At 45.1% G+C, this 137,258-nt stretch overlaps 20 protein-coding genes across 25 annotated transcripts in view; 5 read left to right on the top strand and 15 right to left on the bottom strand.

The window, feature by feature from the left end:
- Nucleotides 1–580, top strand: part of LOC126644476 (histone H1.10) — a 1,276-nt gene extending 696 nt beyond the window's left edge. Inside the window, exon 1 of the mRNA XM_050323859.1 lies at nt 1–580. This exon is cut by the window's left edge and continues 696 nt beyond it. Coding sequence (XP_050179816.1) covers nt 1–341 — 341 coding nt within the window. The 3' untranslated portion in view covers nt 342–580.
- Nucleotides 581–1,684: 1,104 nt separating this feature from the next.
- On the bottom strand, nt 1,685–2,215 carry LOC126644485 (histone H2B 1/2/3/4/6). Its single transcript, XM_050323869.1, has one exon. It carries the CDS (start codon nt 2,187–2,189, stop codon nt 1,809–1,811), a length of 381 nt encoding a protein of 126 aa, XP_050179826.1. The 5' UTR covers nt 2,190–2,215; the 3' UTR covers nt 1,685–1,808.
- A 271-nt stretch (nt 2,216–2,486) lies between these two features.
- Nucleotides 2,487–3,181, top strand: LOC126644481 (histone H2A.J). The gene has a single exon (XM_050323865.1). The coding sequence runs from the start codon at nt 2,518–2,520 to the stop codon at nt 2,905–2,907; it is 390 nt and encodes a 129-aa protein (XP_050179822.1). The 5' UTR covers nt 2,487–2,517; the 3' UTR covers nt 2,908–3,181.
- Nucleotides 3,182–9,607: 6,426 nt separating this feature from the next.
- Nucleotides 9,608–10,021, bottom strand: LOC126644491 (histone H3). Its single transcript, XM_050323876.1, has one exon. The coding sequence runs from the start codon at nt 10,016–10,018 to the stop codon at nt 9,608–9,610; it is 411 nt and encodes a 136-aa protein (XP_050179833.1). The 5' UTR covers nt 10,019–10,021.
- An 845-nt stretch (nt 10,022–10,866) lies between these two features.
- Nucleotides 10,867–11,332, top strand: LOC126644478 (histone H3). The gene has a single exon (XM_050323861.1). It carries the CDS (start codon nt 10,871–10,873, stop codon nt 11,279–11,281), a length of 411 nt encoding a protein of 136 aa, XP_050179818.1. The 5' UTR covers nt 10,867–10,870; the 3' UTR covers nt 11,282–11,332.
- Nucleotides 11,333–12,166: 834 nt separating this feature from the next.
- Nucleotides 12,167–12,557, bottom strand: LOC126644488 (histone H4). The gene has a single exon (XM_050323873.1). The coding sequence runs from the start codon at nt 12,544–12,546 to the stop codon at nt 12,235–12,237; it is 312 nt and encodes a 103-aa protein (XP_050179830.1). The 5' UTR covers nt 12,547–12,557; the 3' UTR covers nt 12,167–12,234.
- An 11,678-nt stretch (nt 12,558–24,235) lies between these two features.
- On the bottom strand, nt 24,236–24,984 carry LOC126644482 (histone H2A-IV). The gene has a single exon (XM_050323866.1). The coding sequence runs from the start codon at nt 24,901–24,903 to the stop codon at nt 24,514–24,516; it is 390 nt and encodes a 129-aa protein (XP_050179823.1). The 5' UTR covers nt 24,904–24,984; the 3' UTR covers nt 24,236–24,513.
- A 281-nt stretch (nt 24,985–25,265) lies between these two features.
- LOC126644484 (histone H2B 8) lies at nt 25,266–25,746 on the top strand. Its single transcript, XM_050323868.1, has one exon. It carries the CDS (start codon nt 25,290–25,292, stop codon nt 25,668–25,670), a length of 381 nt encoding a protein of 126 aa, XP_050179825.1. The 5' UTR covers nt 25,266–25,289; the 3' UTR covers nt 25,671–25,746.
- A 10,575-nt stretch (nt 25,747–36,321) lies between these two features.
- On the bottom strand, nt 36,322–36,711 carry LOC126644486 (histone H2B 7). Its single transcript, XM_050323870.1, has one exon. It carries the CDS (start codon nt 36,700–36,702, stop codon nt 36,322–36,324), a length of 381 nt encoding a protein of 126 aa, XP_050179827.1. The 5' UTR covers nt 36,703–36,711.
- A 270-nt stretch (nt 36,712–36,981) lies between these two features.
- Nucleotides 36,982–37,578, bottom strand: LOC126644490 (histone H4). Its single transcript, XM_050323875.1, has one exon. It carries the CDS (start codon nt 37,561–37,563, stop codon nt 37,252–37,254), a length of 312 nt encoding a protein of 103 aa, XP_050179832.1. The 5' UTR covers nt 37,564–37,578; the 3' UTR covers nt 36,982–37,251.
- Nucleotides 37,579–41,627: 4,049 nt separating this feature from the next.
- On the top strand, nt 41,628–42,397 carry LOC126644542 (histone H2B 1/2/3/4/6). The gene has a single exon (XM_050324046.1). It carries the CDS (start codon nt 41,667–41,669, stop codon nt 42,045–42,047), a length of 381 nt encoding a protein of 126 aa, XP_050180003.1. The 5' UTR covers nt 41,628–41,666; the 3' UTR covers nt 42,048–42,397.
- Nucleotides 42,398–43,365: 968 nt separating this feature from the next.
- Nucleotides 43,366–44,154, bottom strand: LOC126644933 (histone H1). The gene has a single exon (XM_050324806.1). It carries the CDS (start codon nt 44,111–44,113, stop codon nt 43,457–43,459), a length of 657 nt encoding a protein of 218 aa, XP_050180763.1. The 5' UTR covers nt 44,114–44,154; the 3' UTR covers nt 43,366–43,456.
- Nucleotides 44,155–46,093: 1,939 nt separating this feature from the next.
- On the bottom strand, nt 46,094–46,703 carry LOC126644934 (histone H2A). The gene has a single exon (XM_050324808.1). The coding sequence runs from the start codon at nt 46,676–46,678 to the stop codon at nt 46,289–46,291; it is 390 nt and encodes a 129-aa protein (XP_050180765.1). The 5' UTR covers nt 46,679–46,703; the 3' UTR covers nt 46,094–46,288.
- Nucleotides 46,704–49,646: 2,943 nt separating this feature from the next.
- On the bottom strand, nt 49,647–60,440 carry WBP11 (WW domain binding protein 11). Of its 2 annotated transcripts, none has more exons than XM_050324796.1 (12): nt 60,300–60,440; nt 59,071–59,188; nt 58,233–58,264; nt 57,508–57,601; nt 56,925–57,121; nt 55,961–56,094; nt 55,058–55,257; nt 54,060–54,254; nt 53,427–53,528; nt 52,279–52,596; nt 51,445–51,627; nt 49,647–50,765 (listed from the first exon to the last, which is right to left on the bottom strand). In XM_050324796.1, exons 2-12 carry the CDS (start codon nt 59,132–59,134, stop codon nt 50,332–50,334), a joined length of 1,953 nt encoding a protein of 650 aa, XP_050180753.1. In that variant the 5' UTR covers nt 59,135–59,188; nt 60,300–60,440; the 3' UTR covers nt 49,647–50,331. The 2 variants fall into 2 exon arrangements, with proteins under 2 accessions (XP_050180753.1, XP_050180754.1); XM_050324797.1 differs by having other exon boundaries at nt 60,291–60,412.
- A 2,880-nt stretch (nt 60,441–63,320) lies between these two features.
- On the bottom strand, nt 63,321–71,768 carry SMCO3 (single-pass membrane protein with coiled-coil domains 3). Of its 3 annotated transcripts, none has more exons than XM_050324295.1 (3): nt 71,719–71,768; nt 66,839–66,889; nt 63,321–65,081 (listed from the first exon to the last, which is right to left on the bottom strand). In XM_050324295.1, exon 3 carries the CDS (start codon nt 65,062–65,064, stop codon nt 64,387–64,389), a length of 678 nt encoding a protein of 225 aa, XP_050180252.1. In that variant the 5' UTR covers nt 65,065–65,081; nt 66,839–66,889; nt 71,719–71,768; the 3' UTR covers nt 63,321–64,386. The 3 variants fall into 3 exon arrangements, with proteins under 3 accessions (XP_050180252.1, XP_050180251.1, XP_050180253.1); XM_050324294.1 differs by lacking the exon at nt 71,719–71,768 and adding an exon at nt 67,383–67,710; XM_050324296.1 differs by lacking the exons at nt 66,839–66,889; nt 71,719–71,768 and adding an exon at nt 67,383–67,710.
- An 88-nt stretch (nt 71,769–71,856) lies between these two features.
- On the bottom strand, nt 71,857–75,334 carry ART4 (ADP-ribosyltransferase 4 (inactive) (Dombrock blood group)). The gene is made up of 3 exons (XM_050324419.1): nt 74,933–75,334; nt 72,845–73,571; nt 71,857–72,001 (listed from the first exon to the last, which is right to left on the bottom strand). Exons 1-3 carry the CDS (start codon nt 75,104–75,106, stop codon nt 71,907–71,909), a joined length of 996 nt encoding a protein of 331 aa, XP_050180376.1. The 5' UTR covers nt 75,107–75,334; the 3' UTR covers nt 71,857–71,906.
- Nucleotides 75,335–76,476: 1,142 nt separating this feature from the next.
- Nucleotides 76,477–84,539, bottom strand: LOC126645110 (osteocalcin-like). Of its 2 annotated transcripts, none has more exons than XM_050325098.1 (4): nt 84,182–84,539; nt 82,260–82,295; nt 80,346–80,415; nt 76,477–78,767 (listed from the first exon to the last, which is right to left on the bottom strand). In XM_050325098.1, the coding sequence occupies exons 1-4, from the start codon at nt 84,246–84,248 to the stop codon at nt 78,638–78,640; spliced, it is 303 nt and encodes a 100-aa protein (XP_050181055.1). In that variant the 5' UTR covers nt 84,249–84,539; the 3' UTR covers nt 76,477–78,637. The 2 variants fall into 2 exon arrangements, with proteins under 2 accessions (XP_050181055.1, XP_050181056.1); XM_050325099.1 differs by having other exon boundaries at nt 78,625–78,940.
- Nucleotides 84,540–86,905: 2,366 nt separating this feature from the next.
- On the bottom strand, nt 86,906–93,073 carry MGP (matrix Gla protein). Of its 2 annotated transcripts, none has more exons than XM_050324958.1 (5): nt 92,950–93,073; nt 90,175–90,323; nt 89,355–89,390; nt 88,151–88,226; nt 86,906–87,281 (listed from the first exon to the last, which is right to left on the bottom strand). In XM_050324958.1, exons 2-5 carry the CDS (start codon nt 90,233–90,235, stop codon nt 87,143–87,145), a joined length of 312 nt encoding a protein of 103 aa, XP_050180915.1. In that variant the 5' UTR covers nt 90,236–90,323; nt 92,950–93,073; the 3' UTR covers nt 86,906–87,142. The 2 variants fall into 2 exon arrangements, with proteins under 2 accessions (XP_050180915.1, XP_050180914.1); XM_050324957.1 differs by lacking the exon at nt 92,950–93,073 and adding an exon at nt 92,658–92,676.
- Nucleotides 93,074–109,906: 16,833 nt separating this feature from the next.
- ERP27 (endoplasmic reticulum protein 27) lies at nt 109,907–127,938 on the bottom strand. The gene is made up of 7 exons (XM_050324833.1): nt 127,923–127,938; nt 127,278–127,378; nt 124,445–124,582; nt 120,927–121,040; nt 117,749–117,874; nt 111,063–111,260; nt 109,907–110,410 (listed from the first exon to the last, which is right to left on the bottom strand). The coding sequence occupies exons 1-7, from the start codon at nt 127,936–127,938 to the stop codon at nt 110,369–110,371; spliced, it is 735 nt and encodes a 244-aa protein (XP_050180790.1). The 3' UTR covers nt 109,907–110,368.
- A 433-nt stretch (nt 127,939–128,371) lies between these two features.
- On the bottom strand, nt 128,372–136,858 carry ARHGDIB (Rho GDP dissociation inhibitor beta). The gene is made up of 6 exons (XM_050324508.1): nt 136,641–136,858; nt 133,278–133,466; nt 132,612–132,695; nt 131,665–131,741; nt 130,112–130,175; nt 128,372–129,165 (listed from the first exon to the last, which is right to left on the bottom strand). Exons 2-6 carry the CDS (start codon nt 133,453–133,455, stop codon nt 128,966–128,968), a joined length of 603 nt encoding a protein of 200 aa, XP_050180465.1. The 5' UTR covers nt 133,456–133,466; nt 136,641–136,858; the 3' UTR covers nt 128,372–128,965.
- Nucleotides 136,859–137,258: the final 400 nt, after the last annotated feature.

Raw genomic sequence — 137,258 nt, 5'->3', positions numbered from 1 at the left:
GCAAGAAACCTGGAGAAGTGAAGGAAAAGGCTCCTAAGAAGAAAACAGCCGCAGCCAAGCCCAAGAAGCCGGCGGCTAAGAAGCCCGCCAGCGCCGCCAAGAAGCCCAAAAAGGCGGCGGCGGTGAAGAAGAGCCCCAAAAAAGCCAAGAAGCCGGCGGCCAGCGCGGCCAAGAAAGCAGCCAAGAGCCCCAAAAAGGCGACGAAGGCTGCCAAGCCCAAAAAAGCGGCGGCGGCAGCAAAGAGCCCGGCAAAGGCAAAAGCGGTGAAGCCGAAAGCAGCAAAGCCGAAGACGGCCAAGCCGAAAACAGCTAAGGCGAAGAAGGCAGCGCCCAAGAAATGAAGTGCTGAAGTGGAAATACTTAAACCCAACGGCTCTTTTAAGAGCCACCTACTATTGTCCCCAAAAGGGCTGATACACTCCGTCACTGAGCTCCGTGCCTGCAGCAGAGCTGTCCACACGTCACTATCCGTGTGGGACATTTGTCTGGGGAGTGGATGGGACGCTAAACTTCCGGCCGTGGTTACGCTAAGACTTGGAAAAAATAAAAGTCTACATTCCCTGCGAAAACGCTTTCTAAAGGCTGCCTGCTTTTTTTTTTTTTTTTTTTTTTTTTTTTTTTGAGCACCGCAAGTGGGTGTGTGTGTTAAAGGGACTGCTTAAAGGCGGGTACCTTTCTGGGGCGTGGAGGTTTCTCTCATTGCTCTTATCAGCGCGATTCCTAATAGCATGGATGCAGCTGCCACACCTCTTGGTGACCGTAGCAGGGAACTGTCAGCACCACTCCTCCGCTTTCTTGGCAACGACCTTTCCGCTTGCCAGCGCTGCCGTGGGGCAGGTCCTGATTTCTGCGTGACTCGACCGACCTGCTTTTTCGAGAAGGAAATCGGCGGGGCGGGAGGCGGGGGGAGGCACCAGCGTTCCTGTTCCGCATCCTGCCGAGCTGGCGGCGGCGCAGCCGGAGCGGCGGGAGCTCGGCCGGGCAGCTGTCCCGGAGCGCGGGGTGTGGGGGGGTTCGGCCCCGGGGCTGCGCGGGGGCGGAGCGGGCCAGGAGCTCCTCCAGCACCGCCGGCCCGGGGAGCGCGGCCTGGGCCCGCCTGTGATTGGCTGATGGGAGAAGCCGCAGCCGCTCATTGGGCGGTTAGGAAATTTGGAAAAGCCCGCGCTACAGTGCGGGGAAGAGGGGGAAGAAAGGGAGGGGCTGGGGCGCACGGAGCTCGCCCGTGCTGGCTCCGCGCCTGCCGGTGCGCCCGGCTCACCGCGCTCCGGGACAGCTCGTCCTCCTATAGCGCCTACCCCCTCTCAGTTGTTGTCGCTTCTCACATTTTGTCCTTGCCTTATGATCCTGTCTTCTCATAGAGAAGGGCAAATGTTTAAGTTTAGACTATTCCGGGACATAAGTGTAAAAATTGATCAGAGTCGTCTATTTTCCTTATTTATTTTCATTTAATTTAGCCATGTGATTGGAAACTATGTAAAATACCTAATTTTGATGGAACATGAAGTATAATGTACAGTCACATTTTTACTGAATAAAGAGGTTAATAGTTTATTGGGAAAATATTTGAACGTTATTTATTAATAAAAACAATTGAATTTATTTCAAGTTGTAACTCAAGGCTTTCAGAGATGGATTAATTATCACTGCAAGCTACAATGACTGATTGAACATGTTTCAGATTGGTTTTAGCGCTTCCTAACAAAATTTTCGAACCAAAGACCAAGTCACTACAGTGTAAAGCCCTTTTAGAGAATATGTGGGTGGCTCTTAAAAGAGCCTTTGGGTTAAACAGTATTTGTAGCAGGTATTTACTTGGAGCTGGTGTACTTGGTGACAGCCTTGGTGCCCTCGGACACGGCGTGCTTGGCCAGCTCGCCGGGCAGCAGCAGCCGCACGGCCGTCTGGATCTCCCGCGACGTGATGGTGGAGCGCTTGTTGTAGTGCGCCAGGCGCGACGCCTCGCCGGCGATGCGCTCGAAGATGTCGTTGACGAAGGAGTTCATGATGCCCATGGCCTTGGACGAGATGCCCGTGTCGGGGTGCACCTGCTTCAGCACCTTGTACACGTAGATGGAGTAGCTCTCCTTGCGGCTCTTCTTACGCTTCTTGTCGCCCTTCTTCTGCGTCTTGGTCACCGCCTTCTTGGAGCCTTTCTTAGGCGCGGGTGCGGACTTGGCCGGCTCGGGCATTTTGACAGCGCTTTTCGTCTCTCTCAGAGAAGACTCAGCAGCAAAATGGCCGCAGCCCGCGCTATTTATAGAGCGGTTATGCAAATTGCGGCCCTTCAGCCGCGCAACGCTATTGGATCTTACAGTACAGGGTTGGTCCTTGCATCCGATTGGTCAACATACGATCCGCATTGTCATTGGTTCTTTAAGCAGTGAGCGGTTCCAGCCAATCACCAGCGGCCAATCCCGCCCAGAGAAGGGATAAAAGGGGAAGCGCCTGGGTACCGGCAGGACAGTCTCGGTTCAGCTGTAGTGGGTGAATTTGTGCTGTGCACAAGGCGCCCTAAATATGTCCGGCCGCGGGAAGCAGGGAGGCAAGGTCCGAGCCAAGGCCAAGTCGCGTTCGTCGCGGGCCGGGCTGCAGTTTCCTGTCGGTCGCGTGCACCGATTGCTCCGGAAAGGTAACTACGCGGAGCGGGTGGGGGCTGGAGCTCCTGTCTACATGGCGGCCGTGCTGGAGTACCTGACGGCCGAGATCCTGGAGCTGGCGGGCAACGCGGCCCGCGACAACAAGAAGACGCGCATCATCCCCCGCCACCTGCAGCTCGCCATCCGCAACGACGAGGAGCTCAACAAGCTGCTGGGCAAGGTGACGATCGCGCAGGGTGGCGTGCTGCCCAACATCCAGGCCGTGCTGCTGCCCAAGAAGACTGAGAGCCATAAAGCTAAAAGCAAATAAGTTCGACGAGCAAAGCTATTAAGGCTTAGCACATTTTAAACCAAAGGCTCTTTTCAGAGCCACCCACAGAATCAGAAAAGAGTTGTGTTGCTTTCTTTACAAAGGTCTCTCATGCTATCTTTAATTGCAACTTTAGTAACTAAAACGTATTCTTGTTACAGTAATATAAACCTTATTCCTATCGAATGGAGGTCATACGCTTGCTAATTCTCCCTTTAAAATCATTAATTTGTTTTTTTTCCTTGTAACAGTAAAGCACTTATGTCTTAATATTGATTCTGCTCAACTTTCGTGATTTCTTAGGCTACTTAGGTTTTAAAAATATGAGAGGGTGGTTAACAATGGGGAGGGTGTGGAAAAAGCTGTGCAGCATGAAAACAGATGCAAGATCATCCCAAACTCATAACTGAGAATGAAATTATTTCTTCATTTCCTTTCTGGGCCTCTGTTTTTCAAAAGATGTAAAGCTTCCTTATGATTTAACTTAATCTAGACATAACATGAGTATGTTCCCTAATGCCTTAGGGAAAATTACGCTTTTTGATCCAGATCTTTTAACTACTCAAACTTGCACTGTAAAGCATTCAGAAGGAGCACCTTGCAGTGCTGGTGTGTTCACATTTTAAGGGAATTTTCAAACTTTCTACCCTTAAAATTCCCCCACTGTGTTGCTATTCCTCTTGTTACATCAGTTTGCAGTGGCAATATTACTCTTAAATTTTCTGTGTTGCTGGCACAAGTATCACTCAAAAGCACCACCTTAAATCTCTTTATATTCACTGTCATAAATCATGAAAAAGACATCTAGCTGATTCCTCTTGTTAGGATATTCCTAGAAGCTGCATCTGATGGTCTACACTACACTACTGAGGCCATAGGTCCCACCTGTGCAGCACCTCTGCTCTCCATCCCCTGGGGAGGAGGAATGCTCTGGGCTTGGAGGAGGGCAACACTCTCACTCTGCCTCTCCTTGCCACCCCCAAGCTGTAGCAGACAGGCTTGTTAGGCAGGATTGTGCCACGGCTAAAGTGAGACACCACAGATAATTTGTGGAGAAAAACAGAGCTGCTGGAGCACCGGCCTAATCTGATATAGGGGTGGTATCTGTTCCTAAGGGTTGTGTTTTTAAGTGGACACATTTAGGATTGTAATGTTTTCATTATGTTGGTTTATTGGTCCTCATTTGCTGCACCTACATATGTCCTGGCCCTTACAATTCTCCTCTTGAGTAACTGCACTGGTAATCAAAAACCATTCTAACATGCACAGATCTTCTATCTTTAGTTTCCAGAAAAGATTCCAAATGTATATGTGTCAGAAGATAGCAGTAATAGAGCGGTTGGGGTGGGAAGGGGCCATTAAGGATTATCTAGTCCAACATCCCTACTGTGGATAGGAACATCTTCCACTAGCCCAGGTTTCTCGAAGCCCCATCCAGCCTGACTTTGAACATCCTCTAGGAATGGGGCATCCTACATTTTCTCTGGACAACCCAATCCATTGTCCCACAACCCTCGATGGAAAACAAATTCTTACTTATGTCCAATATAAATGTACCCTCTTTTAATTTAAAGCCATTACCCTTTCTCTTGTCCCTACAGGCCTGAAAAAAAGTCTCTTTCTGTATTGAAAGGCTGTCACAAGGTCTCCCCGAATCTGCTCTTCCCCCGGCTGAAAAACCCCAACTCTCTCAGCCTTTCTCGTGGGAAAAGGCTTCCAGCCCTCTGCTTGGTTTTATGACCTTTTTCTAGACCTGCTCTAATAGATTCACATCTTGCTTGCGCCGGAAGACCCCAAAGCTGGGTGCAGAACTCCAGACGGAGTCTCATGAGTGCAGAGTAGAAGGGGGGAATCACTTGCCTTGACCTGCTGGCCATGCTGATTTTGATGCAGCTCAGATTATGATTGGCTTTCTGGGCCACAAGCGTGTACCTCTACGTCAAAGAACTGGAATTTCAGAGAAAGGCCATGGTGTGGGGGGTGTCTGTATGCAGGAGCTAGATTTTTCTGTGAACAAACTCCTTTATGTGGAAATCAGCTGGTGTCACAGGGGAGGGCCCTGTCCTCTGAATGTGGATCTAAGTCCAGCACATCTCTCCAAATTCTTCATGTCATCTGACCAGAAATTCATTATTTGCTCCAGAATTTCATTCCAAGCACCTCTTAATTCACTCACTAGTCTGCTTACCCCAGTAATTGTAGTTTCATCCTCTGTGATACTTACATTCACACCTTAGCACTCCCTAATTTTGTTCTTAAGCACCAGTGGTTTCGTCAGTTGTAGACCCTGTGCTGTCATCACACTGATGAGGCCTCAGAGTAAAAGTCCCGTAAGTCAGATGGATTACACAATAAGAGTTCTGGAAAATCTACTGGTATTAAAGACTCACAGCTTTCAAGCAAATTGCACTGGATGAAGGAACGCAGCAAAGGAAGTTTAAGTAAATGAGTTTCTGTGATTCGCATATACAACAAACAGTAGGAAAGAGGAAATCCGTACCATATAGTGGCTTAGCTGTGTCACTGGGTTATAAGGCACCTTCACATTCTAAAGAACTTGTGATGAAAAAAAACCAACAAACAACTCCAACCAAGCTCCCTCAAATGTTATAGATCATAATTATGCTTAGGGATAACTCAGTAATATCAATCTTTATATCAAAAGACTTAGAATTGCATAGTTAAAAATATGAAGGGCTTTTCTACCCTTTTCCGTGTGTATTATAATGTGCTTATAATATTAGGAAAAATGTAGTCTGTTGAAAAGATCTTACATCACTTTAGTTTGCATATTGTTATAATTATTATGACAAGGGTAGCAGATACAGATAGGAATTTAAATTGCCTCATAAGCTCTCAAGAAAATTAGGAGCATCTTTGCAGTTGGTTATAACACACTGATGCAATGACTTTTATTAATTCTGTACTCTCTTGTGCAGTCATGGTGAGATGTTGCTTTACTGCAATGAACAAATGCAATTTACTCATTACAGTTTAATGAGGAACTAGGGCAACAGTCCTAATTAATGCACACTTGAAAAGCTGCAGATTTTTATTTTATTTCTTTAATGGAGCTGAGTTTTGCAAAGGCTTCCATCCTCATTTAACCCCCAGTGCTGTTCGTCCAAACTGATGGGGAAAATGTAGTACCTACAATCCAAGGATTGGATCCTAAAATTTAATCCAAATAAAACTTATTGTCTCCAATCAGCAGTAGTAACAACTTCATTAGGGATTATATTCAGCAGGAAAATTTCTTTCCACTTTAATTATTTTTGCCTAAGAAAATCCTCCGATCCATGAGAGAACTGACTAATATCACTAACAGAAATACCCGGGAAACATCTGCATGCACTTGTACCAACTTACAGACAAGGCAGCCTTCTAGAAAGCATGACATTAAATTACATCTAATGTGCTCCAGACACTGAGGAAAGGGGGTTGCAACTATTTTAATTACTGTAAGGTACTAGTCTCAGCCTCTGCATCACCAATTTCTGCCAGAAATGGAAGACAATTTTTTAAGTCTTTCGGATGTTATACTGCTAGAAGGAAAAGTTATACTATGATCCTCACTCTGCATTTAGAAAGACTTACGAAGAAATTATTATTTGACATACTAAAAGATTCTGTGTAATTTCCTTTAGGCTTTCTTTAGTATTCAGAATGTTGTTTATAACTGCCTCAGGAAACATAGCTAGACACAGATCTTCAGGTATAAAGAACAAAGCAGACTTTGAGGAGCCAAATAGTAATGTTAGGCACCAGCCTGGCAGGTCCACCAGTGAGAAATCTTCCAATTAGTCTTCGTTCACTCTGTTCAGTTAGAAAACAAACCTAATCTAAATTAAAGCTATGTTTGCCTGCTCATACTGTAGCATGAGTAGCAATTCTTTAAATTGTTTAAAATATCAATTTGGATGGAAAAGGAATTCACAGTAATGATTAAAATCATAACAAGACTTATTCTGTTTTGACACCTGTAACCAAACGCACAATCTCAATCACATTTCTCCCTGAGTTTGAGGAACGCTTTCTGCCAAGAAATATTCTGGAGATGTTGCCAAGGTTCTGTAAATTATACTCCTGAATAACTTTAAATAAACAACTGCAAAAATTTTTAAGGATATAAAAAATTTTAAACAGTAGACATATTTGAAGGGTGCAAAATACTAATAGCATAAGAACTGGCAAGCACCATAGCCATATCACTTCTATTCTGAGTGTAAGCAGTATTTACAATCTTAACAGATTTAATTTAGAAATGCAGTCTTATAACTCTGTCAGTATTTATTCATTCACTTCACAAATACAGTCCGATATACTGTAAGCAGCATGTAGAGATGTTTGTTCCCAGCAGTGTGAAACGAAAGGCAAAATTTCGGGATTCTTCATTTGAACAAAAAATCTTTCGTTACTGTTCATTTTTCGAATGTCAAACAGACATCTGTTGGTAATATCCGTAACATTGTCTCTCGCTTTTTGGATCGCCATGTACGCCAGCGAATACTTCTTTCAGAGCCTGGCAAGTGCCGGGAGAGCGCTTAGAGCCCTGCGGCCAGCGCTGCCCCCGAGACCGTACTGCGGGGCTGGAGAGCGCAGAAAGGATGGGCAGACGCTCCCTTCCGCACTCACTAACAGCCCCTCCGTGTTGCCTTCAAAGATTTTCAGATCTACACGTTCCCCACCTAAATCCCTCACTGACGATTTTCCCTGCCGCTTAGGACCTCGCTCCCTGCTTCCCTTCGCACCGACCTGCAGGTCGCTCTGTGCAGACACAAAAGCGCGAAACGCTCGGTGCCCAGCCCCCAGGACTGCACGGAGGAGGGGGCAGCTGTGGGAGTGTCCGGAGAGACAAAGAAAACGCGAAGCCGACATGGCCGAAGAAAACAAAGCCAGCGCTGCCCGGGAAAGGCGCCTCCGCCAGCTACACCCGAATGGAGGCGGAGAGCAGCGCCAGGGCGGGAGCGCCCAGCGTGGCCCTGCATTGGTCGGATTTTGCCGCAGACCCGCGGGGAGGGACGGGGAAGGGAGCGCCGCAGCCCCCGCTCCTGGTACCGGCGGAGACCCAGCGCGGCCGCGGAAGTGTCACCCGCGCAGGGGCGAGGCCGGGACGGGACAGGAAAGCAGCAAAGGGACGAGCGGGCTGACAGCGGGCAGGGGCAGCGCGGCCCCGCTGCGGGAAGGGCGGGGCGGGATCGGCCCAGCCCGGGAGAGGCGGAACCGCCGCGCGCGCCTGCGAGCCCAGGCCGGGAAAGAGCCTGGGCCGCCGAGGCGCGGGAAGGCCGGCAGGGGGCGGGGACTGCGGCCGAGACCCCGCCTCCCGCCGCAGTCCCCAACCAGGTCGGACCGACGGCAATATAGAGTGCGCTGGGTTCGCTATTCATTGCATAGTTCTTGGGAGTGATTGTTAGGCACCATGTCTGGCAGAGGCAAGGGCGGGAAGGGGCTCGGCAAGGGCGGCGCCAAGCGCCACCGCAAGGTGCTGCGCGACAACATCCAGGGCATCACCAAGCCCGCCATCCGCCGCCTGGCTCGGCGCGGCGGCGTCAAGCGCATCTCGGGGCTCATCTATGAGGAGACGCGCGGCGTGCTGAAGGTGTTCCTGGAGAACGTGATCCGCGACGCCGTCACCTACACCGAGCACGCCAAGAGGAAGACGGTCACTGCCATGGACGTGGTCTACGCCCTTAAACGCCAGGGACGCACCCTCTACGGCTTCGGTGGCTGAACTCGACTCCCGGGTTATCTTAGGCTCTTAGAACACAAAGGCTCTTTTCAGAGCCACCCACAAATTTCAAGAAAGAGCTTCAAATCACTGTTTGTGTACGTAGTTGTTATATGTTTTTGGTTAAGTTCAAAGGTACGGAAGGCACCGGGGCTTTTTTTGTCTCCAACGTACATCCCCCCCAGATCCTTGCCCCAGCCCCTCTGAGCCTAAAGGGGTAAGTTCTCAGACGGCTGGAATGTCTGTTCTCAGGGTGAACGAGTCTGGTCTTTTACAGGGACGTCCAGGGGCTAAAGGAAAAATTGTGGGTAATAAGAGGTTTCGCCCTTTAGCCCTCACCCTGTTTCCCGCATTCTCTTCCACACACACTATCCCCTAGCAACCCAGGTTCCCCTTCAACAGATATAAAAAAGCAGGAGATCGGAGGAAACCGCTGCTTTCCGGTAATTGCTCTCCCGAAGCTGAGGCGGGAAGGAAGCTCATGAAATGGCGGCGCTCTCTGCTAGTCGGGGGACGGGACAGAGCGAGACAATGGGGGCAGAGAAAAGCCAAAAGCACTCGATAGCGTCCTGGGGACTGCAGAGCAAAAAGGCTGCGAGCCCTGTGATGAATAACCTTCCCGTACCCTCCCCCTCTTCCTCCTGGTAAGGATGCCTGTTTCTGCTCCAGGCACCGCTCGCGGCTGCACACACCACCCCACCCCTCTCCCCTCCTCCCGCGCCGGCAACTTGAAGCAGTGTACCTCACAACCACTGACACACACCAGGCGGCGGGGGAGGGCGGGACTGGGCGCTACCGGAGCACCACATACCTCCCTACATTCCCCCCCCGTTATCCCAGAATCACCACGTACAAGTACTTGGTACAGGCTGCCCGTGCCTGCTCTGTAACAGAGACACAGCTCTCTCCACTGATCATGTGGTGGCTCTTAAAAGAGCCTTTCGGTCTGGTAGTGGTGGGAAGGTAGAAGATTCAGGCGCGCTCTCCGCGGATGCGGCGAGCGAGCTGGATGTCCTTGGGCATGATGGTGACGCGCTTGGCGTGGATGGCGCACAGGTTGGTGTCCTCGAAGAGCCCCACCAGGTAGGCCTCGCTGGCCTCCTGCAGCGCCATGACGGCCGAGCTCTGGAAGCGCAGGTCGGTCTTGAAGTCCTGCGCGATCTCGCGCACCAGGCGCTGGAAGGGCAGCTTGCGGATCAGCAGCTCCGTCGACTTCTGGTAGCGCCGGATCTCGCGCAGCGCCACCGTGCCGGGCCGGTAGCGGTGCGGCTTCTTCACGCCGCCCGTGGCCGGCGCGCTCTTGCGGGCCGCCTTGGTGGCCAGCTGCTTGCGGGGCGCCTTCCCGCCCGTCGACTTACGCGCCGTCTGCTTCGTGCGCGCCATTTTTACAGAGCTCCTGCCCGCAGAAGAGCGAACAGCGATGCACCAAACACTGGTACAAGCGAGCGGTATCACGTAGTATTTATAGCCGAGCCCTGCCCGCTGATTGGCTGATGGGAACGGCCGAGCTCATTGGGCCAGTTTGAAAACCCCGCGTTACTCCGAGCTCGGCTGAGCCCCGCTCCTTAATATTTACCTCATAGCAGGCTCTTTTGGCCCCTTTTTTCTTTGGAGGCCACATTTCTGCTCTTTAACGACTTGGCTTAAATAATTGTGCCTTTCATCGAGATAGTTCTTGTCACGCAATTCGCAAGAGGAGACTGATAGCAGAGCTGATTGAAAATAAAATATTTTTCTAGAGTTATCAAATTTCGAGGAGGGGATATTAACTGAAATTTTCGTGTCTATAAACCAGGTCATTCTATATTTTTAATGGAAATATTTCCAGAGGAAGTGAGTGCTTTTTGTGCAATCCAAAACAAATTCCCCTACGACTTCGAGTTTTTGTTCTTTTAGCAGTTAAGGCAATGCAAGTAATTGCATTGTTTACTTAAAAGGCATAGCCGGCAAGTGCTATTCAGATTCTGAAACAAATTGGGCGGGGAAAAGCATTAAAGGAAATCACAATACAAATTACACATTAAAAGATGCTGAGGTTCCTTTTTGGAAACCAAAGACAGTTAAGTCAATAGGGACAGGGTTGGGGTCTAGGGCGCCTTCAGCTACCGCTGTTACCCAGTTGCCTTCTCCTCTATTGTGACCAATCACAGAGGGAAGGCGGGGCCGCCACGCATTATAAAGGGGGCTCCCAAGAGCTGCAGTTTTTGCTCACAGTGGAAGGAGCATTAAAGTAGGATGGCGCGCACGAAGCAGACGGCGCGTAAGTCGACGGGCGGGAAGGCGCCCCGCAAGCAGCTGGCCACCAAGGCGGCCCGCAAGAGCGCGCCGGCCACGGGCGGCGTGAAGAAGCCGCACCGCTACCGGCCCGGCACGGTGGCGCTGCGCGAGATCCGGCGCTACCAGAAGTCGACGGAGCTGCTGATCCGCAAGCTGCCCTTCCAGCGCCTGGTGCGCGAGATCGCGCAGGACTTCAAGACCGACCTGCGCTTCCAGAGCTCGGCCGTCATGGCGCTGCAGGAGGCCAGCGAGGCCTACCTGGTGGGGCTCTTCGAGGACACCAACCTGTGCGCCATCCACGCCAAGCGCGTCACCATCATGCCCAAGGACATCCAGCTCGCCCGCCGCATCCGCGGAGAGCGCGCCTGAATCTTCTACCTTCCCACCACTACCAGACCGAAAGGCTCTTTTAAGAGCCACCACATGATCAGTGGAGAGAGCTGTGTCTCTGTTACAGAGCAGGCACGGGCAGCCTGTACCAAGCATTTGTACGTGGTGATTCTGGGATAACGGGGGGGGAATGTAGGGAGGTATGTGGTGCTCCGGTAGCGCCCAGTCCCGCCCTCCCCCGCCGCCTGGTGTGTGTCAGTGGTTGTGAGGTACACTGCTTCAAGTTGCCGGCGCGGGAGGAGGGGAGAGGGGTGGGGTGGTGTGTGCAGCCGCGAGCGGTGCCTGGAGCAGAAACAGGCATCCTTACCAGGAGGAAGATTAAGAGGGGAGGGTACGAGAAGGTTGTTCAGTACAGGGCTCGCAGCCTCTTTGCTCCGCAGTCCCTAGGACGCTATTGAGTGCTTTTTTGGCTTTTCTCTGCTCCCGCTGTCTCGCTCTGTCCCGCATCCCTGACCGGCAGAGAGGACAGCGCCGCCATTTCATAAGCTTCCTTCCCGCCTCAGACTATGGCGGTGGTGCCGGGAGAACGGTAAACCAGCGGTTCGTCACTCGCGATCTCGCTTTTTTACATCTGTGAAGGGGACCTGTGCTAGGGATAGTGTGTGGAAAGAATGCGGAAACAGGGTGAGGGCTAAAGGACGAAACCTCTCATTACCCACTTTTCTTTAGCCTTGGACGTCCCTGTAAAGACCAGACTCGTTCACCTGAGACAGACATTCCAACCTCTGAGAACGCCCTTTAGGCTCAGAGGGCTGGGGCGGATCTGGGGGACGTACGTTGAGACAAAGCCCGGTGCCTTACGAACCTTCAACTTAACACATAAACAACACATATACAACCAAGCGATTTAAAGCTCTTTTTCTTGAAATTTGTGGGTGGCTCTGAAAAGAGCCTTTGTGTTCTAAAAGCCTAAGGTAACCCGGGAGTCGAGTTCAGCCACCGAAGCCGTAGAGGGTGCGTCCCTGGCGTTTAAGGGCGTAGACCACGTCCATGGCAGTGACCGTCTTCCTCTTGGCGTGCTCCGTGTAGGTGACGGCGTCGCGGATCACGTTCTCCAGGAACACCTTCAGCACGCCGCGCGTCTCCTCGTAGATGAGCCCCGAGATGCGCTTGACGCCGCCGCGCCGAGCCAGGCGGCGGATGGCGGGCTTGGTGATGCCCTGGATGTTATCGCGCAGCACCTTGCGGTGGCGCTTGGCGCCGCCCTTGCCGAGCCCCTTCCCGCCCTTGCCTCTGCCAGACATGGTGCCTAACAATCACTCCCAAGAACTATGCAATGAATAGCGGACCCAGCGCACTCTATATTGCCGTCGGTCCGACCTGGTTGGGGACTGCGGCGGGGAAGGGCCGGGGCGGGGCGTTTACGCCACCGCTCCCAAAGAGGGCCGAGGGGCCTCGCGCTGCCGGCTCAGCCCCGCCCCCGCCGCGTCCCGCCCGCGCTCGGCGGCGCCGTCGCGCTGAGCCCCAGCACAGGCCCGGCCAGGCAGCCGAGAGGGGCGGGCGCGGTGGGCTCGGTACTGCTGGAAATACACCCTTTGTTTTTTTGGGTTTTTTTGTTGTGTTTTTTTTTTTTTTTTCTTCCCCCGTGAGGGCGGCACATTCACTTATTTTTGCAGGAAGGAAAGTCCCGTGCGTGCCCCGCGTCTCCGACTTAATGATCACGCGGCATTGTTTTGTCTATTGAGAGTGACGTCTGATGAAGGAGTGAATTTGCATCTCTTTCTGGTGGATTCATGAAAAACTACATTGCTCCATGTGTTTTTAAAGATACGGCATACGTTTGGTTATTCTCATGGTCTTACTTTGTTGAAACATAACAAAAAAACTTTTGCTGTTTCTTTACATAATGCTACTTTTTGAACATCATGTGTTCTGGAGAGGTTGATTTGTGCTGGGGTGCCTATTGGCTCTACGAGTCCATTCAGGTGCAGTGAGTCCTGAAATCTTCCAAACTTTACATGCGCACACACACAGTTTTACTTTTTCTGTCTCAATTCCTATTTAAATTTACTATGAATGTATGTTTGAGATATTTTTACCTTGTTCTTGAAGGATCATCAAATAAATGCTATTCTATACAGTTCCTACTAACCATGTCTTTCTCAGCAGGAGTTTTTCCCTGGTATGTTATCCCTGTGTGCAATACGTGGAATTTTTTTTTCATTGGTCAGGTATTTCTCATTTGCTTTGATCTTTCCCATCTTTTCCCTGTTTCTAATGGATGCCTGTTACTGTATAATGTTTCTTAAATGTGAAAAGGTTTAGGTTTAACTTGGTAATTTCACATACTTTTCCATTTTAGCAATCCCTTTTTTTGCTGATGTTCTTGTGTATCATTTTTTATCATTTGTCCTTGAAAGTTCTCTTTCTCAGGAGGTGTAAGAGGAATGGATTTTACAGGACAGAGACTTTGTAGGCCTTTTGGTATTTATGTTATTTAATTCAGGTTATGCTTGGCCACCATTTTGATAAGTATTTTCATGTGTAGATAGCCACCTCTGCAGTGTTTATATCAGTTTATATCTATTAATATCACAGATTTAGTTCTACAGCTACAGCAAGGACATATTTATCTTCTGATATCAACCTTAATGATGTTATTAGGACAAATGAAGCCCCCCTCCCTCCCATTTATCTTAACCCTTGCCAGCAACCAAGCACCACACAGTTGTTTGCTCACTCACTCATCTATGGGATCAGGAAGACAATCAAAAGGGTAAAAGCTAGAAAACTCATGGTTTGACATGAAGACAGTTTAATGGGTAAAGCAAAAGCCTGTGCACACAAGCAAAGCAAACCAAGGAATTTATTCACTCCTCCCCATTGTCACGCAGGTGTTCAGCCATCTCCAGGAAAGCAGGGCCCCATCACACATAACAGTGACTTGGGAAGATGAACACCATCAATCCAAACATCCCTCCTTTCCTCTTTCTTCCCCACACTTTATATACTGAGCATGATGTCATATGGTCTGGAGTATCCCTTTGGTCAGTTGGGGTCACCTGTCCTGGCTGTGTCTCCTCCCATCCTCCCATGCACCCCCACCTTCCTCCCCAGCCTGGCAGTACGAAAAGCAGAAAAGGCCTTGGCTCTGTGTAAGCCCTGCCCAGCAATAACAAAAACATCTCTATGTTATCAACCCTGTGTTCAGCACAAATCCAGAACACAGCTCCACAGACTATCCACTGTGAAGAAATTTAAGTCCATCCCCTCCAAAACCAGCACATTTAGAATCATCGTCTTTACTATCATGCTTACTCTTTGAGAGAAGAAAAAAAAAAGGGATTTATATGCAGTTCTTCCCCCCCTCCAGCCACCCCATTTGAGGGCTACAGCATGGACAGGCCACAATAAAGAACTCAGTAAAGCTTCTGCATAACTATAGAGCATATCCTATCCCTATTACTGCCTATTACTTCTCTCACTATTCGATGTCATACATTTGTACCTCACCAGAGGTGTGTTGTTTTCCCTCTGTTTATCTAGATTCAAATGACCTCTTTTGGTCTCTTCAGGACTTCCCTAAGAATTATTTTATTTCCTTCTCATCTAGCATATTTCTTTTTAATCAAGTTACTTTTTGCACTTATTTTCTATAGCTTTGCTTTCATTTCACTGAATTACTTCAAATAGGTGTTAATATTCTTGTAGATTATCCAGTTGAAAAAAATAATTTTCCTTATACAGTTTAGTGAGAATGGGAAGCTTGCAAGGCAAACTATTCACCTCCCACAGCCACTGTTGACGGGCAGTTTGCCAAAAAGTTGCAATCTTTTTTACTATCCATTTCTTGATGCTTTTTATTTCCCTATATCTCTTTGTGTGGCAGTTAATATTTTTTCTATTAAATTTAACCTTTGCTTACTTCTGCATCATATTTTCTTGATCGTGTCTGTATTACACTTCTTTAAATAATCAACTTTTTATCCTTCTCCAGGGTCCATTACATTTCAAGAGTGGCAATTCAGATAAAAAACCAAAATAGATATTAATGTAATTTGTTCTTAACGTAAGTAATAGTTTAAAAGGAAAAATCACCCACAGATTATTTAATGAATGAATTTTTATTATGACCAGTATTACCCAGAATACTTGTAGATATGACAACAATGTACAGGTACATAGACTAGATTGGTGCATTACAGTGTGCTTGTGTTATTTGAGGAAATATTCTATATTTCAGGATTGCTCAAGTCAAGTAATGCTTACCCAAATTTATCTTTTCCAAACCAGGCAGTTTAATTTTCTTGGTTTTATTTTAGCATAGTGTGCGTGTGTAGTATCTGTCTAAGCTTTTCACTGGCAGCTGTAGGTATAAAGTAACAGTGTGTATGTTATTGAAATATTAGGATGTTCCTGAAAATAGACAAAATTAAACCAAAAGGAGGAGCAAAAAACCCGTTTACAGGAACTCGAACCTTTCAGGCTTATGGAAAAGAAAGGAGGAGTTCTAAGCAATTCAAATTCACTCAATTCTAGAATAACACTTCATTTCCCAATATGACATCTTTTCTTTTATTGCCAGTCTCATATTTTATGGCCAGTGTTCATCCTTCACTCCTGGTGGTTCATCAACATGGATTGTTTTGTTACTCAGAAGCAAGAAGTGATTTACTACAAATTAATATTTTTTTTTTTAATTTTTATTTTTACAATGAGCTCTCCCAATTAATGAAAACAGTATAAGAAGAGCAAAAAGTTTTCCTGATCAGGCAGCATGAGTTGTAAGAGCCCGGAGCTGTCTCCCTTGACGTGGGAAGGCAGTCAGGACATGTTTGAGAGAAGGAACAGGTTGAGTGATGGCAGGAATGAGTGAGAGAATGACTACTCTTTTGCCCACTAGGAGTGTCAGCAGAATTTAGCACTCCTATTCCCTTCTGCATCAACTTTCAACCTCTCATCCTGACATTCCTTCTAATACTCCCATCCTTCCCAAAAGACAACCATCCCTTTAAATAGGCTGTGGAAATGGTGTGAGTTTCAAAATTTAAGCCTTTGTGATACTTTTTTTTAAACGAGCTAAAAGTATCATGATAGAAACATTGACAATTGGAGATACAGATTTGCTTCACCTCCTAAACCAAAAGCTTGTAATAAATGTGCTACTTAATTTTGGTGAGACATTCGTTAAACAAATGAATCACCTTTTTTTGTATCATCTTCCTAGGGTAATAGAAGTGTCCTCAGAGCATTATCACATGAAATGTACAGGTCCAACTAAAAATAGAGATGGATTTTTGCCTGGAGTGACAAACAACACCACTAAATACTATTAGAATTTGTCTAATACTATGGAGAAAAAAAATATTTTTGAAAATCGCATGACAAGTTTGTTAATTACAACACAAGCAAAATTAAGGCTCGGTGCACCCTACTCAGCGGGAGACTCCAAGCTGTCAGTCTCTGCACAGGCCACCTTCCAAGATACTGAAGACAGGCCCATCAGTACGACTGGTTGTTAGATCCACAATATAAAGGAGAATCACAGACTTCACACCCCAATGTGCCCCTAAATTACTGCCAGACTCTGAGGCTTGATCAGCTCAGTCCTAGTTTCCATTCTCATTTACCTGGACTAACCTGATGCACTTGGCACCTGGAATGACTGTTTTCCATGGGTCTGATTGCCCCAGGGCACAGCAGGATTTCTTCTTGGGTGTGCATCTGCCTCCAGCTCTACTTGCAACTGTGTGCTAAGGCCACAGCTAGTACAGTTACAGTTGCACTTCTCTAGGTGGAAGCTGGAAATCAGCATGGACCATGGTAGCTCCTATCCAGTCACAGGGGGCTCCATCTCAAACACGGCTTCAAAAACCACATCAAAATCATATGCATACTTTTAAACTACTGATGCTTTAAAGTGTTACCTTTTCATGCATTCATGTGTTTATGCAGAAACCCTCAATAACTCTTGCTGGTTATCCCCAAATTCATAGAAATGGGCAAGGGAAAATTGGGTCTGAAAAAAACAAAACCAAACCAAACAAAAAAAGCCAAAACTAAAACAACATCACACAGGAGAAAGTTAGAAAGTTATTAACAAGGTCATTTTTTTTCCACCTTTTTAATTTCTCCATGTATAGTAATCACTGATCTTGTTAGTACTATCCAGTGCTGCTGCTATTCTGTATGAACTTCTTGTGGCTACAAGGTCCTTCAGCAGTTAGCAGTCTGCACCCACACAAGATTAGCAACTAATTGTAACATCACCACCTATAAAGACTTACTTGGACTTCTGGATCATGATGGATGATGGCAAATTCAACCATCATTTTGGTGAGGAACAAAATAAATCTTCATTTTCCTGATACGCAGCAGTGTACTTGCCATGACCTTTACAGCACAGGCATCTCGAGCGTTCCATCTTTAGGTATTTTGGACATCATTAAATGACAATAAATTTCAGTCTTATCATTTATTCACTTTTATTTCACTATAGTTTTCAATTTCACTGCCTGTCCTTCCCCCATGCCTGATCCTTAACTCAGTCTTCAGAACTCTCTCCCATCGTCGTCCACTTTTACTGCACCCTCCAGTTTGATCCTAACAAAAATGTCTTCCCACATCTGAAAACAACAAATAAATTACTAAAACAAACATGGTCAAGCCTCAGAAGCACTACAATGAAAATAACTAGAATATCAAGAATCAGCAGAAGAGGAACAGAGAGTAAACAAGGATGTTGTATCTCTAGTACCATTGTAGCACTGTTTGCAATAGTTGCACCCTGAGTAATATGCACATTTCTGGCCCATAAATAAATACATAAATAATTGCAAGTCCTAAAGAAATTTCTGAGAAAAGTGATAAATATGATTTAAGGTCTGAAATGGCTTCTTTACGAACAATATTAGGATACTTTCAGAACAGAGACCACTAGTGATTGAAGATGTTCTTGCTTATTTTTACTATCTGTAAGGTCAGTGTTTAAATCTATCAAATCTAGTGAGGTCTAATCTAATTATAAAATTAGTTATAAACCGAAATGTTACCAAAACCAGCAATGCTGTCTAAATTTCACAGGCAGTTTCCTAAAGTAAATGAACTCTTTCTCTCTATAGGTATTTTCCAAATCAAAGAAAAGAGATAAAGATGATGTGTGGAAAGATGAGATTGGTGCCATCTCTCTCCTTTATAGAAATCAATTCTAGACTAGACAGCTGTTTGCACAAGCGAAGCAGTTGCTAATGTCGGAGGTAAATAGTTCATAAACTGGTCCATTTAATTACATGCATGTCCTGAGGATCAGTTTTGGTTTTCTGTAACACAAAAAAAAACAAGCAGAGAAATCCCCCCCAAAAAGCACCAACCCCAAACAAAAAAACAACTCTTCCTCTCCTGCCCCCTCAAAAAACCCAACCCAACCAAACAACAGCAAGACAACTTCCCCTTAAAAAAAAAAAAAAAAAAAAAAAAAATTCAGGGCTTCCAAGTTGCTAGCATCCTGGTTTGGGCTGGTATTTGCACGTTTCTCTTAGAAAACAGTTAAGAAGGCAACAGAGGAATTCCATGACAGAAAAAAGCTGGAAGGTCTTTAGGAAGAGGTTTTGGTTTCTGTTTGAAATCTCTCTCCACACGTGAAGAGCCATATCATTTGTATGTGGCGTGCAGAGACCTGAAACAATCAAACTCTCAAAGATGTGGTATATAGACATGCCATCTGGAGAGGAAAAGAGGTTTGTTCGCATCAGCCTAGTTAGTATGGCAGGGTTGTTTCTATACCATGCACTCATACATCAAGTTTTCTAGGACAAAAAGGACAAGGGGAGGGGAAGGATTTAATGACCATGGGCTCCCTATAGAAGTATTTTATCACGTAGGATGATCCGTCTCTCTCTCAGCTGTGAAGCCTGCAGAATCAAAATAACATTTTCTGTCAGAGCAAGCTGGAAGATCCCAACTGTTCCTTGTTTTGGTTTTGTGGTGGGGTTTTTTGGCTTTTGATTGGTTGGTTGTTGGTTTTTTCCCCCTTAGCCTGCACAACAGCTAATAATGATAATGGCCAGTCTTCGCGAGCGAAGATCCGGGGAAGGTCTTTCCACCTTCCAGCCTGCGCATTGGATTTTTTAGGTGAGACACAGTGTGCGCGGAACTGAGCCCACCCTTTAATCCTAAGGTTCATCTGCCGGGGCCAAGCGAGCTTGGACGGTGGCAGCGAGGTCCTTAGGACGTAGGTGGGTTGCCTTTAAGGGCTAACGAGCCCCACCTGCCCGGGAGTGGCCCTGACCGGGAATCGAACCCGGGTCTCCGCGGTGACAGCGCGGCGCCTTTACCCCCTAGACCACCAGGGGCTCCGCACAACAGCTACAGTATAAATAAATGGCAGTCAAAAAATACAAACTAGCAGTTAATAGAAGAGACACTAGAAGCATTCAGAACCCAGGCTGGTTTTAGCAACCGCCAGAGCGAGGTGCTTATCACCCCGCTGTGGTATCATCCATCAGATTCATCTTCCTCGTGTGAGGATTAACGAAATGAAAATGAGTCGGGAAGCGACGGGTGAAGGGGCGGGGGTGGGGAAGCGGTGGCAGAGAAGGTAACCAGAGGGAGATAGAGAGGAAGGGAGGAAGGGGGAGGTGGAAGAGGGAGGTGAGCTGCTTCCCGGACAGGATTGGTCAGAAATTGCTGCAGCCCAGGCGGGGGGTAACTGGGCTCCCCCACCCCCGCCCCGCTTCCCTGCTGGGCACCAGAGATGAACCGGAATGCCCCAGACAGATCAGCCCTCCCCTTGACTCAGCTGTGCCACGGTAATGATAAGGATTTCAGAAGATGCAAAGACACATGAGGAATTAGCGAGGGTTTACGGCAATCTGTTTTTCTGTTACTATTAGATACACGCAGAGTATTCATTGTGACCTGCAGACGAACGCAGTTTTCTGCTGCGTTTCCATAGCTGTAGTTCAGTTGGTTTCCAGACTTTCAAACAAACCTCCTGAGCGTCAGGAATACCTCCAAAATAATGTGAATGGAGACTAGTGAATTTCTTTCATGTTTACCAAAATCTAAGTCGATCCTGTACTACATATTTGAGAGAAATGCACAATACCTTTTTCTTTAAAAAGTGTATTTGGTGTCTAAGCAGGTCTGTTGTCAAGTGTTTATGAAAAATAAATTGGTAATAGTATTATTCAAATGGTTTCTATAACATTACAATAGATTTGTAGGATATTCCTGCTTTACTGTACTTTGATGTGCTATGCAAATTTACAGAAGGTACTAAAAAACCTAAAAGTTTGAGTCGAGGAATTTGAGAGTAATTCAATAAAAGACCTATAAAAGTTGAACCTTTGCACAGACTATGTGATGTAAATGTTCAAATAAGTTTTACAAGGAGGAGCCTACAGAATCACGGGGATAGCACTGGTACCAGACAATTAATTCCATTCACGTGTTGGCCTACGTAAATACTCTAGTTTGCCTACACTGTAGATAAATTTGCTAGCCTAAAGAAAATTCTCCTGAGGGAAAAAAAAAATTAAAATCACATCTTTCTCTAAGACTTTGGAAGACTACTTACTACCAAAGGAGCTTGAACAATATTTCAATTCTGTTCTCAATCAGGGCACTAGGGAAAAACTAAGCATAGACAGTCTTTTTCAAATACAAACAAACAAACAAATCAAACACGGCAAAACCCAAATCAAAACAATGTGAATAAGACTTTTTGAAGGAAAAGATTTTTTCTCACACTGTATTTTTACTATGAAAAAGCCTAAAAGTGAATGTTCTTCTATTACTTTATTTTTTTAAAACTTGTTTCTTCGCATATTCAGGAATCTTTCTGCAACTGAGCATAGTTTTATTTTTCTTTTCTTTTTTTTTTCTAATATTGTCTTGCGTATTATCTTTTAGTACTTTAAAAAAACAGAGAGCTGTTTTTTAGTAACTACAGGTTGAATAATATTCTTGGGAGCAAGTCATCTGACAGATTGCACGATCTATGCTACAGTTAGTACTTTAAAGCATCAGCACATATTTTATGTGAACTTAAAATTCAAAGGTAACTTAGAGTCATTGTATGTCATTTAATACATATTTTGTGACCACCAGCATCTGTGCTGCACTGTTCTTAAATCTAAAGCCTTTCCCCTTTTTGAGAATTTAAGTTGGCTGGAGAGTTGAAATGAAATTTGTTAAGGGAAATTTTGCATCTGCAATGAAATAAAATATTGTGGTTTTCAAGAAAACGCTTTTAACTCTCATCTGTCACATAAGCAAATAGGTAATATAATGCATTTCTGTCTTCTATTTCAATATATAAATGCCTGTTCTCTAACTATGGTATGCAGACAGAATATGTTCATTTATAACAAGCGCAGTTACCTGAGGTAGAAGAACAAGTTGCCTTTCTACATTAAATATGATGACTGGTCAGGAGAAACAGGTATATGCAGTAATTGTAGGAAACCATTCCAGGCTTTATTTAGCTGAGGAAAAAGAGGATTTAGTATACAGAACTCATCAGTTTTCCTCTGCTAATAGAAACATACTTAAACCCATCATGAAAATCCTGTTGGTGGCATACAGAGACCATTGTTTATAAATTTCTGTATAAGGAAGGAAACCGAAAAAGGAAGAAAAAGGAAGATAAGGAAGAAAACTTGTAGGCACCATCTGAAGGGGGAAACATGCCTGGAAAATTCAGAGAAGGAAATGGTGAACTTCATGAATAACAATACTGAGTCTAACTAGTTTTTAATGAGGAACATAATAGAGAAACAGTGCAAAGACTTTAGACTGGATTCCAATCTACTCACATCTTATTTGAAAACTGTTAGAATACTTGTGTTTTCAAATGATTTTTCAAACATCAGAGGGAAAAAACCAAACAACAAAAGAAAACCAAAACAGACACCTCTTTTCCAGTTTCCAAGAGAAGAACAGACATACTAAAGTGCCTAACAAGGAAGTATGAGCATTGCTTTTGAAAAGAAATGCTCCATCCTCATACTGGGTCTTCAAGGGCAAAAATGAAACTTGGGAGGCCTCTGTTTCAGGATTTTCAAATGGCCCAATCAGAACCTTATACAAATCAATTCCCTGCTTTAGACTCACGTAATCTCTTCCTCCCATAATAAATATACACCAATAGAAGGCTCTTTTGCCATATATGCTAAATACAGAAAATTTGAGATTAATAAACAAACAAACAAAAAAATCCTAAGTGTTTTAAACCTAATTCTAGTCTCAAATTTCAGCATGGTTACTAGTAAAGTTCTGCAGTTAATGTTGTTTCAAAGTCCAACTCTGAATGGTAGGTGATTAATACCTAATGCACTTTCTTTCAACAAGACAGAAATTATAGGAAAAAAAAAAAAAGACAAGTCCTCAATTTCGAGAAATAAAAAGATAAACCAAAATAACAAACGAAAACCCCACCACACACACACAAAAATAACAGCTAAGAAAAAAAAAATCCCAAACCAAGACGAAAATTTACAGGAATCTTGTACCGTTTGATAGCAGTCCGCCCTTTCTCATCTTGTTTCCAAGCAAGATTTCAGCTGGACACTCCCGCGTTATCTCCCTTTGCTTGAAAAACATTTTCCATTATCACAATAGCGCAGTGACTCACTTCTCTGCCTCTCGGGCAGAACACTGGGGTTAAAAAAAACAAAACCCAAAACACCACCCAACCAACAGCAACAGAAACAAACAACTGCGGAGGTTTCCTTTGTTAGTTCTCAAGGACGGTTTTAAAGAACAAAGAAAACACCCTCCCCAGCTCTCAGAAAGCCTCATTCTGAGGCTCCCGGCTCCCGGCGTTGCATTCCTGCTTCCCCTTCGGGCAGATTTTTTTCTTCCGGATTAAACACTACGGAATGAAAAAGAAGTAAAAGCCTCTTTTACCCACATCTGCCTAACAAAGGTGATAAGCGGTGTTCTTTACAGTATAAGAAAAGAAAATAAAAGAAAAAAGAGAAATAAAATTTTCGTATTCAGAGGAAACAGAGAGAAGCTGTCGCTGTGCCCCAGCAGGGCGGACTCCCCGAGGCACCAATGGCGGACAGGCTCCTCCCTGAAAATACCGATCTCTCGCGTAGTATCTTGATTTATATGCCCCCGACACCCCGGGATCCTCAAGCCAGATGCGGCGACTTCAAAGCCCGGGACCCCCGCATCATCAAAGCCGTGTCCCCCTCCGTGGAGAACAAGGGACTCCCGCAGTCAAGCAGGCCAAGGCAGTCGTAGGGGGCCCCAAAGGCTTTGAAGTCCAAAAGGGTGGCACCGAGGAGCTCGGCCAAACCGAAAGCGGCAGTACCCAGGAGTCCGCACCGTATAAGTAAAGGAAACTTTTGCAGAAAAACCGCCAAAAGCACTTTTGAACACCACCCACACTGTCAGGATGACAGAGAAAGAACTGAAACATCAGTTCAAGTCAGGACATGATGACCCCCTTCCCTGTGTATGTGAGTTTCTATAGTGCTTCTACTGAACTCACACTCGAGCCTATTTTGCTTTAACTCCATTACAGTAGTCACCATCATCATGTATCACTTATACAGAATACCTGACGCTGCCCTTTGGAAACTGTCCTGGACAGTATTCCAGGGAAGTACTTACCATTTTCTTACTATCCCCTAAAAGCCCTAAATTGCAAACAAGAAAAAAAAAAAAAAAAAAAAAAAGAACCTCAGAAGGCAGAAAATTACAGCAACCACTACGCACAAAGCACCCGGACACCTTTTCCCCCACAACACAGGGACAGCAGCAGCTCACCGGGAGGGGGTCCAATCCCTCCCTAGTTTGAAAACCGCGCGTTCCAGTCGGATTGGCAAAGGGCGGCCCCGTCCCCGCCCCATCCTACCCCCACCGACCTTAATGGTGCTTCCCACCCACTGAATCCATGGGGAGGCACGCAGCGAGTACACCCTTGCCCAGTTTACATCTCTCAAACCATACTGCGGTGACCGATTTCAATCGCAACAGCTACATTTTATTGATTGTTTTTTTCCAAAAGGGAAAGAGGCATGTTTACATAAGAACAGGGATGTCTTAGAGAAAGAAAAATGTTGGGAACTACACTGATCAGCAAGTTAAAAGTTGAAAATACACAGAATTTTTTTACTTTAGAAAGCTTTCTTTGAAAATTTTGAAAGTTTTCAAATATATCAAATAGCATGTGTTTGTAGGGTTAAGCGTTCCTGCTCTTTCTGGGAAGATGTGGGTGGCTCTGAAAAGAGCCTTTGGATTATTTTATCTGGAGAACTTTACTTGGCTTTGGCCTTGTGGCTGTCGGTCTTCTTGGGCAGCAGCACGGCCTGGATGTTGGGCAGCACGCCGCCCTGCGCGATCGTCACCTTGCCCAGCAGCTTGTTGAGCTCCTCGTCGTTGCGGATGGCGAGCTGCAGGTGGCGGGGGATGATGCGCGTCTTCTTGTTGTCGCGGGCCGCGTTGCCCGCCAGCTCCAGGATCTCGGCCGTCAGGTACTCCAGCACGGCCGCCAGGTACACGGGCGCGCCGGCGCCCACCCGCTCGGCGTAGTTGCCCTTGCGCAGCAGGCGGTGCACGCGGCCCACGGGGAACTGCAGCCCGGCCCGCGACGAGCGCGACTTGGCCTTGGCCCGCGCCTTCCCGCCCTGCTTCCCGCGCCCGGACATGCCTCAAGGAAAAAAAAAAATCAAAACAAAAACCTACAAAAGTACAAAGCAAAGTAAAATAAAACCGTACGGAACACCTCGGTAAGCCGCGGAAATGGAGTAAATGCGGCAAAAAGTGCCACTCGGCGTTTTTATACCTTCCTTCTGGGGTTCGGTGGGACTTCTGATTGGCGGAGGCTGGGATTGTGGAGTTTACCAATGGGAATGCAGATGAAAGAGCGACCAATCGAAGATGCTCGATGGTTTGACATCACGGCGCCGGATTGTCCAATAGGTAAGAGCAGCGTTGAGTCATCTCATTTGCATACCGTCCCTATAAATACGGGCGTCGCCGCCTTTGTATTTACGTCGTTCCTGCGGTGGACAGGTAGTGACAGATCCGTAAAATGCCGGAACCAGCTAAATCCGCTCCCGCTCCGAAGAAGGGCTCAAAGAAAGCCGTCACCAAGACCCAAAAGAAAGGTGACAAGAAGCGTAGAAAGACTAGGAAAGAGAGCTACTCCATCTACGTGTACAAGGTGCTGAAGCAGGTGCACCCCGACACGGGCATCTCGTCCAAGGCCATGGGCATCATGAACTCCTTCGTCAACGACATCTTCGAGCGCATCGCCGGCGAGGCGTCGCGCCTGGCGCACTACAACAAGCGCTCCACCATCACGTCGCGGGAGATCCAGACGGCCGTGCGGCTGCTGCTGCCCGGCGAGCTGGCCAAGCACGCCGTGTCCGAGGGCACCAAGGCTGTCACCAAGTACACCAGCTCCAAGTAGGGCGTCTCGGACCGTCACTTTCAACCCAAAGGCTCTTTTAAGAGCCACCCATATATTCAGTAAAAGAGTCTGTCACACTTATTTTCGGTGAGTTGTACTTGTATTTAGCACTGGTTTAGTTGCCAGACTAGGACGTGCTGTTTAAGAGTAGGAAAAAATGTTTTTCCTGTTTACCGGGGAAGATTTGGGTCGTCTTGTGAGTGTTCTATTCTGACAGGCTATCTGCCAGGTCTATAAACGGAATGCTAAGCGCTTAATCGAGTTTTAAAGCTATTAAAGTTATCCTTTTAGAGTATTTATATATGTTCCAATTACTTACAATGACAGTCTTGTCTCAACTGCAATTTACTCTTTTTTTTTTCCTAATAAAATACGTTGTCCCCTTTAAATATTAGATGTCACTCTCAAGTGACTTGGCTGCAAGCCAAAGCGGCTTGTTTACTCAGGACAGTCTCTAGGGATTAGTCTGTGATATTTGCAAGGCAATGTTTAATGAACTCTGCCGCCAAACACGGCAGAAGTAAAGCGGTATGGAGAGCGGTATAATTCACTAGTTTCCTCATGATTTCATAAGGCAGTGCTGTACCGTTATTATCTCCGACTGAGTGTTAAGCGCCGAAGAATTAAGAGGTTTCTTCAAGTGACAACATAATAGGAAATTATAAGTTAAAATAAGGGACACTTAAAAAAATAAATAATCACCAAAAAATATCGCAAAACTGAGCCTTTTATCGCACTTGAGGATGCTCGCGTTGCAGAGGGAAGGTTGTTTTTAAGAAAACGCCTTTCATGGGGGCGCTTGAATCCTGGTTGTCCGGAGCAGAGGCCGCGACAAAAGCGTTTGCTGCGGGGTAAAAACTCCGCGTCCGCTGCTGGGTTACAAGCTGTGGCATCGCGTCCGGCCGGCCCCTGCCCCGCTCCGCCGGGCGGAGCAGCGGGAGATGAGAGGAGGGAGCGCGGCCGCTTCCATGAAGGGAGGGAGGGAATTGCGGAGCGGGGATCGGGAGCTGCTCCCGCCCGTCCGTCCCCCCCACACCCCCCCGCGCGGGCTTTTCGAATCCTTCCCACTGCCCAATGGCAGCCAGGGCTGCCTTCGCGCTGGCCAATCACAGAGCGGGGATGGCTATAAACGGCGTTCCCCGCGGCTGCCTCCTGCACAGGGTCTGCTCTCTCGGCTGCCGGGGCTTTGTCTGTGGAGCGATGGCGCGCACGAAGCAGACGGCGCGTAAGTCGACGGGCGGGAAGGCGCCCCGCAAGCAGCTGGCCACCAAGGCGGCCCGCAAGAGCGCGCCGGCCACGGGCGGCGTGAAGAAGCCGCACCGCTACCGGCCCGGCACGGTGGCGCTGCGCGAGATCCGGCGCTACCAGAAGTCGACGGAGCTGCTGATCCGCAAGCTGCCCTTCCAGCGCCTGGTGCGCGAGATCGCGCAGGACTTCAAGACCGACCTGCGCTTCCAGAGCTCGGCCGTCATGGCGCTGCAGGAGGCCAGCGAGGCCTACCTGGTGGGGCTCTTCGAGGACACCAACCTGTGTGCCATCCACGCCAAGCGCGTCACCATCATGCCCAAGGACATCCAGCTCGCCCGCCGCATCCGCGGAGAGCGTGCTTAAGCTTCAACAAGCGGATCTTAAAGACCATCGATAACCCAAAGGCTCTTTTAAGAGCCACCACATGGCCACTAAAAAGAGCTGCAAACTCTTAGTCACGCATAGGAAGTAGTGTGTGTGTTTCGTGTGGCTTTACGTTAAGCGAGATCTGAAACCCCAGGTAAGTACTAAACAGAATTATGATTCAAAGGAGTTAATTCATGACTGTAGGTTTAAGCAGTATAGTGTGGTTAATTCCTGATGAGGTGATTGTGCTATGACAAATACTCTTTCAGGGTGGAAATTGTTTTCTACACGTTTTTCCAGATAACTTATGTTTTGGCTGTTAAAGAAAATGTTTCAATCACTGGCTTTCCTTTTCTGAAGGAGAAGATGCCCAGTTAAAATATGTATTTTTTAATCAGTTCAGCTGCGTGCCCATAAAGCTTTAGTACAAACTGCCTGAATTCATAAAGGGGTGGACCTTTACAGGATTCCACTATCACGGTTAGAGAATTTTAATTTATTGTAAATGCTTTCTCCTGTGCTACGTACACTTTATGTTCTCATGGTAATGTTACAGCTAGTTTTCCTTTCCAAACTTTTTTTATTATTATTATTTTTTGGAGGACTCTGAGGGCTTGTTTTGTTTCTGAAGCTACAAGAAGTCCTTTCCCGCCTTTCCTGGAAGGGCGCTTGGTCAGTAGTTTTCCCAGTGTCCCGCGGGCATTTTCAGCCCTTCTCAAGCAACCACATTTATTCCGAGATGTATTTCCAAATGTATTTCCAAAAAGCTGGGGGCAGGGCCAAGGCAAGGGTATTTTCTGCGAGTCACGTTTTATGAGTTGTGCTTTCTCCTGGTATCTTCTCTAGGACACACTCGTGGCATCCTTAATGCATCTCAGTATCCTGTATGAATTATTAGAGATGTCAGTTTAGATCAATTTTCTCCATCACTGCTAAGGCTCCCGCAAAGATTTTCTGAAGTTTCCACAGAGGAAGTGTTTTCCAAGGAGTATCTGTGGCTAAAAACTTGTTGAGTCCAAAATTATTTTTAAATAGAGACTCTTCCCTCTCTGTATAAGTGATTTTTGTGACCCTATCTGGAAAACAGATTTTCCCCTGATTGTAAATTCAGTTGCCCATCCCCTTGCTCTCCACGGATCTGCAATTGCTGACGGAAAAACGTTTCCAAAATAATTTCTGAGTTTAGTTCGCCTTTCTTTTTGGTGTGTTGTTTTTTGTTGTTTTTTTTTTTTTTTTTGGTGGGGTTTTTTGTTTGGTTGGTTTGGGGTTTTTTGTTTTGTTTTTGTTTTGTTTGCTGTTTTGGTTGGTTTGTCTGTTTTAATACTGCAGGTCGTTTTATATAATTTAGGGAGCTTCCTGTTTCATTGAATTACTGGAAATAATGCCCTTTTCTCTGCTACAAATGAGTATCTGTGCCTTTAAGAAGCGGTTGGATTGAGTTGAACACAGCCTTCATTTAAACTCGGAAACAAAGAGTCCCCGAGAACTGCTTAGAGGAAATATTTCTCTTGAAAGCCCTAAAAACTGCAAGACTTTTAGTTCTCTCTTAACTGCTTATACGCTTCATGTTATTAATTTTCCTCTCTCTGTGTCAGGAACTTGGACTCTGCAGCAAAATCTGACCAATCAAGTACCTCGACACACCATTTTCTTTCTTCCTGTTTTCTCACTTTCAGCCATTTTCTGTTACTTAACCTCGGAGGGATAAAAGGGAGGGGGGAAGGTATAGGGAATAGTGTTTTGGGAATTAAGAAGTCTCTACTCTGATTTATTCATCCCACCACATTTGCTCTTCGACACAGGACTTCTGTTTTTCACAACAGATTTTTTTTTTCTTTGAGTAAAATACCAGTGGGATTGCAGCAGTGAGTCTTAGTGAAAACAAACTCATTCCTGTTACTGTCCATCATAGACAAAGATCTATTTATTTTTCTGAACCTGTTTATATATGCTTATAATAAAAAATCTAATAAAGCAAGTAAAAGTAAGCCAGTGGTCACAATACTTACATTTCAGCAGACATTTGGGTCAAAAATTATGTGCTTTTTTTTTTTTCCACGTTCAAGATATAAATTATTTTTGAGGAGTAAGATGGGGAAACAGGTTTTATTTTCCTTAATCTCTCTCGTTTTTCATCTAGTCTTTTTGAGATCTCAGACTGTTTCAATAAATAAGGTATTATTAGGACTCATTCAGAGAGTTGCATGCTTGAATTGTAAAAAACACTAAACACTCCCATCAGCTGAGAAAAAAACAGATGTGCAGTGATCCAGTGATCTTTTTTTCAGGAAGGGAGAGCTCATATAAACCCTAAATTATAAAGTCTAAGTCTGAAGTAGTTTTGTACTGTATTACAAAGGGGTGTAATTCACACATAGGTGACTTAGTGCAAGACACAAAGTGAGAACAAAAGTGGAAGTTCCTCTTGTGCCAGCAAGGTTTAGCTGCATTTCCATGCTTTTTTCAGGAGAACCTGAGATAAATGGAGGCTGCCCAGTAGAAGCTGGATGTGAGCAAGGCCTGTGTGCTGACCAGCCGGGCATTGACTTGCAAATTGCTGTTGTTATTCAGGTAAGCTGCTTTTACAGGTGATCCTGGATGCTCAGCAACCTACTTGGCTAAGACTGTTCCGGGCTCTTTAGCCATCCTCCATGGATGAACTGACTCAAATTCAAATCACTGCTTGGAAAAATGTACTTCCTGACAGTCCAATGGGTAAGACAGAGCATAGCTACTGAGGTCCTGGGGAAATATTTCATTTCATCAGAAATACATAAGAGAAGGTCTGATGAAAGCATCTTTCTAGAACAAAAATATTTGAATCAGTCCTGCCTGGCACCTATTAGTTTCTGAAAAAATCTGAATAGATATATCCATATGAAAAAGAGATGAGATTTTCATTTCAGTTACCTCTTGTAGTGCACATATTTTATAAAAGTGATGTGGTGGTGGTTTCCATTCAAACCAGTATGCAAAGATAGTTCCTTAACATGTTTTCATTTGCAAATCCATCTTATGGAATCACCTGTTGGTTACAGTCTTCAGTAATCACAAAGCATTGAAGTCTGAGCTTAGCCAGCCTCAGCTCTCCTATAAACCCGGCCAGTATTGCCCTGCTGCATCACTGCCTCTCTCTTCTTTCCTACTTTCGATTCATGTTGTATCTTCAAGCTGGATATAAGCAGGTTTCAGATTGCAGATATGCAAACATAATTGTCACAACAGTATGAACATTTGTTACGATTCGTATTATGTATCAGAAAGTATTTTGTCAGATACTATTGTCATGGATTTAATTACACTGGCTACAACAACAGGGTCTGACCCTAGGATCCTGCTAATTAATGCACTCTTCCAAGGGAAGGTTTCCAATTTGTCTTTTATTAGTTCTCAGCTTACACCTTGAGCTGGGTGGATCTGGAGAGTGACCACTACATCAGAAATTAACTCTCAATCACACATGTATTACCCAGCATTCCATTCAAGTCCATCACTTGTTCCTGGTCAGTTGTCTCTTGACTTTTTTTTTTTTTAATTGCTTTTTATTGTTGTGTAGGTGGCCTTTGTCTGTCATCTATCTCAGTTCTTGAAATTGTTTCTTTAGTTCTTCCTTAACTTTTTCATTCTGCTTGTAGCTAGTTGTATGTTAGAAACATTAGTTTCTTAACAAAAATCTTTCTGTTTTCAGCTCCTGTGGCCTATGCAACAACCACATCAGCTACTCGTGCTAAGCTACTAGTACTTCAGGATGCTATGGAGAAAGAAGAATACATTTAATAAAATTTCCTCTGTAAGACCATGAAGCAGCAGAAAATGGAAAGCTCTGTTCTCAGGAAAGCTGATAGAGCGCTAAAAGGGATTAGTAATAAAAAGACAACAAATTAGAGGAACAAAATATATAAAAACAATGTAAACCAATTTTTAATTAATACCATTTATACATAAAAACCGTAAGCCCACCTGGTTGGTGGGCTGCAATGATGCAATGGGTTCAATATTGCAATGATGGACAGGGTTTAGAGAAACAAATCCTACAGCTCCAGGGACACAGGGGCTGCAAAAGACATACTCCAACACTGCTCCTTCCACACTATTCTCACCTGTGCCACCCACAGTGCCCTGCACCTCAGTCTAAAGCTGCTTTTAGGTTTGGTTTCAGGTTCAAAGAGCCACAAAGCCTAGATCTCCAGGGACACTGATGCTGCAAAAGGCACGACAATGGGAGCATGGCATTGCCCCGGCATTGCTCTCCTCACCTTTCTCATCTGGACCACCCATTACATTTTGGGTCAGCATCAGGGTTCAGAGAGCCACAGAGCCTAGAGCTCCATGGACAGTGAGGCTGCAAAAGACATGCCAAGAGGAGCATGGCTCTGCCCCAACATAGCCCCTTCCACATCTTTCCCATCTAGGCCATCCATGGTGCTGTGCACCTCAACCTTAGCCCACGACTGCCTTTAGGGTTAGGGTTAGGGTAAGGTTTCAGAGATATAGTTTTTTGTAAGTGTTCCATATGATCCCATGCAGTATGTCAATGTTGTAATGAACATGAATATGTAGATCTTAATGCACAATCTAAGAAACATGACAGAAAAAAAAACACCACAAGCCTGTTTCTGGGACATAGCCTTTCAGGAACAGCTGAAAGTCAAATGTAAATCTTTGTGTGTTTCAGATGTCAATTCAATGTGCTGAGGTTTGATCTCCAGTGCACCAATGCAATGATAAGTAGAGTTTGAGAATTTCTGTATGCTTTGCTGTAATCAAAAAGCTCATTGCCTAAATCATTGTCACACTGACATTAAAGTACTTCTAAGCAATGCACAATTCTCCTTGAAATTCAACTTAGTTATATTGTGAAATAAAACATTATGGGAGCTTTCTCCCATCTACCCCTCCATCCCCTTCTCCTAAATGAAGTATGGTGCTAGTTGTTGAAATTGAATGTTATTTTCCTTATTTGGGCCAATTTTGATCTTCCCATCCATTCTGCCAGGTAGAGTCACGTGACAGATTATTGTTGTTGTTTTGTTTTTAGGAAAAAGGAACATATTCAGGAAAAAAATGAAGATCATTTACGCAGATACGGGCTAGTCCACTTCAAGGAAAAATAATTTTAAAAGTCTAAGAGTGGTAATTATACACACACCAAAGAAAACGTAGGGGATTGCCAGCATTTGTCACTCCGGTGTTGCTTTGATGTTCTCAGTCTTGGCCAGTATAATCCAGAAATTTCACTAAACCAGATGTGTCACCTCACCTCTGCATCCAATGCCTGAAAATTTTAACAGGCAGCAACATTGCCAATTCTTGCTGTTTTGCTGATTATTTAGGAAAGTGTGTGCAGAGTTTGAGTTCATCTTGCAGCAGCACAAGTACAGTCTAGGCAGAAATAAAATGAACAGCCAGTCTAATGTGTAGTAGTCAATACTGATTGAGTGCTGTGAGGACTGAACTGTTGTGTGTGTGTGCACATGTATATGCAGACATTATACATTTTCAGAGATCTGTAACTTCAGGATCTTTAAACAGGAAGAACAGGGAGCTTTTAACTTATCCTCATAAGATTTATCTAGCTTAACGGTTCTGAAATGAATGGCTCTAAGATTCCTTTAGAAGTATTTCAAAATACCCAGTATTTTACAAGGTCTTCTATATGTTGTATTTTCAGAACACTTTCAAATAGTAATACTTTTTATCCTCAAGAGTTTTGGAGGTGGGGATGGTTTGATTACTTGGGGTTTTTTTTTGTTTTGTTTTGTTTTTAACACATCATAAGTCATGTCTAAGAATTACTTTTTATTAACCATTTAACTAAAAGTACAGTTTAAAGTCCCTACTAATTCACCTAGCTGTTCCAGTATAGATTCAGAACTCAACTACTACCCCATATAGGACGGACACTCTCACCCATATCCCCATGTTCAGACCTCAACATATTGAATTGGCATCTGAAACCACACAGCTCTCAGACTCTCCCCGAGGCTCCACCCAGTTTTTTGCTGTTGCAAAAAGGATCGTATTGTATTCCTTCTCCTCTTACATATCTTTCTGTGACTTGTTTATCCATCAGTCCTGATGATGCTTTTACTTAACGTTCTGGTTTCTGTTTTGGAGTTGATAATTGCTTTTTCTTTCTTAGTGTAAGAGTCTTATCTGACTGGAGGATGACACACACATGTTAATGGATCAATCGCTGTTGTAGAAGACTCTAGATTAGATGTAGGAATCAAATAGAAGATTGACTAATTGAGTTTATAGGAATGTGACTAAGCAGAAAAGCAAAGAGGGCCTCATATTAGGGAAAAATAAAAATCAAATGCACCATGATGCATCCCTAAATGCTGTAGTCACAGTTCCAAAATAGGCAGTTGCCTAAGTGATAAAATAGATTCTGTCAGTAGATTTTCACAGTTTCATAGAGAAGGCTGAAGAGTTTTGAACAAAGTTATTTGGTGAAGAGGGGAATGGGAAAAAAACTTAAAAGATAACAACAGCTAGCAAGCAAACAAGCAAACAAACAAAACAAACCCTAACAAAATTAACTGAAACCAAACCTATTGTCTTATGTTTCTGTGTTCAGAAAAAGTATCTTAGACAAATCTATCTATCTTGTAAAAAGATAGTGAATTCCTTTTTGCACATGCATCTACTACACTTTTGAGGGGGTAAGGGAGGGAAGGTAAAGGAAAAGAACTAGGTAAATTTCTTACCCTGAAATGTGTGAGGCATTATGTTTAATAAAGAAGAAGGATGCAGGGAGGTGGGGTTGTTTTTGCTGAAGCACTTCTCTTTTTTTCTTGTCTTTTTCAAAGAACTTACACAAAATTATGTCAGTGAAAATGTTTTATAATGCTTATATTTCATAATGCTTTGAGTTTGCAGAATATGAAGACTAAATGCAAATTAAAACAGAAATCACATCAAAACAAAGTCCCTAAAAAGTTCTTTAGAAAATTCTCATTTTCACACTTTTTGAAGACTTATTTATGGTTATTTCAATATTACTCTATTCAATAAAAGTTTGTGGAAAATTGTACCATTAAAAAGATGAAAGGGAAAATGCAGCAAACATTGTTTTTTTAAATTTTGAAATTTTGTTTAATCTCAGTATAAATTAGTGTAATAGTATCTGTGTCAGGAAATAAAGTTTATTAGTTTGAGCAAGCCTACCTTAATCCAGGAAAATTCATAACGGTAGAACAATTATATGTATTTTAGTACTGACAGCTAAAAATATGAGTCGCATTCCTATTTTAAATGGCACGTGTTTAGCAAGGGATAAATCAAATATTAATGTAATAGAGAATTGTAATAGGCTTTTATTTCCATGAAGATGCAGAGTCTCATACTTCCCCAGTAGGAAGTATTCCCAGAAAACGCTGTTGTAACCTGTGGTGCCTTCCTTAACTGTCTATCCTCTTAGAAGAATTCTTTAGGCTCTCAGCTATCGTGGAAACGGCCAAAAATATGCTTGATGGCTAAAGGGTATGACAGAAAAATATGGACGTGTTTTCATGTGTGTGCGTGAATGCGCTGCGAGGGAAACAAACAAACAACCAGCCAAACCCCAAAGAAACAAACAAGGCAAAACCACAGAACTTCTCACGTTTAAATCCACAGGAAGGAAGTTCTAGATTGCACTAAAAACAAACACAAAGAAAAAAAAACACAAACAAACAAAACCCTTCCCTGTTCTTACCATGAGGCTTGAAGGTTTCCTCCCCCTCCCCTTTCAAGCAGGACTTAGTAACAGACTTACTTAACTCAGGTATTTAACTTAGTAGCAGTAACTGAGTAGAACTTAGTAACAGAAAGAAGCTGGGGGTTGAGGAGGACAGGGCTGAGATTATATAAACATGCCAGAGGAAGGTCTCTATGAAGGCGAATATTAATAACAAAAAAATTAAAAAGCAACACTTAAAGTGTCCAAAGCACAAGCACACGCCAGGATAAAAGGGCGGAGAGCAGCGCCAGGGCGGGAGCGCCGAGCGTGGCCCTGCATTGGTCGGATTTTGCCGCAGACCCGCGGGGAGGGACGGGGAAGGGAGCGCCGCAGCCCCCGCTCCTGGTACCGGCGGAGACCCAGCGCGGCCGCGGAAGTGTCACCCGCGCAGGGGCGAGGCCGGGACGGGACAGGAAAGCAGCAAAGGGACGAGCGGGCTGACAGCGGGCAGGGGCAGCGCGGCCCCCGCTGCGGGAAGGGCGGGGCGGGATCGGCCCAGCCCGGGAGAGGCGGAACCGCCGCGCGCGCCTGCGAGCCCAGGCCGGGAAAGAGCCTGGGCCGCCGAAGCGCGGGAAGGCCGGCAGGGGGCGGGGACTGCGGTCGAGACCCCGCCTCCCGCCGCAGTCCCCAACCAGGTCGGCTCCAGGAAAATAAAAGTGAGGCTCCAGGAACCCTACCATGTCAGAGAGAGATTGTTGGAGTTGTTGTCATGTCTGGCAGAGGCAAGGGCGGGAAGGGGCTCGGCAAGGGCGGCGCCAAGCGCCACCGCAAGGTGCTGCGCGACAACATCCAGGGCATCACCAAGCCCGCCATCCGCCGCCTGGCTCGGCGCGGCGGCGTCAAGCGCATCTCGGGGCTCATCTACGAGGAGACGCGCGGCGTGCTGAAGGTGTTCCTGGAGAACGTGATCCGCGACGCCGTCACCTACACCGAGCACGCCAAGAGGAAGACGGTGACTGCCATGGACGTGGTCTACGCTCTTAAGCGCCAGGGACGCACCCTCTACGGCTTCGGCGGCTAAACTCAAAAAAGTCACAAAAATTACACCAGTAAAACCACCAAGGCTCTTTTCAGAGCCACCCACAAATTTCACAATGAGAGCTGTCTATCACTGTACAGGTTAAGGATACAGATAAACAGTTACTAACTCAACGGTTGTGTGATAATACGATCTCACAGAACGAGCGTTATTTCGTTGCATAACTTGCACAATTCGTAAGAGAAAATCCCGTACTGTATTGGCAATTACAGCTCTGTTTAGGAAGGTGTGGTGGCTCTTAAAAGAGCCGTTTGGGTTAATTTAAAAACCTTCTACTTGGAGCTGGTGTACTTGGTGACAGCCTTGGTGCCCTCGGACACGGCGTGCTTGGCCAGCTCGCCGGGCAGCAGCAGCCGCACGGCCGTCTGGATCTCCCGCGACGTGATGGTGGAGCGCTTGTTGTAGTGCGCCAGGCGAGACGCCTCGCCGGCGATGCGCTCGAAGATGTCGTTGACGAAGGAGTTCATGATACTCATGGCTTTGGACGAGATGCCCGTGTCGGGGTGCACCTGCTTCAGCACCTTGTACACGTAGATGGAGTAGCTCTCCTTCCTTGCTCTCTTCCGTTTCTTGTCACCCTTCTTCTGCGTTTTGGTGACAGCCTTCTTTGAGCCCTTTTTGGGTGCTGGAGCAGACTTCGCCGGCTCAGGCATCGCTAATGTTTTTTTGCAAGCTCTTCGCTGTAGCTCAACAACATCGAAAATGGCGCCTGCCCCCCCCTATTTATAACGGCGTTATGCAAATTAGGGGATTGAAATCGTTGCATTTCTATTGGAGTAAAAAATACCAACGTAATTGTAGGCACTTCCTTTCTGTGAGCGTCACAGCTCAGGCGCTGCATTTGTACCGTTGTTGAGCTTTGCTCTTACCGTTAAGGCAGTACTGCTTTAAATAGCAAAATTATGTAAGCACGCAATAATTGCTGCACGGAGTTTACGTTTACTAGGTAAATTACGTAACGCCTCCCATCTTAGCACACCGGGTTTAATATTTGGCCGCTTTTTCTAGACTTTTGGAGATTATATTTTGTACCGCACTGCAGATTTTTTAAGCCCACGACCAGGGTTATTTTCACACTAACGGTCTACCACAACCTTAGCTCAATAATCAGCAATTAACAGCTCTCGTTGTGAAATTTGTGGGTGGCTCTGAAAAGAGCCTTGGTGGTTTTATTGGTGTAATTTTTTGTGACTTTTTTGAGTTTAGCCGCCGAAGCCGTAGAGGGTACGTCCCTGGCGCTTAAGGGCGTAGACCACGTCCATGGCAGTGACCGTCTTCCTCTTGGCGTGCTCGGTGTAGGTGACGGCGTCGCGGATCACGTTCTCCAGGAACACCTTCAGCACGCCGCGCGTCTCCTCGTAGATGAGCCCCGAGATGCGCTTGACGCCGCCGCGCCGAGCCAGGCGGCGGATGGCGGGCTTGGTGATGCCCTGGATGTTGTCGCGCAGCACCTTGCGGTGGCGCTTGGCGCCGCCCTTGCCGAGCCCCTTCCCGCCCTTGCCTCTGCCAGACATAGTATCTCTCCCTCAGGCCCAAGCGCTGTGCGGCGGGAGCCACCCCCAGAGTGCTGTATATTGCCGTCGGTCCGACCTGGTTGGGGACTGCAGCGGGGCAGGGACGGGGCGGGACGTTCGTGCCACCGCTCCCATTGACGGCTGGGGGCCGCGGAGCCGGGGGGGCGGGGTCACCCCGTGCCTGCAGCACAAGGCCCGGCTTCCCGGCGCCGCCGTCCGCGCTCTCGGGGCCGAGGGGGAGCGGGGTCTCGCCGACCGCGTACCTACAGCGAAATCCGGCCAATTGTGGCCGCGGGGCCACTGCCGCCGCGTCCCGCCCGCACTCGGCGCCATCGCTCTGAGCCCCAACAAAGGGCCCGGCCGGGAAGCGAAGAGAGGCGGGCGTGGTGGGCCCGGTACTGCAGGAAACCCACTCTTTTCTACCGAAAGCTCAGAAAAGTTAGTAAGGTGTGTGTGGGGGGGTGTTTGGTTTTTTCCTTGAGGGCGGTAGGAAAGTCTTGTGCGTGCCCCGCGTTTGCAACTTAACGATCACGCGTCCTTGTGTTTATGAGACTGACGTCCTGATAAAGGAATTGGTTTGTGTCCTTTGTCTGTACCCACGAAAAACCTGTATCGCTTCAAGTTCTTTTAAAGTTGTGGCATGTGTTTGATCATTTTCATACTCTTACTGTTTATTTGATGCATATTAAACTAGCTCTTTTGCTGGTTTTTTTTTTTTCTTCACATAATACAACTTTTTGAACACAAAGCAGCATTTATTATTTATTATAGTTCTACAGGTGCATTCACAGGGAAGGAAGGACACAACGTTTTAATTAGTTGCATCATCTTAATCATCTTCAGTAGTCAAGTGTCCAGATGTTATTCTTTGATTTTTGAAAATGCATGTTGACTTCCTCCCCTTCTTTATTCTTTTTCTGTGCCTTGTCTTTTTTTCAGTACAGTTACTTTATGCTGTATATATATATGATCCATATATTATATGTCCCTGCAAGGAGATAGAAGGTTTTCAGATGATAGCAACATTCAACAATTTAGAAAACTAGAAAACTTGCAGCTATAGACTGCAAGGTATGAAGCATAAAGACAATTAGGCAACCCAGCTTCTCAAATGTGATTCTGAGGTTCATCACGGACTTTAGAAATCTTCCCAAATAATCAGAACCACTAGAGAGCTGTGCCTTACCATCAATATATTTGTAATTATCCCTGATGCTATGTGCTAAATGTCTCCTGCTGATGGTCTAGCTGTTCTTTAACTTTTTCTGGGAGTTCATCTTGGTTCTTTTCCCTGTGTTCCACACAGAAGAATACAACAGACCAAAATGAAATTATGTTCAGAAATCAATCTAAATTTCCATTGTTTATCCCACTATGCTTAAAAGTCTACATTTTTGTTGTTGCTTTTTTACTTTGGTTAATATTCTCTGTTGGTTTGGTTTTCGGGTGTACTCTGCTTTTCACAGCTATACTCTGTAAGCCCGAGATAATATACAACTTTCTGACTCTTCTATGTAAGGCTCACTCAGGAGCTGCATTGGCAAAAGACTAAAGTAGGTTTGCCTTTATGACATGCTGTTGCCTCCTAGACACTTCCAGCTGGAAGAAAACTGTCAGCCTGTAGCACATGTTCACATGGAGGAGATACACCATCCAGGGGAATAAGACAGAGTCCCACGGTTCATACAGTTTTGTAACACAAGATAAGCTGGTGACTCCATCAAGCTCTGACATCTTTTAGTTGTTCTAGAGCTGTTGATGAAACCTTTTCTCTGTTCCCTCCCTTCACACTTAGGTTTCCTGATTCCACATGATTATTTGAGTGCTCCAAAGCTTTGGTCAGTCACTGGAAACTCCATTCTTATTGAAGTGAGATGGATAATGGGTGGGATAGAGTGTTAACAGGTATCAGCTATTCCCTTTTGTGAACATGTTTTTTAGACTATTGAGAGAAATTTGACTGTCTAGATTAATTCCCCAGATATTCTGCCTAAACAGTGCAATAAACTCCACTCTTCTGCTATAACTGATAAGATTTCCACAATCAGTTCTTTCCAAAACCTTGAATTCCTTATATAAATAATTTCTAACCCTTTTTCAACTCCCTTCCCAAGTTATTTTTCCTTCAGCACTCTTCAGTTTTATCTCTTTATGAAGGGGCAGCACACACAACTACACTACACCACAAATTATTGGCCTTCAGTTACTAATAGGCTGTTGGTTTAGGGGTCTGGAGGGTTTATTTGTTTGTTTGAAAAGGTATTTTAACTGGAAGGATAAAATGAAGGGGTAGTTTTTGGATTCACAGTTGCCTCCTTTCCACGGTGGAGGCTTTAATCTGGAATTCTCTAAATGCTGTAACTGATCATTACAAAACTTATTAAAACCGAGAATTTCTGAGTCTTGGATCAACTGTCATTTTTGTTGGAACCAATCCACACACTTTAAAGGACTAACATAACTATGGGCATGTTTGGTTTGCAAAAGCTGGGTGGGTTGATTTGTTTTGCGTGGTGTTGCTTTCTTCTTAATGCCTCCGCTCCCTCCTGCCTTAGTAGATTTTGTCTGAGCTGATGAAGCTGCTAAAGACTGCTGGGCAGGAAGCAGAGCAAATGGAGATGGATGAACATCTGTCCCTCCCTGTTCTGGATGAGAGGGAGCAGGGCTGGGGAGGGAGGACAGACATAAAACATAACTGCAGCATCACTGAGGTTGCACAAAGCTGCTCTTTTCAACACTGCTTTTGTCTCCCCAGTCTGGATGGTAACTACAGCAGAAGCACTGTCAACCAAGCCTCCCTCACTAGGAAGGAAAAAGGTCCCACCCTTTCTTTACTTGCCTCCCTTTTTTCAAACAGCACTCTTTTGGACATAGGCTGGAAATCTTTGTGGATCCATAATTCTGCCTAGCCGAGTAGAACGGGAAAAAAAGCAGAAGCAAGATCAGCTGGGTAAGGTGAGAGACCTTTTTTCATCTGTGCCAGATAAGTTTCTTGTACAGGCCCATGTCACCCATCTCCTCTGATACCCAGAAAGTACAGACTTTGAACAGTCCTTAAGATTTCCAAAATGAATCATTATAGCACTGGTTATTTGATATCAGTTTTCCAGTCCTACCTTCATTCAACTACAAATTAACTTGATTCCCATAGTATAATGAGTTATAGTGCTCTAATTTAGTAAATTAGAGCACTATAACTGTAATTTATAACATTGACACATAGCCTTTTAATTAAAAAAAAAAAAACAACCCCCAGAACAGCAGAATTCCTTATGCCATTAAATAATTTTTGTCTATTAAAAGAAACAAATGCTTTCTTCTTATATATACAATGAAGTCATATTCACAATAAACCAGCTGGAATTTCTGGTTCATGATACAATTCAAACTGCAGAATAAACAGCACAATTAATTTCTAGGATTATCTTGGTTTCAACTTAAACACTACCATCCAGTATTTATTGCATCTCAAAAGAAATCCACATTATTTCACATTACAAATTAAATCAGAACTTCTATCTCATTTAAAGTACCGAAAAAGAAACCATGTTCTGAGGGCCAGAAGAATTAATTTGAAGTATCATTTTCAGTGTTTGTGTTCCAGAGTCCCCCTGGTTGCATTTTTTTTTTCCTTTAATATCTATGTTGTGGCTGTTACAAATGCAGATTTTCATGACACGGTATGCTGCTGCTTGAAGGGAAAAAAAAAAAAAAAAAAAAAGTAGCAATCCCCCTTGCAATTTCCTATAGTTTGGGGTGGTTGGTTTTTTTTTCCCCCCGAAGAAATTGCCGATGAGCACACTCGGTGCTGGCGCTCCGGAGGACCCCGGGGCGGCACAGGCCGAGCTTCGCCCCGGACAGGGGGATCGAAAGAGCTCGTTCTTACTGGCTGACGGGATTTCAACCACTGACCAATAGTAGCGAGGTGTTCAAAAAGGACCAATGGCGAAGCAATCCGAGCGGGTGGTGACGTCACTGAGCGCGCTGTCCAATGGAAGTGCTCATTTCTGATACCAGGGATTTGCATAAGGCCCCTATAAATGCGGGAGCAATCGCGCTCTCGGGCACTCCGGTGCGACAGCAGCCAGGGAGTGATCGCCATCATGCCTGAGCCCGCCAAGTCCGCGCCCGCGCCCAAGAAAGGCTCCAAGAAGGCGGTGACCAAGACGCAGAAGAAGGGCGACAAGAAGCGCAAGAAGAGCCGCAAGGAGAGCTACTCCATCTACGTGTACAAGGTGCTGAAGCAGGTGCACCCCGACACGGGCATCTCGTCCAAGGCCATGGGCATCATGAACTCCTTCGTCAACGACATCTTCGAGCGCATCGCCGGCGAGGCGTCGCGCCTGGCGCACTACAACAAGCGCTCCACCATCACGTCGCGGGAGATCCAGACGGCCGTGCGGCTGCTGCTGCCCGGCGAGCTGGCCAAGCACGCCGTGTCCGAGGGCACCAAGGCTGTCACCAAGTACACCAGCTCCAAGTAGGGCGTCTCGGACCGTCACTTTCAACCCAAAGGCTCTTTTAAGAGCCACCAATTTTTTCAAATAAAAGGGCTGAATCATTGCTATTATTAGAAGGTATGTAGTACCATTTTCTGCTGCACGCAAGTGGTAAATCAGGTACTTTTTTCTGCAGCACGTTTAAACGTGCCTACTAATCTTTCAAGGGAAGGGGGGCTCCATTTAAATGGTCTATGCTCTGTATGTAGAGTAAACTTGCTTGTGTAAAGCTTAGTAAGACAAAATTCATTTTGGACTTAAATGGGACTAAAAAACAGCAATATTTCCAAGTGCAAGTCCCACGGGCAAAGGTAGGTGAAAGTTACAATTTTCTAAGCGTTTGAACTACTTTTATTGAAAAACCCTATCAGCTAACGAGCGTTTTCACGATATCAATAAATTAAAATATTACTTCTATCTCGGTGGCTAATTTTTCTGGCGTGTTAATGTTTTGTTGTTTTTGTTTTTTGTTTTTTTTTTTCCCTCGTGTGTTCCCTTTAACTCCTCGCCCCCGCCAGTGCTGGCAGTTTTATTATTCAAGGATCTCCGTACTCGATTAGGCAACAGGAAAGATTTTCTTGACGAAGGGGTTTCCAGTTCAAACAAAACCACAATGTCCAAAGTTACGGACTTGGTTCTTTAAAAAATAAAAAAATTAAAAAACCGGGGGCGCCATCAGTGATGTGCAAGGTACTGGGTGGGTGAGAATGTGGGGCCGCCACTCTCCCGGCCCCGCCGTAGCGCTTCGAGATCGACGCTTTGCACAGACTGCCGTGGGATACACATTTCCCCATCCCTGGTCCGTTACCCTCCCCATACCCCCCAGCCCAGGAGCCCGTGAGACGAGCCGGGGCTGATGCGGCGCCGCGCGTCCCCGAGCGACCGGCGCTCGCTCCCGGCGTGGGGACAGCGCCGGGAACAGCGGCGGCGGAGCGGGAGGTCACCCCCCTGGGGGCGGGGTCTGCCGGAGAGGCGGTGCGGGGCCGGCTGGGCGGTGCGGGGCCAATCACGGCCCAACGCGCCACTTTCGAACCCCCCCGGGCACCGGAGCGAAGGGCGCTCGCTGGGCCGCCGCCTCTCGCGGACCGGGGCTGCGCGCCGGGCGACAAAGAGGGGGCGGAGCGACCGCCGCTGTTATCGCAGGGCCCCCGAAGTGTAGGGATACACTTCCTGTTTAAGGAAGTCCGGGTCTCCCACGGAGGCTGTACGGAACGCGCGCGTACCAAAAATCCTAAACTTTTATTCTGTATAAACTCCGACTAAACCCTTCACAGATTTAGCTGCTCTGATTTACCATAGTGTTCCAGCTCTTTTCAAGAGTGAGTGGGTGGCTCTTAAAAGAGCCTTTGGGTTTATTTAAATGAATATAGACTCTTAATTTCTTCTCAGTCGCCTCACTTCTTTTTGGGCGCCGCCTTCTTCGCCTTGGCCGCTTTGGGTTTGGCTGCCTTAGGCTTGGCTGCTTTGGGCTTCACCGCTTTTGCCTTGGCCGGGCTCTTCGCTGCCTTCTTGGGGCGGCCTGGCTTTGCGGCTTTCTTGGGGCTCTTGGCTGCTTTCTTGGCCGCTGCGGCCGCGGGCTTTTTAGCTTTCTTGGGGCTCTTCTTCACCGCCGCAGCTTTCTTGGGCTTCTTGGCGGCGCTGGCCGGCTTCTTAGCCGCCGGCTTCTTGGGCTTGGCCGCCGGCTTTTTCTTGGTTGCCTTTTCTTTTGTCTCACCCGGTTTCTTATTCAGCTTGAATGACCCGGAGGCGCCGGTGCCCTTGGTCTGCACCAGGGTGCCTTTGCTGACGAGGCTCTTGAGCCCCAGCTTGATGCGGCTGTTGTTCTTCTCCACATCGTAGCCGCCGGCGGCCAGCGCCTTCTTGAGCGCGGCGAGGGAGAGCCCCTTGCGCTCCTTGGAGGCGGACACGGCCTTGGTGATGAGCTCGGTGACGCTGGGCCCCGCGGGCTTGCGGGCTTTGGAAGCGCCCGCCGCCTTCTTCGGCTTCTTGGCGGCGGCCTTGCCGCCGGGAGCAGAGACCGCGGGAGCGGCAACAGGCGCGGTCTCCGACATCGCGTCAGGCTCGTCCACGATCCAGGGGAAACCACTGGGCCTGGAGCAACTCAGCGGCCTCTTATTTATAGAGCGGAGCCGCGCAGTGATTGGTGCGTTGCAGAGCCCGCCCCGCTGCACGGCAGAAAGGTCCCTTCTCCCCGCTCGTTTTGTGTTTCTTAGGAGCCAAAAAAGCCCGTTTTTATCAGAATTTCTGCCACCGACCCCCCCCGAGTTCGCAGCGGCGTGGAAAAGAAAGACTCTTCTCCCCCTCGGCAAAGTTTCCTTTCGAAGAGACTACGGGTGAGCTAAAAAAGAGGCGATAAACCCTGAGTCCTGGACCTGGACAGACCTCGAGAGACAGAAACTTTTGTTTTTCCTTCTAAATAAAATCCGCGACGAGGGGAACTAAATTTCCAAAGTAATTATTTATTATTCTTTAAAGGGTCTTCTCTTAATCTGAGCCGAAAATCAGGAATTTGAATCAATATTTTAGTCGCAAATTGATTTCAAAGGGGAGGAAGTAACACAGGCTCATCTTAAGCACTGAATATGGATTAGAAATTAGCTCCTTTGTCCAAAATACTTCACCTCTTTCAAAATAATTAAAATAAATTAAACTAGTGCGTTATGCAGGAAGGGAACAAGCAGATTAAAGTCCTGCGAAAGGCTGTTTGTGCCCCAGAAGGAGATGACTTTTTACAGCATAGCAGCTTGTACTGTGTTGCTCAGTGTACACAATACAGACATGGTTCTCTCGTGCTCTGCTACTTAATTTCTTATTAAATTAGGTGACATAAGAACTTATCACGGCCAGTTTTTGTTAATAATCCTTATCAGTGGCCTAATACCTGGTAATTCATCAGTGTTTTTATTTTGATGCAGCTTGATTGGTGAAAATCTGAGTCATGGTTATCTAAGGAGACACTGCTGCAGCTGATTTTTCCTGTACTTCTACACAATAAAACGTGCTCAAGTGATCCATTAGGACTCCTCTTTCACAGCAGATTCCTAAATATTCCATTTTGTTACTGTCCAGTGACTCACCTGTGCATTGGAAGTAATATTAAAAACAGCCTATCCAGCTGGTGTATCTACTTTACTGAAACACCTGGCTTTGCTAGGAAGGGGGGGACAGTCTTCAGCTGCACTTTGCCAAGACCACACTTGAATTAAAAGTAAATGTATATTGTTTTTCAGAGTAGAGAGAATTAAAATAAGTATTCTCTGATATGTTAATTAGTGAGTACAACCCTCTGTTTTGCCAAAGGCCTGTGAGCTCCTTGTTACCTCACCACTTGCTAGTGTAACTGTTGGTGATACTAGAATTTACGATTCCAGTAACTTATATTTTCAAATGGTTAATTATAAAATATGGTTTTTGACCAATAAGAGAAATTTTCTCTTTCTATTTCAACATAATTATGGCAATGTTCAGCACCATGTATAAGGTGGAATCAAAAGTGGTAACAGTCCTTTTCACCTCAGACTGCCTGTCCAGTGTGATTACCAGTTATTCCCAAACTTTCAAATTTGAGGCAGAAAATGGTCTCAGATCAAGGACTTTTTCTTAAAAAAACAAAATAATTGAAAATTGATAATTCAGAATGCCCATTGATTAAAAAACAACACAAACAAAAAAAAACAAACAAAACCAAAACAAAACCAAAACAAACAAAAATAAAACAAAACAAACAAACAAACAAACAAACAAAAACCACAGAAAACGAAACCAGTAAGCGTCTGCAGGTTTGAAGATTGTTTAGAAGGGCGGAGTTGTTTTTCAAGACTGAGTTACCTGAGCTTCACATAGGGATGAGCTGAAAAAAAGAGGCCTGATAGAGTTGTGGGTTCTTTTCATACAGTATTAGTAAACTTTGCCTCTTTCACCACCTCCCTGCCCCCCCGAGAAAAGTGATTCCTTTCACATTAAATCTGTTTTTAGCATGTATCTAGCAGCAGTTAACATATTACTAATATTTTTATTTAATGTCGTTTTCAAGAGCAAAGATAAAGCGCTTGCAGGGGATTTTTTGATTTGGATTTGGCTGTTTTAGGCTTTGTGGGGGCTGCTTGAGGTTTGAGTTTTTTTGTTTTGCTTTTACTAGGATGTACAGCTCCTTTAATGAAAAAGTGGGTGGCTCTGAAAAGAGCCTTTGGGTTACTTTTGAGGTGGAAACGCTCCTCAGCTTTGTTTCACTTGCTTTTGGCCTTGTGGCTGTCGGTCTTCTTGGGCAGCAGCACGGCCTGGATGTTGGGCAGCACGCCGCCCTGCGCGATCGTCACCTTGCCCAGCAGCTTGTTGAGCTCCTCGTCGTTGCGGATGGCGAGCTGCAGGTGGCGGGGGATGATGCGCGTCTTCTTGTTGTCGCGGGCCGCGTTGCCCGCCAGCTCCAGGATCTCGGCCGTCAGGTACTCCAGCACGGCCGCCAGGTACACGGGCGCGCCGGCGCCCACCCGCTCGGCGTAGTTGCCCTTGCGCAGCAGGCGGTGCACGCGGCCCACGGGGAACTGCAGCCCGGCCCGCGACGAGCGCGACTTGGCCTTGGCCCGCGCCTTCCCGCCCTGCTTCCCGCGCCCGGACATCGCTCCCGACGCTGCTCCGGCACCGCCTCCTCCGCTCACAGGCACGAGTCACGTGTCGCCGCGCCTCGCGCGCGGCCCCTCTTATAGCTTCCCCGCGCGCCCCGCTCTGCTCGCCGATTGGCTGCGCCGCGCTCTCGCTCGCTCCGGCCAATGGCGCCGCGGATCCAAATCCACCCAATGGGAGCCGCCGGCGGCCGAGCCGCCCCCGGGCCGGGCCGGGCCGAACCTCCGCTGGCACCGAGCGCGCCGTGAGCGGGCCGTGAGCCCGCCGTGAGCCCGCCTCCCGGGAAGCGTGCCCGCGCCTGCCCCCGGAGAGCAGAGGCGCGCAGCCCCGTCCCGGAAAAGGGGGGAACTCCACTAAAGCCGTCACCGTCGTTTTAGAAACAGTCCTGTGTTCTAAACCTCAGAAGTGCCACTACAGGGCTACCTTAAAAATTCGTTATTGTTACTGTAAAAGAGAAACTTTCGTTTCAGGAGGAACAGCTGCAACCCAGCGCTACCGATATGTGAAGACACAACAGGTCGTGCGGGAGGTTACTCTGATATTAGAGACGGATTAACTACTCCAATATTTCTGTAATCAAACTAGTATTGGTTTTCAAGCTGAATTATGTGTCTGTCTCAGGCTGTCTTCTCAACCTTTAACCCCTGTAAACGTAGCTGATGTCGTCAAATAACTTCTACAATACAAGTTGCTTAATAAAACTTTGTGTTTCAAGCGTTGCGTAAGATTGCATCATATAATATTTAAATATGTATTAGGTGGGAGGAGAATATTTATTAGATAGGCGGGTTCATGTAAATTTTACTGTATGAAAGATACTTTTACTGCTTGGTGTGCTTGATTTGTGAGAACCTCTACCTTGTACCCTGTGCAGAATAAACAAAGTCTGTTTTCTAAACTAGGCTCTGTGTCTGTGTTTAGAGAGCTCCTAAAATCGGCCACAATAAGGTATTAATTACAAGGTATTTTTGAAGAACATTAGAAGTCAGGCTGTTACACTATTACTCAAAATGTAGAATAGCTCACTGCACCTGGAAGCTGAAGTGATTTCCTGAACATTCAGGATGTTTGCCTGGTGTGACCTAGCCCTGTCTTACAGATAAAGAGATTTGTGTTGATTTAGTAATTGCCCGTGGTTTCTCCTTATTTTTTGGCATATTTTTCTCTTCTTCCATACATTTTCAGCAAGGGCAGATAATGAAGGATCCTGCACCCTGGACTTAGCCACATCCTTCTATTACACCAGTGTTGTACTACAGGCTCTTCCTCCATTTCCCCCATAGCATGGGATTCTGCTTTCTTGTTTCCATAAATTCCAGTTACTTATGATTTTTTATGTTGTTCCCATTTTCACTCCTTGATGCTTATGCATTCTAAATCATGGGTTTACTTTTTAATGCACAACAGATCCTATGATATGGGTATCATAACGTTACAGTGGGGTAGTGTGCATGCAGGACTGTGCTACTTACCCTGGGTGCTACCATTTAATAGTTCAGGCAAGGACCGAGACATGACTTCCACCAGGCTATCCAAGATAGACTTTCAAAAAAAACCCCAAACAACAAAAGAAAACCCCCACCAAAACCAAACAACCAAAACCCCAAACTCCAACAAACCCCCACAACAATAAAAACAAACAAAACCACTAAACCCCCAAAAGATTGCATCAAAACTCTGCAACTCAGAGATCAAGAGAGAAGCACATCCTTTTTTTCCAGAAGGGTATAATAACAGGAATTCTGATCTAAACTGTACAGGGCTTGCCAGTTGCAGCAGGATTACAAACAAGGCAAAATAAAAAGAAGTTCGTTGCACACACGAACTACTGTCACTATTTGTTTATTTCTAGATAACTAAATCCAGGTCCCTGTCCTGAGGATTCAGTAACATTTAGGATGAATCTCTGCCTAATGATGATTCAATGGATTACGATGAATTAATTCACCTCAGGCATTGTTTTCTAGTTCCATCTTTACGCCGTCACTAACCTTCAGTGGTGTATTGGATAAGTCACATCGCTTCTTGGTGTCTCAGCCCCTTCCCAGCCCATTTCCTCCCCATGATCATTTCTTATTCTGTGAACGCTACTCAGAGCTACAGATGAAAAATGTGATGGAGGTGGTATCACAGAGAAGAACCCCAAACCCTGTATGACCACAATTAAAAAAAAAAAAAAAGGGGTAGCCTGGGCTTATGCTACCAGTAGTCCAGAGCTGAGAACATCTGTTTTGAAGGAGTAAAGATGACATTACTTGTGTCCATGACCAGTGCTATCCTAAGTACACACTCCCATCTCACCTCCCCTTTCTACACACACCCCAAAGCCACCTTAGAGGTCTATTAGTTGAGGGAGATTACCTACCTTATTTAACCCCCTCTTTGAGCCCATTTAACATGTAGCAAATTCAAACCCTTTCGCCTCAGCCAGAAGAGGATGGTACTTCAACACGCAAGTGTTCACTCTACCCCAACAGAGAAGGGCTCATCCACATAGAGAATATGGCAGATGCTAGCCTAGTATCTTAATACTAATATTATCCAAAAGTAAAATTATCTGTTAATCTCAACGTTAAAATTGTTAACCAATTTTTACTTATGGTAGCCTGTCCCTGATGGATCCAGTGATTATCTGAGGCTTGATACGAAGCAAACCTTCCAATAAGTATATAAAGGAAATAATTTTGTAATTATTGGTAGTACTTCAGCACTTCAGTTTCTACATGCTAGCAGCTAGTAGAAACTACTTAGCTACTAGCTAAAGGTTGAAAGGGATGTTTAGGAACTAAAAAACAAGAATATAGCAGAAGTTCAGTGGGGAAAAAAATTATGTAGTATTTACAGTGTAGTTAGTTTCTCTTTCCTGAGGTTCAGAATGCCTCTATCGTCTCTCAAGGCCAGCCAAGAATCCTCCCTCCTTTCCACCTGCCAGCTAGTTTTACACAAATCACAAGGAAACCAGTATTTTGATACACTGAACATTTATTGTCTTTCACAAGACAAAATGAAGTTTCCCCAGCCGATGACAATCCATCAAGATGACCATAAAGGGGATAGGGTGCAAAATTCCAGTGTACAGTATACGCAACAAATTACCTCCCTGACCACCCTGGAAGAAAGATGATTCATCAACCTCACTGCAACTAAAAAACATGATTATAAAATATTTACAGAAAAAACAACCAGTAGAGAAAATAAAAACTGGACAACCATTTGTGTATGAAATGCTGCTAACACTTTTCTGGCTCCTTAAAAACCTGTTCCGCTACCCTCACCAGAGCATTCAGGGTGTGTAAGGATTCAGGCAGAGCATAGTCACCCCGCTATCCCACACTCCCCTCCCCAGAGTATCACTACCTCCCTCCAAGGAAGGGGGAGGACTTGAGGGGAGCAGCAAGCATTGCCCTCCTTACTGTGATTTCCTTTCACCAAGTGGACATGCTCTAGCTCTGAGAGGAGGTCCCCAGCCACACCCCATCTGTAATGGTCTCTATTCACAGCACACTGGCAAGTTAACCTGGGGGTAGGGAACTATTCCCTGTCATGTGAGCCCTTTCATTGCTTGCAGGAGGTCTTTCCCTTCTCCTCCCTCCACAGTGATCTGATCCGTGTCCAGAGGGGCAGGAAAGCTGACTAGGACTATGACAGGTCACAGGAGACCTTCCATTTCTTTCATGAAGGCTTCATACACATCATCCTTTGTCTGTACAGAGATAGGGGCAGACGATCCAGCCTTGGGGGCAGCTTTGGTTAACGGCAGGGCAGGCTCATCATCTTGTTTTCTCTGGGAGGCAGCCGAAGCCCCTTTATTCTCCCGGCGCACTCGCAAGGCAGTGGGCACAAAGCGGGTGATCTCTGCCTTGGGGTTGGTGATTTGCGGCTTGGCACTGATCGTGGCCGTGGCTTTCTTCTCGATGGTGGCTGCACTGGTGTCATCCGCCTTGGGGCGCTGAATCAAGCTGGGTGGGGCGCTCAGTACCCCAGGATTTGGAATGGGAGCTGGTGGAAAGAGCCCAGGTGGGGCAGGTCCTAATGGGGGCACCAGAGGTGGCCGCAACATGCCTGGGCGAGGAGGAGGGATACCTGTAAGGAGAAAAGAAAGCATGAGCCGTCTCCACACCTGGGAATTTTGAAATATTTCACAAAAAAAATACACAGGCTCAGGATGCCAACAAAAAAACCAAAACCCTCCCCCCAAAACAAAACAACCCCCAACAAGATGCAGTAGCACTGGCTTAAAAAAAAAAATGTAGAAAAAAAAATGTTTTCAACCCTGCACCAAATGCTGGGTTGAAAATGCTGCTCTTCAGACTCTGAAAGCAATAGGAACTTGTTTACTGCTCCCTTTCAAATTTCAAAGTTATAATCTGAAAATAAAAGTTCCTTGACGATCCATCCCACTGCAATTTCAGAGTCATCAGAAATGTCTGACCCAGGTAGAAAAAATAAATATCTCAATCTTCAACTCATTTATTGGAAAACCATTATAGCACACAGAGCTTATTCAGAGAGAGTCCAGCAGAGCAAAAGTTTAAACTCTGAAATTCCCTTTCTGAGGATAGATTTCTTGCTATCAGACTATACACAGCACTTATTTGTTGTTATTACGCAGAAAAGTGTAACAGCACAAAGCACAACGCATCCACACAGACAGGAACAAAGGCTAAAAGGCCAACAATTATACTCACTGGCTTGATCACCACAGCCCAAACTGGGAAAATAAAACAAGAGACTTGGCACGGAAACAAACAGAACACTTTACCTGGTGGGGCAGGAGGGGGCAGGCGAGGAGGAGGACCACGTGGAGGAGGACCAGGGGGCAGACCTGGTGGGGGACCTGGGGGAGGACCGGGTGGTCGTCCAGGTGGGGGGCCTGGTGGCAGCAGTCGAGGCAAAGGCCCACGCAATCCTGGTAAGCCAGGAGGTCTCAGGAACGGAGGAGCTCCTGAAAGCAAAGGTACAATGAAAGAGAAACTTAATTCATAGTTAAAAAAATGTCCCAGCAACTATCTTATCAGCTAATACTAAAGATCTTCAACAGCAACTTGAAAGCTGTATTAGCCAGCTGCCAGATTAAATAGAATGTCTAAAGATCTCAAAAAGAGGCAGCAGTTATAGAGTTAAAGCCTCTCCATAATAGTCAAATATAAGCATCTTCTCCTACCTAGAAAAAAAGACTCCTCCTCACATAATGAAGCAGTAACTGAAAACAGCTACTGAGCTGAGTTTGGCAGAACTTAAACAGTTAGAAAACTTTCCTCTGTGGCATTTGATTGTTCTTCTGGCCTAAAAATAAGTACTTTTGCTCTTTTACTCCACTTCATACACTGGCTCTGCTGCAGCCTGTGTAGGCTCTAACAAAGACAGAACCCATCAAGTAGACTTCAGCTACGGGAGCTTGATGCCTCAAAAGCAAGGTACAGCATCAACAGACTGATGACCGAACAGACCATACAGTCTCAGTAATTACCACACTGGCCACATGTACTCCACCTGCAACACGTTCTGCAGCTTCAAAGCTCCCAAACTGATAGCACTGCCTGTAGCACTGAGAGCCTGCATCCTTCTAAGCAGAGTAAGTTAATCAAGTATTCACCTGGTGGAGGGCCAGGAGGAAGGCCGGTGGGTGGGCCTGGGGGCCTCAGTGGAGGGGCTGGAGGTGGTCCTAGTGGAGGAGGCCCAGGCATAGGAGGTGCCTGTATCTGAGTTGGAGGAACAGTCTGCGCACTCTGTTGCTGCTGTTGTGTCTGGGAAGTTGCAGTAGATGACCCGGTCTCTGCCAGAGCTTCTTCACTGAGCTGTTGTTGCTGCTGCTGTTGTTGTGATGTCTCTTCAGACTCTGATTCCTCTTCCTCCTCCTCTTCCTCTTCTGAATATTCCTCCACTTCTCTCCCTTCTTCTGGAATTTCCTGACCTGGATATGGAGATAGATTTATAAAATCTGTCTAGATGTAACAACTGTGTGAACATCAAAGAAACTTGAGCACACAAAATAAAATAAAGAGAAGAAAAAGAAAGATAAACTTTACTTCAAAGGGAAGAAATCTGACCACATTTTATTGTTAAACAGAAAATAAAAATAAACAAAAAATAACAATAGAAGAATCATCACTGCTCTAGATAGAGCTCTGACAACAAGAGCTATGTGTTCCTGTGAGATCTGAAGCTCCTACTACCAACCCAAACTGTACCTATTTGATCTATGGTTTTTGTGAGTTTGGGTGGAGGTGAGGCAACAAGGACAGGAGGTTGGAGACAGAATCGCAAACCAAACACAGTCCCCATGTCCAAGAAGCTCCCACACCTTTGAAAGATACTGGGGTTTTCTTTCTAAAACAAACAAAAATAATCTTTACTCTATTGGTTAACTTATTTCAGTAAAAGGGTATTTTTAAGGAGTACAAACCCTTACAGGTTACAGGCTGAGCACACAGACAATGTTACTCTTTCTCTTTCACCAATGGGTTCATATTTCATTTGAGCAGTTGTTCCAAAGTTGAGCAAGAAAAGGTTTAGAAGAAAAAACCCAGTAAATTGCTAGTCTTAACTTCAACTCTGCTATGCAAAAGTGTATACACTACTTAACCAAACATAAAACAAACAAAGAAACCAAAACAAAACAAAAACACCAAATCCAAATACCTAACCAGAGCTGACGCTCTTAGCAGATCAGACTATCACCAGATCAGTAAAATGTTTACTCTGTAATGGAATATCACCTCATACTATATCCATTTTTCTCACCTGCCATTCGTAACATCATGGCCTGGAGTGGAGTCAGTTCTTTCATGTTCTTCTTCTTTTTTCGTGACTTCCCAGGCATGTCTGCAAACCGGACACTATGACCTGGGGAAAGCAAAATATGGACAAGGGAGGCAGGAAGTAGGAAGAAAATAACAAAAATCAGATAGAGTTACGTCTACACCTGTTATGGATAAAGCATCATTCTAACATAATGATGCTCCCTACATAAGAGTTAACATTGGTGTTCCTGATAATTTGAAGTTTTGCTAGCCTAGTATTCTCTATCAATTCGTCTCCCCCAAGCAAGTGAGCTTATTTTATACTGAGGCTTAATTTTGTAAGGTACTCCACCAAGGCTTCAGGTGAAAAATGGTTTGCGAGCTACAAGCTAACTCAACTTTTAAGAAAACAGGTTTATCTGAAAGTTGCTCTACTTCTAGACCATTCTAGAAGTGCTTCCTTTTGACCCAATTATTAATAAAAATCCTTCAGCTGGAATTTAGGTGAGCTGGAACAGAGTAGCTGACTAAATAAATGACACACGTATCATCACTCAGGAGAGCGGACAAACTCTACCAAGTAGTGTTTTCCTTTTGAAAAATCAAACCCCAGTCTCTAAGTTCCCTCCCATACCTGATTTCTTTTCTTCACCACCTTCCCTCTCCTTGTCATTGTCACGATGCAGGAAGTCCTCGCCTTCACTGTCCGCATCTGACCTATCACTGTCACTATCATCGCTGCTCTCATCATGCTTGTCTTGATCCATATCCTCAGGATAACCTTCATCTTCACTAGTGCTGGACATATCATCATCATGCCCTCGCTGTCCTGCAGATAGCAAAGTATTAGGAAATGCATAAAATCCAAACACACGGGTGTGAAAGAACATTTTGTACATCTATAGTCACAAAATTCCCCCTAGCAACAGCACCGACAAACTGTCATCCCTTTACTGCTTAGCACATATTCTGAAAGAATATTTTGGAGAATCTATTTATAAGATTTCCCATTAGCCTGCTGGTTAATTGGCAACTGCTACTGCAACTCATTAACTTCTATTCAGCAACTGCCCACCACTGAAGTACTTTCAAGCTTTCAGGCATGAAATAAAGCTAATCCATCCATTCACAAAAGTTTCTAGGGATGATACCGCAGCTGTGTGAAAAGGAGGACCTAGGTTCTCCTAGCAAATGCACACTCAGGGTTGGCTGGGGGTTTTGTTGTGGTTTTGGTTTGGGGTGGATTGGTATAGGGGTTTTGTTTATTTGGTGTTTTTTTCAAAAGGAAGAATTCTCTGGGAATAGTTGGGTATTTTTAAGGGATTACATGTACAATCTTTCAGCACTGTTATGGCCACATGGGAAAATATCTAATTTGGGCAACCTAACAGAAAAAAAAAAACCAACTGAAAAATGTAATTAAAAGTTTCAACATTTAAAAATACACCTGGTAAACAAAACTGCAGATATTACGAATATATCAGAATCACCTTAGAGGTGCACTCATTTAAGAGAAGTCCTTCAAGTAGTACTAACACCCATATTGCCAAGAGAATACCTTGTCTAGGGCACACTACATTCATAGCAAAACAGGTCAAGGAAAACTCCAGACAGTAACAGAAAAGTTCTAACCTGCTTCAGAACTGTAAGAAATCTCCTCCTCTCGCCTTCGAGGAGCCATTTCCAAGGTGAAACCCACTTTACGGCCATACATCTGCAGGACCTGAGGAGGGGGTGGCCCTGGTGGAGGTCCAGGGGGCTTCCTTCCTGGAGGTAAACGTGGAACACCAAGTCCAGGAGGAGGAAGTACAGAAATGGACCGAACTGGTGGTCTGGAAATAAGAAAGGAAATGAGAAGTGTAGGAGCGCACATAAACGAAAGTGAACATGCCCTTAATGGAATTATTTAGCCTTCTCTCATCATTGCTTACACAGCAGCCTTCTAAAAAGAAACACAAACATTTATAAATCTGACATTTATAGATCTGACACAAGGAGTTTACAATCTCATACAAAGACATGACTGCTGAAGATCAGACAAAAGCTTCTGAGAAAGCAACTGAAGAGAACACTGAAAAAAAGCAAAGGCTGAATCCTACCACAGAAAAGGAATTAAGTGATCACTGAGTTGGTGAAAACAGAAGGCTGCTCAGAACGAAACAGAAAAAATTAGTACTAGAATGAAAAAAAAAAATAAACAAGCAAACTAGGAGTTTATATGAACTATTCATATAAACTGAATATGCTAGCGGGACAAAAGAACACACATATGGCAATTTAAGGGGCATTTATGTTCAAAGTGACAGGATTTTAATTTTTACTGATATACAAAAAGCCAAAAACTAGAAGGTATAGTATTTAACTCAAAGGAATTTAAACAAAAACCTGTAACAGTAGGGAAAGATTAAAAAGGACTTTGGTTCAGAATTCACGACTTCTGCAAGTCAATATTACCTCTGCTTCTACCCCTAGCTCCTTCCCAGTAACAGGAGTGCTTCTTCTTCACTTCCCCTCTAAGTCTCTTTTTCCACTTACCCATAGGCTGATGTCTTCTTGAGGATAGAAGGTGGCTGGGCCCCTGGAAGGGGAATGTCCTGTATGAGGATGTTGGAGGGAGCGTGAGGCATATCTGGTAAGGGGATACTTTCCACTTCAACATGCTGAGCATTCTGGAAGGGAGGGGTAAAAAAAAGAGAAAGAACAGGTTACTCCCACAGAAGCTACTGCAGAACCTCATTACCTTACGGAGTACAGAACACACGGGACCTGCCGTCACTTGTCAAAGGTGTCTGTTCTTAGGTTATGTTATCTTGCAGCAGCCCATGGAAGAAATTTGGGAAAGTGTCAACAATAAAAGCTTTCAATGCAAAACAAAGCACATGCAATGCACTTATGAAAGGCTTTAAGTGTTCATGTTTCTGTTTCACTTTAGACCTTCAGTCTCCAAAACTAAGAGACTGCAAACAAGTATGGCTGTATTTTTTAAGTACTCAGCAAGCACAAATCCTAGACTGATGCATATTCCAAAGGAAAAAAACCAAGAAGTCTTACAGATCCTTGCACTTGCACAACACTACATTCTACATTACAGTAGGGAAGAATGATAGAAAAAGATCTTTAAAAGGATGCCAAAGACTTCTTTCTCATTATTTCCAGCATGAGATTTAGAAGAAATTCACAGATATATCAACTGCACACTCACAGGCTCTCTAATACAGAGTCAAAATGCCAATATCGTTGATTTGCAACATAAAGTTCCCTTTCCTCCTTTCATGTTGCATGAGATCAGTATATCAGAAACAAAGACTGGCTTGACAAGAGCCACACTGTCCTCACTGAAATGCTCTCACTGGAGGTACTATGCAAATTATTGTAAGTATTTCACATGGGCTACACGACACTGGTCTCTTATAAAGCTCCTTCCTTTGTAACTGTCCCACCTAACGAGCAAAGAGAATACACTGTGGCAGATACAAGACTGAAATATAAGAAGCATTACCTTGACAGCATCAAAATACTGGCTGAGTTGTGATCTCTTCTGCTCGTACTCCACTTCCAACTTGCGCAGTTCTTTATAGATGTCAGGATTCTCCTTCTCGTAGAGCCGCAAGATACGTTCAAACGTCTCACGGAGTTTTTTGCGTTTATCCTTCAGCACTTTTTCATTAAGTTGCGGCTGTTGTACTGGGTTAAACTCTGATCCAGGACAGCAAATAAATGACAAAAAAAAGAAACCATAAATTACTCTACTGCACAACTGTGATGAATGAAATCAATTCAAAGCAAAACCGTCTTCAAATTCTATTTTAAGGAAGTCTTCAGCCTTATGACAACACTCTCCTTCAACTATATCACACACATACTACTCATTCTTTTTATCAACCATCTTCCTGAAAAAAGTAATTTTTGATGGCACTACATCACCTTAAACTGTGATCAATCCCCAGCTTTAAAAGAACCTCTCCTTCTAACAAGAAAGGAAAAAAGTTACTCTATTTGTTCTCCCCACTCATCCCTTAAAACTATGCTACACATCTACATAAACCACTGCCTAAGTCCAACACCTGGTACCTCTTACTCACCCATCTCATCCAATTTTTCCATGTCCCGGATAATCTGCTTTGGATCTTTCATCTTCAGTACAGCTGCTCGTACCATCATTCGTTGCTTTTTGTTCTAAGATCAGAGATCAAGCAGATCAGAAAAGTGTCACAGAAGAAAGACATAGAACATCTCTTACCCGCTCTCAATGTTTCCAGTGCGTACAAAAAAAACACACTTCAAAATGCCCTGCGAATATTCACAATGGCACAAATCAGAAGCAAAGGTAATTAAAACTCCTGGTAATTTTAATTCCACTATCTTGATAATTACAAATGCTACTATAATTCATTCACTTCAATTGAGACACATACAGTCAACATAATAACCAACTGACAAAACAGAGTAAAACACTAAAAAGTGTGTGAGTCTTGGGTGGCTTATTTCTTGTTTGGTTTGGGTTTTTTGTATTGGACTTACTGCTTGTTTGTTTGTTTTGGTGGGTTTTTTTAAATTTTACTGCTAACTACTTACAATAATGTTTCAAAAAAATTACAAGTTAAAAACCAGCAGGATGAGATATGTTTACTCAAAACATGACTTCTGTTTTCTTAAACTACTTGTTTGGATAGTATTTTCCAAAGTCAGTCTTAGGATGTCAAACAAAACATCCGTAGTCTATTAATCAGCCACAGCCCATTACAGTCACAAATATGATACACAGTACAGGAAACACCAACCGAATGTTCCCAATCTCGTTATTTACCTTCTTCAGTTCCCTTTTCCTAGCTTCCTTCCCTAGAGGGGGAAAGAAAAAGAAAGTAACAACTTGAAAGACACAGTCAAATGGAAGAATCTTTTCTTCATCAAGACTAGTGCTGTTTCTCAACGGCTCACTCATCTTACAAAGACTGTAGCTGTAACTCAACTTCCCACTGAGAGAGAAATACAGCATGAAATAGATTTCTGTTTCATGTGTTTTATACAGAAAAAAAAAAAAGAGATACTGCAGCCTTCATGTTTCCAGAAGCAGGACTTCTTCCATACAAAAAATAGAATAATAGGCAGCAGAAGTCATAGTGATATGTGTAACCATGAAAAGATTGCTGCACAGAAGCTGAAACAGAGTCAACAGACAACACACTTGAAAAATATCTAAGCTTTGAGTATGCATCTGAAACAAAGCATTTCCACCACGTGGAATTTCTGGATTTTCTTTATGTACTTAGCCTTGATAACATCTGACATGTTAGCAAAAGCAAAAAAACAGTTAAAACAACTCCCTCATCTAACCAGAGCACCTACAAAAGTTCGACATGTTCCTCAAATTCCTGCCTCAGTCAGATTAACTGTGTCCCAGAAAGCAGCCTGCAGTTTAGCTAACAGCTACGTACAAACTGATAACCACAGTGAGAACCAAGAGGGAAATACTCAGAGAAGCAGCAGCATGAAAGCAAGAAGCCTCAGCCAGGACTGAGATGTTTTTCAAGTTAGGGAAACTCAGTCCTGATTCACGAGTGAGGATCTTATCATCAGAGAAAGCTTTTTATCTGCTTCCAAAAGCACCCTCCATTCCCATCTGCTTAGCTTTTATGGATACTTACGGGCCTGATCCGTGGGATTCATAAACTTCCCACTCTTGGTGGATGATGTAGATCTCCGCCCCATTTTGATCTTTTTTCTTCTGCCTCAAAAAAACAAACTTGAAAAATAGGGAGAGACCTGGAAAAGATGATATGCTTTCAGGTCACTGGTAGCTTAGTTATGATTATTTCTTCTCTCTGCATCAACAGGTTGCGCCCTCAAAGAGCTCAAACACTTACAAGGTCCTCACACCCAACTCCAAGCTCAAGGTACTCTAACTAAATACTACTAATTTAACTAAGTACCGACTTACTACTCCTTCACTAAGTAATAATTTTAAACTAATCAATAAGTTTGTCATTATTCACAGTAAGACTCAAACCACGAAGCTTTGTGCTTAGACTCTGGAGGGGTGCAGGGGAGGTAGAGACACACATTCTATTTTTCTAAGAGCGTATCAGAGTTCAGCTTCTCATTTACTCTCACAAGAGCTCTCCAGTTTTCACCTTTCTCTGTTTCAAATGTTTCCCCCCCAAAATGTCCTCCCTTCTTCAGAATCCAATCTGCCACTGCTGTCCCTCCCCAGATCCCACTGTCTCCACCAGCAGGTGTGCCGCACACATCCACGTTTTCTTCGCCTCCCCAGAGCCCACCCGTGCTCTCTGCCTCCATCAGCATTATTTCAGGCTGTGTTGTGATGACCAAAGAAAGGGTTATTCTGGAAAAGGTTATTTCCTGTCTTTTGGCATTCCTTGACCTTACAGACGCCTATCCAGGTGTTCGAACTACAGCCCGGGATGTTTCTTCTCTCTCAGCTTTGCTCTCCCTCTACCTCCACACCTAATTCCCTGACAAAATAATGGTGGTTTTTTGCAAGACACTATAATTTCTTTAGGTGGGAAGCTCACCAAACAGAAGCAGCAGTTACATTTACACCCCGTATTTCCCACATTTCTACCATTTAAAGGGTAAAGAGAACAAACTTCTGAAACCTCCATCCCAAATCTTCTTAGGACCCAAACCAAAGAGTTTCAATGCAACAAGTTAACAGACAAAGATGGGGAGAAAAAAATAAAATCAAGCACTAAATTTATGATTTTTTTTTGGTCACTAAGGAACGGGGCAGAAAGCCCTCCCTCCTCCTCCCCCGATGGAAGGAGGAAGAGAAGGCGGGAGCGCAAACCGCCGCCTTCTCCTCGCTTCCCTTCTCCTCCAAGCCCACCGCTCCCACCGCTCCCACCGCTCTCACCCCTCCGCCGGGCCGGGTCGGGCCCGGCCCGGTTCCCTCCCGGTGCAGCCGCGGCCTCGCTCTCAGCCCCGCGGCCCCGCCGCCATCTTGCACCGGCACCGTGTGGCGGCGCGCGGAGCCGCGCTCCGGAAGGGGCCGCCCCAACTCTATGGTTCCGCCGCCCCTCGCTCCCCCTCGGAGGTTCCGACTCTGTGGTTCGGCTGGGGGCGAGGCCGGGAGGCGGGGCTGGAGCGGGGACAGGGACTGGCACAGGGACAGGGACAGGGACAGGGACAGGGACAGGGACAGGTTGTGCCCAACCAGCCCCACCGAGCCCTGAGAGCGAATGAAGACAGGGCTCGGGAGGGATACGGGTGAGAGAGCCCTACGCCGGCAAGGCCAGCGCTGGAAATAGACCGGAATAGGCCAGTGCGGGAATAGGGACAGAAGGGAAGGCCTGTGAACTCGGTCGCCGAGGCCGCTGTTCTCCCACACTCTCCAGCGGAGATCCCACAAAGTGCCCACCTCCCCCCTCCCTGTAAAAATGAGAACTGTCCATGGGGAAATAAACGCAAAGTGCTGCGGGAGCAGGAGGGAGCTGCCCACAGCCTCAGGTCCGTCCCAGGGGTCTGTTGTAGGGTTTGGCCTCGAGGCAGCGCTGCTGCCCTGTGAGCGAGGCTGGCGTCCCTTTCTCGGGCTCCTGGGCAAGTTGCCTTTCCACGGGACTACTGGGAAAAAGTGACTGGATGACGTTCATCAGGCAGCTCAGACTGTGCTAAGGGAACCGGAGAAAGTTTGGTCCCATCGGGGAGCACAGGAGCTACTCTGTTACTTGTCTCTTCCTGCAGCTCCCATTGTGATGAACGGGTGAGGCTGGTGAACACCTTGTAGGAGCTGTTCTGCGACATTGTCCAAAGTACAATTTCTAGCAAAAAGTCCACAGTACACAAAGAACCAGGATAAAGATACATGAAACATCAGGGTGCAAGCAATAAAATACAGGTGCAGGATTAAAGAACTAGCATGCCAGCAAGAGGTGTAGGAAGGACAGTTTTCTCTGCACAGGCAGCACCTGGGAACAGAGGTGGTCAGATCTCTGAGTCAGATTTGTAGACCCCCCTGATCCTGGTGAACATGCCATGCGAGACAACGTTGTCACAGTTTTTCAGATAATGGAGTCTCAGTTGGCAAACTGGAAGTTGATGAAGGATCATTGCAGGATGGGTAAAAGACTGGAAGCCGTGTATCATAATAATGCCAACATCCATCGCACAGTGCACAAAATCCAAGTTAGCAGATAGCTAGTCCAGGAGCATCCTCGGAGCCAGGGCTTCAGGAGCTCTCAGTGCCTAGCAAGTCTTTCTAACCATGTACAGAGCAGAGTCATCCCCACCTTGTGCCTCTTTGGCCCGTTCTCTTTACATTATTCTTGTTACCAGAAAGAATTTTCTGCAGGGCAGATTTTGCTTGCAACCATTCTGTTTTTCCACACAGGTTTGAAAGCAGCTTAGACTGGCTTGGGCTGCTTTAGTTCCTTTTCTTCCTTGAGGCTGTTCTGACTTGGAACACATATATCACAGTTTTAATTCTTAATCCTTTGTCCAGAACAGCAGCCTGAGCAAAGGGAGAATCCTTGAGGGAGTGTGATGTAAAGCTGTGGCCATGCACATCCCTGTCATACACCATGTCACTGGAGAGGGGGACGGATGAATTTCTGAAGATTAGTCGCACCTCCCAAGGCTTGGGGCTTTCTGTTATGGGAACACTAGGCTCAGTGGGGACAGCTGTGCTGCCTCAGCCCTGACTGCTTTCTCCCAACAGTGTCTGCTGACTTGGGCAGTAGTTCTCTCACATTTTTCACTTGGTACTTCTGTCACACCAAGGCGCAGCTCCAAGGAGTGTAGAGAAGAAACATCAGCAGATGGGTTATGACACCTTTGGAACACCAAGTGTAAGACTGGCCAGAGGGTTAGAAAGGCCAGAGTTAATTCTGTGGTGGGGTAGCCAGCTTTCCTTTAAGTCCACTAGGAATGAGGATATGGATAGACTTGAGTAGAAATTGTATATCTCTGTGTTCCTCATTGTGTATCCCACTTCCCCTGACATTGCTTTCAAGAAAATGTGAACAAACTGCCTGAAAAATACAAGGAGATTAATTTTTATTTGACTCCACTATTCTTGTACAGCTGTGATTGGGAATCTCACAAAGAGCTGGTGGGTTTTCTTCCTAGTTTAGAACACACATTTGCACATAGAAAGCAGGAGTCAGAAACTCCTATCTCTCCAACACTCAGATACTGCTGTTCTGCAGATTGACAGTCTCTTGACTCCACGTAAGTACCTCTGAACTGAGTGCCGCTTGTGTCAGGAGACAGAAAATGTCACACTGTGGAGAAATGATGCCTCAGGTCACCATGTCATCCACCACAATACCTCATGCACGCAAGGCAGTGCTTTTTGCCTCCTCTGAATTGCCTCTCCTGATGCACATAGCCCAGTGTGCGGCTTGTGCTGGTCTCAGTTTCTCAGTTCCTGGCACCCACCCATGCTCCTGAACTGTGGGCTTTCTCCCTGATGGCTGGCAGAGCTGTTTAGTGCTAGCAGTTTCGTCGCCATCTAGTGGCTTTTGAGCACAAAAGCGGAGTCAGAAAAGATGATTAAAGTGAGACCAGTGGGGGAGGGGAAAAAAAAAGAACCCATAATGGAAGGGTTGTGCAGCCTACTTAGAACTTCCCTTTTGTAATCTCACCCATTTCTTTACTTTCACAGGCACAATCTAGTTAATAATAAACTACTATTGATAATATTGAATATTAACAAACATATGAATTTGGACATGCTTTTAGTTTGGGGGAAGCTGGTACTAAAAAAGGAACCTATACACAATCCAACTAGTTCAGTCTATCATGGATATAAAAAAAATATAAAATTTAAAATTTGCATTTGTAATGAAGATTTTAATACTTGTTCATTATTTGGTTTAAGATTGGGTTTTCAGAACAAAAAAAAAATACAGAAAAGAAAGATCTTCCAATTGTGCATTTTTATTAAGTTTTAAATTATCTTTTTTTCTAAGATCAAAAGAAAGCAATCCACAGCAAATCAGAGCAAGAGACTACAAATCATGGTTTTGCTTCCAGCTTTTGTTTTAAAATCTGAAAAATAAGGACATTTGGTAGCATATTGTGAAATGTACAATCTGAGCACACTCTTGGCAGTCTCACATTGGTGGGACTGGGTAAAGCATCTGAAAATAACTTCAGTGCATTAATAGGGCTGCAATCCTACAGGCACTTGTACATGTGTATGATTCCATTTTAATCAACAGAACAGCAGCTTTGCAAAGAAATTTTTACTTGTGGGTTTGCAGGAGCAGAGTATTACCAAGCATAAGAGGTTATTCACAGCCAGGCACGCCTGGAATGTGGCAGCTGGTTTCTCTCAGCTCTGGGGCAAGGTTGTGTGTGTGTGTGCCTGTAGGCCCAGGCTTCTCTTACCTGCCAATCTACTGGGATTAGAGTTTATTTAAAGAAGATCTCTGGCTGGCTCCTTAGGCAGGGATGGGACAGGAAATAGCAGCTAAATATGCTTCAGCTAGTCCTTATAAGTAGTTCAGGGAACAGGGAATCCAGTCTATCAGATTTAGCACTAATCCACACTATGAGTTTAGCAACCACAGCTGTCCTGATGAAGCCTCCAGATGTTTGCACAGATTGCCTTGTTGAACTTGTTTTCTCCCATCATGTTGATATCTTTGATATAGAAACATAGAGCAAAATCACACCTCCTCACCACCACTGCTCCAGCAGTGAGTATTATTGTCACTAGTATGAATTTCAGTTCAAGGTTATCTACAACGCATTCCAGAAAATAGTGAAGGAAAGGTACAAAGTATTTGAAATGCTGCCTCCCAGAAACACCTATGAGCCAGTTTCCTATTAATATATATCATTGCCAGTTCTCAGAATTGTCACATCTCTTGCTCTGAGGCCACTAATAAGAAAAAAAAAAGCCATCAGTAGTTCATTTGCCATAATGAATCAAAAGGTTACTTCAGGCATAGCTGCTGCAGCCACTGTCACAGGAGAAGAGAGAACTCTGACTTCATTCACTGAGCTTGTTGTCTCACCAAAGAAGTCACTTCATGTATGGCACGCTGGTACTTTTCTGAGGCTGCTTTAAACTCAGCCAGGTGCTTCTCATAGCTTCTCACAGCTGTCAGAAGCTGATTCCTCTCCACAGCTCCCAGGATGGCATGGAGGATCATTTCAATGCCAAGGCCAATAATGGTAATGCTAATTCCCCCAAGAACAGATGCCCCAATCTGTGCAAGGAGACTGATGAGGTTGCTCACAGTGAAAGTTAAAAGATTGGAGCCAAGAAGTTTGATAGCTACCATCCCAGCTGTTGAAGTTGCTTCTCCAAGAATAATGGAAAACACTTTCTGGGCTATTGCAATTTTCTCCAACTCAGGCTCTTTGATGTCATATAGCTTCTGGTACAGCACTGGCTCGAGCTTTTCCTTCATGTCACTATCAATCTTCTGTACCTGATGCTGAATCTCACTCATCACTTGAATGATAATGTCACAGTTTTCCTTGACAGTGCTGCTCTCTCTCATCTGGATGTGGGCAATGGTACATCCCAGGTGTTCATTCAGCACTCCAACCAGCTCATTTGTTGCACGGAAATTTGTGGACATGCACTCAAGCAATTCCTGATGCAAATTGATCAATTCTTGCTTTCTCTTGGGATTGTCTGGGTAAAGGAGATCGCTCAATGCCATTCTTCAGAAAAAGGCTACTGCAAGAGAGAAAAGAAATCTCTTACTCTGCTCAACACCTGTAACTGTAGCACTGAAATGTGCTCTGTCTCTTCCTCACTGGTTCTTTTTATACTCAGCAGGTCAAATCCCAAGGCATATCTTACAAATCTTAATTCTTGCTTTGGATCTTTAGACAAATAATTGGAAAAGGACCTTTTAAGACACTGAGTATACTTGGAACAGCAAAAATAGGTAACAAATATGTAATTGGCATAAATTGTAAATAGAACACAGTTCACTGGAAACTGAAGATTGAAACTGAAATTGGAACCTTGGAAACTGAAGATAGTAGAAGCTGAACTAGTTCACTAAAAAATGGAACAATCTCATCTAATCAGCAAAATCTAAAATAAGCTGTGGAAATTAAAGGCCTGTTCTAGGCACAATTCTGTATCAGCCTATTTTTTCAGTTTAGTGGCATCTGATTTTTCAGCAACTGTGATGATTGGTGGAGTGGACATGGTCTGTATCACCATAAGGGTGTTTTATGCCGGTGTAGCTTTTTTGCTCTAACATTCAAGAGAAAATATTACTATATAAGCACTCTGTGCTTATACTAATAAACTTACCCCTGGGAATTCATACAGAATAGGAAAATTATGTATAATAAACCTATCCTAACCTATGTGACCTTACACACATTTCCCACTGTATTTCCTTCCCTGATACTTAGGCCGTCCCCTCACTGTTTATTCACCTCCCTAATGCTGTAATTGATTCCCCCATTGTTTTTTCACTCTGAACAGCAAACCACTGCAGACAGCGCTGTGATGTTCAGCACACCGTGTAAGCACCATGAGGTGCACCTACACCAGGCTGTCTGTGATGGCAGAACTGCCTCGGAGCAGCACACACCAGCTTGCCCTGCTTGCACAGCCTCACTCCCTCCATTCCCATTCTTCCATGCGGAGCCAATATCTGCAGGTGCTCACCAAGCTCCTAGGACATGACTGAGCAGAATCTGACCTTATCACTGTACAGAGCAGAGCACAAAATTTAACTCCTCTCAAACCCTTGTGTCTAATCCTTATGGTCACCATTCTTCTCTGAGCTGTTGCTGGTTTGCCAGCAAAAGGGAATATTTAATATGTATTTCCTCATAACCTGTGTGTCAATATACAGAGTCCAAAGAGACTGAGTTCCCTGCGATCATGGAGTTACTCCTCATCACTAAGATTCCATAATCAACACAGTGCCATTTCCCTTTGACCGCATCACCAGCTGCAAAGTGAAAATGCTTTAGCATGGTTTTGACTTAAATGCAAAAATCTTAACAACGTGGGCAAACTATGAATGAATAGGATGACTTATTTCTTTGTTGGTACTTCTTATGTTCTCAGCCCTTTATTGCAAATCTGGGCCACTTTTGTGGCAAGTGCTTAGCATTTTTTTCAACATAAACCTCTTCTTGCCGTTGGTGCCTACATATCACAGTTAGAGCTACAAATAGTTATGTGTAGGGAACTACCTAGATTTTTCTTCTTAAAAAGATGCCTTTGTGCCACTTTTGGTCCTTTGTAGTTCTTGCACTATCTGTTAACTGCAAATCATCTGACACTGACCCAGCTGTATTTTACTAAACACACCCTCCCCCACAAGGTCACAGTAGAAAACCAGAATGATTTCAACAGTCCCCTGCCAACTTTTAATCTCAGTATTGAAATACAAGCTAGTCTGAAGAGATTTTTTTCCACAGTATTTTGCACAGTACCGTGCATTTCTGTTAGCCACTTACCTTGTAGCTCTGTCAAGAGAATAAACTCTTTAACACATCTTTTCCTTCAAGCTGTAGGGAGCAAAGTACATATACAGTAAAGGTTTGTGATTTTCAGGAAACATAAAGCCATGTCAATGCAAGCTATGATTTCATATCAGTCCTGCCTCAGGGATGTTGCTGACTTGCTCTCTGACTCAGTGTGGTATTAGAACCTTTCTACTCCGGTAGTGTTTTGTTGTAAGGTAATTTGTTTTCCTTATTTGTAGAAACTGAGCAGACAAAATGTTTTAGAAGGAATAGCACTTCAACAAACATTTTACATTCTAGGCAGGTGTGGAGGAGACTTTTAGCTTCTATTATTCATGCATGATTATTTCAGTTTCTTATAGCTGTTCTACATTTTATGTCTCTTAATGCTAAGATTACTTCTTAGTCTTCACTTTTGCTAGTTTTTACATTTACTTTCTAGAGTTAGGCAGGCCACATATATTTCTAACAATTTCTCCAGCTCCAGGTAGATTTTCTGCAAAAACTTTTCTAATTAAACATTTAGAGTGCCTACCTGATTTTGTCTGATTGCTCCTGCTGAAATGTGTATGGGATAGTAATTTCAGCCTCTTTCCCCTGTGTTCGTCTGGTGTTTTCCAGCAGCATGTGATGTGTTAGGGATCCGGAGGCTGGGCTTCAGCTCCATCCTGTTGCCTGCCTGCTTGTCATTAATTCTATTGTGTGATGTTTATCCAGATTTATCTCATTTTCTTCCTTCTTTCCCCTTCCTTCCAATTTTAACAGAATTCAGTTTACTTAAAGCTAGTTCCCAATTGTTAGATTCTCCAGAGACCTTCTGTTCCTGGAGGGAATGGGTACAGCACAAATCCCTCCTACCTGCAACAGAGGTAGCATCACAGGTCCATACAGAAATGGCTGAAAGGGGGTGGTGTTCTTTTCTGTTCTCAGAATACAAATGGTGTAGGACAGCACTTTTTGTTCAACTAGATACAGGATTAAGTTTTTCACTGGGATTTATAAATTTCTATTCTTTAGAAATATAAACATTAATGTTTGCAACTATGCCTTGAAATAATGACTGCTTTTTTATACCCGTGAATTATGGAAGAAAAGCTGAACAGTCTCACAAAAACAGAAAAATAGATACCACAGACAGTGAAAACTGGCTTTGTCTCTCCCAGCAAGATAAGTTTGCACTTCTATCTTCAACCAAACAAAACATCTTTCATGCTCTGATCCTTAGAAAGGTGAACCTGCAGCCCTCAGGGGTCTGGTCAGGAATACTGCTTCCCCTGTAGAGAATGGTTGAGTTCTCAGATGAAAGCATAAGATCAAGCATAAAATGAATACTCTACCATGCTAACTTGTTTTCATCTGAAAGCTGAGCTGCTGTATTCAACTCATATGAATACAGTGCCAAACTCTCTGTCAGAGCTGTAGGCATCAGAAGATGAGCTGAGAGAGAGCGCTAAATGATTTAACTACTACCTTTCTGGAATTTTAAATTAATTGTGACTCCTGATTTTTAACTGAGGCTGATGTGTAGTCCTGAATATCTTCTGATGTTGGACTGAATTGAATTGGATTGAATTGATCAGGCTGGCAACTGCCTCTGTGTCCCATTCTATAGGCTGGAAACTGTTTTCATGTCTTCAGTGTTTGCAGTGGATGCAAATTCTCTTCTAGAGCCTCTATCATATGGAATATGACAGAAAATCATTTGAACAACATATAAGCAGTTTTGTTTCTGCTTTACTTTGTGTCTTTAGGGAAAATTATTAGCTATTGTTCCAGACCTATTAAGTTTGAGGAATATACTTCATTTGGAGTATCTGTCATCCTTTTTTACTGCACTTTGCCAGGCCTCTGATGCCATGAGAATGGAAGAATTGGTGCAGAGACACACACCCAGCTCTGAACAGCAGTGGAGGCTAAAATCAATTTTGCTATTTCACACAATTTCAGACTACTTTTGCCATGGGAAAGAAATGCAGGAAAAGCCAGAGGGCTGAACTGAGCTCTGAGAAAAACATCTTTGAAAGTATATAGTGGGATGGGAAGTTGCAACTGCTTGGACACATCTAACCACAGCAATAGCTGTGTCAGCTGCAACCAGTCTGGCTTTACAGGGTTCTGGCACGAGCAAAAACAACAGTATACTATCCCAGGACTGTATCTGCAGTTGGCCTTGGGAGAATTCTTAGGTGCAAGCAGAAGGACATAACTTTCTTAGCAGTCTAAATGGCATCAAGATGGAACCCCAAGCAAGGAGAATGTTTTGTGCTTCCACCTATCAAGGGATGCTTGCATCATCTAGTCACTGTATGAACTGGCTGATAAGGTCACTTCTCATAGCACTGTAGCCTGCCAAAACATTGAATTACTCAGTCTTCAATTGCTTTGTCTCTTGAATATAATGTTGTGCATTTGATTTTGTTGTGTTTATTCCCCCCTCCCAAGAATATGAGTATAATTATGTGTACACCCACCAGTACATACAAACTGAAGGATTATAGTTCTAAGGATGATGTAAAGTAGATCGCTGTCTAGGACTCACATAAATCTACCAATAAACACCAAAACACGAGAATAATTCATTTACAGCACTCCTCTTACTTTAAAGATTGCATGCTAAAGGTCAAAGTCATAATTCCTGCAGCCAGAAGATTAATGATACTTGCAGCTGTTTACATCACATTTTGCTGGCCTGCTTGGTAGGACTCCTGAAAAGGCTGTCAAAGAGCTTTTTCTTTGTTTTCTTCTGATCTCTTGGGGAAGGATGGGTCAGGTGGGTTGGTAATTTGTACAACTGGTTTCAGAAATGTAGCCAAAAATGTATCCACTTTTATTTCCCTGTAACTCTACTGTAATAGCCTCTTCTGTATTTCTTCTCTTTGCTTTTCAGAGTCAGATCCTACTCCAGAAATGTTAGCCCACGTTGGTTTTAAGATAAAAAAAGGCTGTACAGGATCTGCCTTCAACCAACAATATTCTCACTCTTCAGTGCAAAATTGTGCACCAACTTCCCCATCATGCCAGTGAAAGAACACTTCAGCATTAAAGGAAAGCTGCCCTTGGTCAGGGCTTTGAAAGATATGCAAGTCACCATGGAAACAAATGACAAAGATGTATAGGAAAGCATCAGCCACACTTTGTATGCTAAGATTCCTGGTCCCATCACCTCCCTGCAGGACAAGACTGCTGCAGTGAAGGAACTTTCTGAGATTTACAAGGGGGCACTAGAAAACACCACCGGTGCACCTATTGCAGTGATGTTGAAATATGACAATTTCCCTGAAGCAGTAGAGTCTGCTATTCAGCAGTTACTGAGTTCGCCTGTCTTATCCCTCCAAGCATCAGAACTTCTCATAGACTATGCTAATACTGTGAAAATGCTGCAACAAAATGAGAACACCAAATACCATAGAAGGCAGCTCCTCCCCTTGCCGAACATCAAAACAGCTCAGACTTGGCTCTCTACCCTCCTCTTCACTTCATGTTTTTCTTCAGCCTATCCCTTAAGAGCACAGATCCATAAAGAAAAGTGTGAAAAGAACAGTTGACTACTCAGAGGAAGCTTTCAGGATGCTGAAGACACCTTGTGAAGGATTTCAAGCCTTTGTTAAAACGGTTGGGAACTACATCCCAGCGATCTGCCATTTAATCTGGTAAAACCTGATGACATCCAAATTCCTTAAGTGTCTACATTTCTAGTGCTAATATTTCTCTTGTACCTAAGTTCTGTATTCTTTGCTGAAGGATTTCCAAGGAAATGGGAGCACCAAACTTATACGGAGCTGCTTCAGAAGTCAAGCAGTTCATATAGGTGCTTTTGGCAGTCCTTATTTTTGACTAACCAGCTGACCAGCACCTTGTGCAGTCCTCTTCTGTTCAGATCTCTTTTGGATAACAACAATAAGTTGTTGCTTACTGTTTCAGACAGGGAAGTGAATACTGAACTTCAGCTTCCTTCCAAGACCATCAGTGCCTAAAAGCTGGGGTTATTTGTGAAATGTGTCAGTGAGTTTCAGCTCAGTGGATGACTCCACTGCAAAGTTAAACCACCATGACTGGTCTTCTTAGACCAGTAAGATAACCCCACTGACCTTAGCCTCAGCCCAGGGCTAGCATCAGTAGGGTTGAAGGGCCAGGGGTGAAGAAGCAAATGAGGCATGCTGGAAAGGGGAATTGCAGGCGAAAAATGTTCCTTATCATTTCCACACTGTTATTTTTTGAAGATAGGAGAACTCCATAGCTCTAAGCCTTGAGTGTCTAAGGCTCCAGAAGTGCCAAATGAATGCATAAAAGTGAGAGGAGTCTATAGTTAAATCAGAAGTTTCAGTTCCAGTTCATGATGTTGATTCAACCTCCAGCATTAGACATTACAGACCAGCAAAGTAGAAAAGCAGGTAAATAAATCTGTCGCATTCAACACCCATGAAGATATCAGTAAGGCTCCACAGACTCTCCTTCATTTTAGTGTGAAATTACCACCATGCATTTACTGGCCACTGCAGAACCCAGAATCTGTCTGATTTCTTCAAAAGGAATTTTAAAGTTGAACAAGATGAAGACAAGTCTTGTGATTCTCTGCTAGTAAGTTCATGTCTCAGCACAGCTCCATGCTTCTGTTCCCTGTGTGTGAGATGCAGACAATCAGCCTGAGATGAGAGCTGTGGTACATGGCATCATGCAGCCAGGAAAAACTTTACCACTGTGGTGCCTTTCATATCCATCAGCCATATTCTTTGCCACTAAAAATAAAGGTACTAAATAAAGGGTCTGAAGTCCCTGTGTGTCTTTCCTGAAAGCCTAAGGGAAAAGCTACCTACAGTAAAGGGTATCCCAGACTTAGTCTTCAGAAAGGCTGTGGATAACTTTCGTCCTACCTGAATGGGTCCAGGGAATGTCTGTTTTGATGAATCAGACTGAATGTTCCAGTCTTAGCTGGAGAGTTACAGCTGGAAGCAAAGGGAAGTTTGAACCTTCTGTAGCAACAGGAACACCAGGACTGAATACCTGTGAACTCTTCTTGTCTGCTATTCAGGGGTATGCTACCCTGGATGCAGCCAGAGAATCAAAGATTGTGGACCAAGCACATGGAAACTGCAACCACACTATGAAGAATGGCAGAGGCAATGGGAGTGGGACCACTGTTCTTACTTCTTGAAGCTGAAAAAAAAAAATCAAGAGAGCAGTATTTAGGACTCTTTTCACTTTGTAAAGTTTTCTGCATTTGCTAACCCAATCTTTGCCTGGAAAAGCCATTTTCTCAACTATATCTACTACCTTGGCTTGGTTCCAGGAACAAACTCTCATTCCTGAATGATTGTTTCAAGTTCAAAGATTGCATTGACACATTACTGTCCAAAGAGACAAATGCAAGTATTGGTAGTAGACTCACAGAAAGATGGAGATGTGGAACAGGCCCAGTGAGGTCTTCCAGCACAGTTATCCCTATAGCCAGGAAGCTCAGTGTGTTCCTTGCCAAAGGATACCTTTTCTCCCTTCTATCTCAGGAGAGAGATCAGGGTAAAGCAGCAATAATTTGTTTACACTTATCTCAGTTTGACAAAGATAAGTAGTAGCTTGACAAAGTAGTAGTGGACTAGAGTAGTCCTGAGGCTGGAAGTGTAGCAGCCTTGCAAGCCACCAGCATAAATATCTGGGTTCAAACTGCCAGCAAATCTCACCTGCCTTTGCAATAAGAACACTGGGGACTCAAATGAATGAGTCCTACAACATCCTTGCAACAGCACCTGGGATAAATGGAGGCTGCAAAGAACCCTGAGACCTGATGTGTATCAGGTGGCTTCATCTTTACTGACCTGTGGGGTTCTCCCAGGTTTCACAGCAAACAGGTAAAGGCTGGGTTATTTGGCTCTCATAGTGGGCAAGCTACAGATTTGGCCTTGAGTGTGATCCTGTGTAGGTGCAGCCAGTGAGGGCTGCTTGGGGTAGTGGAGACCAGACTGCCCTGTGTCCCCACCATGTGTGAGAGGCAGTATACAATACCTTCCACCAGCTGGCAGTGGTACTTGCTGTAGTTCCCCACCGAATGCAGATGCAGCCGGTTACCGTCCTGTGTCTGAACAAAGCTTTTGACAAGAAATATCTCGTAAGGGGGAATGAGGACTTCCTTCTCAGATGTGTAGTAAGAAAAGCCTTGCATAGCTGCTCCCAGGCAAGTGGTCACTGTGAACAAAGTTTCATTCCCAAACTTCTGGGCTTCACTCCTGAGGCGGGAGGTGGAAGTGAAACGGCCGAATCGCACCCTGCTGCCTACCGTGGCCTCAATATATAAGTCTTTTACACCCCTGTGTACCTGGTAGCACTTACGTTTCCCCATGTTTTCCTTGCTGCTCTGCCATTCCTTCATTATCTGGATGGCAGTTGTTAGATAAAAGTGAAAATATTTGAAACTGAAGTTGTGCCTGTAGTGCTCTGGAGAGATTCCTGCTGTAGATGTAGCCCAGTTCAGCTGAGAGTGCAGGGAAGAGTTCATGGTGTAAGCCATGAGGACTATGGCATGGCTGTCATGCATCTCCCTCAGCAGACCTACAGGGCTCTTTAACAAAGCCTCCTGAGCCTTCTTCCAGAGACTCAAATAGTCCTTGTTAGCAGCTATTTCCTTTTGAAAATAGTCTCCTTGCTCCAGTTCTTCCATCATCTCCTCTCTGCATCCCAGATACTGGTCATCAAAAGAATTCAGCGCCATATCCATCAGGATGTGGGACATAGCCTGTAACATAAAACCAAATTAAAATTAGCATCAGAAGTATGAACTTCTTGTGTATCTCCATAAATGCAAGCCAAGTTTTTCTCTACCCTTTTCTTGTTCGTTTGCCATTACTGGCAGAGCAAGCAAGGCAGGTAGGCAACTTAGGCAAGACCTTCCTGTGAGCAACCTCAGGTTATTGCCTATACATCACCTCAGTCAGATGCCAGTTAGGATACCAGAGTTCTTATTTGATGTGGATCAATCACATTAAAAACTTCAGGAGAGTTGGCCCTTCAGAGGGTGATGGTATAAAGCCTGCAGGACAGACCCATGGTCCATTTATATCAATATTCTGCCCAGGGTTATTAAATGGTTTTGAAGAGGGAAAGAATAAGCAAAATAATGTGTTAGGGGCAGTGTAACCTGAACATGGAGCCCCTGCTGGTCTAGTGGTAAAGACGCCGCGCTATCACTGCGGAGACCCGGGTTCGATTCCCGGTCAGGGCCACTCCCGGGCAGGTGGGGCTCGTTAGCCCTTAAAGGCAACCCACCTACGTCCTAAGGACCTCGCTGCCACCGTCCAAGCTCGCTTGGCCCCGGCAGATGAACCTTAGGATTAAAGGGTGGGCTCAGTTCCGCGCACACTGTGTCTCACCTAAAAAATCCAATGCGCAGGCTGGAAGGTGGAAAGACCTTCCCCGGATCTTCGCTCGCGAAGACTGGCCATTATTAACCTGAACATCCAGAGGTGAATGTCTTCTTCATGTCCTTCCAAATCTCTAAGAAATTGTGTGATTTATCGTATTGTTCCTTTTGCTTTTTGATCACCAAGTAGACTAGTCAAGTGCTGTAGTCAGTTAATACTTGAATTTTACAAGTAGCTAGATATTCACTTTAATCTCAAATATTCATCCTAAACACATAACCAAACTGATACCTTTCTTAGCCTCTGAAGTTATATTGGCCCATAAGCTATACAGGGATTTGGTTTATTTCTCATTGAATTCATAATTGTTTTGAGCGAAAGCTAAAAGGCCATCAAAATACACAGAGTGTTATTTTCACTGTCCCATCCAACAACACTCTCTTTTTGTCAGAGCCTCAGCTGAGACAGGTGGGAAACGGAGATGAACAATTCCATGAGGTCTCTCATAAACATACTGTAGGAAACCATCTGTCTCTAACCAAGAGGAAATTTCCAACAAAGCAGTTTAAAGGAATTAGGACAGGTAAGAAATGGAACAGAGGAACTGAAAGCAGAAAAGTTAAAATTTAACTCAAAACTCCTTAAAGAAACTGTTTCAAATGGGAAAAAAATCAAAAGTTTATTTCAGTGAGGTAGGCAGTTTCACCATTTCAAATAAAGAACAATGTTTATTTACCCTTTTAACCAATGTTTGTGAGGACATCAGCAACAGGAGGCTGCCCAGCAGCACTAGCTTCCTAGAGTCCACCCAAGGCACTGGAAAGAACATTTTGTTCAAGAAGAGGTCATTTACATCTGTTTCTTTCCCTTTTTTCTTGAACTGGAAAATTTTGCAGTTTGTAATTTGCATTCAGGTTTTGGTGACAGTTCTTCAACCAAAGATCATTCATCAGATTCTCACAGCAGTTCAGAAGTCATTAATCAATCCAAGCAGACAATTTATTGGTAGAAGTGTGCCCGCAATCCATAAGGAAGGGTCTGGTTGTACCAAATCCAGCTGCTGTGAGTGTCCATCACCTTGACAGTTCTTTTAATTCCAAGGTATCCAGTGTTCTTGTCTTGCAAAAGGGAAGAAAATCATGGCTTGGAGAAGTCTAAGGCAGTTGTCCCCTGAGGAGTGATGTGTCAAGATGAGTACTCCCTGGTCAAGAGCTTAAAAAGACCTTTTAAAGAAGTTGGCTTTCATAAAGCCACCACAGAAATGCAGGGTAGGTTGGGATCCCATCTGGAAGCAGAGATAACCTAACTGTCCTTCTCCTCCTTATCACCCCAGTTTTCTAATCATGTGCTGCCAATCCTACCCTTACACCACTGCAGAGCAGCACCTTGTTGGACTGTTTATATTGGGTACGTGCAAAAGGAGTGTGTAAATGCACACTCTGTACTGAGTCAAACCCCTCTCAAAGCAGCTGCTTTCCAGACCCCTCCCAAATAACAGCAGAGAGTTATTCACTTTCAAAGCCCCATGGCCTCTGATAACTATTCTGTATGGAAAAAGAATCAAGAGCTGTCAGGGCCTTGGTTCTGACCACAGAGAAGTAAAAACCATTTTCCATGGCCTGCTAGTGATAGGCTGGGTGAGGGGTGCACCTCCAGACATAGTGTGATTCCCTGAGGTAAGAGATGTTTGTGCAGATGCTTAGATTCTGTGGACAGAGAGCATTTGCCAAATATTGCTGAAATAGGGTGAGAGGTGACATAAAGGTCTCACACTGGGCTGCTTCCAAAGCAGTCGATGCTGCTGACAATATCTGTCACCACTGGGGACATAAGATGATGGCATGAATAATGATACAAAGTGATAGATGAAGCCTACCTACTTCTCCTTTTTGGAATTTCTCTGCTATCTTGGGCTGTATTTCAGGAAGTCGTTGTTTGACTGCTGAAAGTGAGTACACAGGAGGGTTTGTGAATTAATTCAGAGGCATCTCCTCTCCTGCTTGTGTAGAGATAAAACAGAGTGAAACTGAGATGTGTTGCTGTGAGATCTTGGCAATCATGATAAACAGCCCCACGTAGATGTCAGTGCAGCTGCACATACTAATAAGATTATGTCCTGGGTTTTCCCTTCTGATCTCTTAGTGTATGTTTAGTATGAAGGGAATCAGAAAGAAAGGCCACTGAATTTGCATTTTCAAATGATTTAAAAGAAACGCAGTGTATTATTAAATACAATAAATACAATGGCCATAAGATGGCAGCAGAAGATTTGTAGTGGAACTTGGACTTGGAACTGCACTAACCAAGCAAAAATCGAATTCCTCCATTTCAGCAGTAAATTAGTAATGTGATCTGTGCACTCAGATCACCAAAGGTCATGACTTCAGCCCACATAGGGATCTGGTGACAGAGTAGATGACATAATGGAGGCCCCCCATTGCAACTTGCTTGAAAACAATATTTACTGAGAGACAGAATGATGCAAACATAGACAGGAAACTTTTTGTGCTAACCAAACCATACAACAACAACAAAATCCTTATTTTATTATTACACCAGACATTAGGATTTCACTAATCTCTCTAGTATTTTTCCAAGCAAAAATTTCACTTCTTCCAATAAGCACTCTGTTCATTTTTACTAGATGGTGTTCAGAGGGTAGTTTTGCTGTGAGCAGTGAAGCCCCATCAGTTTATTACAATAGGGGAACTATTTACAGGTCATGGGTGTTTGACCAAGACATGCAGAGATATTTATTAAGTGTCTTCCCTTTGGCCAAGATCAGCACAACTGGTACAAGTCACAGCAGCTTGCCAAACGACACGCTCACACTCCTGCTGGCAGCCATCTCTGAGGATTTATCCTGTGTCCTTACTTCAGGGCAAGGTCTTTCAAAGAAACACTGAACTGGGTAGATGGTGAACCAGGAAAAACCTGGACCTTCTTTCCCTCACTATCACTGAGTGCTGGAACTACAACCTGAATTTCGATGTAATCACTTCTGATTCACACTGGGGCACGGGAGGAGAGGAGGAAGACTCATGCACTGGATTCCTGCTCCTTAGGGTTCACAAAAGCAGGCTGTACCTTCCAGGCATCTTTTTAACCACAGGTAAAGGTTGTACAGAGAAACAGAGAGAAGCAGCACACCGACCTGCTTTCATAAGCAGTGTTTATTGCAATCTGCAGCTGAGGATGGTTGCACCAGCTTACACGTAACAAGAGACTTGATCTCTGTCAGTCTGCTGAGGATCAGCAGTCCTTTTCCTTGCAGGTGTGATCTGCCATCTACCTCTCAGGGAAGGAAAGCTGACAGAGCATATTAAGGAAGGCTGTGCAGAAAGTGCTAAGGTATAACACTAATACCAGAGGACAGAATGAAGTAGTGCAGAGGGAAGACAAGATGTATATAAATACACACATACATTATATATATATTTAGATACAAGTTGTCTTGAATAAATGAAATGCTGACCCAACTTCAATACATTCTTGAATCAATTTTCTTTCTGTTTATTCCATAACCTTTTTTTTTTTTTTTTAGCCGCTTAGACACTTATAGTTTCAAGCATAAATGCAATAGCATTAGAGAGGAACAGGTTGGGGTTTTTTTTGTTCTGCCCGGGTATGTTCAGTTTCACCAGAAACCAGTTAAAAAAACCAACCAAACAAGAGATTTCCAAGTTGCTTTTTACAGACAGTCACCGGATACAGTGTACAAATGGAAGAGCTCATCTAAAAGGAGGAAACGCTCCTTAAACATTCCTTTGGGGATTTCTTTGTTGATGCTATACTGGCAAATTTTGTGACAGAATAATCAGAAGAGTGTACCGGAACCTGCTTTCTGTCTCTGCAACAGTATTTGCCCACTTCTATCTTTACAAAGTGATCCTACTGTGATGCATGCTTTGTGAAATTATACTATGTGAAAATACGAAACTTTCCAGTAATTCTAACAGGAGGTGGCTGTTCTTCGTTCTTCCCAGTGAGCATCCCAGGATCAGATCCATCACATTTACACACATTGTGTAACAACATCATAACTGGGACATTCTTCTACAATCTCCCTGCATTTTTCAGAAAAGGACAAGAGGTCTAGTTTTGTTTCTAAGGCATGCAATGATTTTCTTGAGACCAATCACCATTTTTTTCACCTATTGTGTCCTGGGGATTCAGATGGAAGGAGGCAAGACAGAGTCTTCTGGTGAAGCTCAAAATAACATGGTCTCTCTAAAGAGAGACTTTTTTAGATGAAAGGAAGAAACCTAATGCAAGCTCAACAAGTAGGATAATTACTGCCTTGCATTCCAGCTGGTTAAGGAGACAATGAAAGTAGATGCCAGTCTAGATATTTTTCTTCCTTCCTTCCCACCCACAACCTTCTTTCTCCAGTGGGGCTCAGAGTGTTCCAAGCCAAACAAATGAAGAGACTTTCCCATCCTTAGTATCTCCCAAAGAAACGGTTGTAGGCCAAGGAAAATCCTATTTGGTCAGAGAGATAGTCACAGGGAGGATAATTTTCACAGCGCTCGTGCATCTGCTCCATTGGATTTTTATAATACTCGAAGTACCTGGAGTAGACAAAGACAGAGATACCATTCTGCAGATTCAGTCAATGCAGTTGGAGATGGTTCACACACCTGACACTGGCATGAAAGGAGTGATACTCCAGGGTGCCCCAACAAAGGATAGCTCATGCTGAGTTAAATATCTACTTACATATAACCAGGCTACTTGATCAATGCTGGGAAACCAAAAAAAAAAAAAAAAGAGAGATTGAACCCATCGTAAAGCAACTGCTCTGGAATTTTCATCAGCAAAGGAGGCCACAAAAGCAGTTAGCGTCTGGGGTTTTTTTGCCTTCAATCCCACTCCCCAGCTATGCAGATATATTTTTTGTTCTTAGTATTATTAATTTTATTACATATTTATTCTTTATTTCCTGCTTGCATTTATTTTTATTCAGTTTCTACTCACTTTCGCACTAGCCATTATTTTCCTTTAGCTTTATCACTTTTCTCTCATCATCCTCACTTCTGTTGTAGACAACAGCACTAGCCCCACACAGATTTTTTTTTTTTTCCCCAGGATAAGCATGCCCAAATCTTTTAGTCTCAGCTCTGGATGCCCTTCTTAGCTCTTCTTCCAGGTTTAATTAATCTTTCCTGAAGACTGTACACAACATCACAGGAGTCTCACTACTACATTGTGAATTTTTACTTTATTTCTGTATTGGAAATACCCCACTGCATGTTGTTGAATTCATATTTCTGCATCAACCTTATCTCATCATCAACTAATACACCAGGATGTCTGTCTACCTCTGTCCTTCCTAATTAATGCTTAGAGCAGAAACTACTTTTACAATACCCCACCTGTAAGGGGGTTGTCGGTACAGACAGTACAGTTGCTGCTACTGAATTTCATCTTGATTTTAATCACTGCAGGTTTCACCATCAGCTCAGTCCTCTGCTACAGTACTGTGATCCTTCCCTCTACAGATGGGGCCTCCCAATCTTCTATTATCTAAAAACAACATTACCCTTCCAGTCCAAAGATGGATTGAATAAAAATCCCATGTAGGCGGAAGAGTACGTTAACAACCCCTTCCAGGAAACATATGAAGAACACCCTTGCATTACCTCAAAATTTTCAAATAGCTAGTATTTCTCCAAATCTTTATGTCTGGGATTTCTGCACAAGTAGATGTATGATCTATAGCTTCAGAAAGAACAGCCACTCTGATCTATCCTCATTCCTGCAAAAGAGCTGTGCTTCCTTTGTAGGAAGCCAGAGGCAATGACCAAGGTTCTGTGATTCTCCTTATCCTGGAAATTGGTTCTGATGACCCTGTAGGTTAGAGCAGCTTCTAACTTGTATCCTTCTGTCCTCATGGCTAGCCCAGACAGTTAGGATTGTCTTTCTCCCTGGGAGGAATACTGGAGTCCAGCTATGAGCTCTCAGAATGGTATTAATGCAAAAAGAACCATTTATCCATCACTGTCTCCTACAGCCTTTTTCCTCCAAAGCATGAAGGTAATAACATAGATGTACTACAAAATAATGCCTTGTCATGTCCTATTGCCTTCCTGCCCCCTCTTCCAAACAGGTCCAGAGTCCAGCACTCAGCCCGATTCCTGAGTCATTACCGTTCATAGAGGCTGGATCTCTTCTGCCTCTTCACAAAGGCATTGGCAACTTCTTTTTTAATCTTGATGCCTACCAAGAGAGAACACTGCAGGTTAGAGATGCAGGGCCATGGTCTATGAAACAGAGACCAGCCTAACCTCTGAAAATGGAAAGTCTACTCTCTTCACAAGCAGATGACTGCTACAAAGCATTCTAATGGCCTGTTCATCTCTCCCCACCCCACTATCCGCTCAAGGCCCAGCAGCTGGGCTCTCTCCTCACTGCAGCCTTCACATCTCCATGGAGCAAGGGCTTTTTCTGTCATAAACTCCACTGCCTTATCATACAGCATGATCTGAATCCACAGCAAATGTGCAGAAGGCATAAAATATGAATAAGAAGAAAAGAGAATGGCACCCTCTCTCCCTGGTTTGCTTAACTTCAGAGTCTTGGCTTTCTTTCTATATTGTGATTCAACTGAGAGTGATATGGGATACCAACCACCAGACCTTAAATTGCTTCCAGTAAGCCATGAGCAACAGGCAGTAACACCAATGCTCACACGTACAGGGTTCCATGAAAGGTAAAGAGTACAACATAGCGGCAGTAAACATCACACAGGGAGAAATACACCCAGGGAGAAATACACAAGATTCCAGTGTTCAGGACCTGGAGAACATGACAGGTCTTTCAGCTAAAACAGCACTTGCCCCTGCTCTCCACTAACACGCCGTTACTTGTTGCTTATTTGCTCCCTCGATTCGTGGTTGTGCAAACACTATGGTGCTTTGAAGCCCCCCATGAACTTGAGGCATTTCATTCCCCATCCTCATCCAGGGCTCAGCACAGCACAGCCTCACTCCATGGAATCATCCCACACCAGCAGAGATGTGCACAAATGCTGGCACAGCAGCCACACAGGCAGCTGCACACCAATACTCATTTCAGCATGGAAACCAGAATGTCAGTCATTGCTGTCACTGGTGGGAAGAAGATTCTAAGACCTCTGTCTGTGGGGAGATGGTGGAGTTTGTTCCTTCCCTCGTCATCATTAAGTGTTTGGCTGTGTTTCTCTTTGGAGGTGAGAGGTGTGCCCTCTCTAGCAAGCTGAGGTTTAGTCTGGATCAAAATACTGACTACACAGAAACTGCCAGTTAATGAGCTGTCAGAAACCACCACCTTTCCCTGAACACTCTTTACACTTCTTTTTTTTTCTTTCCCAATCTGTGTTTGTATTGGCTCACTGGAAAAATACCAGCTTTCATGCTCCTCAGTAGCAATGTTATCCTTTAAAATGTGAGAAAGGAGAGTCAGGGGAGAACGAAAGGGATTTTCCATACAGATTTCTGCCAGGATCAGCTTGCTGCAAAAACTGTGAACATCCCAAGGTGTGCAAATCCCCATGTCCCAGGTGACGGACAAGAGGAACTGCAAATCCCTCATGTTGTGGAATTTGGCAGGGATGTCACAGTCCATTGCCATGGGCAGGTTCTGCTCTCTCAACAATCTGGGGACACAGCAGTCACTCTGGATAGGCCTCTAAAGCCAGCTCAGAGCAGGGTGATGGGCCATGCTGCTCCACCAACACAAACCTGTTTCACAGAGGGTAGATGCATCCAGCTCCTAACAAGCTGCAGGACTCATGTGCTGCCAGGGGATTGCTCAGGGATTGTGGAGATGCAGGCTATGGCACTAGCACACCCGGAGCAATGCTAGCCTGTAGGGACAGTGACCTCCCTCATGTCACCTGCTCACGTGTGAAAGGCAGCCTCCCTATTTGCTGCACCTCGGGGACTGCAGCACTCAGGGAGCAAAAAGAAAACAGCTAGAGGGACTCAGCATGGTTCTTCTTCAGCCCTTGAACCTGTCAAAGGGGAGAAAGGAGGCAGATGCAGTAGAATAGAGCTGAGCATCAATCACAGTGCTATACTCACTGTCAGCGCTGAGAGATCCTGAAGGCTCTTTGGGATCTGGAAGACAGACAGACAGAAAAGAGTCTGCTTGGGCTGATTTAGACTATCCTCCTCTGCTGTACTCTGTAACTGAAACATACCACTGAGTAGCTGGGTCCAGCTCGTCCCACTTACCTAGAAGGTCTGTTTCTCCCAAAAGAGTTTTATTAACACCCACCATTTAGAGACAGACTTCACCAACATGGCAAAATTCATCCATTATGTCTGGATTTGTTTCATTTCAACTTCCTCTGAGACAGGTTAAATGACACAACAAACTTATAACCACTGTGAAAGGAGGAGAAAAACCTTCCTCCTTCTCCCTTCCCACCCTTACTAAGAGTAGGGACAAGTAGAGTTAGGGGACCATTTGGACAACCCCCAAATTTTGACAGAACATGAATACAACTTAGTGTCTCCTCTATCTTTGGAAAGGTACATTTCCTCTGGAGGGAAATCACAAGCCATTGATAGGGAAGAGGAATAGATCCAAAAATTTGCAACATCTCTGTCCTCACAGCTTTCTGGCATGAGATTGAGGTACCTGGCCCACCAGTTCTCTCAAGAGCAATTTACACACAGTATTTCTGTATTCAGTCCTGATCTTAACCCATGGTGCCCCCTGCAAACCCAAGAAAAGCATCCTCTAAGAGCTCCTAACCTGGGCTCTCACACACTGCCCTATTTTACAATTTTTTTCTTCCACTATTTCACCATACCTTTTTTCAACAGTGTCAGTTCCACCCAAGCCACCAGGTATTTGGCACAACTGTATTTTCAGGCACAAAGAAGAACTCTAGAGACCAAAAAAATAACACAAAAAACCCCCAAAAACCAGCCCACAAAACAAGCAACCAAAAAAAAAAAAACCTCACACTAAAAAAAGCGCCAAAAACAAAACAAAAATTTTGTGCAAAAAGTGCTATGTGTAGTTCTATTTTTAAGCAATGTATGCATTCCTTTGATTTAAAATAAAATAAAATTAGGAGTTACTCCTAGGCAATTAAGCATTCTGGAATATAACAATGACTAAAAAAAAAGGCAGATATGTACTTGAGTGAAAAAGTAAGAAAGAGAAGGAAAACATTGATTAAAAAATATATTTGCCAGAATTGAATCATGACATATCAATGCCAAGGACTGAACAGAATTTAAATCAGAATGAGGTAATACAGAAAAAGACAGACCTCTCTCCTGATCAGCTGCATTTCCTGATGTATAGGAAAGCACTCATTTTCAGATCTTTCTCCTCTTCCCTCTCTCTTCATCAATTATAGAGCTGCCACTACATTACTCTCTTTTCATCATGCAGTCACTGTCACTGAATCACCTTCAAATGTGATGCGCTCATCTCAGTGGAACAACTCACTGTTTTTTAAACAGGAATAAGAAGGTGTATTTCCCTCCAATTCTCCACATCCTACATTTACCTGCAGGGGGAAGCTTGACTTGGTGCCTATCTCTGTGATCCTACAGCACTCCAGGACTGGCAAGGCACAAAATCCCTCTCCCTATGGCTGACACAATTCTGCCTGCAGCTCAACCCTCTTACTCAAAAGTGAGCATCCAGCATACCTTTGCCACTTCACCTAAATGATAAACTTGTTCAATTCTTAAACATAATAAAATGTTCAAGTTCTCTGCTGCAATTCAATAAGCAACTGAGGTGGGGGCTGAGTAGATGTTGACCAGTGGAAGAAAATGTCTGGCAAAAGATGGGTCCCTCTGTTCCCAAGCCCACTCTCATTCCTGACTCTGTCTCTCTAGCAGAGATCTGAAGTTGTGCAATGACTGGTGGTACATCTCCTCCCTCCCAAAGCTGTCCCAGAGTAAAGGGAGGCTGGCGGCAAGTTGCAGGGTTGAGCAGTGATCCCAAGAGCCTTCCTGGGAAGATGTCCCCTTACCTTGCTCACAACAGCAGAGTGTTGCCATGGCCAGAGTCACGATCAGCAGTGCCAGCAGACTCCTCATGTCTTCTTTGGCTGTGCTAGTCTCCCTAACCTCAGAGCTTTCCTGGAGGTTACTGAAGTTCTCCGGGGCTTGCTTTTGGGCAGCAGTTTATATCCTGTGATTGCTTGGAAAGACTGGGGATCTGGCTTGTGTTCCTGGCACTCCAAAACAAAGCCCGTCCTTAGGGTCAGGGGATACTGGATCCTGGCAGTCATTTTGACATCCATCTCAGGACTCGAGGCATTTCCAGAAGATTTTATCAGAGGTTTTGAATGGGACTGTTGAAGAAAAACAACTGGATAAAAAAAAAAAAAAAAAAAAAACAAACAAACAAACCTGTAAAACATTTTGCATAGGGCAAACACAGTAGATTTTCAGACAGTTTCACAGTTTCATCAAACCACTTTGGAGAGATGAGATTTTTATAGTGTTGAGAACTTTGGAAGTTAGTTTGAAGGAGGGTCTTTCATTTTTCTTCCTGGAAATCTTCCGAGTTTCAAAGCTTTATTTTGGTTTTTCTTGTCTAAAAATGAAATAAACATTGAGACTCTAAAAGTGTTTTATTCTTCAGGATTGCAGTGGTTAAAGTTGCTTGGTACATCAAGAGCTTCGCAGAGGCTCTCCTACAGCCTATCTATCAATGACTCCCACACTCCCAAACCCACTATTCAAGTTCCCAAAGCCATGACTCACAAACAGCACAGTACTTATAATCTTCCTCCACTTTTTATCCAGTCTTCCTCAGACCCATGTGCAGGGGATATTTCCAAGGGTTATAGGAGTACAGTTTAAAAGGCTCCCAAGGGCAGTCAGAGCCATTAGGGATTTTGCCAATTATTAGAAACAGTCTTTTATCTTAAAGAATTTTCAGGATGAAAAAAAAACCAAGTTAATTTCTCTACAGTCCAGGAAAGACGAATATATATATATATATATATACTAACAACTTACAGCAAAAGTTGTTGTATATATATTATTACAGCAACAGAGCAACAGTTTAAAAATAAATAAATATCTAAAAATAATAGGTATTCTAGGAAAGCTGTGCTTCCAGATGAATACTTGAAATAATCTAAATAAATAAATATACAATTCTAGTAATTCAAATAGCTTTATTTGTCTTCCCAGCTTTTCCCAAGCTTTCTTACCAGCATGTAGTCTCTTAAAAGAGTTCGATTATTGCTCACACTAATGAAATCCCACAGAAATCGCTGGTATTCATTATTTATACTGCTTAACTGGAGGTTGGAGTCACAAGATATTTGTGGACACAGACCCAGACAGCATTAGCCCTGTGCCTTCTGTTTTGGTGGTGTCACAGTGTCAAGTCAAACCCAGACACTGCAGACTTGTTGATTTTAGGGTATGCAAGTTTGCTCCGGTTGGTGATCATAAGATTTACTTCCTTGGGAACATGCAGAGCAAGTGTGGGTGTGAATATACCTAATCCAAATAGGTTTTTTTCCTTAAACTCATTTATCTCTCACTTTTTCCCTTGGACAAAACTTTAGCAACAGGCAGGATAGAGTTTCCTATCAGAAGTGTTTTCAATAAATAAATCAATCACATTTCTTTCCAAAAGTTCCGTTTCAAAGCTGACGAAGCTTTGAAGCATATTTTGGAAGAAGATGCATATTTCTAATGTGCCAGGTAGATTTGGCTCTAGACTTAATTTCACAGATTGGTCAACAACTTGATACTTTATACCTCATAGCCTTTGATAGCACGCCATGAACTTTTCCCACTTCTATAATTTACAGGTGCCTGTGTGAGCCTGGAGGCATAAATGTTCAAAATGTCTGTGCTGAGATGAGATAGATGTTATGTCTCCTACACACCACACACCAAGGAGTGTCCCAGCTGCTGTGGCTGACCAGCCCAGAACAGTATTGAGTTCCTGGGCATGTCAGCACTGGTGCTGTCTGGCCTGGGGACAGCCTATGCAAGGTGTCCTGGTGAAGGTGGTGGCGACAACCCAACCACAGTCATGCTCACTCCTCAGTGGTCCAGGAGGTGCTCAGCAACACATCTTGGTTTCAAATGATTTGTGAACAGTAAAACTAAATCGTTCTGTGTAAACAAAATTGGGCCTGACCCCAAAACCTGGGTTTCTTTTATTTGTTTGTTTGCCACCAAGCCCCCTCTCCACCTTTGGTTTCTGCAGCCTTCTGGTGCTACCAGAATCATTCCAAGTGGAAGTAAGGGTTTTGAAAGGGGATTGCAAAAGGAAATACGAGTTAATATGAGTTAAGTCTGAACCACACACTCCTTTCTATAGGAGTACCCTACATCATGACCTGATGGTAACTGGATAAACAAGAAGAAATTTACAGGCTTTTTCTGTCACCAACTCTCACCCTAACTTTGGTTTTAAGATTAAATAGGTGCCTTCTAAATTTTGTTTCCCCAACTGATGAAAGATATTACAGATTTCATTTTCAAGAAGTGCCTTCTGAACACCACTGCATTATAAGATGTCTTAAGACTGGGAGCTGAGATTGGCCAGTGACCTCTGAAAGAAGCAACTTGTAGACCCTGCAACAAAAACACTGTAGATCCTTTCAAATTCACATGATTGCAAGGTAGTAATTTTTTCTCCAGAATCTATGATAAACAAACTCAGCTTCTTCATGGAAAATTGCACACCCCCTTTAAAAATACTGTGACTCATGAGAAGATAGTATCAAACCAGCAATTTATTGTGTAGTAAACACCCACATCCTGAACTCTCTCTGATCTCTGCTACATCAGCTCAGCACTAATTAACACAGTGTAGGAATCCATGGCTACATGGGAGAGAAGCAGCAGGCAGGATAGCATACAGAAACACAAGCAACTGAATATGTTTCAGAGCCATTGCATTTTTTGGGAGGATACCCTGGACTCCAGGCCCCAGGGCAGGGACAGGTCATCCTTTACTTAGTCCTCCTCTTCCCAAAATAATGCTTGTAAGCAGCAGCATAGCCATGGCGATAAGCGTACAGTTCACAAGGGTAGTAGTCCTCGCAGATCTCCCTCTGACGTTCATGGGGTGCCTTAGTACGCTCTCTGATCCTGTAAAAGTAGAAGAGATGAGGGGTAAGTGCTGTCATCTTAAATGTCTGCCTACAGCCCTTTCCTGTCCCACAGCTTCCCCCTACCAGGATTAAGGGCCTGTCACCAGAGTCCGTTATCCAGCTACAAAGATCTTGGCACACCGGGTTCTGTGTTTACTACACCCAGCTGGTGATGTGACTACAGCAGGAATGTTTTGCCTCCTCAGGTAACCTTTTATTTCAGGGCTAAGTAAGGTGGTAGAGAGAGGGGAATGGCTCCTGTCCCAGCCTGAGGAAGGGTCCTCCCTTTGCAGCCTACCTCAGTCTACTCCCTTCAGCTCTTCCCCAGAACCACACATGGAACAAAGATCTAAAACACCCTGCAAAGGGGTCACCTGGTACTGAGGAGGTTTGCTTAGATGCCTCGCTAAGAGATGACTTCTGTGCTTCAGTCCTTATTTTCACAAGCCTTGCATGACGCATGAAATTGCCTATATCCATATTTTACAGAGGAGGCAAGGAGGCCCTCGGATGGCCCTGTGATTTAGAAAAGGTCATGCAAGTTCTGCTTGAGATCTGAGGACTAGAACAAGATCTCAAACTGAGCTTTCTTTCCTATCATCCCACACTCATTCCCTCTCCTTCTGTTGGTGTTTCCTTTAAAAGAATCAATCAGTCTTCCTAGAACATGACATGCCCCCAAATCAAAGGAGATGCTCTCTGTTATCTGAATTCTTGCTTCTCCCAGGATTGAGGACTTCAAGGATTCCTCACATTGAGAGAGGGACTGAGGCTTCTCAGGAGTCACCATGGCTGCCACCTTTGGTACCAGCCTGTGCTTGGCAAGGAGGAACCTCTCCCCACTCCCATTCTTAGTACATAACATACCTCTCCTGAGTGATGGCTCCTAGTCTCGTGTCAGCTTGTATGAAGTCATTGGCCCTTCGCCTATTGATGAAGGGATCTGAGAAGGCAAGGAGTTATTCAGGATAGGGAGACACTTTTTCAATGCCAGGTTGCAAGAAAAGCTAGCTTTCACCTTTATAACAGCCTCCTTGTCCGCCCTCCTATGCACAGTGAAACCCAGGACCTTTTAAATTCCCTCCTGTTACCCCTGCTGGCTCATGCACAGGCTCTCCCCGTGGTTGGTGCAGCCTGTATGGAAGTGCACATCCTGCTCTTGCTCTGCTGTTACTCAGGTCACTAAGGGGAATGCTACTGTGATTTTGCTGCCACAGCTCTTCTGAGTAAGCTGCACAGACTGTGGGAAGTCTGAACACACTCAGAATTAACAAGAATAGTGAAATTACAGGTAAAAACAGGAAGGGCCTGAGTAAGTCTCTCTGCCTCCAAGGTTAGGCAGTCACTGAGCAGTCTGTGTTGTAGTTTTGGATTGAGGTACCAGAAGGTCCCTTCTGACCTTTTTGAGAAACATGACAGTCCCGTTGCAGAGTTCAGAATCTGTGGATATCTTTGATATTGGCTCCCACATGTGCCTTTGTGCTTCTAAATATCTGCTTTGTGAAGCCCTTCTTCTAGATGTCCAGATTTCTTTTTAGTTTCAGTTCATCTGTTCTCTAACCTCTCCAGGATATTACTTGTTGCAGAGTGAGACTCCACCCTTTCATGCTTTTCCTGTGACACTCTCTTCCAGCAGAAGGATCCCCTTACCCATGCATCCCACCTGCTTCCAAGGTGCTTAGGGTAAGGCTCTCCTTGGTTTTGGGAGAGAACAAATTTTGTAACTGGCTCTTTCCGTGCCCATCCCAGAGGTTTTTGAGCCATGTCCTTTTCTAGTGTCAGTTAACCTGGTTTTGGCACACGCAACAGAGACCTAAGCTCTTTTTGCCAATTTTGTTTTCCAATTCACATTATATTCTGTGCAAAATGGTGGTATCACCTTGTGCCGATAGGTGAAGTCTTTTTGTAACTTTGTCCCTTTTTATCCTGAAACTCCATCACCCAGTAAATTCAGTTTCCTAGGGCTGAGTGGTTCTACCTGTTTAATCCCTACAGTAAAGTACAAGGAAATGATCTTGGACACATCTGTAGCACACCTCAAACCCAAGAAAACAGTAAAGCAGTCTCTTACAATAATGCTCATGGGACTCCATACTCTCATGGGACTCTGGGGAAAGAAAGAGTAAAACATGTGGTAAGACACTGTATTGATAGGATTTGATCTTTCACACTCTTGCAGATCAATAGAACACACACACAAATCAGAGAAGCCAGGTTTTAAGGCACTGTTTAAAAGGAAGAGAAAGGGATCAGAGGTGTGACCTAGAATTTATTTGAGTTTAGTGCGTTCAAGAGTTTAATATGGAGCCACGTGGTGTTTTAGTCAGGACTTCCAGACTTGTGCTTGGTCATCCAGTCTGATCCTTAAGAATGGTTCCTCACCTTCTGTTCCTGACATTACAGTGGGTATGACACATGTTTACCTTCAAAGCTTACATGTGTTCTTAGGGAATGGATTAGCACAGTGCAATGCACTCGACTCTTGGATGAAGCAGCGTATTAATTCCACCAGTACAGAACTGTGTGCCTCACAGGAAAACGGGGGTAACGTTACAAAAGGAAAAAGGGAAATCTTCCTATTAACAAGGAATAACTAAGAATAAATACTCTTATTGTAGTCCAGACAACAAAAGGACAGAAAGAGGAGCAGACTGTGAGGTGAGCTGGAACAGGGAGGAAGGTGCTGAAGCATCCTGGACCACAAATCCCAGTGACTGGAGTTGACAGCTCTGGATCAAGAATAGGAGGATCTGACACAAGGGTAGGAAAGCAGGCAAGAGATTAAGTTAAGAGAAAAGAAGACACAAATTTACATAACAAACATCTGAACAGACCCAAAAATGTCTGCAGGTTTGCAGTTATCATTTTACCTGGTAATAAAGGTTACCTACCATAGCAAGTGGCAGCCATCACCAGGACAGCCAGAAACGTAAGGATGATGAGAGTGCGCATTGTGCCAGTGCAGGGAGGAATCTCTCACTCTCTTTCTCGCTGTGTTTTGCTTTCTTCCCACTGAGGGCAGCTGGAGATCCTGGGCTGACTGCAAAATTAGCAGTGGAATGTTTATTAAGAAAACATAGCTAGGAGGAGGCCTACGAAAGAGCCTGAGCAAGACGACGGCTAGCTGGTACACTCTCTATGGAGCCATTACAAAACATCCTCTATTAGCAGATTGAATCAAGTTTTGGGAAGGAGGGGGTATGCCCCTTCCTCTCCCAGTTCAGGGCTGGGGTCATAATCCAGAGACAAACATGTCACAAACACTCCACACTCATGAAAGCTGGCCTGCTTTTGGAATTTCAGGGAAGGAATTTAAGGGACTGCCAGGGGTCCAAAGGCAGAGGTGTGTGTTGATCCCAAATGTAAATGTTTGCCTTTCTAATTTTTCCTCTGGTCTGCCCTCACCATATTCTGTCTGGATACAACCAGCCCAAACTGTTTTGTCAGCTTTGCCTATGGAGAAATGGAGACTGAGGCTTCCAACACTCCTGCCTCCCTCAGTCCCCCTCTCTCCTGTGGCTCATGCTGTGATGCCAGCCCACCAGTCATCAGAGGAGGAATACAATCCCAGTGTGCCCCTTCCTTTCTCCTACTGGCTCCAGGAGTAACAAGCAGCAACCTAAATAAATCCCTTCTTCCAGAGGGATCATCATTTTTGCTTTAAGATGACACCCATATCTCTCTCTCGGAAGGCTCTCACTGCGTTACTGACCCTACACTCCATTTCCAGCCCAAGGAAGGACATCTTGGTGGAGGCAGAGGTAACAATATCTCTCAGGGCTGATGTCTGTCTGGTCTAGCACTAGCAGTCCTTGCCCCGCCAGGCACCAACGTCAGATGTCAACGCAAAGATTTTCAACTGGGACAAACCTCCAAGGCCAGCAGTCTCTGGGAGCATTACGTTGCCTTTTAGCACCTAAAAGAGTTTGTCTGGCACCAATATCAAGGACAGCAGAGATGGACAAAATATTGGGTGTTCCACTCTCCAGCTCTGTGGAAAAGTAGGAGTGAAGGAAGAAAGAAAGAATCACAGAGATGGCCATCCCTGCTGGGTGAAAAGCAAAGAGAAGTAGTTTGCTAGAGGAAAGGTAGGGAGGGAAAGTGGGTACCCAGTGCCTGCCAGCCCTCCCATAATGGCAGTGGTAGGGCTGGAACCCTGCACACTGCCTGGGGATGGGCCTAGGGCACAGGAACCATTCTCAAGTGCAGTCCAAGCTGTGATGACCACCTGTTTTGTCCACCTATACATGCAGGCATCAGGATCTCTCACTGTCAGGGTACAGAGTGAATGCACTCTGGGTGCAGGCCATTCTCCCCAAACCACTGTGTGTTGTCACTGCTGTTACATTTAGAGCCAATCTGTGAAACCACACTGCAGGTAACACAGCCAAGAACTACAGGGTCAGCTAGCCAGAGCCTAACCCTTCACCAGTGAGGAGTGACACTTCAGTGGAAGAAGATTACTCTTTTAATCTTACTAAATTAAGATTTACAACTTAGCCTTACAATGCCAAACTCACGGCCCTTCCTGAAGCCTCTGGTTTCTGGGAGAGAAACTGAGAAGGGTCTTCAACTTCAGATCAAAGAGATAGAATTGCTTTTCTTCCCCGTTATCCCATCCCATGTGGAGAGCAACTCAGTTCTGTGCCATCAACGCTTAGCCTGAAATGAGGAGGAAAACTAGGGAAAAAACCATAAGTCTGCTATAGACAAAAAGTCAGAAGGGAACTGAGACATTTATGCTACCCTTCCATGCCCTACCACTCCAGCCTTTTTAAGGAAAATCTCTGCCCTGTGATTGTTTTCATTCCTTAGATCTCATTGTTTTGGACTTAGCGTTGAATGTGGATTTTATAGGTTTCCCAAATATCTTATAAAGGAGTTCCTAAGAAAAGGAGATTTGAGGGAGAGACTGGAGAGGGACCCCAGTGGGAAAACAGTGGGGCACAGAGAGGGAGATGCTGGGAGTACTTTGGAATGAAGGTGAGGCTGCACAGTGGGAAACTCCAACATGCTTTCCAGCCAAACCCTCTTTATTTATCTTTACTCAAGGCAGAGCTCTCTGCTCCCTAGAAGACTCTGTTCACATTTCAGAGGATGCTGATCCCAGAATGCCTCGAGCATACCCTGCCATCAACCACAGGAGAGAGCCACAAACACCACTTTAACCCAAATGTTTCATTTTTCACCACAGAGCCAATACATTTTTCAAGGGTGAACATGCCAGCTACACAGCCCTATACCAACAGATCTCCTTCGGGGAATGCTTTCTCTTGCAAAAGTACATCTCCTTTATACTCCCCTTGCACTCCATACTTCCCCAGCACACATCTCCCCTCCCCAGCAACAGTGGACTGCCCCAGAGGTAACATACCATGCAGCACAGTGAGCCCAATCCCTCTGCTTTCTAGAAGCATCCACCGGTCAGAAATACAGAAGGGAGCTAAGACGAATCACCTGCGCATGCCAGGGAGATCTCCACAGTCCCGCAAATAAAGAGGGGATCAAAAAACCAGCCCTGATCTGTCTACTGCTGGAGTAGAGACTCACAACATTATACACATGCCTTAGCAACCACTTCTAACATTTTGCAGCTGTGAAGCACCAGGAAGGCAATAATAACAAGCAGCTGTCCAGTAAAAGCAAGGCAGTCCCTGCATACTCACTAAGGTGTTGCTTCTCTGCCAGCCTGCAGCTGTTGTCTGACAGTGCAGCTCTTCTGGTGTCCTGAACCCTGGACTGAAGACAAGGGACCTTTTATTTATTAGCATTGATCAGTGACTCCTCCCCTCTCCCACTCTTGATCCACCCCCAAGGGTACCACCTTCTCCATCAGAAATACCTTCTGCTCACAGCCAGGAAACCAACAACCTCAAAGAACTGAGCCAAGAGGGGAGACAGCCAGAGCAGACACCAGGGGCTAGTGGGGGTGCAGCCACATCCAGGTTGCCTTTCTGTGCCTAGGAGCAGTGAGTGGACAGAGATCTGAGAACAAGCTCCAGTCTCCCTCTTTGCTGCGAGGCCGTCCCTCTTCCCCCTCCTCATCCCCTGCTGTGCTCTAACTCAAGCCATGCTCTAAACAGGTCACCTGTTCTTCCACAGAGAACAGGAAGCCAGAAGCCTTCTCCCATCTCTTCATGCTGCTTTCTGTCTGATCTGTCTGATCCCCTCTCTTACCGGCAGGCTAAAGTCAGACTGAAAACTCATATAACAAAGGTGTCTGTTTTTGGAGGCGGCTCTGAAACCCCCAAAAGTGACAAAATACTATGAGTTGGCCTACACAAACTTAACCCCTGAGATACACCCTCTCAGTTCACACAAGGCCCATAACAGTGCTGGACAAACCTGGACATGTACTTGTTGGAAAGGGCTACTGGGCTTCTGGTCCTGTCTGTGCCGCCTAGAACATAGTGCATGTAGAGCACACAGGCACCACACTGGGACGCTGAACCTGTGCAAGTAGCAACCTGCAGCAGTGCTCCCTCCCTCACCAGAAATCCATGCCTGGTACCTGCTCAGCAAAGGCGCTGGCAGGTCCAGTCCCTAAGTAAGGGTAGTCACAGACTGAGGGACTGAGCTCAGCAGAGGTGCGGTCATAGAATCACAGTACGGTTTGGGTTGGAAGGGACTTTAGACATCATCTAGTTCCAACTCCCCTGCCATGGGCAGGGACACCTTCCACTAGCCCAGGTTGTTCAAAGCCCCATCCAGACAGCACCTGCTCTTTGGGTATTTACAGCTTCTCTGGGCAACATCTTTCAGCATCTCTCCACCCTCACAGTAAAGAATTCCTTTGTAATATCTAATGGAGGGGATGACCAGCTGCAGAATTAGTGCTTTGAAAGAAAACCCATCATATTATTCATTAATTAAACAGCTGGTGAGTGTGGCTTGTCTGGTCCAGAAAAAAATCAAGTGTGGCCTGATGTGCAGTCTCAGTTGCAAAATGAAAATAATAGCATATGCGTGGAATTAAAGAACCTCCAAATGTTTGGACAGAGAACGGTGACAGGCTCCTGTACAAGGGTTGTATCTTTAGCTCCTACCATACTCTGTGAGTTTTGGGAAAGTTCAGACTTATCTGTGGTAAAAAGTAACCATATTACTCGTGTCCTTGTACAGGCAGCAGTTGGTCCTTAGAGCCTGAGAACATCAACCTTGAACTGTTTTCAAGGTACAGGGCACTTAGTCATGAACCACTTCTGAAAAGCAGAGCAAACAGGAGGACAATTCTTGCCCTCATCTACCACCCTGCAGGGTCATCTGAATATTCGGCCCTGACATGTTGCACCCTGAAAGAGATCAGGACTCGGAAGATCTGGTCACCCTCATCTACTTAGGTAGTAGCAAACCTTTGACTCTGGTGCCATCTGACAAACTCTTATTTAAGTTGGAGAAAATGGGCATTAAATCCAAAACTTTGAGATGGTAAGGAACCAGACAAATGGGGTGGAAGCTTAAGCAGTGAAAAAGAGAAATGCTGAGAAATTACTAATTTGATTTCACTTGGGACTAGTTTTACTGAATCCCTCTGTATGGCTCAAGTCACCTTTGTTCATGAAAGAATAATTCCAGTGGGAAGTGCTATAGATGAGGACTAACAAGACAAGGTGATTTGCGCTCACACCCAAAATGACAAACCATAGCCTGTGGGAAGCACCGAGCCTCTCCACCCCTGCATTGTCCACAAGGCTTTTCCAGCAGGACAGCGAACTAGCAATTATGTTCTCTTTCCAGTACACCTCCATGGACTGTTTCACAGTCCACAGCTCTCATGACTAGGATAAATTTCATTTCCAGCCTCTGTGTCTTTAGGGCCATGATCCATATCTATGTGTTCCTCACCTAGTGCCCAGCTCATGCTAGGAAGGCTTCAGTAGAGTTGCTGAGCACTACAGTAAGGGAAAAAACCCTATCAGCTCTGCAACAGAGCAGGGTTTCCAAACCTAGGTTGCCTGGAGTATCAATTAACTGGACTCACCAGTCTGGACAGCCCTTTTCAAGCTTGCTCCTGTGTTTCAGGATGGAAGTTAGTCAGCAACCACATGGTCTATGGCTTAGGAAGAGATTTCTCAACATGACAAACAAGTGCTTTTTAGAACAACTAGTTCTACAGCACATGAGAAAACAAGATTTTATTTTTACTTTTTCATTTAGTCCTAAGTAATACCTTGGAACTGATCCAAGAGGCAAGTATAATTGAGCCATTAAGTAAGAGTGTTCAAGTATCCACAATCTAATTAAAGTCAACAACCTCATGGAATAAATCGTGCTGAAGACTAGCATACTGACACTAAGCTTTAGAAAGAGAGATGTTTTTTAAACACAGAAGCTAGTCAAAAGACTATAAAATAAAAATAAACAGAACACATTTCAGACATTTAAAGAACTTGATATACATATCTGAACGTGTGTTAGTTCTGGCAGCAAACTTACTCAGCTACCCGAAATTAACCCTAAAACTAGTTCAAATGCTAGTTCAACCTGGGAAGGACATATTTCAAAAACAGACTTAAAAATTTCCAAAGGTTAAAAGAAAGGGGAAGCACATAAACAGGAGAAATCTAGTTTCACAGCAATCGAACATTATTTGCAAAATAACTGAAATAATTAGTTTCCATTTCCATGGTGGGATGGGGAGAAGAGACTAATTTCATAACAGGTAAGTGCTGGGGATGGGGAAAAAAGTTAATTTCTATAAAAAGTAAATGGTGGGGGTTTTCCTCAAAAATATTTAAACACATATATTTGAAATCTTTCTTGACCTTTCCCCTGAGAAAAGTTTTGCCTCCAGCATTACAACTTTTTGCAAAAATAAAAGTTTCCAATGTGAAAATACGTATTGGTTCTAACAAAGTGAATCCATGTGTAGTCTTAGGAGTGCTGTAAAAACCACCATCTAAGCCTACAGATAGTGTCAGTCTCCTGTGGTTGGGGAAGGTTCCCATACCAGCTCACAGCTATTTTCTTTCCTGCTTCCTCCAATATTTTGGGCTAGGGTGCACTTTAGAAGCTCCCCTTTCCATCTTATGTAATGACTTCCAGTGATTTTCTCCTGCTCATGGATGTGGAGTACACCTGCAGCCTGAAGGGTGCCACTCGGGGCTCTGGGACAACTGGTCACTCAGGATCCCCGTGTCAAGGAGCAGAACTTAAAATAAATACCATAAATAGGCCCAGATCCTTCCTCCCTGAAGAAAGGCTGAGGGTGAGAGGACAATTCTTCTTCCACCTGCACTGGCCTACAGATTTTGGTCCTGTCTCCACATATAGTTATGATCATAAAAAGAAATTTACAGTTGGCGAGCTGTCAGGTTTGGCTGGTTGGTTGGTTGGTAAACTGGGGACTTTTTTGGCCACTGTATTATGTTGGTGGTGGCAAATGTTTCATCTACTGAAATTCAGAGGTTAGTATTCAGACACAACCTCACAGCCATGGTCTGTGCAGTTGTGATCCTCAAAGTTACTCCTTGTAATCTATCAGACTTCAAAACGAAGCCCAATATTGCAGAAAAGTCACAGTCTGGGTATGAATGCAGGAGTATTTGGAGTCAGCAGTACAGTCTAATGGAAGCTCATTGCTCTCCATTTCAGCTTGCTGCAAAAGAGTGACCCTGGCTGAAGCCTTCAACTCCGATACTCAGCACCCTCCATGGGATGTCAGAGTTACTTTAAAGACTGACTATCTCTGTTTGGCCAGGACTTACCAGAACAGCTGTGTTTGGCTGAAACAATGAAAAAGGATTACTGGTAATAGGAAGTTCATGAGCACAGAAGACTAAAATTTCATAGAAGCCAGACCAAGGTTATTCAGTTCACTGAATAAAGTAACCAAAACATTCAGGACTAAGAGCTAACTCTGCTGCTTCCTCTGGCTTCACCCACACCCACCCACACATATTCACATACACTGATCAGCATATTTCTCTTTCGGTCTGGCAAGGAAGGAAGACACAGGATAATGTTAATATTATTTGGATGTTGAAAACATTGGTAGAGGCTCTTGTGTAGAGCTTAAATAAGCCATCTAAGTAACTAGAATTGCTTATATTTCAGGTACCCCATGAAAAACCTAGCAAGCAAAAAGTTCAAACTTTGTCTATATAAACAGAGCATGCTTCTGGGTTGTACACTTATGGGAAAGGGGAGCAGAAATCTTTCTTCCTTTTCCACCCTCATTTCCCTTGCTTCGCCACATGAACACAAAAATGTCCTGACCTGACTCATTCTTTGGGATCAGATGAGATTTACCCGCCTTATTTCCTGTACAGACATGCAGAGAGATAAGAAAGCAGCTGAGGTTTCACTCTTCTTATCCATCTGGTAAATAAAAAAAAAAAACAATGCCTCTTTTTTTCCAACACAAACTTTGATAGCATCTAAGATCCCAAATCTGCCTGCCCTTGTGAAGCCAAGATTGGACTAAAACATTTGTGTTCCGTCTGTCTTGAATGCAGGATGCCACTGAAATATTTACAAGCATCCCTCTAGTATTATATATGTTTCTTTCTTCTATCTCGAGTTCAGTATCTAAAGGACCATAAATTTTGTCTCTAGTAAGTAAATAACTTTTTCTGTGACACATCAAGCCCCTGGTCTTGGCCTCTGTTGTCAATATCTGATAGAGTACAAAGGAATGCTAGGGGTTGGGGGGAAATGCACAACGCCCAGCTAATTGTGAAATGCTGTTTGTGGCAAGAAGAAAGACATTCTTATTTCTTGAAGCATTAAATCTGACCACTCTTATCCTCCCATGCAGAACTACAAATTATATTAACATTACTAACATAACAATGTAGTCAAACCATTCAACTTGATAACCTTCCTTAGCAATGAATTTCACACACTAATTATATGTTCTTTGGATATGTACTTATTGTTTATTTGTATTAAACTTGACAACTGATTATTCTTATCTAGAAATTTTGTGTTCTCATTAAGCAGGAAACAATTTTAAAGGAGAAGGAAAGATAAAAGGAACTCAAGAAGCATTTGGACAATGCTTTCAGGCACATGGTGTGATTCCTCTGGTGTCCTGTGCAGGGCCAGGAGCTGGACTTGATGATCCTGATGAGTCCTTTCCAACTCAGTATATTCTATGATTCTATGATAAATCAGATCTTTTAGATTAGTTTTTCCTTCTTTCTAAAATGGCACTGGACTCCAGAAGTCACAACTTTGCCAGGGATCTTTGTCATTAGTGATCATAAACTCCTTTAAATTATAAAGGAAATGATAAAAAATTATAAATGGAGAACAAAGAAGAGTTCTGGATGTGGAAGCACTAGGAAGGAAGGCATAAGAAGGGATATAACAAAAGCACATATTGATGGCACCTGGATTAGCAGATCACTAAAATCCCAGTAGAGCTCTTTCCATTTTGTCTCATTGTTTTTTTAGCCAGGCAGTGGGAGGAAATGCAGGACAAATGTACAAGAAAAGAGTAAGACTCTAGTGCTGCCAGCATGAGGTGACGCTTTTGGATTCAACATTCTCCTTCACTTGCTTGGTCAAAGCTGTTTTGGGTCTGCTCTGCTGAAATTACCTTTTTTCTCTACATTCATGATAAAGGATTTCATGTTAAGACTCAATACAGGTGCCAAAAATCACATAAAAATACAGAATCCTAGAAGCTGTATAGAGCTTCTTCCATAGTAGAATCTGTTTTTAAAGATTCTTGCCAACAAAGACGCTTTTGTCCTTCCTGGGTTATAACTAATGCTTTCCTCACTCTGTTCCAGTAATAGGATCTGCTTACAATACTTCCTGGCACCAACCAGATTGTATTTTTGGGGATTTCTCTTCTCACTGTCTCCCACCTACATCCACGCCTGCACTGGAAAATGTTATTGTACATTTATCAGCAAAATACACTGCATGAGTCAGATGTTGGGTACACAATCCTGCTGGCTGGCTAAGCCTAAGATTAATGACAATGTTGTTTAATACCATACATTTTCATACAGCAGACAATGAATAAGAATCTCTGCTGTGCATCTATTATATACCAAACATCTGTACACATCTGTAGAACACGTCTTCCCCCATGTTAGTTGGCCAATCATCTATCTGCCACTTCAGCTCTTTGAGGTAGGCATCTTCTTTCTTGATGCTCATTTCACTAGTGAACTGGAGGAGAAACTAGTGAACCTGCTGGAGGACCCAGTAGATAAAATAGCAGTACTGCACAATAAATAAAACATATTCACTAGCTCCTAAAAAGACTCTTGTCAATTTTGAGACCTGAAATGAACAGCCAACTCCAGTAAGGACTCCAGTAAGGACAGTCATTTCTTTAGAGTCACTTGGTACCTCATTAGGAGTAAGGTCTTGTGTGTGCAAAGTGCTGTTCAAGTCCCTGAAGGGAGAGATGTGTGGTTACATACCTGTCCTCATCCCTCCATAGGAAAAGAAGCCTGTCTGGCAAGAACATCTTCCTCAGCCAAGGACCCTCTTATCATTGCCTGGCCTTCCCAAGCCTGGAGCTTGGTGCTGACAGATGATACACAGGTGTCCCAAGTTCACTCTGTTTTTCAGCCCCTGGAGCTCTTCTGTATTATCTGATCTCTCTGGGCTCCTCAGCCCAGAATAATGCTATCATTCTAATGATGATCTGTTGTTGACCCCATCCACTATTGCAGGCACTGGATTGCTAAACAGAAATCTGCTGTCATTATAACTTATCTGGGGAGATCTTGAGTTAGCAAGAACATAATAATTTATCTCAGTGGGTTTGCACGTCCATCGAAGGGCACCATAAGTAAAAGAGCAGAAGTGTTACAAGGAGCCTGTACTGCCACTAAAGAGAGATCTGCAAGGCTGGGGTGACAGCTGAGGGCTTGGCTTTAGCTCCTTCTCTCTTGCCTGACCAGGAGCACCCAAAATCTCAGATCAGGCTTCTGCCTCCTTTGTGCAACACACAGCACTGCAGCACAAAGCTGATCTGAAGCTGCTTCTGAGAAAAAGGTTCCTGCTGTCTTGCTGCTGAGGCTGTTTCCTGCCCATCCCTGTCTGCCTGGTGGCTGCTGTCCTTTATTCTTGCAGTCTGCTGAATTGTGTGAGTTCCCTGAAAAGTTGCTGGGCCCCAGGAAGGGTTTCTTCTGCACTTATCCTGCAGCTACTCTTTGGGTGACACAAAACCCCACTCCCCAAGCTGATGCCCAACAACTGCAGTGGAGAGAAGTGCCTAAGGAGATCAGGGAAAAGGGCACAGGGACTTTCTTGACAGCTACCACACTGGTACGACCTCTGTAAGCTAACTCATACATTTATGTCTGAACTGCACTTGATTTCAGCAGGCTTTGATTTTTGGAGGGAAATTAAGCTGCTGAATAGGAATAAAGTAACAAAATACACTTGCAGGCCTGAACAGGTAGCAGAAGACATAGATTTCAGTTAAGCTTTATCTAAATCCCCATATCAAGGTCTCCAAGGTATCAGAGGGAAAGGAACTGTATGCAGGACACTGAGGCCTGGAAGCAGCATCAGAACCAGCTAAGGCCAGCTGCATTCCCAGGGTGGAAGGAAGAAAAACAGCCCTAGAAGTACCTTGTGTTTACAGCAAATCCCAAAGTAGGTGAACGTCCAGTTCAGCAGCTCTGGGCAAGGCAAACATGCTAATTCCAGCCACAGAGACCAGCTCACCCACACCAGCCTCCAGAAAGATGTGACCATGACCTGCCTTCAGCTGTAGGATGTGATGGGGGCCTGCCGCCCCCGTCACACTGCCAGTCCCCCACACCCCCATCACCATACACTTGAGCACCCCAGCTTCTCCCAAAGTAACTGCATGCCTATATGTCTCCCTGAGAATACACTTCTTCTACCTGATCTGCCTTGCTGTCCATAAACTGAATCAAAAGTTAGAGGGACACCCAGAGCATACCTCTGGCCCTTTTCTGTGTAGAGTTGCTCATGTTCATGGTGAAGTCAAGCCTATGACTGGTGTTGGTTCCAGAACTGGCCTTCCAACACTGCAGAGAGTGCAGCATAACACAGCGAAAGCAGCCTCGGGCAGGAGAGAGGTCAGGCTTCTCACTCTATACCTACCTGCCCACCATGCTTCAGCATGAGTAACATGAGGGTTGAGTAACAGTAACAGTAGCTATAAAACAGTCCACAGCCAGCCTCAGCTCCCCCCATCCCACTCTACTTTCTCTCCTCTCCTCTCTATGCTTGCCCCACTTGGCCAGTGGGACACACTATGACACCAGCCCCATCCCTTTCTCCAGGCTGTCTGTGCCCTTCACCACAGATATGGCACTGCCACCTCCCAACTCCTCCAGACCCTGTTTGGCCCTGGGGAAGAGCCTGCAGGAGGGTGCCACGGCCAGGAAAGCTTCACAGAGAGGCGTCCCAGCTGCTGGGGAGAGGGGCAGGGGGAACATGCACAACAAAGCCCAAATGACAGAACAAAACAGTTACCAATAGCAGCTGCATAACCAGTGAAGAAGCAAACTGAGGTCTTGATTCCCTGGGTCCCATTTCAAGACCCTAGTGTCTCCATTTTCCATTCGGGAGCATTTTAGGACAGATAACCTTGCCTTTCCTCCCAACCCTCTCCTTCTTGCTCTTAGTGGGAGCTTTTGATGCTTTTGTCAGTGACCTGGGAATGGGTTCCCTGGGAATTGGCTAAGTGGGTGGTGGGGCTGGGAGGAAAAGCAGAGGGGGATGGTGCTTGTCCAGAAACAGACTCTCCTCCCACACATGTCACCCATCTGTGGCATGTCTGTCGGTCACAGAGAAATTCACAGGCAGATTTAATATATTAAATATAAATAAAGCAGCGCCAAGTCTTTGGCTGATCATTATGGCTAGAAATAGAAGCCAACTACTTCAGGGGCTTTGGCTTTGCATTCTTGATGGATTCCCAGCATAAGGACAGATGTTCAGATAAACCCATCCCAAATCAAAGTAAACAATCCTGCATGAATTTTCAAGAAGGGGGCACTGAAGTGATCTGGAGAACACCAGTGCCATTCAAGGCAACGAGTAAAGAGCAAGGAGTAGCTCCCAAGCAGCTCGTCCTGGGTGGGTTAAGGTCCCAGCAAGGATGTGAGGGCATGTTATGAGAAAGACTACAGTACCCCTAGCATAATAAAGCTGATGATGCAGGTTTGGGACTTTCCCCCTCTGCCCAAAACCTAGTCTAACAAAACCAGTAGCGCCATAATACCTTAGAGACCACTGCCCTGCTGTGGGTGTGTCTGATCATTTGAAAGTGGGGGCAGGACAAGCAGACACACAAAGCACCTCATTTCCATAGGAACAACCACAGAAATAATCCCACCCTATCTTGTAAAATGCTGGTAAAGCAGTTTCTCAAGTTTGAAATGTCCTGGATACAGTTATCTTTATTATTTAAAGAAGAAGGGTTTTATGGTCCTAGATCAAAAGGCCAGGCTTGCCAAGAAGGACTCCTCTGAAATACCAGTTTCAAGACTCAGAAGGTAAACAGGGCCCCTAGGGCAAGGCGGTTAATCCATTTGCTTGGGTTGCTGAAGTCTTGCTTCATCACCACTCTGATGGAGAGTGCCTGGTGGGTTCTCTGTATTCCCTTTGCATGGGATATTTGTTCCTTTTAAAAAGGAGTGCCTGGGGCAGGTGCAATGTGACAAGTACTTTACCCTGGGAGCAGCAGGGTTATGCTTGGGACAGAGCTGCCTCCAGAGCATGGGATGGGGAAAAAGAGAAATAAAATCATATCTAGGGTCAGAGAGCCCTGTCACTTGCACAGAGACAAGGAGTCAGCAGAGAAGAGGAGGGTGCACTTACAGCCAGCCCAACCCTGGAGACTGAGAGGGGACATGTGGAGTACCTTGTACCATTGAGAGTCTCCAAGCTATTGACCAGAAACCACGACAGAAAGAAAAGACCCTAGTTTGGGATACTGAGGACAAGCCTAATGGGATGATTCTTAGATCCCCTTATTCCTGCCTGCTCCTCTGCGGGAGTGGTGTTTCTTTCCAGAGTGCCTTGTGTCCCCGTGCGGTTGCCATGAGTTATCAGGTCACAGGAGAGACATCAAAGATGTGCTGTTTCCATGCTAGGGACCTGCCAGATGGAAGCAGTTGGAAGAGCCATTAACTGTGGCAGCATCCGGATTCCTGAAGGACAGAATGAGTCTGTGAGAAGAAGACTGACGAACATTTAAAGAGAGTTAATCATTTGATATAAGCATTAGTACTTCAGCTGTAGCATGAGAAATAGCCTTTCACTTTAACAGTACCTTCCTTTCTGCTACTGTCTTGCCAAGACTAAAATGTACCAAGCAAAGGCTCAACCACCTTTTTCTCTCATCTGCTATAGATGCTTCTTGATTATGCAAAGATATCTTCTTAATATCTTCATAATAAAATATTTTAAATAGAGTAATATTCAAATATTTGCCAATTATTTAAACTCATATTAAAACATTTACTATGCAAATCCGTCTTCCTAATATCTGCCTAACATAATATTTTCTTTATTGCTAGAATCTCAACAGAGGAGAAAACCCAAAAATGTTGCTATAAGATGGGGTCTGAAATCCAGAATGCCCAGAGATCCAAGAAGGCATTATAACTGCTTTGGGAAAGCCACATGGAAAGGAAGCCCATTCACCATCAGCCCCCAAAAGGATAAGCCAGTTTGTGCAGGAGGACAGGTCTCACCAGCAAGCTTCAGCTGTGCCAAATTGGAGCAATCAAACAGGCAGCCTTTGATACATGGTGAAAGACTGCCATTTCAACTTAAGAAAATAGCCACTGAGAGTCACAGGGAGATGGAGATGGTGAAGAGAAAGTGTGGCCATATGGCTAAAGTCCAGGAGATCTGAATGCAGGAGATCTGGGCTCTTTCTCCAGCTCTGCCCACAGGCTTCATCAACAGTCTGGGGTAAGTTACTGTCTGTCTCTTCTGTTTCTCAGCCAAAGAACAGAAAAATCTCACCAAGAAAAATAAAGTCTTGATTGCAATAGGAAGTCATGATACATCCAGGATCAACACCCACACTGAATTCCAAAATGCCAAAGAATATTTAGAGCACAATAGATTTATACTGAAAACATCACATCTGTATTTTAAAACACAATCTTTCAGGCATACAGCCCCATATTATTTAATGGATAAGAAAACAGACTTAACATTTTTTCTTAGGGTGATTAATTTATTCCTTCCAGTGATTAGCAGCAACAAAACAAAACCCAGGAAAACTAAGATCTTGTCCTGATAGCTGATTAGCAGACCCAAAGATCTGGCATTTGTCTGCAGCTGCCCACACAGATAAAGGAACCACCATTGGACTGCACCAATGCTATGTCTTCTGGTACCTATGGAAGTAATGATGGACTATCCCAGGCCTGTCTGAAAGGTACAGATAGCAATACTACCAATGCCTCAGTTATGAGATAAAAGGTATGAAAATGGCATGAAAAAGGCATAAAAGGCTGCTGATGCAGACATTATACAAAACACATGACATGGGTGGCATAGAGTCACACTAAGCCCATAACAGGGTAATAAAATGTGGGCTCTGGCCTAGGAAGAGCAGGAGGTGGAAGACATGAAGAATATATAATACTCATAATACAGGGATAGGGAGAAACCTGGAGTGCACACACAACCCATGTGTTTAGGCTGGGAAGTGGAAGGGTCTGGCTTTTCAACCTGTATGTGGACAGGATATGGGATTCTGCAGGGGCTGCTGTGATCCACGGAGGATTCAACAGCCTGAGCCCCGGGGAACATGTGGGGAGGAGGACACAGTGCTGTTTGCAGCTGTGATACAGCAGGCAACTCCACACAGTTGCCATATGTGGAGGCCTGGTGCAGGCAGAGATGCAGTTATCCACGTGCCTTTCCTCTAACCTGAAAAAATATGCTGCTTTACAGATCATGGAACTAACCTGCCGGCCTGGATTTAGGTATATTAGAAGAGAAGGGAGAAATTCAAATGGGGGAACAAGAACTCTCTTATTCAATGTGCATCTTGTGGTTTTGCAGATTTTTCCACTGAGAATGTTCCTCTGAAGTTTCCTTAGTGACTGAGCCAAAATGGGTCAAAGAGGTATTTGATTCAAAGCCCTAGGAAAAACACTTCTGTGTTCTCTTCTTCATCACTATCAGTTCTCTGTGGTACCAATCCAGCACCTTACCTCACTGACCCTTACCTGTTGCTGGCCACATCCCCCCTTGGGCAAGTCTTTTACTTCTCCCAGAACAGCCTCTGGCTCTTCGTTGCCCTCCTCTTTCACGGTCCTGCAAACCACTTCCCCAGCTGAATCCTTCAGACAATATTTCCTCCTCCTATGTCAACAGTCCCAATTTCTTTGCCAGCCCATGGGCTGCCATTAGTGGTACTGAGAGGAACCCATCCTGTGTGAAGGTGCAGCATGCCTAAGCCCTGTGATCTGTCCACCAGCAAGAGAGGATTTGTTTCTAATACTGCTACCCAGATTTACTGGTTCAGCTTCCTTCCAGACAAACTCCTCTGGGCTCAGCAATACCAGAGAGAAATGGAGCTCCTGGAACAGGTCCAGCAGAGGGCAACAAATATGATTAGGGGACTGGAGCATCTTTCTTATGAGGAAAGCCTGCGGGAGCTGGACCTATTCAGCCTTGAAAAGAGATGACTGAGAGGGAACCTCATCAGTGTCTGTAAGTATCTGAAGGGAGGGTGTCAAGAGAACGGGGCCAGGCTCTTCTCAGTGGTGCCAAGCAATAGGACAAGAGGCAACAGGCAGAAACTGGTGCACAGGAAGTTCCTTATACCTCAGTATAAGGAAAAACTTCTTCACTGTGCAGGTGGCCACACACTCAAATAGATTGCCCAGAGAGGTTGTGGAGTTTCCCTCATTAGATATTCAAGAACTGTCTGGATGCAATCCTGTGCCATATGCTCTAGGATGACCCTGCCTGAGCAGGGAGGTTGGACCAGATCCACTGTGGTCCCTTCCAACCTTACCAATTCTGTGATTCTGTAAACGGAGGTGTCAAACAGTCATGTTCTTCCTCCTTTTATTATAAGGACAACAGTTCCTACCATATCTTGCACTAAATCATCACTATCTCCTCCCACTCCTGGGAACTAAGGCCCAGCTCAGTGTTGGGAGTTATGTGGATGAGATGGGATCTGACTTAAGCACAATAAAGTTCATCCTGTGACAAGTATTTCAGTAAACAGAGGAGAGATTTTAAAATTTTTTATTCAAAATTGGCAGGGCCCTGATGCCTAGCAGAGTCCCTCGAAGAAAGGAAGAAGGTTTAGTCCTGCCTTGTGTTGGTGGTTGTTTTCTGTATGCATAAGGGAGGAGGGATGCATGCCCTGGGAGATGTCTCTTCATTTCATGCTGGCAGTCAGAGGCCTCTCAGCATCTCCCAGCTACTTTCAAGAGCAGAAGCAATGCTGACCAGACAGACTCATGTACAGAAACCAGTGCCCGTTTCTCTTCTTCACTGTAGGTGCAAAGGTTGTTCTCATCCTTCTCCTGTCAGACAGATTCCCTGCAGCTCAGCAGACACTCACAGCCAGATCCAGAACTCTGTGTGAAGTGGGACTGGAGCTGAGGGCAGACACGTTCATACTGAAAGTCTTGGTTCAACCTGCAGCAGATGGGGGCTAGTTCAGAGGTCTAAATCCCCTGCATTCAGCAATGTTCAGACTCTGGTTTGGGCCCACACTACACAAAAGAGAGAAAAATTCTATGCTGAAGCACAGGAGCAAGCAGAGATGGCAACAAACAGTTGATGCACCACATGTATCCTGTTAAAGTCCCTCTTCCCCAAGTAACCTTGCTCAAGCTGATGCTGAATATGATTTACATGAAGCTGGCAGTGTATGCATGCTGGAAAAGAGAGGAATAAAGCAACAGAGAGCTGAACTCTCTGTTGGACCCCGGGACAATTCCTGTGGATCTTGGGACAGAAGAGCAGCAATTCTCAGCACCAACTCATCTCTCAGGTCCCTTGCTGCCTGCTGACATACATGACCCAGCAGACTCCTGAGGGATGTGTATATCCAGAAGAGGTGCTGATGAAATCTGAATACTTCACAGGGAAACAGCCTGCCAATCAGTAGGAAATGCTGAGGAGAGGGCTGTAACATAAACATCTGCATCTCAAGGGCATTTGCAAGTGCCAAAGGGAAGTGCCCAAGAGAGCTGAATGGTGCCACTAGGACCTGGCAGCTGGTTTCTGTCTGGGGAGTGTAGGTGGGGAGCACCCTGGGACCCACCCCTCACCATCTAAGCAACATTTATCTTATTTTATGTCACACATAACAGTTCAGGGGAATAAAACACAAAAATGTTAGTCCTCTAGCTGAACCTCTTTGTAATATTCTGCTTCTGGAGGTGTTCAAATCCTTTCTTACTGAAGATGAATGTGAAGTTGCGTCATCCACAGTGCAACCCAATTCCCTGTTCCCTGGGGTGAAGACTCATACGCCTCTGCAGCCTCGCTTTGCTGTTAGGCAGACTCAGCTGTTTTCTTAGGTTTTTTGAATGTCCCTGGAATGCAGGTGCTGCTGCAGAGCAGAGGTTCTCACAACACAGTATCTCCACAATACTGAGGGGAAAGGGAACCTCCTCATCCTGCCCTCTGTCAGTTTGCATCTAGCAATTCCTCCCATTGAAAAGCAAACCAGCCTCCCTGGACAGCTCAAAACATCTGGGGCATGTACACCACAAATTCAGGTGAGAGATAGCACAACTGGACAAAAAAAAAAAAAAAAAAGAAACAACAAAGAAGAGATTGCCCCATCCACATCCACATCATTGTGCCTCTGTTTTCTCCCTCAAATGGCCAATTGCAGTGGTTAAGCCCATCAAAGTTGCATTGCAGAAGCCTTTGAGCACAGGGATTAAGGTGACTATACCACCACCACATCTGTGCCCAGTGCATCCTATGTGCAGTACTCTAGGGCTGTCCATGCTGTGCAAGTCTCCACAGAACAGCTGGAGGAGGAGGAGGCCTCTCCTGTGGTGTCTTTGTGGCTCCCAAGGTTGTCGGCTAGGTGCAGAGCTCTGCAGGTGCAGAGGGAATTAGACTCCCCAGTGTACATAATGAAGCTCCTGAAAAACTATCCCTATAATTAGCTGTGTACACAGCAAACACAGTCACTGGGGACACTGGTCTTACTTCCAGGCTTGTTTGCAGAACCAGATCTTCATTTATGTCCTGTTTTTTTTTCCCTCCAGCACTGAGGAAGAGTCACGTCGCTGTGCCCAATTCTTGCAGCTGTTGTGTTTACTCAGGGCCAAGACACGTACCTCAGACACCTGTGCAGCAGACCAGTCCCCCCACACTGTTTGGTCTGGACCACAGACCATGCATGACACTGGAAACATCTACAATGCCAGGACTCCTTGCAGATGTCTCTGCACAAGCTCTTCCCTCTTTACTATACTGCAGAGAAAGGAATATAACCCTTCCCAAGGAAGAACAAGCTATAGCCATAAAAAGCAGCATGTTTTCCAACTGAGGGAAAGCGAGCAGTATTCTTGGCAGGAGATATAGCCCTGCACGTTCTAGGACTGGTATAAAACCAGGAATTCAAAATCATCATACACCACTGACATGGGAATTCTGGAATGCAGGTGTGAGTTTGCTCGGTTGTTATATGAATACTACATCTGTGGGCCAAACTTTATGGCTTTCTGGCTCCAGCTGATGATGGTGACATCTCCATGTCTGGGACTACATGCTAGTGACAGAAGGTTGTGAAATGGCTGCTCAGAAGAGGGGACTACTAAGTAAAACAGTTTCATGGGCTGAAGGCATGTACTTCCACTTTTACCAGCCTAAAGAAAGAATCAGTATGTTCTAGCTAAATGAATCATCCAAGTGGAAGACACAAGAGCTAACACAGCACTTGCCTCCCTGCTGTGGCAGTCACAGTGTTGGGCAGTTACTTTGCATCCCTTCCAGCTCCTGACTTCTCCCTCTGCCTTGGGGACCTGTGTTTCCTTCATATGCAAGAACAACTTCTTTCTGTTCTCAGTTCTTCACATTGGCCTAATCTCTGAGAAAGGGCTGAGGTTTCTCAGGTCTACCCCTCTTAGAGCTCCCTGTCCCAGGCCTAGTCTCTCAAGCCTTGAGAGACATTGCAGTCACTATTTGACAGAAGCATCCATACTTCATGCCAAAGGATGCTGAGCCAAGTATGAGGCAAGCCTACTGCATGCATCTAGTACAGTAGAACAAGGATGGCTCATACACCTCACCTGCAAAGTCCCCATTCCCTATATACCAGTACTGTGACCTCTGAGGAATATTTGAGGTCAATACACAGACATTAGCCTTTCCCTCCAATGTAGTGTGGAATACCCCGTCTTGCAAGGAAACTTTCTACTGCCCTTCTGCAATATCTTAGACTTGTTCCTTTCTGCTGCACCATCTCAGAGCTGCTGTAACCAATGCTATTCTGATCCCAAACTTTCCTAGAAATCTCTCATCCTGGCAGAAATATCTATTGATGATGGGTCCAGTTCCATGGGGAATGATTTTTAGCAACCAACCTCACTGATTAAGCATTGCAAGCCTAAGTTGAACTCAGAGAAAGTAGATTTTTTGAGCTTACTCAGAAATACAGAGACTTCATCCTCAAATGAAAGATGAGTGAGAAATAACATATTTGAGTAAAAATTCAGGCTAATTCACTTTCTGCTTTATTTAGTAAAATAAATGGAAAAGTTCATATGACATCAAGCAACCAATCTGTTTGTAGTGTCTGGAAAGGCTGACAGTGGATCCCAGCATATCATCAAAAGCCAAGAGAATGAGGGAAACAGATCCTTGGGAACTACTAGCTTTACCTCTGATACTGCCATTTTGCTAGGCCACTCTTTGTTCCAACAGAGTGGCAAGGAAGCACACATTGCAGGGCAATACTAGAGGTACTGGAGTACTGAAAAGAAGTGAACTGGAGCCAATGAATGAGAAGAGATAAGAGATTTCTGGAGAGGACAGACAACATATATATACATAGAATGGTAATGGGAATACACGACCAACTTGGCTCAGGAATTGTCGAGCTGTAGCGTGAAGTGAACTCTTCATACACCACAGATTACTCTGGGCACAGTCATCCTGTTGGCTGAGAAAGAATCAGAGTTCCTCATTGAGGGGCTTCTCAGATTCGTCTTCTTTCTAAAACACATTAGAGGCAAGAAATCAGTTTTGACATTACTCAGTTTCTCAGCACAGTGATAAAAGGAAAATAACTCAAATGCCTCCCTCTGCTGTCTATGCCACTGCCCTGCCTATCTCATTTCCACTTCACAACACAAAACGTCTGTGCTAATTTTAACAGAGAAAACTCTTAACACTGAATGAACATGGAGATTAAATTGTCCCTCTCCCAGCAGAGACCTCTACTAGAGTCCTAAGCCTCCATCTGTATACTCTGTTCTGTAGCCTTCCTGATAGATTTCATTCCTATCCATGCCATTGTTTCTCTCACCTGCTCTCATATGCTGCCATCCACCATCCCATTCTCAGCATCCAAAAGCACCCTTCGCTTTGTCTCCCCAGCTGCTGTTCCTATATGATAGATGCTTCACAGAGACCTTCAGAGGTCAGTGAAGTCTTCTTGTTGTAGATGAAGAAAGAGACTCTACAAAGATATCCATCTCTGTTCTGCCCTGGATCTAATGCTTTACTCATATTCAGGTGAAAATTTATATGAAAGTGAAGGTGGTAGGGATGGGAAGGAGTTCAAGGAACTGAAGTCATCTTCTTCCAGAGCCTTGTGAACAACAGCATCATCCTACAAGATCTCAGTTTCCCATACAGGACCCACCTTCTTCATTCTTTGTATGAAACGATTACAGAAGTCCTGCACACGCTCAACCGAGATTTCATCTACAGTCATCACATCATGCTCATCATCTGGTGTGTGGAATATAGCCAGAGCTGGCAGCTGGGACTTCTTCAGCTGGAAGTATGACACTACTTGTTCATTGCTGTTCAAATTGATGTCTAACAGGATAAAGAGAATCTGTGATGGAAACAGGAAAGGAAATGTGAGAAAAACAGAAGGTGAGAGAGAGAACAGATCCCCAAACAGTGATCATATGAAGATTAACAGTGATTTTTTTTACAGAGAGTTGGAGAAAACTGTCTCTGTTAGAACAATACTTTCCTCTGCCACAATCTAGCAGCTTCATGCAGAGAATTTTTTTATCAAGTCCAGACTTACACTACCAACCAAAATGTCTCCTTTCACCTTCTTCAAAAATATATCTAGAGTATGACAGGAAGGCACTTTCCACTTCTATTCTCTTAACAGATGAGGAAACAAGATGTCTTATCTTAGCAGCACATGCCAAAGAAGTTGATTCTTCTACTTGCATGTTATTTGGATAGGATGCTCAAATACATGCAAGACCAAGAGCAGCAGAAAATGTTTTAGTGTGTGAAGAATGAAACTCCATTGCAAAAAATGTGGGAGTGAAGTACAGGACAGCAAGGATAAGAAGATGAAAGTACCAAACACAAAAAACATATTTAAGTGAGCTGCAGTGAACATAAATGAAGATGCAATCATTTGGGAAACAGAAGTTGCTGACAAGACACCAATGTCCATACAGCCCAACTCAGTGAAGGGTTGTTTAGACCTGGGGAGAGAAGCCCAACAATGAATAAGCCAGGATGAGAATGACCCACAGTTTTCTCTGCTCCCAGACAGTCTTGGAGAACAAGATCAAGCCAAGGATTAAGATTATTCTGGGATGATTCAATAGTACAAATTTGCTGTAATTGGTGACCAACTCCATGATTTCAGTTTAAAAGCTAAGTTTCAACCTAGATAGTAGAGGTGTAGTAGAAATTGGTACAAACTTAAAATTCTGGAATCTGAAATATTACCAATAAAAAATACAGCTATTTCAAAAATCTTTGTTAAATTATCTGTCAATACTAGATACAAACATTATGTATAAATTTTATGAAAGAAAATAAATACATCAAGAAACAATTTAATCAGTGACCTGATTAAATAGAATCCCTCAGCAGTTGAGATCCAAGTCAATTAAATAAACACCCAGCTAGTATGTGTCATTTTATCTCCTTTTCATCCTATTCAGTCTATTAGGTTAGCATATTCAATGTACTTACGGAAAAGGCTATGACTTGACTGACAGAAGAAAGAAGGAGAGTTTAATAAAAAAAAGTAATGTAATGTGAAGATGATGTGCCTCGTTCCCAGGCTGTGACTCATGTTTTTCTATCAATTCAATGAAGAACACTCAAGTTAGTTCAAAACTTGTTTTCTTCTCTAAAAATAAACATGGTAACTCTCCAATTCTTTATTTTATTAAATTTATGTTCTATTAAAAAAAAAAAAAATCTGGAAACTTCCCTAGGCAACAGCCTATGGAAAGGAAGGATAGTTAGGCTACTGTAAGGTTTAACTGCAGTTATAGAGAGAGATACAGAAACAGGAACAATACTTGCACTGGATATGTGATATGTACCACTTGCAATTTCTCTTCCAAAAGCCAACTGTGCCCCAAGGGAAACAAGCTAGTGATCAGACAGGTTGTTGGGAACTTCTCCCAGAGTGCTTTATTCATCTTTTTTGCAGGATAAAACACCAAGCTAAAGAATGGTCACAAATTTGAGGTTCACAGGTCTAAGGACTTGAACCAAGTGGCTTTCAGATGGAACAGCAATACTTAAAACAAAGTAAACAGAAGCCATTGCTGGAGAGGAACCATTTTAAGGGGGTTGTTACAGGGAATGGTACCACATTTTCAGCATTTCATTCACAAACTTTTGGGTTTCTCCATGAAAGATTCATCAGTCAACCATATTTTTTCAATCACATGTTAAACAAGAGGTTATTAAAAAAGGCATTTAGAATACTTAGGTTCATAAATGGTGTCACTTTCTATACAAAACCTCCTTCACCTATAAAACAGATGAATAGCATTTTAAAATAGTAATATAAATAAACGGTATTCACTATATTCTTCACTTTATCAAGCTTCCAGTCCTTGTTAAAGACCCCAAAAACTAAAAAGCTGTACACATTTTAACCATGAATACAAAGAATAGAGTAAGAATTAAAGAATTAAAAGGTTGGTGTTTAGAATTTCAAATACCTTCTTTTTTTACAGAAGCAAATGGAAACACACAAACTGAGGAATTTATTTTGTTCTAAGATTCCCATCCATTTCTATTCATAAAGAATAAATGCACTGATCATGGAAAATTATAATGACCATGAGACAAGATTCATATTGTCCAACCTCTGCCATCCAGATCCTAGTTTTCTCTCAGCCGGTCATCTAGGTGACCTCTACGATAAACAGTGACAGGCACTTTATTCCACCTATTTTAGAAGGGAAGATATGGTTGTCCTTCTCAATCAGTTCTGAAAAGAGCCTAAAACCTTTGCTCAGATGACTCACCAAAGCTATAATTCACCAAAACAAATACCATTTATAATGGCAACTCTCTTATCGTTACTAGAAACGAGATAGTTCCATCCCAAACAGAAAGTTCATTTTCCATTTCATACTCTCCTGTATAAAAGCTGGTTGAGTTTTTTTGACTCTGAAATGATTTCCATGATATTGTTTCATTTTGTAGCAATCTTCTTGTCTTACTTCAGAGGTCTTCTGCTACAGGCAGTGAAGGATATCCTGCATGCATGACAAACTCCTGACACGAACTATCTACTCCACACACGATATTATCTGTGCACTGTCACCTGCAATAAGCTCTCTTTCAGAAAATTTGTACGCTGATGCTGTTTTGGTGTCTTGACAATTTGATTCCTAGCCCAGTGCTTTTAGAACATCGAGTTCCTAGTAAATACTAAGATACGGAATGATGTTATTGCCCAAGGAATTAAAGTTAATTGAAAATAGCACTGCAATGGTAATAACCAATCTAACATTGCTTAGTTTTGCCTCTAACAAAGACAAACAGGAAGGATGATCAAGCCTCATATCCAGTGTTTGACTTTGAACTTCAGAGAACTGCAGTCTTCATTCTTTGAGGAGACTGTATAAGCAAAAAGATCAAATTCTAAAGTTTGAGTAATGTCTTACATAGCTTACAAAGTATATCAAAGCAAAAGTAGAACCTCGGTCCTGAATTAAAAAAAAAAAAAAAAAGCAAGCTGTAAAAACAACTTTACTGCAGATATCTATTAAGTGACATAGAAAATCCATATTTACAGGCTCCTCTGTTTATGGTTAAAGAGGCAGTTCTGGAGCCAGCAATGTCTGATAAGAAAAATAAAAAGTGTATGAATCACTGCTGGAAGATGACTGTAAGAGAAAGGGCATCATCCTTTCATGTCCATGGAAGAAGTCCTGAAGGACACTCAGGAGTTTCTCAGAACCCATTTCTAAATGGACCTACACATAAATTAAAAGGGAGTTTGCAAACATCTCTACCCAAAAACATTTTCACATTGGAAACCAATTGCATCAGTTGCAGCAAAAGCTGCTTTTGTTATTCCCAACATCATCTTATTGAGACTTCTGCCAACACCCATGAGATACACCAGCTGTAATTATCATGTTATACTCTGATCCTGTGGAAAGAAAACTGAAAATTATTATGCTAGTTTGGCCAAGCAATGCAAACCCTGACATTTCCTTTCCAGTAAAAAACCTGGACTATTGGCAGTACTTTCTTAAATAAGCACATATTTGATCCATCTAAGAGGGCTGGTGGATTCACTCCTGCAGCTGCAGTGCTCTGAACTCTGTTGCCTGTTATCCACCCACAATGGTTTCTCAATGTCTGCTATTTCTTCTTATTGTTGTCAGCTTATGCTGGCTTAGCATCATCTACCATTTGCTTTTTCCTCTCCAGCATTTTATAGCACCCAGGTTTCACAATAAAATCTAAAGGAATCTAGACTGCCTTCAGGCACTCACTGCTGCTCAGCATGCAGTTCGGGCTGTTTCCAAATAACAGTCCTCACCATACAGCCTCATGCCTCCTCTAGCTGAAAAATCTCAGCCTCCTCTCAGGTAAGAATGAGAAGATCATAAAGCAGAGATGAAAGGAGCATAATCCAGGAACTGGCAGGTGAATCACTTCTTCGTGATCCATTATTGGTTGGACTTGATCTTCAGAGTCTTTTCCAAACAAAATGATTCCAGGATTCCATGATTTTCTTCATTATTTGGGGTCAGCCACTCAGTAGCAGCAGGAGTTCCTCTTCATCTCTCCATCAATCTGAGCAACAAGTTTCTCTTTTCCCTTCCACTGGTGATAACAACGGCAATGACTATTCTTCCATCAGAGTGCAACAGGGATGTGTGACAGGATAGGTACCCCTTCTCCTGCTTGGGAATCCTCTCGAGGCTCTGTTTGTGTTTTGCACTGGCCTGTAGAGAAATTGCAAAGCACACCAAACATCCCCACTCTGTTCTGGCACCCTGGCTGTAAAGCGCTGCTGGATGCAGTGGCACGTACTCACAGGGAGCCCGAACACCTCTGCACTGCACAGCAATGATTCCTTGCTCAAACTACTGACAGCACTAACCCTGCAGCACAAGCAAGCCTTCCACCACTGTCCCACAGGATATGAAGTATTCATCGGTAATCCCTAATAAAATTCAAGTCAAGAATCTTGCATTAATGCTCAGACAATCTACAAGCCACAAAGAGGCAAAATATATTCAATTCTTTGCTTGTTTTGAAGTAAACCTCAGTTAACTTGGTAGTCCTGACAATAGATAACTCCATTTAGGAAAATTAGCTAGCAGAGATTACCATGGTATTATGCAGTGGCTGCTTCTGATACCCAAACTAACTCATGTTTGAAATACATGACAGAACAATGGAGACAAACCTAAACGGGCATATGACCCTGCTTACTCCTTGCTGTCCAGATCTAAAAGCCAAACAAAGAGATCCTAGCTCTCTCTTGTTTTCTAAGAGGGCAGTTTACTCCTCAGAGTGCCATTCCTTCAGGAAAAACAACTTATTAGACTCTAAATCTCTTCATCTGTGTCCTGCAGTAACACTGCAGTAAAGCGGAAATAATTAGTCAAATTCCCACATATTTATTCTTTATATTTTACTCTGGTGAACTTCTAGACTGATTTGGTGGGAAACCTGCCCGCACAAACAAAATAAAAAGTTAGATTTGGCTTGCTGAAAATTCATAAACTATCTGGACTTCAGGACAACATTTTATCCAATGTTTTGTGAAGTATTTCTAGGAAAATTATTCCCATTTTCTCAGATCTAGGCGTATCACATGAAAACTAGATGCAGCTGCATCAGCAAAGGAGAGCAGTGCTAAACAGCAATTTCTTAGAAGACCTAGGTGCTTGGGGGAGACCAGTATCAGACTGTGCTGCTCATGAAGGACAGTGATAATAGTGTTAATATAACACACATCTCACATGAGATGAATAGAATTTTTCAGATAAATGAGGGGGTTTTATCACTACATACTCATCAAAGCAAAACACTTCCGAAGGACCTTTTGACTTTGAAGCATACTTTCTGCCTAGTCTCTTGCCAATGGGTAGGGAAGATGGCAAGGTCCAAAGTGGCATAAATGGGCATAAACATGTCTCAAGACTTTTGGGAGTGCACGGTCCTGAGAGGGCCCCAGAATTTGAAGTTTGGATACACTTGATTTCAAATCTGTCCCTTTAGTGCCAAAAACAGAGGCATACAGATGTTCTAGTTATCAAACTCCAACTCTTTCCAGCTCCACGCTTCTCAGAGGAAGATCTCTTCCTGCCTCTCAGTTCAGTTGTCCCCACTGCTGGGATCTTCTGCCCACTCCCATCTGCCCCAAATGCCTTCCTGTTGCTCTGAGTTCTCCTTTTCTTGCCAATTCACTCCTCTGTTCCCCAGCCACAAATTCCCCTGTAATCCAGCTGCCTGGCAGAGAATCAGCCATGGGTTGATTTACTATTTGGGGAGCTCTGTACACAAGGGATGGGAACTAAGCAAAATTTCTCTCAAACACCCCATCTATCTCATCACCTCAGTGTGGAAAATCCAAGAAACCCACTTCCAACTCCTTTAAAATAGCCATTTCCCCAGGATCCAACCAGAAGTCTAAGGGTTAAGAAGCACTGACATTATTTGCTATCTGGTCACTTATATAAGGCTTCTTGGCATCTTGCACGCTGTATATACAAATTAATCTCTCACATCAGTGGAATGCAACCGTCGCCAGACTGAAGTAGAGCAGCTGTTTGTCATCTTCCAGTACAAGGGAACAAAACCGGACCAGAAGCAATGAAATACACAGTGTTCCACCAAGAGAGCAGAGGAGCAGGATAGAGAGGATATTTTCCCCACAAGTAGGTAAACTGGCAAAAGGTGAACAGAAACAATCCCTCCACCTAATTACCCATCTAATCTTCTTTTTCTGCTACTTGACCTTTGCTCTCATAATGCACAGAGGAGATTATGCCCTCCCCATTCATGGCAGAAATTACTGTAATTTTTTCTCCCTAACGGCTCCTCTTTCTCTCTGTTTAGACTCACCTTTCCCTTGAAGAGCTCTGCTGAGGCCCGAAACTTGCGCATTCGCTCAGGGTGCTTTGGGGACATCTTGTCTGTGATCAGGAGGAGGTTGAACTGGAGTGAACTCTGCATCACACCTACTGATGTCTGCCCATCACAGAGAGAAAAACACACACAGACAAGGAGATTGAGAACATTCAACTTGTAGTGGATGCAGTGTCAGAGGGACATCAGTCCTCCTGACTTGGTTGAGATTTCTTTGCAAATCAGCATCACGAGCAGGAGGGTTCCAATCTGGGTTCTTTGTTGAAGCACTCAACCCCCTGACTCTGCTTATTCCTAAAATGAGTATCTGAAGATGACAAGGGTTCACCACTGTCCTTAAGATAGTGATTAGGCAGGGGGACTGCCTATATAAAGCAAGCTGAAGACTAGAGCAAGGATGTGGAGAGCAAAGACCAGCAAACAGTGGATATAAGGGTGCTCTAAATCACTGAGGTCCAGCATCCAGCTGAAATGGGAGCAAGAAAGTGGGAAGGATTTGTTGTGTCAAGGTTGGTGTCTCCCCTTACTTCCTTTCTTTAGTGTTAGGCTGTGCATAGCATGAGAATCAGTCCAGAGTTTCAGCAACCCCAGGGCGTGGGCACTCCGGAGTGCTGAGGGTTAAAATTGCCTTGGCAGTGCCTCAGTGAGAGAAGACCTGGAGCCTGCTGTCTCTTTTTCTGGACAAGGGCCAAGCGGGCAATACACACTGGCCCTCTGTGAGGAGACAGGGCTGGCACTGCCCAAGAAGCCACCACACCATCTCGATGAACTCACTCACTCGTCATCTCACTTCTGTCTGCTTCCTGCAGCCCTGCAGCCTCTCCCTCAAGTTAAACACTAACCAGGCCAGACCTGCTGCCTCCCCCGTGCCACCAAAACCACAGAGGCACAGACTGTACAGCTCCCAGCCAGCAGGAGCAGAAAGTTTCCACCGGCTCCAGGAGTAACAAGGAAGGGGTCAGGGAGTGCATGCTGGCGAAGGCAGTGCACTACAGAGCATCTAATTTTTGGCAGATGAGATTCTGCTGTTAGCCTAATGTTTATCAGACATTTTGTATCCCTTCACTTCTCTGGTGGTGCGCAGCTGAGGCAGGGGAGAGTAAAAAACTAAGGCTGGAGAACATTAGAGAACCTCATGGGAGAGGACGAGGCGGAAGGTGAGGGTGAAGTCAGCCAGCACCAAGGGCCGTTACAAGACTGGGCTGAGAGTGGATAGGGCTCAGCAGCAGTTCCTCCAGCAGCTCCACACAAAGGTGTGCTTGTCCACACAACTCCGTGCGAGCAATCAGCAGAACTCATCAACATGGTCAGGTCACATCTGACTCTCCTGGTAAGCCCACAGGGTAAGCATTGCCTAAAAATGCCTCAAGTATGGAGGAGAAACACTAAAGGCCCCAGGATGGGGAGAGAAACTCCTGGCAGCACTCAGCACAATCCATGTGACCCCGTCCTCTGCTGACCGGCAGCATTCTTGGATGCAAACAGCATATGCACTGGGAATAAATATTTACAAAAAAACAAGCTACCTTAGGGGAGCTAGGAGGGCTTTGGGCCAGAGACTGCAGGAGGCACTGTTAATTGCAGCACCTTGATAGCACTCCAGAGTGCCCAGAAAAAAAACCTAACAACTTGTGTACTGACAGTCAGGGTGGAGGGGACCAGCTGAACAGCTCAGGACTTCTCGGTGAGGGACACAGCCTGGGTACCAAACAGGACACCATGCAGTGAGAAACCCAAAGCATCAGCAGAAACACATGAAGAAAGAGCTATGATCTAATGAATTGCAAAAGGATGCAATGGAGGTTCCAAAAGTTAAGAAGGCCTGGGCAATTATAGAGCTAGCAAGAACATCCCCGCTGACGTGACCTGAGTTGCTCTCAAAGTGAGGAGAGTGAGGCAGGATATAGCAGTTCCCAGAAATATTTTGTTATTTTAAAATGCATTTTTCACATCCCTTATGAAGATGAGAAAACAAATCCACTTCTTTGGAGGTTGTTTTGTTTGGGGTTTTTTGGTTTTGTTTGGTTTTTTGTTTCATTTGGGGTTTTTTGTTTTCTTTCTTTGTTGTTGTTGGTTTTTTGTTTTGTTTTGGGGCTTTTATTAAAGAAAAAAGACAAACCTCAACAGTATTTCATTGTGGAAACAAAAATTTTATATTTTCCAAGAAAAAAGCTCTCCTACTTGCAGGCTGTGACTGAAATGGGGATTTTGTCAGTTCTCTTAGATGATCCTTGGGATCAACTTGAAAGGTATAGCTCTGAAACAGGTTGGGCCATTCTCCTTTGATTAAAATGGACCTGGTCAGCACTATTATAGCTATCCAGAAGGCCACAAAATACGCCATCAGCAATGATAAATTCTCAGCCTTGCAGCCACTGGGGCTTCTAAGACCTACTGACTCCACAGCAGTTAGCCCAGTGAACTGCTGAGATTTCAGAGGAGCCTAAATCCTTGGTCACCCTCTACAGCAGGGAAGAGCACTGTGACCCTGCCAGTGCCAGTCAGATAGGTGAGCCAGTGAAGATGGCCAACATGGAAGCATCCTAAGCCTGACTCTGTGTGTGGGTGGGGGGAGGGGGAGGCAGGGAGTGTTGTTGTTGTTGTTGAACAGATGAATTCTGGAGTAAAGAATGGAGGGGATGGGAAAAATTTTGCTTGGGAAGATCCCAACCCACTTTTGAATATGCAGTCAAATACCTAGGATTACATCAAACCCTGTCCAGTGAGTGATGAAGAAAAGCCTTCCTTCTGAGAGTGTGTCATTTGAGTTTCCATGTTTCTCAAGGCTTCTAAGCCAAAGAGAGGAGATTCTGGTTCAGCTGGGTCTGCAGGCATGGCACAACATGGTAAATGTCCATGTGACGAAGCAGCACTGTCTGCAGGAGTGGTAAGAAATGGAGCGGTCTACCCATCAACATCCCAAATTTACTGGAAAGCTAAAGGAACCGCCATGACTCCCTTCCTCTCCCACCCCACTCACACACCCCAGCAAAGCATCTGCTTCCAGGCAGATATGGTGTAGCAGTAAAGAGCTGCATGGCTCCCTCAACCCCATCCACCCTCACACACACGTGGGTATGCAAACTCTTGGGCCCAGGGACACACACAAGAAGGTCAAGTGCAAGGGTGAACGCTGCAGGGAGCTGGTAATTACCACAGGATTGTACTCTGTCACCAGGCGGAGCTCATTCATCCGAACGAAACGAGTCATCTTCTCAGTATCGACTTCTCTGTTGTTCATATCCAGATCCCTCCGGTCATTGTCTACCTGAAGACATGCAAAGACACCTACAGTCACAGCTGTCCTCTCATCTCAGCACCCCCTCCAGAGGCACTGATGGCACTCACACCACTACACACAGACGCACACAACCTCTGGGACATTGCCATCCTCTCTCCATCACGACATAATTCCCAGCTCTCCCCACCACCACTTCTGGAGGTCTAGAACCTACAGAGGCCAGCCTGCACTTTAAGATCCTCTACCTTTTTTCAGTGTCCCAAGTACAAGGCAAACTCATGGCATAGAAATCACTTAGGACTCCAGCCATCCCTACAGTATCAGCTTCTGCTGCACTGGAGACAGGGAGAATTAGCTGACAAAGTATTCTAGGCACTGTAGAAAAGGGTCATTAAATATCGTAACTCCTCACATCAATTTTGGCTTTACATCCCTTTTAAAAAGTCTTCATCTGCTTATTCTGTTTCTTCTACAAGTAATAAACATTGGCATGGACCTGCATGGAATTCCTGGAAACATTGTGCAAGTAAGAAATCTCTCCAATAAAAAGAGGATTTTTCTTCCAGTATAGCAGGAAAAAAAAAAAAAATCAAGCCCAGTACATTTTAGCTTTAGAGGAAAATCCATCCTGCCACATACCTCCCCACACTCCTTTTCCCCAAAATTATGTGATTTTATTGAGGTTTTAATGACCTGGTAAACAGAAAACAAGCAGGCAACCATTGAATGATAGCTAAACCAACTGAGTTTAGGGGCAGAGTTCCTGTGCAGTACCAGCACAGGATGTGACTGAACTAAGCCACTGGGCCCTGGCATGAAATAGGATCAAAGTTTGGGATTTGATGGCCATTGATACACATGTTGAATGAGGTTCTTGGGGCTAAGGAGTGGCCCACATGCACACTCCAGATTTTACTTCCCGCATCTGTGCAACCTCTGAAAGTGCTTGTGTTAGTTTTTCTTGTGAGGTGCAGACATCTAAAGTAATTCTTGCTGTTCTGTGGTCAGTGGCAAGGTCTTTTATACCAATCACCCACCCTGTCTGACAACCCAAGCTAGTGCTTTTCAGACTGTATGGCCTGATTGCTCCAACAGATTTTCCTCCTGCGTAAAATGAAACTGTAGTTCTGCTCAAGTAAGTAACATCAGGACAGAGGAACACCTGGGCAGGTGAAATCAGACAGGTCTTGGGGACCAATCTAAAGCACCCTGGACTCTACAGAAAGTCTTTTCTTGACTTTCATGGCCTTCTGAAAACACTTGATTTCCATTTTGGGATAAAAACATCTTGAATCTGCACTCAACATTTATGTTCTTAATTAAATAAGGATGGAAAATAGCCTGCATCTAATAGTTGAAGCTGTAGTCAAAATGTCTTTATCACTCCATATAATTAGGTTGTTAGCATCTGTTAATTATGTTCTTTTTAGGTCCATCAGGCCAGATTCCTCACTAGAATAAATCAGTTTCCTTACACTATATGCAGAGAAGTCTCACCAGTTGACAGCAGTCCCTCCTACTCCTGTAATTATGGTTTAAACTTCTAAGCATTATAAGTGTTTCATACTCTGCAAAGGTAAAGAAAAAATTAATTTACGCCTCTGATTCACTTCTGTCCTGGTCACCCATCTTTGTATTCTTCAAGTGAGTATTTGATTACAAGTTCCTGTATCTGTTCTTTTAAAATTCCTTTTTATCTCTGACCGCTAACTCCTACACATTATCCAACACAGGATGAAATGAAAAATAATGTTTGATAATTTAAGAAAAACTGACAATGAGACAAGTGAATTGTCAACCACACTTAAACCTGACTAGTATATTATTTTCCTAGCTGGTTTTTTTCCCTATTAAACAAGAGTTCAGTCACAAAGGCTAGATTCCAAAGAAAGAATATTCAATATAATCCAAATTCCAAGAATCCAAACACTTTCTTTTATCAAACACTCTCCCAATGCAGTCATCCTCACTATCTGCCACAGCACAAAAACAAAGGATGTTTTCAGTACTTTTGGAAGAAAACCACCATGACTAAAAAACAAAACTGAAAAGGGTGTTGCTTTGAAATTGCAACATCCACACATAGCAAATAAATGGTTAAATAAAAGGAGCTGCCCACCTATTGCTCACTCTTAGATCATTCTTCTTGAATTATTTGGATAATGTCAGTGGTAAACACAGTGCAGGAAATGATGCGAAAGAACAGAGAACAAACTGTCCAATCTTTGTACAGCCTGGATCTAGAACATGGCCAAGCTGACACATTTAGTTTCCCTAGAACATGTAGTGTTTCCCCATTTCTCCCCACCCCATGCACTTAGAGCTCTGGTGACACAACATTTCACTGGCTCTTAGGACTTTTTGTGCTACCTGGGGCCCCTTTCCTCTTCAGATACACCTACCTCTCCTCAAGTGCCATGCTTGTGTGAAAAGGGGCAACATAAGGAAATTGATATAACCAGTAGAATGTTTGCTCTTAGCTGTTCTTGGTATTCTTGAATCAAGTAAGTGGCCATTTCCAGTATTGTATCCTTAAAATTTTAGCAAACATAGCTACAGTGAGGCACCCACGCATACAGTGGAGTCAACAAAAATTTGATCTTGCACAGTCTCCATACCTAAGGAACTCCAAAGTGACGTTTCTAATGGGTCCAAAGCTTATTTAGGGAATAAGTCTGCAAACCACAGTGTAGGAGACAGAAAAGAGCATTTGGGATTTCTTTTGGTAGCAGAGAATCTGTAACTGCAGAGACCCAGCTCTATCTGTTTTCAGTCACGATGGAAAAGTTTTGTATGCTGGGAGACAGCTTTGCCTTCCTGAAGTGACATTTGGCATGATTTGCTATCAAGCCTGCTATGTTGATCCACTGTAACATGGACTTTTCATGTGTCTCAGAACATTTTCCAAAATTATGGAAACCCCATCCAAGTTAATGCCAAGCTCCAGGCAGGCCATGCAGAAACACAGACACTGCTCTTTGCAGAGCACTGGGTGCTGAACCAGATCCATAGGGCAAACACTTTAAAAGCCAAATCTCATCAGATATGATAATGTTCCATGTCTCACTGACGGGCACTCTGCAAACAAAAAGCAAAAGCCCTCTTTGGGGCAGGAAGCTATACCGATGTGCTTTGAGGTGGGCAGGCAGCCTGACTGCCAATGGCAACCCTTTTTTTCTGGCTTGCTCTAAGGACAGGTGAGAAGCTTCGAAGTTTTTTACCACTACTTTCCAGAGATCTCCGTTCTGTACCGTGACTGCGGGCAAGTTGAAAGTGCTTGTCCTGGAGCCCCTCTCACGCAACGCCAACGTGAGGGGGACCCAGGATGCTCACGCTGGAGATACAGCATTTTGCCTGGCAGCGCGTTCCCCGGGAGCTGCTCGTGGTTGTGTGTGCCCCCCGCCCCACGCCACGCCGCGGTGCCCACGCACCCTGCGGAACAGCGTGACGGTGTTCGCCGAGACGCCGTAGTGGGACAGGACGGCGGGGCTGGTGCTGAGGCCGAAGGGCACCTCCGGAATCCGTCCGGCCGCCAGGCGAAACTGCGACGCTTCGGCGCTCTCCGGTTCCTGCGGAGGCAGAAGGGAGGGCAGTGAAGGGGCGGGCGGTGACGAGCGGAGCCCCCGCGGGGACCCCCCGGCAGCGCCGCCCGCCCGAGCGGCGCGGGGGCGACCCCTGCTGCCCACCGCGGGCACCACGGCCGGCCCGCAGACCCACGCACAGCCCTCGCCCCGCCGCGGGCACCACGGCCGGCCCGCGGACCCACGCACAGCCCTCGCCCCGCCGCGGGCACCACGGCCGCGCTCGGCCGGGGCCGTCAGCAGGCGGCGGTGCCCAGCGCCCCTCCCGCCCCAAGCTACGGCCGGCGGGGTGTGCACCCTGCCCTGCGTTCCTCCCAAACCTCGCTACCCACGCTCGCGGTGAACACACCGGGGTGGTGAAGAGCCCTTGGGCTCTCAAAGGGAAGAGGACAAACCCAGAATCTGGATGTAGCACATTTAATTATATATATGTGTGTGTCTGTCTGTGTGTGCATAAATATATAACCCCCATAGTTTTTAAGCTAACCTTGATTCTAGAGTCAGGGGTTTACAATTTTTTGAATGCCTTACATTATCAGTATCCTGTCTCCTTTTAAAAAGATATCTGAAATATATCCTTTCAAAAGTAGCTAATTCAGATATATCAAAGGATAGAAATGTGCAATTTCTCAGCAATTTGAGGTCCATTCTTTTTCTTGCAGTGAGAGCATTAACTACAGCCCTAGCCTATATTAAAGCCTCCCTTGCTATTCCTATTCCCAAATTTTCAGTCATGTATTTTTATTATTGGACATAAATTCTCAAGACATGGTCTCTGCTTGGAAATTGGTTTGTTTTTCTTTTTAGTTTGAACTGTCAGCTCAGCTGTTTGTGAGCCCAGAGAGAATGGAAAACAAAATTCTTTGTTCATTCCAAAGAAAATCATCTCTTGCGACCTGTTTTGGAAATGCCAGCACATCAACACTGCTTTGGTAAGAGCACTAAAGCCGAGGGTGGGAATAATCTCACAGAGTTTTGGAGCATTCCTGGGAAAGCTGGGGTTTAATGAGGCCAAGCATGGCCCTTTCTCGCAGACACGCAGGGTTTTTGGAGCAGCGTGCTGTTTTTCCACCATGGCATGCTGTTCCCAGTCGGGGAGGCCATGCTCATTATACGGGAAGCTTGCCGAGCCGCGTACTGCAGTGAATTGAAAGGCTGCAGCAGAGAAATAATTTATGGTGAACAGAGAACATGGACATTATTTGGATGAATATACCCTCAGGCAGAGGGCCAGGCCCTCACGGTACACATACGTCTTTATCTGCTGTTCAAATGCAGCTCTGTCGGGCTTCAGGCATTGAATGCCCGACACGTCGCTGGCGGCTGCAGCCTCATGCTCCTGGCAGCTGGGCCCGCACGGCAGCAGCCTCCTGTCTGGCTCTGAAGAATAAAACCCTGCAGCAGGAGGGAGGTCACTGTAGCACAAGACAAAAGAAGCCATGTCCCTGCTGTAGCGCAGGAGGAGGCTCTGGGTACAGTCCTGCCACAAGCTACCCTGGGGGAAGTAGGCGTCTCAGCACTTTCATTCTGCGTGTGCAGATTGCCTCGCTGGTTTGCACAGCTTTAGCGCTGCAAGAGCAACCCCCAAGGAGCTCCAAATGCCTGCAGGCACTGAACTCGAGGCAGCTGGTGCTCTGTGATCAGTGCTTATAAGACCCCTGGGGCATAAGCCTCCAGCACTCACACACTTGTTGCTGCTTACAGTGCACAGGCAGCACCACCCGTCCTCACTCTGTACTCGGGTGTGAGATGCCAGTGCCCTATTCTGAGGGCACGATGCCCTCCCTAGCTGCCCTCCAGAGCAGAGCTGTCCTCTGGCATGGGGCAGAAATAGGAGGGTGCTTGCAGAAGTAGGTTTTTTTGAAAGCCTTCCTTTTGAAAGTCTTCTCTGACATGAGGCAGTGTGTGGGCAGCAGAAGAGCAGAGCTCAAAGAAAAGGCAGAAAAAGGTGCAGTTTGAGGACCTTAAAAGTAATAAGGATCCTGTCAAAGAGGCCTCTGTTTTGGAGTGCTCTAACTCAATAAATATTTTTATTTCCTGAGGAAAAATATGCATGCTATTTTGGGGGCAAGGGGCTTGTACCCATGACTCACCTTTGAATTCAATTGAATTTAGATAAAAAGAGACAGAGATCTCAAGGATATCAACGCTGGGGAACAAAGCAGTGAGACAAAGACCATGCCTTCACCCTCCCTAGGAGGAGGCTGTTGCCTGAGCCCAAGCCATCTTGGACTTCAGAGGACCCACACCAGCACTGCTCCAAGACAGCTTCCTCAGCCCCATCACACAGGCAGTGCCTTACTCTATCTTTGCTGACTACAGCAAAAAACTGACGTTCCTACTCATCTCTCACCAACACTGTTTCTATACTACCCACATTCCTGCTTTGCTTCCCCCTGCAGTATTTCCCTTTCTCCTGCTCCAAGATCTCCTGCAACCTCCTTCACCTTCCTCACCTTCCTCCCTTGCTCCATCTCCCTTTCCACACAGAGACCAAGTTCCCTGTATTCTCTTCGTGAGAGAGAATGCCTTTCACCTAATCCCTCCACATGCCTGTCACAGCTTCAGCACCTTTCGGGACAGTAACTGCCTTTGACAGGTGTTTACACCACATCCAGCCCCAGACTGTCATCAGTGTGGGGCAGGGATCACAACTGGCAGAGGGGAGGTGCTGTGAACACACCTGGAAGAATCCGATGACCGCCACCTCTGCACCACTGACAAAGGCTTCAGCATCTGCGATGTTGTTTAACAGGATAGGTTTCTTTGTGGTGCTGGATGTGCCTGGAGAGGAAAGATCAGGATTGGGCAGAGGGTACACAAAGAGCAGCTCAAAGAGGCTCCCCCAACATACACACAAGCATCCCAATCTTACAAGCTCAACCAAACACCTCTCCTGCAAGCTCAACACAATGTTTGTGCAGCATACCTTGGATAAGGAGGACTCCTTGCAGCAGACCCAGTGTTTCCCTGAGCCTGGAAGAAAGCTCACTTACTGTGGGATGCAGAGTCAACATCTCCAGCACATCCAGATGGGGAGCATGTAGTAAGTAGGATAACAAAGAGACACGGGAAGACGGACATGCCCATGGTACCAGCTTGCCTTCTCCTCGCTATGCCACCCTGCTCCAGTCCTCCCCTCAGCAAGAGACACGTCAGCTGCTACAGGGGCCCACAGCCACTCCTGGGGTTAGTGGGAAAGGAGCAGCTGGCCCAGGGCAAAACCTTCAGCTCCTGGGATAACCACCTGGCTGGAGAAAGCCCCTCCCTGCTGTGTGGGCACCAGCCTTGGAGAGCTTCCCTGGCACTGCTGCTGGTGCGTCCTCACCCACAGCACTGGACATCTCGGCTGCCCACACCTTTGTGACCAGGCACCCCAGCTGGGTAAGAACATCCCTCTCCAAGTGCTCTGTCCCAGCAGGCCAGCCACAGGGACATGCAGCTCTCGTGTTAGCTCTGGGGAACAGCTGCTACGGTAGGTGTTAAATATGAGGCTATTTTATAGCTCCCTGGCTCATACAAGTTTCCATCTGGGATGAGAGGTGGGGGCTGTCTAACCCTCCTAATCACAGACCAGACTTTGGGCTTCAAAGGATTCATGAAATCCCTGAAGGAAAGAGTTCTGAAATAATTTGCTTAGAGAGTAAGGCTGATGTTTTGAAGGAGGAGGGCTATTTCCCTGCTGAAATATGCTCTTAAGCCTTCCTATAATGCATTCTTCATATACATATCAGTGAAAAACATGCTCTAGAAAAGAAGTTACACTCACGCAAAAAGGAAGAAAGAAACTGGTTTTATTCTTGGGACACCGAAGTCTTATTACAGCAACTAGCTGCATTCCCCCTGACTGGTTTTGCCTGCACAAGGATGGATTTTAACAGGGTAGGGCACCAGATACAGACCAGGAGACCATCACGGGAGGTAAGTAACCATTTACAATGAGTCAGAGCACAATGGCAAGTGTAACTCAAGATAGGGATTTTCCAGGGACCAGTCTGCCCTGCCAGGTGATCTTGTTTCCTAGAAAAGGCACTTCCGGGACCGGAGTTGGTACAGGAGGGATGGTGGCAACAGGAGGAAGTATTGGGAGAGAGGAAGGGAGATTCTTCCCAATTTAACCCATTATGTGTCATGATGGGGTGGTGGTGAGTGCGGTTGGGTTGTTTTCAGTGTATCAGAAGAAGCAGCAAAGGCCGCCTGCAGGGCTGTGCATCGACCAAGGCTGGCACAGAGCCCCAGCATTCATGGGAAGGGCTGCCAGGGCTGTGGCCAGCCGTGGTGGCAGGAAGGAGCAGCGTGGTGGGCATGGCCCACCTGGAGACTGGTGCAGGAGGCAAGGGGACGGGAAGGGGGAAGGCAAACTGGGTGAACTTATTCCGTCCATTCCTTCTTGATGGACAGGTTCCACTCCCAGGTGAGATGGTCATGCTTGTCATCATCCGTGAAGAAGGATTTGTTGTGATAGGTGCCTCGAGCCAGCATACCCTTAGGAGCCTCTTCAATAGGTGTCAGGAACTCATACTCCTCTGGCCGTGGCCCATAGCTGCCAACCATGAACGTGGCTTTGTCCACTAGGAGAAAACAATCCACAGGGGATGAGTCCCTCAGATGGAGAATGGTAAAGAGAGAAGAAGCCATGAGCGTAAGTGCAGATCACGGACAGAGAGGAAATGAGAGAGAAAGGGACAGTCCATGTCAGCAAAGGGGAGCAGAACTGGTGGAAACAGTGAGTTAGTGAAGCATGAGGACAGCTGAAAGGCTAAGATGGGTGGATGGGCAGGTGAACAGGATACTCAGTCTATACCCTGTCACATCTATATGCTGCTAGAAGGGAGTGAGTACACACAGCATATGGCTCAAGGTCTACCTTGATTCCCCATTACTTCTCTTTCCTGGTGAGAAGACACCACTTATTTATTGTGCTGAACAGGATGCTGAAGCCTTAGAAGTGGTTACATGCAAAAATGCCTGTGGGATGTGTGTGTGCAAAATGGGGCTTTCCTCTGCCTTGTCCAAGCAGACCAGCACTACACGAGGAGGAGAATTCATCAGCAAATACAGGACCCTGCACACAGCAGGAAGCTTTGTAGAGCAGGTCTGAATTTTACCAAGTGCTTCTGAAGAGCTTTCAGGGGATGGGAAGCTTCACACAGGCTGAGACACTCTATAGGGGGAGGAGGGGAAGTGAAGGGGAGGTGAAGAGCTCGTATGGAGAAGAAATCTGTGACAAGCACTGTCTAAGCAGAGTCTGTGCAGACTTTGCTGCTGCAGATAGTGTAGCATACAGATAGCAGAGCTGGCTCATACTGAGTTCACAAGGGACAAGAAACAATTGCCCTGGCTAACAGAGGCTTATGCACCCTGCTGAGAAGTCACACCCTGCATGGCAGTGCAGGGAAGTGACTTGAGACCAAGGGAGCCTCTGTCCCAGCCAAGAGCTGCAGGAATACTTCTTTGAGCAGAGGGAACACAGAGGTAGGAGCACTGGTGTGCAGGGCATGGAGGACTCTTACTCACCCTTCACCCCTGTCCGGTAGGTGTGCTGCACATATTTCAGTCCTGACACAATGTCCCTGTTTACCTGCAAGAAATGACCAGAAGTAAGCGTCAGGAGAAGGGTTTTGGTTCTGTATCTGCTGATTTTCTCTCTCATTAGAGACATACCCATCTTGACTCCCTATAGCAGGGAGGCTCAGAACAGGACACATTGTAGAGAGCACTAATACAACTTTTCCATGGGCACCTGGAGACCAACAGCATCCTCTGTACATCTCCTGCACTTCTCCATCCTTTGCCTGACTTTGAAGCTGACTGGAGCACATCAGTCATGTTCTCAAGACAGGCTGATGAGGACAAAGAAAAATGAAGCAGGAAGTTCCCAGTTAACAATTTTCATATTGAAAACCATATGTGGGTAACTAGTCATCCCTCCAATACAAATGGGTGGGCAAGATTAGCTGAGCACTGCCAGCTGTCCTCTAAGGTCCATGGGGAGCTGGCAAGTTTCTCTTCAAGAGACAGAGGGACAGAGTTTTGTTCATAATTATTCCTCAAATCTCTCATCAATAGCTTGGATGTATTCCTTGCTGTTCCCTTCCAGCATACACTGCCTTCTTGCAGTGTACACTACTTAATCTGAAAACAAGATGGACAGATCCTTTTATATCACAGGGGTGAATTCACATGATGCTGCCAGCTCTTACCAGCCATGGGACAGAGGGAGTTAGAATAACCTGTCTGGCTCCAGATATCTCCTGTCAACAGGGCTCAGATACAGATGGAAACATTTCATAGCAAAAAGAGAGGTGGAGGTGTCTCTTGTTCTCTTGAGAAAGCAAGCCTCAGAGAAGAAGGGAAGTCTGCCCTACAGAACCCAAAATATTAACACCTTCCCTTGTCTGCCTCAGGAGAACTACCTTCCTTCCATTTTTGTCTTCTCTGCCAAGCCTAGCTTTGTCTGAAGCAAACATCTGTGGAGATGATCAGCTCAGTGCTGGATGCCACGCTGCAGCGTGGCCAAGTTTTGTTTTTAGCTGCAAACACAAGAAATGGCTGACACACTGGTTAATGGGAAAGAGGAAGAAATGAACCCGTTTGGGTATAGCATGACTCAGAAGAACTCAGCTATCTTCAGCCAGACGTTACAATATTAAAAATCCTTTTAATGTGTACATGAAGCCCAGTAATACTGACTGAACAAGCAGTTCATGGAAAGCCATTATCTCTTGTCTTCTCCTCCCTGTCCACTTCCACTTTGTGTGAAGTAAAGGTTTTCTGGTGGCTAAAAAGCCAAACCAAACTCAGCCAAAACTACCCATCTGGCTTTCAAACCACCTATTGTTCACCAGTGTGAGTGGACAGAAATCAATTTTCTCCAAGGGGCAAGCAAACAGAAGTAATTCCCTGGAAACAGCTGTTCCCTTGATGGGTAGAACAACATCTGAAGCTAGGAGAGCTTTACAAGGGCCCAGCTACTTGGCAGGCACGCTGCCTGGCACTAGTTATCTGATAGACTGCTGCTGACTGGCTTCAGCAACTGATGAGAAGCAACAGGAAGGAAAACAACTCACTCTGAAGTGGATTTTAACTCTGTATTCCACTCCTTCCTTTAATACAAAGGTCTCTTTCTTGAGTGCTTCAAGGTCACCTGTAAGGAGAGGATCAAGCCATTAGCTAGAGTTGTCACAGAGAGGAGAGACCATGCATGGGGGGGAGGATGGGGCTGGGATTGGTGTTGGAGGTGAGCATCTGTTTGAAGGATGGCAACACCTGCAAAAGGAGTACACGGAGGTCTGTATAAGCAATTGCACCATGAGACCAAATACACAGAAATGCCTGGCTGTACCTAGGTGTCTGTGCCCACATCTATGAAGATAATGCCTAAACTAACACAGGTCTGGGCACATATACGTAAAGATGTTTACGCATAGACTTGTTGTTGGGCATCTGCAGGAGCGTGTGCATGCTTCCATCCATGCCCAGCCCTGGCTTGGGTGAGTGGAGCATGTTTCACAGCTCCTGCCCAGCTTGGAAGGCTGCCTGGGCTCTGCAGGGATCTGCGTGGTTTTGGTTGAACAGGAAGCCTCTCTGCCTCTCTGGGCCCAGCTTCCTCTCTCTTCAGAAAAGCCCATATAAGGTGAAGCCTGGTTCTCTCCCCATGTCCTGAGGAGCCGGAACTGCAGTATTGCTCGATTGTGAAGTTTCAAAACAGCCTGTTACCAAATGAATGCACATCCCTTGTGCTTGTGAGGTCTCATTCAAAGGAAGTAAGCAGAGATGGCAGAAGAAACCCAGGAGCACCTAGAGCAGTCTAGATGAAGAAAAAGACCCTTGATATTTTCCTATGTTACATCTCCTTCTTTTTTATTCATATGTGGATACCTTAAAGTAAGAAATAAGGCTAAGATGCCCTCTAAAGCCCACTGTAGCATCCCAAGGACAAACTTCCTTTTAACTTAAAGCATGCCAGGGCCTTTGCTTGTTCTCCTTTGTGACCAAGGACAGATCCTGTGCCTACCTGTAAGGTCCATAGTGATCGGTCCTGGAGCAGAGTCACATACCAGAGTGAGTCGAGTGACCACCACATTGGGAGCTGTTGGGTCTGCAGGTAGGAAAGTCAGGGGAAGCTGTCAGCTTGCAAAATTAAATGCAATCAGAGGGGAACGACTCTGAAGAAACAGGGATGCCTTCCCACACAGAAACTGCATTTCATGAAACACCCAGTAACGCCAGGCTTCTCTTAGCACAACAGCACCTCACGTTTACCCCAGTCCTTCAACATGGATCCCTCTGGCCTCCATCCCAATACTTAGAGGAGGTCTTTCCACTACGGAAGACTTCCTTTTTAAGATCATTCTGAGCAACAAGACTCCCTTTCAGCATAGGCTGGTTCCCTCATGTTCCTAACCCCACAGGAGTCCTCCAAGACTGACACACCTCCCACCACAAGTCAATTTCTAATGCCAGCACTCCCCAGTAAGTCTACTCCTAATGCTCAAGAGCATCTTCCCTGCTTCCTTTACATGCATCTCTCCACCTGTACATCCCCAGTCCTTCAGCAGAAGCAGTGCATGTCCCTGCTCAAACAAGATCTCTCTTCTTTGAGGCAACCTTGCCTCATCCCCACAGCACACTGTTGTGATACATCTCCCCAGTCCCTCCCTATCAGTGTGCCCCAGCCTACCTACTACCACAGGTCCATCTCCCAGCAGGGACTTCTTGTACTTAGCAAGGCTTTCATCATCCTTGTCCAACTCTTGCAGCTCCTGCAGGGTTTTCTGGGGAGGAGGTTTGTAATTGAGTTTCCCATCCAGCTCATCATCATCTTCTTCCACGTGAGGTTCTTGGGTCTTCTCAGTCATGGTCACTTGGTCTGGGTAACAGAGGAGGGGGCAGTCAATGAGATTGCTCTGGAGGGGGTAGTGTCCCCGGGGGCAGTCACTCTGGGCACAGTGTGGCTCAGTCCCCGGGACAGGCAGGCACACACCCAGTGCCAAAGGCAGCAGGGTTGTTACAGGCAAATGGCGACGGTGATCAGCTGCAATCCTGACACTGCTGTGCTGATATTCTGGCTGGAACACAACCCCCCTCTACCCCCGCTCCTCTCTCCCTGCAGGCACCATGCGCACACGCAGACTTACACCATTCTTCCCTCCCAGGGAGGAGGTGCAGGAGCAGAGGCTGAAACCAGAGTGATTTACAGCCACTCTGCAGCACGGTTGTGGCCAGCAACCCCGCAATTACAAGCCACTGTACAAGGCTTCAGTGCTCCCCAGCTATCTCGCACAAAGAGTCACTGCCACACACTGGAGCACAGATATATACAAATAAAGTCAGGGACAGATGTTTCATTCACTCCTTCATAATAGATTAAAAACCACATTTCACAGAAAGATCAAATAAAAAAGGTACTCCCTGTAGCTGAAGCTCTCAAGGAAGCGGACCCACTAGTCTATCTGCTGGCATTCCCTGTGCTCCCAGGAACAGCTCCCTTCAGGCACTGATCGGGACTCCTTCCCACTGAGGAAGAAAGCCTGATGGTGACCACAGAGCAGCCATGCCTACCTGTGCTGTTTCAGTAGGGCTTCTTGGGAAGGAGAGGCAGGAGAGCTGGAGCCTGCAACCACGCAACCAGCATGGTTGGGACATGCACCACTGAACACAGAAGGGCAGCAAAACTGCTTGGGTAGCATCCCAAATAGGAGCCACAGCAGGGAAAGATCAACCAATGGGCAGCCAAGGCATGGGATGGGAGAACAGGAGACAGGCAGGAGAGGTAAGCAGTGAAATGGCAGGTTCCCCTTAGTCAGCTGCCTGCCTCATGGAGCCAGCCACATGGTCCTAGCCACCTTCCCACTCTTCAGACAAAGGCTGAAAAACAAAGCAGTGCCCCACTACAGTGGTAGCTGTCACAAATGGCCAAGCCATTCCTTGTTCTTTTGCAGCAAGAGGATTTAGTCAAGCTACACAGATCATTCAGTTCACATCCACTTATATTAACTTTTCCTTTGAGGCTGTCCCTACCAAAAATTCCCCTTTTGCCTGCTTATTTGCAATTTAAAAAAAAAAAAAAACCTTTATCCTTCTCTGCAGCTGCAGTCTTAACATTTGCCCTGCTCCCAAAAGTTAAATCGGGAGCTAATGGGATTGTTTTCTCCTTCGTTAAAACTGAAAGGAAATATTAAAAAAAACCCAAACAACTGTCCAGGGTGAATCAGCAGGTGGTATCAGGCAATAATGAGTAACATGCACACCTCCCAGAGCAATTGCAGTGGGGGAAAAAATAATCAAGGAGTGATATATTGGTGTGTTACAAAGGGACAGAGAAAGCCTCACAGTGCCCTCAGTGCCATTCCATACTCAGCACAGGAAGAGGATGTGACGAGCCATGACAGCCACTGCCAGGTGTCACCTTCCACTTGGGCTCCAGCTGCAGGTCTCAGTAATTTCGACTCTCCCAAGCTCTCTCATGATATCAGGATGCATCTGCCACTACTACAAGCACAGAGCAGAGGTGCCTGCCTGCCCTCATCCTACCCCATCCACCTCTTGTGGTTTACCACAGGAGAGGGACAGACCTAGGAAACGGAAAGAGAGATCTCTGGCTATATGCAGAGAAAAGGTAGAGAGTCAGGACTGGACCAGCTGATTGCTCCTCATCCCTCAGACCCTCCCTTTGCATCATATATGCCATACTCTCCCTGTCACCCTCTGGGGGTGGCTCACTTGAGAGGGAATGCTTTTAGGCTCTGAAAACTCCCAGAAAGATGGACAGACAACCTGCCATGCCAACAGTAAGATCCTGCAGGGAATAGGACCAGCCAGGCTGTTTGGGATGAAGAACCCCTGGCTCACAGGCATCTCAGAATGGCTCTGATCAGACCCTGTTCTGGCATTTCTCCCCAAGCCATGGACCTGACCCTGCCTTCCTGCCAAATTTCCAGACAGAGGATGGCCAAGAGGAAAGCTCCCATCTCAACTGCTCCTGCATCTACTTGCTCCAGCTCTGGAGCTGGTCCCCTCTGCAAGCTGAGACACGTGCCTGGCCTCAGGCACCAGTGCCTCCCAAGAGAAAGCATGTTGCTGCCGCAGTCCCTGAGCTTCTGTGCCACTGCCCAGGCCAAGGACTAAGATAGAGCCCCCCATTCAGGTCAGGAGCCTCATTAAAAACAAGAAAATTAACCCTATATTGCTCTATGCAAGGGGAAATCTTTGTGATTTGTGTCTTGCCCTGCCACATTTTTCTTGCGTTCCTGCAGCCCCAACCCATGGTCCTGCGTCACCTGCAATTCTGAGGCCTGGCAGGACCCATGAAACAGCAGGGAGAGGGTAAGGGTTAGGGATGCTTGCCAGAGAGAGTAGGCTGCAGGAGGTGAAGGAATCATGACATGACGAGGGGTGCAAGCGTCTCACAGCTGAGTTCTGCTTGTGCCGTGGGTGGGTGGCTGCCCTCGCACCTGCAGCAGAAGGGGGCAATGACAGGGTGGATGGTGGGCACCTCCTCGCCCCCCATGCCACCATGGGGCACAAAAAGGGGTGTCACAGGAGCAGCATTTCACTTGCCTTCCCTCTGCGCATCACTCCTCCAACACCATCCCCTGACTGAGAGCTTATCTCCAGGAAGCGGGCTTAGCGGGGAGGAAGTAATTTTCCGCGATGGGGGAGAAACACACCGGACTCAGCAGCGCCCCCAGCCCTGGCCTCCCCATCCCACCCCCTCTGGGGTGCGGGGACGTAAAGAGTGCGCATTGCCCGGGGACCGCGGGTACCACCCCGCAGTGATACACCCGCCGCCACCGCGGGGGCGCCGGGACCGCTTCCCCTGCCCCTGCCCCTCCACCACAACGCCGCGCACAGCCTCGGGTGGACAGGCTTCCCCCTCGGGTCCTGGCAGGGCCCTGCCAGTCTCCCCGGGCAGGATAGGGCATCGGAGCCAGCCACCGGGAACAAAGGTGCAAAGTTGCGCGGCGCCAGCGGGGAGCGAGCCGGGGGTGCGCCCGCTGCGCTGTCCCTGCGCGGCTCCCCCCTGCCCGCCCCGCGTACTCACCGGCTGAGCGGCGCCTGCGGCCGGGGTCCTCCTCTGCTGTCAGCGCTCAGCCCCGAGCCTTGGCAGTTGGAGCAGGAAGGAAGTTGGTGAAGAGAGGAAAAAAAAAATAACACTCACACGCAGAAGAAAAAAAAAAAAAAAGGGAGCGCGGCAGCAGCAGCAGCCCACTCGCAGAGGAAGCCCTGCGCGGCCCCGCATGCTGCGGCGCCTGCCCCGCTTTGTCTGCGCTCCCGCCTGCTCGGCGCCGCGCTGCGCTCTTTTTGCGCAGAGGTGCACAGGGCTTTGTCTGCGGAGCTGAGCCCGGCCAGGGACGCGGGAGTGCTCCCCGTGCACGGCTCAGGGCTCTCGGTGAGGGCTTCTGTGCCTGGGAGCGAGAGGGGGGATGTCTTTGTTTTTCGCCGCAGGCTTTTGTTTTATTTATTTTCCTGGTGTAATTAAGGTCGATTTCAAAAGCTGGCCCTGATTTATACCGAATGAAATATGCGGAGAATCAGGTTATGTATTCCTGCATACGTGGGAAGATAAGGGGTAGTGCAAATGGAGGTCATTATGAACCTCATTTTTCCTGCTACCTGCTGCACTTAATCAGCTTATTGTTCCCAACTCCCAGCCATTCTC

The sequence above is a fragment of the Myiozetetes cayanensis genome, unplaced genomic scaffold (genome assembly GCF_022539395.1).
Source record: "Myiozetetes cayanensis isolate MyiCay16 unplaced genomic scaffold, myiCay2020 scf3, whole genome shotgun sequence".
Lineage (NCBI taxonomy): Eukaryota > Metazoa > Chordata > Aves > Passeriformes > Tyrannidae > Myiozetetes > Myiozetetes cayanensis.
The sequence above is the reverse complement of the archived record's forward strand: the minus strand, read 5'-3'. Positions and strand labels throughout refer to the sequence as shown.

Coding starts and splice junctions, on each gene's coding strand:
- LOC126644484 (XM_050323868.1), top strand. CDS start 25,290: ATGCCGGAACCAGCTAAATCCGCTCCCGCTCCGAAGAAGGGCTCAAAG.
- LOC126644482 (XM_050323866.1), bottom strand. CDS start 24,903: ATGTCCGGGCGCGGGAAGCAGGGCGGGAAGGCGCGGGCCAAGGCCAAG.
- LOC126644491 (XM_050323876.1), bottom strand. CDS start 10,018: ATGGCGCGCACGAAGCAGACGGCGCGTAAGTCGACGGGCGGGAAGGCG.
- LOC126645110 (XM_050325098.1), bottom strand. CDS start 84,248: ATGAGGAGTCTGCTGGCACTGCTGATCGTGACTCTGGCCATGGCAACA. Junction 80,416..82,259: donor AGGATCTCTCAGCGCTGACA/GTGAGTATAGCA, acceptor CTCTCTTGGTAG/GCATCAAGATTAAAAAAGAA. Junction 78,768..80,345: donor AGATCCAGCCTCTATGAACG/GTAATGACTCAG, acceptor TGTCTACTCCAG/GTACTTCGAGTATTATAAAA.
- LOC126644933 (XM_050324806.1), bottom strand. CDS start 44,113: ATGTCGGAGACCGCGCCTGTTGCCGCTCCCGCGGTCTCTGCTCCCGGC.
- LOC126644488 (XM_050323873.1), bottom strand. CDS start 12,546: ATGTCTGGCAGAGGCAAGGGCGGGAAGGGGCTCGGCAAGGGCGGCGCC.
- LOC126644478 (XM_050323861.1), top strand. CDS start 10,871: ATGGCGCGCACGAAGCAGACGGCGCGTAAGTCGACGGGCGGGAAGGCG.
- LOC126644542 (XM_050324046.1), top strand. CDS start 41,667: ATGCCTGAGCCCGCCAAGTCCGCGCCCGCGCCCAAGAAAGGCTCCAAG.
- LOC126644490 (XM_050323875.1), bottom strand. CDS start 37,563: ATGTCTGGCAGAGGCAAGGGCGGGAAGGGGCTCGGCAAGGGCGGCGCC.
- MGP (XM_050324958.1), bottom strand. CDS start 90,235: ATGCGCACTCTCATCATCCTTACGTTTCTGGCTGTCCTGGTGATGGCT. Junction 89,391..90,174: donor GATGGCTGCCACTTGCTATG/GTAGGTAACCTT, acceptor TTCTTTCCCCAG/AGTCCCATGAGAGTATGGAG. Junction 87,282..88,150: donor GGAGCCATCACTCAGGAGAG/GTATGTTATGTA, acceptor CTACTTTTACAG/GATCAGAGAGCGTACTAAGG.
- LOC126644485 (XM_050323869.1), bottom strand. CDS start 2,189: ATGCCCGAGCCGGCCAAGTCCGCACCCGCGCCTAAGAAAGGCTCCAAG.
- ART4 (XM_050324419.1), bottom strand. CDS start 75,106: ATGCAAATTACAAACTGCAAAATTTTCCAGTTCAAGAAAAAAGGGAAA. Junction 73,572..74,932: donor CACAAACATTGGTTAAAAGG/GTAAATAAACAT, acceptor TTTATGTTACAG/GCTATGTCCCACATCCTGAT. Junction 72,002..72,844: donor CCACTGCCAGCTGGTGGAAG/GTATTGTATACT, acceptor TTTTTTTTTCAG/CTTCAAGAAGTAAGAACAGT.
- LOC126644481 (XM_050323865.1), top strand. CDS start 2,518: ATGTCCGGCCGCGGGAAGCAGGGAGGCAAGGTCCGAGCCAAGGCCAAG.
- SMCO3 (XM_050324295.1), bottom strand. CDS start 65,064: ATGGCATTGAGCGATCTCCTTTACCCAGACAATCCCAAGAGAAAGCAA.
- WBP11 (XM_050324796.1), bottom strand. CDS start 59,134: ATGGGGCGGAGATCTACATCATCCACCAAGAGTGGGAAGTTTATGAAT. Junction 52,597..53,426: donor CATGATGTTACGAATGGCAG/GTGAGAAAAATG, acceptor CTCCATATCCAG/GTCAGGAAATTCCAGAAGAA. Junction 50,766..51,444: donor GCCCCCTCCTGCCCCACCAG/GTAAAGTGTTCT, acceptor TTCTCCTTACAG/GTATCCCTCCTCCTCGCCCA.
- ARHGDIB (XM_050324508.1), bottom strand. CDS start 133,455: ATGACTGAGAAGACCCAAGAACCTCACGTGGAAGAAGATGATGATGAG. Junction 132,696..133,277: donor AGATGGACCTGTGGTAGTAG/GTAGGCTGGGGC, acceptor TCCTACCTGCAG/ACCCAACAGCTCCCAATGTG. Junction 130,176..131,664: donor GAGTTAAAATCCACTTCAGA/GTGAGTTGTTTT, acceptor CATTTCTTGCAG/GTAAACAGGGACATTGTGTC.
- LOC126644486 (XM_050323870.1), bottom strand. CDS start 36,702: ATGCCTGAGCCGGCGAAGTCTGCTCCAGCACCCAAAAAGGGCTCAAAG.
- LOC126644934 (XM_050324808.1), bottom strand. CDS start 46,678: ATGTCCGGGCGCGGGAAGCAGGGCGGGAAGGCGCGGGCCAAGGCCAAG.
- ERP27 (XM_050324833.1), bottom strand. Junction 121,041..124,444: donor CCGTCACGCTGTTCCGCAGG/GTGCGTGGGCAC, acceptor GCATGTCTTCAG/GTAGACAATGACCGGAGGGA. Junction 111,261..117,748: donor CAGAGCTCTTCAAGGGAAAG/GTGAGTCTAAAC, acceptor TTTCCATCACAG/ATTCTCTTTATCCTGTTAGA.